The sequence below is a fragment of the Parus major genome, chromosome Z (assembly GCF_001522545.3).
Source record: "Parus major isolate Abel chromosome Z, Parus_major1.1, whole genome shotgun sequence".
NCBI classification, from domain to species: Eukaryota; Metazoa; Chordata; class Aves; order Passeriformes; family Paridae; genus Parus; species Parus major.
Window position 1 is genome coordinate 30,938,988 of NC_031799.1, and position 134,846 is coordinate 31,073,833.

At 38.8% G+C, this 134,846-nt stretch overlaps 2 protein-coding genes across 13 annotated transcripts in view; both read right to left on the reverse strand.

Annotated features, from left to right (window-relative positions):
* The window catches only part of FREM1 (FRAS1 related extracellular matrix 1), a 65,553-nt gene extending 53,103 nt beyond the window's left edge, over nucleotides 1–12,450 (reverse strand). For all 11 annotated transcript variants that reach the window (XR_001518913.1, XR_004500461.1, XM_015615230.3 and 8 more), the window contains exons 1-5: nucleotides 12,411–12,450; nucleotides 7,068–7,599; nucleotides 1,885–1,979; nucleotides 589–890; nucleotides 1–113 (exon numbers count right to left, since the gene is read on the reverse strand). The exon at nucleotides 1–113 is cut by the window's left edge and continues 84 nt beyond it. Coding sequence is in view for 9 of the 11 variants with exons in the window: in XM_015615230.3 (XP_015470716.1) it covers nucleotides 1–113; nucleotides 589–890; nucleotides 1,885–1,979; nucleotides 7,068–7,298 (741 nt within the window). In the remaining 2 variants the exon portion in view is untranslated. The remainder of the gene's footprint in view (nucleotides 114–588; nucleotides 891–1,884; nucleotides 1,980–7,067; nucleotides 7,600–12,410) is intronic.
* A 29,868-nt stretch (nucleotides 12,451–42,318) lies between these two features.
* On the reverse strand, nucleotides 42,319–118,500 carry TTC39B (tetratricopeptide repeat domain 39B). 2 transcript variants are annotated; one of them, XM_015615172.3, is made up of 19 exons: nucleotides 118,366–118,500; nucleotides 93,696–93,730; nucleotides 68,573–68,677; nucleotides 67,392–67,523; nucleotides 65,564–65,640; nucleotides 64,371–64,438; nucleotides 59,975–60,039; nucleotides 59,723–59,828; nucleotides 58,342–58,407; nucleotides 56,689–56,797; nucleotides 55,768–55,835; nucleotides 55,621–55,680; nucleotides 55,158–55,319; nucleotides 54,008–54,099; nucleotides 53,606–53,726; nucleotides 51,583–51,694; nucleotides 48,274–48,391; nucleotides 47,189–47,305; nucleotides 42,319–46,190 (listed from the first exon to the last, which is right to left on the reverse strand). In XM_015615172.3, exons 1-19 carry the CDS (start codon nucleotides 118,414–118,416, stop codon nucleotides 46,094–46,096), a joined length of 1,761 nt encoding a protein of 586 aa, XP_015470658.1. In that variant the 5' UTR covers nucleotides 118,417–118,500; the 3' UTR covers nucleotides 42,319–46,093. The 2 variants fall into 2 exon arrangements, with proteins under 2 accessions (XP_015470658.1, XP_015470657.1); XM_015615171.3 differs by lacking the exons at nucleotides 93,696–93,730; nucleotides 118,366–118,500 and adding an exon at nucleotides 86,715–86,940.
* Nucleotides 118,501–134,846: the final 16,346 nt, after the last annotated feature.

Here is a 134,846-nt window from a genome sequence, read left to right on the forward strand (position 1 = left end):
TTGATACTGAATTCCCATCCCCAGAAATTCTTCACAGCTCATCTTTTTGTTGTTAATAACTCCTGGTCCCAGTGTACAGCTCGCATTTTTGCAGTGCTGGCCCAGGCTGTGCTCTGTAACCCAACATAGTGAAACTGTTACCGGAGCAGAAACCAACTAGGGAACCTGCCTGTGTAGCTAAAGTAACCCTGAGAGAGGCTCCTTTCCTGACTTAATTTCTCCTACAGGGTTTTGTTTCCAGCTGACATCTTCCAACTCCATCCTCCCTTGGTGTCTTGGTTAAGCGCTGTCTCCAGCAACTACTTGTGCTGTTTCTATTGAGTCTTGGCACTCACAAAGCTGTCATATTGGTCCACATGTCTAGGAAACAGAATCCAGTCAAGGAATTATTGACCCAGATCTGTGATCTGCATGGCGCCTCACAAAATTGTCATGTCCCTTTCATGCTCACGATAGCTCAAGCTGTTCATTAAACTTCACACGACCTTCTCACTGTTACACAGCAGGTCTGAAACAGCCCACTGCTGCAGACCTAATCTGCTGCATCTCTTCAAAAGTGCTAAGGTAAACAACAAAAGCATGTCATACCAGTACCAGGGAAGAAGCCCCGTGGCTGATCTCCACGAAACTGCTCTTGCTGCGCTTTCCAGGCGATAAGCTGGCCGTGAGCAGGCAGGTGAGTTTCTGAAGAGATTATGGAAATGGAGCAATCCAGGTTTATCTTTCTGTCATAATCAAAGGTGAGGATATTCTTGTCAATCACCCTGGACAGACCATAGTATTCAGGGACCTCCAAAGCATGGGAGCGCATTTTTATGATGTTACAGTCTGGCTCAAGTAACTGCACATGAAGGGTGAATGTTTCTACAAATGTTTCCGTTTCTGTAAACCTGCAAGTGAAAGAAGAAAAGAAATATATCAATCCATCTTCTCTTGCTTGTGATTTGGGCACTGTCCTCCTTTTCTAAACTGAATTACTTGAACCCCTTTCTCTCCTGTGTGCTCAAGCCTTGAATCACCATAATCCAGACCCTGCTACCCAAATCCTCCTACTTATAAGTGGGGTGTCTATGTGAAGGAAGAGGTTACTCACTGTGTATGTATGAGAGTGCCTGTCCCTATCATCAGGGCAGTGGAGAACATGCAGTAGTCTGAAAGAGATACCTTAAGTTTCAGCTTTTGTATCTTCCAAATTCTGTACTGCATTAGTACATAGCTCTGAACTTCATATAAAGTGTTAGCAAGTTCTCTTCACAGCTTAGTTAGACAAAATAATCCTTTTCCAGCCTGAGAGCCAAGGACACTGTTGCAGCTCCAGGCCCAAGAAGTATAAACAGGAAAACTGAGAAGAGCAACCTGGCAGGTTGGGACCTGAAGCTGTAACTGGATAATTAACCCCAACATGCAAATGAACCAAAACTTATAAAAGTGTGAAAATTCATGACTAAGAATCCATCTTGAGTCCATCTTGGGTCCATCTTAGGTGTAGCTGTGGTCAGGCTCTTGTGCTGACCGAGGCATATCCTTTGAAGGCCTGTTTTAATAAATACCTACTTTATTCTTTTAACACTGTCTAGCCTCTGTTCCAGGTAGCCTCACAAGGCATCAAAAGTCCCTTTCCTTAGCATAGTGAAAAATCACTGGTTTTGTGTAATAAGCCAGCAATACATAATACACATTAAATGAGCATATCTGCAATATACTGTGAGAAAATTTTCTGTAAACAGATGGTCACTTGTTGACTAGTGATGCAGCTACTGGATCTAAGTAGTTACAACATGTACAGCAGAACATGTTTTAACTGTGAAAAATTGACTGCTTGCTCTTCCTAAGGTCAGCTGGGCTCCTGGTAACAGTGAAGTGTGACCTGCTTCTGCTGCTTACCTGTACAGCCTAAGCATGACCATGTCTTCATCTAAAATTGGACATCCATTGTGGGTATATTTGACTTCATTAGGAAGGAAGTGACAGTCAAAAACCTACAAAGGAGAAAGAACAGACTGGCACCATGCTGCCAAAGATGTTAACTACACAGCATCTGTTCCACTTCTCTCTGAGTGCCTGGAATACATCAGACTGAGAAAATTTTTAATATTTAGTTCTTTCTGTGAATAGATATTCACCTGTGCTGTAATCTCCCAGTGAGAGTTAGAGCAGTCTGGTTAAACATGGGGCTGCCAGCACTCCACAATTAGAAGGGCAAAGGTCACATGTGATTGTTTCAGGCTGCCCAGTCCCTCCCAGGTACAACAAATAGTTTGACCTCGCCTTCTTTACCACTGCAGACTCTGGAGTTAAGGGTGCAGATATATCCAGCAGTGAATACAACTGCAGTGTTGCTGAAATGCCAGCCATTACAGCATTGGAATTTGAGATTTATTGACTTTTAAAGTTGCTCATGACAATATCTTGATTATATAGTAAATCTTGCTTTATGGCCACAACTGTACCACAAAAGTACAACTCAGTGAAATTTTTCTGTTAGAAACTTCACTAGCTCAGAGCTGTTCCTAGTTTTTGTGATACTGACTTCGTACCAGGAGCTCTTTTCTAGATCAGACACCATTTCTGTGTCATACAAACATCCAGCCCCAAAATCAGTGTAATCCACAGCACACAAGCAAGAAGATACCTATATTTCACTACCAGTTAATTCAAAATAGACTAATTCTTACAACACAGCTGATGCAGGCAAAATTTGTAAGTCTGTCTGGCCACAGTTTAACCATCTAAGGCAGACACTTCTTTCAGGCAGATTGATTTATTTAATGGTTGGCTGGCTTGTGAAAGCAAGGCAATGAGGAAGAATTTATGTCAGGCATAAAGGGTGTTGCTTTGACACACCCCTTCTTTGGAAAAGGGATTTGGATTCTGAGACATACAATTTTTGTGTTCTCAAATACTGCAATTTGCAAGACTGGGAATTTTAATTCCCATGCAGTATTGTTTCTTTACTGAAACACCACCTGAAAGCTCCTAGCATTGATAAGACTATGTCTGTGTTATCCTTGTGATAACAGGGAGTCCCTACTCAGTCCATGGAGGATGAAAGATGGTCATATTTCATATCTACAGAGAGAGCCAGCAAGAAATCAAAATTACTGCATTTCCTAAGCATTTCACTATGAATATATATGTATTTGGTTATATGGATTTCCACAGAGTAACGTGAAATCTGTCCAACATTCACTAACAGATCTAATGAGGCCGTAACTAATAGAAATTAATATATGTACATGATGTACATGGCTGACTGACTAGCCATATTTTTAAAAAAAAAAAAAAAGAAGAGATAATTTCTTAATGACAGTAATTTTTTTAAATATGACAAAAAATGATGTTTTGCATGAATTGCCTTTGTTTCCACAACCACTTTAGATGATGGTGAAATGGCTGAGGGACTTTAACAAGGTTCTAAAATGTTGGCTGAAAGTGTAGCTCATAGAGAAAATTTTCGGATGCTCTGAATTTCAGTGCAAAATTTATGTAATAATTTAATTCTAAATTAATTGTTAATGCATAGTTAAATGAAGCACCTCATGGCCACCTTGTGGACTTACACTAAAGGACATAAGAATTATTGAACTTTATTTATTTCTAGCCATTACACAGAAGAGAGCTTACATCCTTCTATAATGGGAGAGTAGTTAGAGTTTCTCTGCTTTCATTATTAGTGAAAGGGTCTACTTCCAGTGAAGCTATTTTCAGATGCTCAAGCAATGTGATGATTTTTCTGTATTCCTAGGCATTTTAAAATTTCTTGCCTGCTTTTAACTCTCATCATGAAGTGCCTTGTACAAAGTCTATCCTTTTTCATTTTGTTTTTTTTTTTAAGTAATGAGTTAGTTGGTCTTCTGACATATATACATGAATTAACTTCTTGGAATAATCTGTGGTGGAAAATGTGCTTAGTTTTATTTGTTGGGACTGCTTAGAAAGGAAGGACAAGAGCAATTTGTTGAAAACAAAATTACTCTCATATGATGAAAGTTTTTAATATGTTGTGGCTGTTCTGTTGCATATTATTTTCAAATTTCATAGAAATATGTGCTCTGCTTCTTTTTTTCAATCAAAAACAACAAATATGTATTTTTCTTGCTTAATATCCTTTCCTTCTTAGTGCAAACAAACATAAAGGAATGTGATATTTAAGTAATCAATTGGATAGTTTTATATGATATTCTACCAAAACTGAAAATAAAATTAAATAGTTATGTGGGATGTTATCTTAAAAAAAAAAATAAGCATATTACATACAAAACCCATTCATACTGTAGTTTCAGAAACTTAATGTTGTACACTGAAACTAAGATTCTTCACTGACATAAATCAGTGTAGAGCCCTCAAAGTCAATAAGATTTAGGTTAGATAAGGGTGCTGTGGGGGCCAAGGCCAAAGGGATTACAGAAGTCCAGATAAAAACATCTGAGCCCTTCCCTTGGCCACTGATGGAGTCACTCCATCACAGAAAGATGGACTTGGCCAGGCAGCACCAGCCATTGGTGAAGCCATGCTGCCTATCTCAAATCCACTCCTTGTCCTCCATGTGCCTTAGCACAGCTTCTAGGAGGATCTCTCCCCTGATTTTCCCAGGCAAAGAGTGGAGGCTGATGGGTCAATTGCCAGGAAAGATCTACCTGTTTTAAGGATGGGCGCTATATGGATGTAAGGATGGTCCCTTTTCCCAGTCTGGAAACTGGGATTTCACCTGACTGCCATGACTTTTCAAGTATCGTTGAATGTGGCTTCACAATTACATCAACCAAGTTCCCTAAGGACTTTGGGCTGCATCTCACTGGATCCAATCATATCAAAGAATTAATGTCCTTAATTTTAAGATATCATTAGTTCCACATCTTAATTGGTAACATGGGATTGGAAAATTTAGAACCTTTCCACAAAGGTTTGTTACCACTGACCGACAGGGAGTCTATATGTGCATTGAGACACAATCTGCTTTGCAAAAAGAAACATCTGGTTTATATTTCCTGATATTTTTTCCTTTTGTATAAACAGGCAACTCTAATTGTCTATAAATTCAGTGGGTAAGACAAAGGAAATCTAAATATTTTCCTAATTACTGTAGAGCTTTGTTTTTTTTCCACTTCAACTGCTTTTCAATTACAATTTATAATTAAATTGTCATACATTCCTAGAATATTACTGACTTTAATGGTAGTAAACCAGATCATACCAGAGACATTTTCTGGCTGCTGAATTTTCTGTAGAAAGATCATGAGTGGCAGAAGGAGATCTGGACTCTGGTACCTTGTTTCAGGAATGGTGAAAGCTCAGGCACCACTAGCAGTCACAGCCTCTCTCCAGCCTGGTGCCCTAGGGCCAGCTGCCCAGCAGAGCTCTTCCCTCTACATTAGTGCCCGCAGCTTCCACACTCTATTAATAACTCTAATAATTAATCTGTGCCTGGGCACATATTCAGGGCCATGAAAGAGCAGGTGCTTAACAGAAGTGGGGCTGGGAGAGGAGAAGTTGTTTGGAAAATAAGGTGCAGCAAATGCACACATCTCCTGGGATCTCTTGAAAAGGGCTTCTAGCTGTGTGCTTGAAACATATTGGGTTGCACAGGACAAAGTGGCTATTTCAAAATACCTGGGTCCTATTGCACATAGAGGCCACAGAAGAAGTTGAAAGCAATGCTACTCCTCAGCCAGACAAATTGCCAACAGAAGAGGTCCACCATAGTTTCCACATGTAAGTCCCTCTTTTTCTCTTTTTCATCCCTCTTCTTTAGATTGAAAAAAATCTTTACTGAAAGGTTGGTCAGGCATTAAAAGAGGTGCCCCAAGGAAGTGGTGGAATAATCCCCATACCTGGAAACATTTAAATGTTGTATATATGTAGGTCTTAGGGACATAGTTTTAGCACCTGGCAGTGCTGAGTTAATGGTTGGACTCCATGTCCTTCAATGTCTTTCCAGCCTTAATGATTCTATGTTTGTATGAGTCAAGGACCATACTGGGGAAGCAGAGGTGGGGACTATGGTCAGCGTCCCTGTGCTGGCAGGAAGCGAGCCCTGGGTAGTTTCAGCAGATGCACTACACTATTTGGGGCAAGTCTCTAGAGAAGATCACACATTGTCCTGCCCATCACCTCCTGTTTTTCACGGTATGCCTCTCCTCCTTAGGAGTGCTGATTCAGCTGAAGTACTTGTCAGTGGTTTGCAAAAATAATAGTGATGACCAAGACAGAAGTTTTGAAAAATCTATTGAGACTGATGCTCCTTCACTTATCTTCACAGAAGCCACCAAAAACCCCAGAAAGGAGTTTAAAAATTATATTCATATAAAACACACAAAAATGTATGCTGTGGCACAAACCAGAATTTTCCAAAACCCCAAAACCTGTTTGGTTATAAATCCTTAAAACTAGTTATCTTCTGCCTATAACATTACATCTTCATGACAGCTACTTTCAATTCCTTCCTGCTATAACTCAGGTGGGGCAATTTGTAAAGCAGTTGAGTAGAAGAATGGCAATATGTGAAATATATTTCACTAATCCTATAAGCTTGACATTTGAACAGAAAACAGGGGAGTTTTAATGTATTTGCCATCTGCTAACAATTTGGCTGTTGCAGAGCAGAACAAATAATGCTGTACACAATGCACTTATTGTATGTGATTATTTTTTTCTTAATTGCTCCTTAAATAGTGGCTCCGTGACTAAAATTCAAAATGCTGTAGTGGGCTGTGCATTACTGAAGGGGCACTGGTTACCCTCATGTGAGAAAAATAAGCAGCTGAGGGACTGGAGTTTGTCTCCTAACTGGAAGTTTTGAAATACCCATTCTTCACTGGTGAAGGGAGACCCTGACCAAGACTCACTTCTGTGCACTTCTGCTAGTGAGCTCAGCTTTTGGATTTTAGGGTTTCAGCTCTTTGCCAGCTGTCTACTTAAGCAAAAGCCTAAATCTCACACAGAGTTCATTTTCATGCCTTTTAATCACTACCTAAAAGAAGAACAAAAATCAATAAAGCAGCTCATTTTACTTTTCTCTCAGACCTGCACACACTTATACTCAAAGCAGCAAAACAGAGCCCAAATACCTGTGGAGTAAGTTTCCCAACCCTCTGTGTTATTGGCTCATTAATCACAACTTCTACTTTGCAGACATCCTTCTCTCTGGGGATGGAAAACTTGAGGTCTTCCTCTGACAGGAAGACAGACTGTCCCTTCATCACTTTCATCCCAAGGTTCACACTAATAAAGGAGGAGCACACAACTCTAAACACAACTGGCAGCAGCAGAAACAGTGAGCTTTGCTCAAATGGCTTCATATTATAAGGGGGTGCCAGCCTTTTTCACCACTGAAAAAATTTCTTAACAGTAAATTTCTTAAAAGGAGTCTTCTTCCTCCACCAGCAGACTTTTACCATATAATGAAGGCATTATTATTCACAGGCAAAAATGTATGGCATATTTTCTATTAACAGGCTCTCCTTGACTGAAGGGCAAGGCAGATTTGGGCAGTTATGGGGCAGACATTTACAAAATATCCTTATGTTTTTATAAAATTCATTGGTCAAGCCTGACAAAATGATGAGTATGTTCTCAAAGTCCTTTCAAGGCTTGTTAATCCTGGAAGAAAATAAAGAGAAAGAAAATTGCTATAAGGCATTGGGCAACTATAGGGATGAAAACAAGACAACAAGCACATTCAAAATACTTCCACCATTTCTGACAATTGCAGTTCATTTCAAGCAGTAGATTGACTTCACCTTTGAATACCATTCAGTGTACACATGCTCAGAAAATAGCAGACAATCCCAAAATCTGAGAAAAATTAAATGGAAATAAAGAAAAGATAATACATTATAAATCATGGAAGTTTCTCATGCCCCTAGTTAATCTTTCATGTTTATAACCTCATAAGAAAAGAATATTTATTCTGTCATAAAACAAGCACTATTGAAATCCTTTTAAAAGCCTTATTTCTACAACCCTCCAAAGTAACCGAAGCTACAACCCAAAGAATAGGAAGTGATATTATTTAATTAAATTTGGAAGAACATAAGAACTCCAAGGCAGTACAGTGTCAACATTCCTTTCATTTCTGTGAATTTTTAATTCCCTGACTACATATTTGCCACAACCTTATGACCAACAGTGAACTTTCCTGAAAATTAATTTTAAAATAAATCCTTGTATGTCTCTATTTTCTTTGTTGTTGTTAGCAGGTAAGTGTTCACTGTTTCTGGCAGAATGACCTTATGAGCAGCCTTTAACTGAATGCACATTTTAAATTTCACCCAGTTTTAAATTTCACTGAAAAGCAACCAGCAGTTCAGGAATATTGCAAAATTATTCACTTCCTTAAGTTAAACAAGACAGATCCACTCACTTCACCACATATTTAAGACTGAAGACATTGAGACTCACATATATGTAAAGTTAGATATATGTTGACCATGTAGTCTTGAACAAAAAATTTTAACCCTTATTTTCTAGGTATTTATCTGAAAGTCTTTCCATTTTGGTTTAAAATATTGAAGTCATACCAGTCTGAAAAAAATCTGAGAGAAAATGTATAATTCTACTGGTGGAAAAGGAATGGAATCCATGATAGAATCCATGGTAGAATCCATGGTAGAACCATGGTAGGATCCATGATTTTCAGATAAGAAAATAATTAGAAATTTTAGATTCAGACTAGGACCTGGGAAAGTGCTAAGAGGCAGTATATGACACTGACACATAGACCTGGTGGTTTACATCTCATGACAATGCCACTAACTCTTTGCTCCATAATAGCAAGCTGAAACATAGATTTATAGTGCAAAATAGCCTTATTCACAGGCATTTTCTTACACAGCACCTCATCAGAAATTACTAAAAGCCTGGATAGTTTTGAATTTCTCCCCTCTGTTGTGGATAGCTATCATAAAACTATGTTAAAGTTGAGAGATAGCTTCATCACCAGTCTGAAAATGGCACTCATGCAGAGGCATTTGCATTTTGACTCTGCTACAGCCCAGGTTCATCTGTTTCTGGTGCCTGTCCCATAAATTTCAGCATGCAGTACAGCTATAAACCTCTGGTGCAGGCAGTGGTTTCTACACTGCCTTTTCTTACCCTGCATAAAAAAAACCAGAACATAAAGTCTATAAGAGGAATCAGGAGAATTTTGATCAATTTTATGGTGGATGTATAAGACATTCTCTGCTACAAATTTGGTCCTGTTGTCACTGTGTATAACAGTCTTGCTTTGACCACTTTAATCTGCAAATACAGCTCCTGTATCACTATATGTTTGTCCCATATGTTCCAGGAGCTGGCCTCTCCTTGAATGCCCTAGGACTGTCTCCTGAGGTGGCCAAGTGAAGATCTTGGGAAGTATTACTTCACTTTCCCAATTACTTATATAATGGCAAGAGATTCTTTCAGCACATAAAGACAATAAAAATGAGAAAGTTTTGTGGAGGCATCCTCCCCAGCATCCTCAACATCCTCCCTATCTGTGAAGAACGTCATTACCTCAGTCAAGTTGGGTGTGCTACATGGTACTTTACTGATTGACAGTGTCCTGCTCTTCAAGAGATATACAACTGCTGGTGATGCCACTGTCACATCTTGTGGCTGCTTTGGACTTCCTTGCAATCTCCTTACTTCTCTGCCCTTAATATCACAGCTGAGCCTGATCCACCTCTCCTATTCCTTGCCATTCCAAATGCATCACAATATTTCAGATATACTTAGTGGCCTAATGAAATAATGGTATTCATGAGCAACACAGAAGGAGTATCAGCATTTTGAAATTAAGCTGTTTCCTCATCAGCTTTCTGAGGGTCTGTCTATATGACAAAACAACTGAAACAACTGAACAACTCCAGGCTCACTGTGCGAGTACAAGCTCACAGAAAGCTACCAGCTTTTGTCCCAGAAGTGAAACAGTCATGTCAGTTCAGTGATCTATCATATACTAGTTGTTATCCCTCAGTGATAAGCACATGATTTATCAGGAGAAGCCAACACAGCTGGATTTATTCAGCCTGAAGAAGAGAGGCTTTATTGCTTATTTTTAGACTTCAAACAGAAGAGCGCCTGGAGCATGAGACATACAAACTTACTAAAATAGCAAGGTTTATTTAATAAACAAGACCTTAGTTGCTTGATGTAACTTTGAAGCCAGATTTGCCATTAAACTGTCTTTTCTTGGAGAAAGAGGTGGGTGCAAATACCTGCAGAGGGTCTTTTCAACCTAAATCACGTTCTGACTCTAAGCTGAAAAGACAGACCCATCTGACTGCTGGGATCTAAATTAATTACCTGGTGTATTTAAGCAAGACACAGCATTATACCCTGCCACCTGTCCAGTAATTCCCCTGAGATACAATAGAAACCCATACTGATATGAAAAATGTGGCAACAAGCAGAGAGACCTCCTTTCCCATAATTAGAGGTGGATTAGACAAGCTGGCTCTGAGATTTGGAAGCCTGGAAGATAAGTCAGGAAGATGTGCCCAAGGCATTGAACAAGACAACCTGACATTTGGCAGGGGGAACTCTAAGGACCTACTCATCTGCTGGCAACTCCTGCCCACTCATCAGATGAGCCTGGGGGGAAGGCAGAGAGAGAAGGGGCCTCTGAAGAGGCAGTGAATGCAACTCTGTAGAGTTGACAGAGGGACATAACAAACTGGGGACAATGTGGAGGAGGGTTTCTGTTAAAAATTTCCTCCAAGTGACAGAACTGGTTTCCCCCTCAGGGCTGCTGGTGCACATGTGAGAAATTATGCAATGGTTTAATTACAAACATAACAATTAGAGAGTCTGATTCTGAGCAGAGCTACATTGATGTAAGTAAAAGATTAATCCAAATTATTTAGACAGTTATCTATTAACACAAATCAACTGAAAATAAAATCTGAAACAGCTTTAATAAGAAAGTATGTCTCAGCTTTAATACCTAAAACTTGACTAAAATACCTGTAGTCACAGCTGACCTTGAGCCAAGTCTCAATGATACCCAAAGCCTTCATGGGGATTTGGATGAGACTTCAAGACTTTCTCTGTATGTGACAAAATCTCTGGTTGCCTGGGATATTTCCCTGAGCAGATGGATCAAAATTTCCCTATTCTTTTGCAAAGCTGGAAGGGGATAATGGAGAATGATTGTTGTGGGTTTGAAGTTGGATTGATTTGTTTTAATGAATGCCAGAAAATTTTGCAAGAAACAGAAAGAACATGCAAATTTTTTTGAGGACATGTTCAAAGAAAACAAGAGCGTTCCATGATTTCTAGGAAATTAGATGAATATTATTACAGCAATTAAAATCTAGTCCAGAGCATTGAAAGGATCATGAACTATTAAATTAGGGGGTTATCACTCCACAATGTGCACTCAACACATGCACCCCTTGGGCTGTTTGCTATTTAATGGTTCTGTTCCATGCACTACAAGCAAGGATTACAGGTCACCAAGAAGCTAGGTATTTGGCAGGGTATTTGCTGAGTTAAGGAATGGCAGATAACACCCTGTAAGTAGTTACACCTTGGACACATGCCAACAGCAGAGATGCATTTTGCCCGAGGTAAAGTGCAATCCTGGGTTAGCTGGCACTGACTAGTAGAATTCTCTAACTAGAAAACACATAATTTGCAAAATCCCCTTTTAATAAACATTTGAAGAAACTGTGTAATTATCTGCAGAATTTGTTGGATTGCCTCAGCAAAACACAGTGAAAGCAACTTATTTCTAAAAGGTCATGGTTCCAGATAAACACATAGAAATCAGCAGGAAATGTAAAACCTTGGTAAGCACACGTGTGTTAAGGAACACACACAAGATTTATTCATACATGTGACTAATAAAACGCTGCCTAGTTTAGATGAACTGAATCAGCTGTCTCAATGAACATGAAAATGTAAAAATGCTGACAGACCTCTACTGCAAAATAAGTCTACAATTTTAAAACATGCATTTTAAAAACACATTATCCCAGCTAAATTAAATGTATCCTTTTAAATTACTTACTAGCATCAAAAGTTTTTAGCATATATTTCAGTGCTTTTTTTATCACAATTTTTCTAGTTTGTCTCATTAATAAGACAGTTCCAAGAAGGGAAATCTTATTTAGTTCTTCCAAGTTTTAAAGCCACAAAGTTTTATTAGATCTGTTGGAAAAAAGCCAGCATAGTTGAGAAATCCATAACAACTTGAATATTAGGATAAAGTTGTTTGGAATCCAAACTTTCCAGTTAATTTCTACTAAAACACTGGCAAAACCCAGTGCCTCAAAGTTAGAACTGAGCTTTCATCCATCTCGAGCTCAAAAATTACTGTCTGGCTGCTCTGCTGCAACATCCAGCAACAAACTGAACTCTACAAGCTGTTAAGCACTATTACAACCACAAACACAACAGCATTCAAACTTGAATAATATACTTACAGGTAGCAGTGTTTCTGCTGCAGGCTGAACATGAGATCATACTAGAAAAATACTAGAAAAAGAGGGAAATGTATGTCACTGACCCAGTAATTTCTGTTTTAAAAGGCTGGCAGAGAAAGATATCCAATGAGTGAGCGACAGAAAGAAAGCAGAGAGGGGGAGGGGAGAGAGATAGATGAAATTCCAGTCTTTCTGGTCAGCTTGGCTGTAGTTTTCTCTGCACCAAAAATCCACAATAAACACTCCTTGCTTGCAAGACTGCTCCTGACTGCAGAGTCGCAAATTACAAATACTTTTGGGCTCTGTATGATAAGAGCACTCAGAGATGTCTGGTAGTGTTTATATTCAGTAATGCTTCCCTGCTAGCCAGCCCCAGATCTTCCCTTCCCCTTCTGCCGGTTAAGTCTGTTGGGACTAAAAATCAAGCTGCTGTTACTAAGGTTTTTTCTTTTTTCTTTTTTTTTTTGTCCCCACTTTTTCTAGTTTATTTGCTTTGGAACACACACAAACACACCACCACCACTGCCACCACAGCAGTATTCAAATTTTAATTTTCTTTTTTCCCATTCAGAACAGCAAAAAAGACAAAGAGTATAGGCAAAATCCTACCAATTATTAAATATCTCAGCCTTCTGTTATGACATTCACATCAGCTTTAACTGGCTGATGAGATTCTCAGTAAAAAAAATGCAAATTTTCTTACGCAATACAGTCTCTGTGCTGTGAAAATTAGGGCAGTCAGGTTTACTCCTCAGTGTGCATCAAGGCTCATGGATTTCCAAGTCACAGTGCAGGGACAGGCTATCTTATGTCCCCCTCAGCACAGGGACCTAAAGAATTATTTAAGTATATGGGACAAAAACATTTTCAGCCCAGCCACAGGGCAAGGTGACAAGGGCAGGAGGGACAGCATGCAGAAGAGCTACTGGCTTCCAGGTTGCTTGTGTAAACAGGAATCAAACCCATCACAGCTGTAGCACTGTAACATTGTCTCCCCTTGTCCTCCTTTGAATAAGCAAGCTGACTTTGACCCTCATATGGAAGCAAAACCACAATGTAAAAATGTAAAACTGAAGTCAATAGGAAGAAAGAAAAGAAACAGCAGATGTTCCTGTGGCATGACTTATGTACAGATGAAGAAAACAGATGACTGTTGAAAATTAAAATGAACTCAAAGCTACACAATGTGTAATGTGATACAATCTGGCCTGTATTTCCCAAAGCAAAAAACACCAGCAAAAAACCATTTCTTTGAGGTACATTATTCGTGTTAGAGTGGAATACTGTCCTGGTTTTCAGACCACATATTTTATCAGGTTTCAGCAAAACTTGCAATAAGTATTTGTCTCCTCTGAGTTGTGTGGATGGCTGTGGGTTAGCCAGATTGTTTCTGGTTTTGCTTGCTGAAACACAGCTTCTAATTTACTGTGATGAATGGCCTGTCTGTATTGTACAGTGATCTGATTAGGAGCATCAGCATAACTGTCCTTACAGGCTGATTAAAATAGTGGCAGCTTATATTAAAATCTGTGACACATTAATCAATAATATCATTCCAGAAGCTGTCTTCAAACTGGTTTTATTACTGCAGCAATGAACTTAGCATCTCATTTCTTATTGTACTCCTTAACTGCAATTAATTTTTGCAATCTATCAAGGTCACATTATCTAAAGGGTAGAGCAAAATTGCCCAAGCTTTTCTTGATAAATGCCAGAGCACTGAAAAGAAGACAAGCCTTTTTTACAACATTCGTTCTTTCCATTTCAATGGTTGCCCACACAGGAATGAGAGTAGTCCTGCCTCCCATAGAGGAAATTTAAGCACAGTATATATTTTTATCAATTATTAGTAAAGTCATGCAGTCCAGACTGTTGATAAGAAGGTAATAAGTAAAAAGTTTTCTGTAAGCTTTTGTTAACAAGATACAGCCAAAATCAGCCCCTTTCTTTACAGGCTTTAATTTGAAAAATAATAAAAAAAGGCCATACTTGAAGCACAAAGCAGGCAAGAACACACAAATGCACCTCACACACAGCCCCATTTCTCCTCCTTCATTTTGACTTACATTGATAAGCAATGGTCTAAACCCACATTGTCTGATACCTGCACATTCATTCAACACTCCTGTAAAGAGGATGAGTCCCTCAAAGGAACAAAAGACTTGTCCCTGTCCTAATCTGGAGGCTGTACAAGAGGAAGATATGCTCCGTTGTGAGGGAAAAAAGATACAATTATTTTCCAGGTATTTACTACATGACATAAATTTTATTGTGTGAGCAAAAATACCTGGTAGCAGCAGTCCATTCTTCATACAACTTTTAAAGAAAATATTCTAATGCATCAGTATCTTACATGGAGCACAGCTGTCAGAAGATCAAATGCACTGGGTCATTGCCAGATGCTTCATTGGAAAATACATGCAGAGAATCTATAATGGCAACGTTCTTGATCAAAGACAAATTACTCTAATTTTTTGACTGCAGAAGGGGTATTAGACATAGAGAATGGTATTATGGGAAGTACAACAAGGCAGCACAAAAATATTTGGTTTGTATCAAGCAGATCAAAAGCTGCCTGAATGCTTGAGAAAAATGTGAGTGGTACTTCCAGTAAAATGAGTAGTTTCTTTGGGAAATACATATTTAGTCCTATTATCTCTAATTTTAAATACATTGATATATTTTTTAAAGACTTTTTTATATTTTGTATCTTGAGCTAGACCCTCAGATGTTGCAGAGGGCAGTGAGGGGACATCTTCATAGACTTTGGCATCTTGGCAACACCTGCAGTCCTTTGCCTGAACGTATCTAGAGCACATCACCACTAGTAAGGTTTCTTCAAATTATATATCCATAGGGATTAGTATACAGGCTGTAAATCATAAAAACATCTCTTCATGGCCATGGTGTTCTTTTCAGAGAAAGGGACTAGGCATAGCTGGATACAAAGCAGCAAAGTCTTCCCTCCATGCCTTCCGGAGTAGCCTCACTGCAGCATGCATGGCCACTGGGACTGTGGGAATATATGACCAGAAATGCTTGTCCCTCACTGGACCAGGATATTAAAGACACTTAATAACGTATTAGGAAGGGAAACTCAGCTACCACCATTCTGCAGGACACTTTCTGCAGCACTAAAAGACATGTATGTGTGTGTAAGTTTCATCACAGAATTTCTGTTCTTGAAATTATGGGTATTTGTACTTGTGCCCCCAGCATCTATAAAGGTACTTATTCTTTGTCTTCAAAGCTGCTGCCATATCCTTCTCATCTGCAGTAAAAAGATAAACGTTAGGCTTTCCAAATCTTCAGGTAACAGTATGAAGTGTGTGGCAGCAGCTAAGATGACCATCAGCATTTCCAGCTTTTGAAGGTGGCTAGGGTCTGATCTGTCACACAGGTATCACACATGAGGTCAGGATGAACCCTTTCCTACCTCTTCCTGGTCACAGAGATCCTAGACAGGTTGAGCACCATGAAGATCATCAATTTGGCATCACTGGAGAGCAGCTCTTAATGAAGACATTGGAGGAATGGCAATGTCCCTGTAGAGGAAATAATTATATTCCTGCTTGCAAAAAGCTGGGCTGTTCTTTAATATACCAAGGGATAGAAAAAGCAATTTTTCACACATCAAGAAGCATAGGAAAGAAAGGGTAAACACTATGTGTTCAATACGTAAGCTAAAGAAAGGCTAAAAATAATCTCAAAAACACAAAGGATTGTCTCATGCTGGCAGTCTGCTCACTTTCTATGAAATTGCTCACAACCAAGTTTCAAAATGCATGTTTCAAGTACCAGTGCTTTCCCTCTCTTTCCTTAAAGTCTATTGCTCCATGTCCAATCATTCCACCAAAACTCACAGACCATGTGTCCTCATTAATGCAAAGGAGGAATTGTTTTCATAATTAAACTACTATCCAATTTACTTCAAACTGAAAGACTTTTAGGAATATGTACCTTATTACCATTAAAGTAATTTCCACTCAGGAAAAGTTCCTTAGTTGTTTTAATTGAGATCAATCAAAGTGAATTTTATGAGACTTTGGAGATTTTTATCCAAACTCTTTGAAAATTGGGTCTTTTGTGGGACAGGGCCATACTTTGGCTTTAAACCAGAAATGGGTTTAGACCACGGCTGGTACAAATGGATTTTCATCTCAGTTAATGTTTCTAAAGTTTCACTGTTTCCTTATTTAACTCGCTCTGACACCAACTATGAAAGATCTGCAAAAAGAGTTTTCCTAGCAATGCCACAGATTTACTTTTTGTATTCTACAGAAGGGTGTATGTTCTGCAAAGGCAGAACACTTCTCAGAAGCATAATATGGTAGCACTAACACATAGAAGATACTGCTCCTGACCTTAACCAGTAGTTCCAGAAAAGCCATACTTTTTAGAATACTGAAATCTTCTTATGCTGTACAGAGCATGCAGACTGAGAACCAGGAATGCTGATCCTCATAAACAACCTCCCTTGCCTCTGAAGTCTATATTTTTACCTACAGCAGTGTTATAATTGTGATGACATATTCTCAAAACTATTGCAATCCTTACCTTTTCAGAAGGTATTCATAAGTCTTTAAGCACAGAATAGTGCTTTGATTTGCTATAAACCTCTAAAAAGACTACTTCTGAAGAATTTTCTTATCTTGGCGTTCAGCTAAGCTATTATTAAGATGAGAGATTAATTAAAGAAAATTGAAGGAGCCTTCTGAGGTAGAAGAAGAAAAAAAAAACACACTAGCTTGCACCCAATGAGCATATCTTAGGGAATTTTAGGAAGATATGATGCTGTTATCACACAATCACACAGAATCATAGAATCACTAGGTTGGAAGAGACCTTCAAGATCATCAAGTCTAACCCACGCCCTAACACCTCAACTAAATCATGGCACTGAGTGGTTTAGGGCCAGCTTTTCCAGGAGTGTGCTGTGGGAGACAGTGTCAAAGGCCTTGCTGAAGTCCAAACAGACACATCCACAGCCCTTCCAGCATCCACCAGGCGGGTCACCTGGTCATAAAAGGAGACCAGGTTGGTCAAACATGACCTACACCTCCTAAACCCATGCTGGCTGGGTCTGATACCCTGGCCATCCTGTAACTGATGACACTCAGTATAAACTACTCTATTACCTTACCAGGTACTGAGGTCAGGCTGACTGGCCTATAATTACCAGGATCTTCCTTCCTACCCTTTTTATGAATGTGTCACATTGGCCAGCTTCCAGTCATCTGGAACCTCCCCAGTGAGCTAAGACTGTTGGTAAATGATGGAGAGCTGCTTCTCAAGTTCATCTGCTATCTCCCTCATGACCCTGGGGTGGATCCCATCTGAGCCCATAGATTTATAAACATCCAAGCACCTCAGCAGTTTTCTGACTGCCTTCTCCTGGATAACAGGGGGACCATTCTGCTCCCTGACACCATCTACCAGCCCAGGAGGACAGTTGTCCTGAGGACAAGCCATCACTGAAGACTGAGGCAAAGAAGTGTTAAATACTTCTCTCCATCTGCCATTACTAAGTTCCCTCCTGCGTCTATAGAGAACAAAGGCTGGTCTTACCTTTCCCTTTTATATATTTAATTATTTTTATACAATTAATATATTTGTAAAAATTTTTTTATTATCCTTTACAAAGATTACCAAATTAAATTTGAACTGAGCTTTGACCTCCCTAATTCTTTTCCTATCTGCCCTAGCAACCCCTTTAAATACTTCCTGAGAAACCTGACCCTCCTTCCAAAGATGATCCATCCTCTTTTAATACATAAGTTCCTCTGAAACCTCCTTGCCCATCCAGGGTGGACATTTGCCTTGTTGACTCATCTTTCAGCACACAGGGACAGTCTGTTCCTGTGCTCTCAGGATCTTTGTTTTGAAGCACATCCACCTTTCCTGGACTTCTTTGGTTTTAAGGGCTGCTTCCCATGCCAAACCTGTGCCAAACAAGGCTATATTCCTTGCTTCCCAAGGAACTCTCTGAATAAGTCCCCTAAACAGGCCAAATTTTATGCTGTTATTTTAATTATAGAAGCACTAGATCTGATTCTTGCTTATAATGAATGAAACATAGCATTTTCAAAGGAAAAATGAAGGCTTCTCCAGAATATCCCCACTGCACACACGGGTATTGCTGCCATCTTTGTACTTTAATATCAAAGCCCAGCTGTGGCACAAGCCGTACCCACCATCTGCTCCAGGCAGATTCAAACCTAAGGGAGCTACAACAGAATGAGCAGCATGAGAGGTATGAGAGACAAAGCCAAAAAGAAAAGAGGAAGGCAAAACAAAGACTGGCTTGGAAAGGAGAGCCTGAAACCCAGACACCAGCTACAGCCAACAGCTTCCTCTCACACAGCCCAAGGCACACCTTTGTTTCAACATTCTCACAGAACACCACATTGGTGTTAAGATGTGATCTGTCAAGACCAAAGAAATGCTTTCCCAGCCTGACACAGAGCTCTGTCTTTATGTGTGCAAACAGATACAACTCAGCAAGAATTTTATAAGAAATTATGCAAGTAATCCTATTAAGTTTGGTCATTGGAAGCAAGGAATCATATTTTCCTTTTCTTTTCAAGAACCATGCTTAGGATTACAGTAGATAATACAAAGAGAAGGAGAAAATTCTTAAGCAAGAACCTCTAAATGTTTGAGAAAGAATCTTGAGTAAGCATTTTGAGTTGTGTTAACTTTATCAGCTTACATATCTGAATAGGGAAATGGCAAAAGACACATCACAAAACACCTGGACACACTATGAAGAAAAGAGACTTTCTAAAAATTCAGCACCTGGTCACTGTAGTTGGTAGAGTCTTCTCAAAAAAAAAAAAAAAAAAGGCAATTCTTCCTTTTCTTCCTCTTTCACTATTTTTTTTCAGTCTTTCTTTTCTGAGTCTTCAAATGACCAGATGTAGCTCCATTCCAATTTCACCTGGAAGTGACTAGTTTTTATTCACAGTGTCTGTTTCTTACTTGAACCATCTTGCCTGCACTGGCCAGAGGATGAGTCCAATAAACAAATTAAAAGAAGTAAATATACTCCATTCAAAACCTCTTTCCAGCTGAGGCTCTTTACAGAGTAACAGTGAATGATAATGTGAGGTGTCTTTTCTCTTGGCAGTTTGTCTGAACAGAATTTTAAATTAGCCAGCCTAGATCTGAGTGAAAAAGCATAAAGTCTCTTGAGGAGTGTAGGGTGCTGCCCAGAAAAACAGGTGTTTGCAGGAGGAGCTGGGGCATTGTGGAAGAACAGAAATATGAATGAGGGACAAAGAAAGTTGTCCCATTTTCTGAATTTCCCAAGCCAAGGTACCCAAGGCTGGATCCAAACTGTGACAGCACTAATGGACATGGTGTCTGCTGGGTAGGACCTGGGGTAGGACAAGGAGGAGGAGCAGGATGCTAGCAGAAATCCCAGCTCTGGCAGTCCTACCTCCTGCGAATGACTGCAAACAGCATTCCTTCCTCAGGCATGGCTTGGGCTGGTCTGTCTCCCCATCAGGACAGGAAACCATTCTTTTGTGAAATGGAAGGTCTAACTGAGATGAGAGTGGAATATGAGGAAACAAAAGTGCACTTTTCTTTCCCTTCACCAAGCCTATTCCCTCTGTTCACAACACTGTCATAGCACTTCAACAGAAAATTGAGGTGTCAGCAAAATCTCATCCTAAAAACACTTAGCTCAGATGTACATGCCATAAAAAGAGATTTTGTTTGTGGCCAAAGAAGGTAATGGCCTATATATACTGTTAACTAGCTTGTGCTATGGTCTGAAAAAAATAGTGCAAAATTTAGAGCCAAAACACAAAACTACTGGGTGGAGAGGAGGGTCATTAGTACAACTGAGGGATGCAATGATACACTGGTAATTACTGTACATTAGCAAATTTTAGAAGGGTTTCCGTATTTTTAACAAAAATTTATCCTTCACATCTTTGATCTCTCTCTACTGCATCTTCCAAATATAGTTGACTTCCTCCCCAGAAAAGAGGGACTTGCAGAAGTAAGGAATTGCTTAGTCAAGCTCCTCTACCCTTCAGGGAATTATAGCTAATTACATTTATAAACAATGTCTGAAGTTTAAGGGCAAGCTCTTGACCAGACCTCAGTGTTTAATGCAAACTATATATCGACTTTAGTATTGAAAGTAAGCTAGTGTTGGCCACAGATACCACTCACTTCCCCTACAGGCCTTTCCCTTTTTCTGGTCTTTCCCTTTTTTCTCCAGCACTATGTAGGATACTGACCAATAAAAAATTGATGAAAGAAATTGTCTGTCTGAGAGAAAACATTATTTTTTCTCTCATACTGTGCCTTTATTCCCAAAGCTGACATTATCAGGAGTGTTGTAAACACAGGTGAAGGAAAGCTACAAAACCACAGAATTCTGGTCAGCTTTGACATGGAAAACCATCTCTGCTAAAATCAGTAAGACCAATGACAATTATATGAGTGATTTTTACATTTAGGACTGGGTTTTACTCCTTAGGATCCTCAGATTTTTATTGAGTATAGAGAAGACAATTGTGTAAATAGAAGAAAGACTTTTTAACCTTAACCAGTTTTTTTTAAGTATCTATGTAAGTCAACAGTCTCAGCCAAAACACATTTTAGAACTCTGTTTTAAAGTATTTAGTTGAGTAGCCCAAACATGGTGTACCAGTAACAGAAAATCACTGTTTCAAACCAAAAAAGAAAAGGGGAAGGTCTTATTAAAGTTATAATTTAATAAAATGAAAAACTCTTCATACAAATCAATGACCTGTCTCTTCTGTATTAACGTTTTCATCCCATGTATTCTCCTTCCCAATCTCTATTCAAGTTATAGATTAAAACCTCTGGAGCCTCATTCCTCTCAATATTGAGCCTGTGTCTGACAATTTTTAACATCTTCCTCTTTGCAGAAGTCTGTCATAGTGAATCCCACTCAGTTGTGTCAGCACCAGACAGGGCCAGGAGAGTCCCATGTACATGACAATTGGCAGTCCTGCGTTTGGATGTCCTCCTGCAATAATATACTGATTTGCAGAGCTGCTGGGCACCTGGCATCCCCGCATTGCTGCTGAAAGGCATTAAGGATTTCAGATGACAGTCACACCATCAGAGGCCTGACAGCAAGATCAGATGTAGTATTTTTAACAGTATATTAATTTCAAGCCGTATTCTATCAATGTGCTTCAAAATAAGAAATCTTCAGTTATCTTGATTTTACACACTAGTCAAAGAGGTGCTTACCCTGCAGGCCAAGTGTCCAACCTGTAATCCTGCAATGAATTATCACTGTCTCCATGGACCTTTTCACTCCCATGAAGCCTCACTGAAACAAATCTTGTTCTCCCTATTCAGGGGATCCAAAATTCTTCATTTATCAACAACTCAGTAGAAGTGCTATTAGCAAACAAAGCAGAAATCCTGCCAATGCCAAAAACCCTGCCAAATGGATTGTTGATTGAATTTAACAATTGGATGCAACCACACAGCTCTGCCAAAACAGAAATGTCTATTTTCATTTTCACAGCGCTGAAGGATCCCTTTTATCCTACCTAGCACTAAGCCAGGTCCCAGCAATGCAACACTGTATTCACTACACTCCCATTTTGCCAGGCTGAGCTCAGGCAGTCAAGAACTTGCAACTGGAAAAGGTCATCTCTTTCTGAGTCTGTTTTCTAACAGATGGTTACAATCAGCTTTTCCTGGTAAGCACAAATGAATGATGTTTAAATTCTTAGCATCCTCTAGATAACATCTCATGTAAACAGAAGTAAATTGCATATAAGAAATGTCTTTAAATGTATTTAAAGGGACTACCTCTATTTCAGCATTCTTCTCTGAAACCAAGACCATGACTTCGTGAATATCCACAGTCCAAGGGGCCCCAAGTTTGTGTTCTGCTGTATGAGCCAGATCAGTTCTTGCTAAGAACACTGCCAAATACTGGAGACAACAGGATATGGAGCAAGTATATCACCCTTCAAAAACAAAGTAAACGCCAGAGCTACTATTGCTTTTACTGGCTTTGCACTTTATATTTTGATTCTGTAATGAGAACAATCTCTCTTCAATACCTATACCAGGAGGCCTGTGTTACATCCATATGACTATTCTCAGCCTTGTTAAAGCAGGATAATAGGCTAATGAAAAGCATTCTTCTGAAAGATGGGAGGTAGGAGGAGCTGGACAGGAATGCTAACAAAAATAAAAGACTGCTAATAATGGCAAGAGTTGACACCTGTTACATAATTTACAGTTTAACAGCAAAAGGAACTGTTTGTTTAGGAAATTAAACGTGATGTTACTCTGCAAACACATTTCTAATACTGCTTTATAACCTCCTGCTGGTTACATTGCTGAAGAATTTGCTTACTTTGGAAGAAGTTTGCTCCTTTCCTGTGAGAAAAGTATTTCCCATAACTTTTGCCATGAACAGAGGGAGCTCAGGGGTCAGGGGCCCATCCAGAATGTTTTTGCAAGGAAAGCCAAGTAGTATTTTGCCTGTTAACTTACAACCTTATTTTCCCTGTCTCTTTGTTCTCATCTTTTCACTCAAATTTTCTTTAGGGGAATGGGGGGGGGGGGGGGGGGAGGAAGTTAAAAAAATAGGAGTTTTTGGATATCCTTTAACTAACACTGCAAAGATTCAAGTGTACCAAAGAAAAAGAAGTCTATTGCAGCAGAAACTCTTTTTTACTTAGGTCATAACATTAAATCTTGACCTTTTTAAATTTAAGGTATAAGGGAAACTGGGAAAATTGTTTTCTCACTGGAGTCAAGAAATGGAAAACCCAGCAAAAGATATGGTCAAAAGAGACTGGGGATCTTCAAAGGTTGGGGGATTTTTAAGCTTTTTTTCACAGCTTCTTATCCTGACTGTAAGAGTGGTTTGAATAACACTTTGAAATATCTTCCCATCAGTCAAAGAATACATGCAGAAAACACATATGTGAGCCACCTTCTGTGTCAGGAGATCCTTAACCAGCACTGAGCAGAGCAGCTATTCCTGATGCTTATCAAGAAAAAAAACACGCAGAGAGTCTTCTTAAAATCAGAGATTTTAAGGTTGAGTAGGAAAAGTCAGCTCCTCCTAACAGCCAGAAAAGTCAAAGATTAAATTTAAAAGCTCTTTTATAGGTTATTTTGGTCCTCCACAAAATAATATAATAATTGTAGTACCAAATCTTTTGCTTCTGTTCAAAACAATTTAATATTTACTAGTCAGATTTCACTGTATAGACTCATTTCAGTGCATTTTGTGTTTAAACACACAAAAATTCACTTGACTGGAAGATGCTTGTTTTGGAGCAAGATGATTGTAGGCTGATAAAGTGAAATGTTGATAACATGGCATAATAAAGTAAACATATCTCCTTTGTGCTCCTGAACAGTGGATGGATCTCTTCTCTCATAGAATAGGTAGAGTGGCTGTGTTTTTGGAAAAAAAAAAACCAAAAAAAAACCCCCAAAACAAACAAAAAACCCAACCCAAACAAACAAAATAACACCTCCCTCCAAAAAAAACCCAACAAAAACAACAACAACAAAATCACTTGCTAATAGGATATCCAGTTTATGTGGTGTACCTGCATGGTACATGTGTTCCTTCCTTCAAAATCATTAGTAGGCAGAAGGGCTCACCATATTCAATTCATTATTTCGATAGCAGCCCTGAAAGTCTGAGCAAAATGATCAGGAGAACAAACCTATAAGTAGGTGGAAAAAACACTTGTATTTCACTTCTAGCAATGCTATTAATTGTTTCATTTTGATTCACTTTCCTCTGACTGGAACTTGAAGTTGAAGAAAAAGACTACTCTCATTTTTTTAAATCATGCTCAGTTTGTGTGATGTATGTAGCTAGTCCTCCCCAGGACAATGTTCTGTCTCTCAGGAGTGTTTTGTGCTGGTTGCAGTACCTACATCTGCAGAAATGTCTTCCTAGAAAGTCAGAGCAAGTTTTAGGGGTCTAAACGTACTACATGACTTACCTTGCCCAAAGATGAAACCATGAAAAGTCACCTTATGTACCCTCAGCTACTAAAACTTCTCCGTGATTAGCATAGCCAGAGACAGCTAGAGTTGAACAAACTGCACTGAGACCTGCTCTCACAATAGGCAGCCAGTCAAGCATGATTTTAGTGTGTCCCAGACAATTCCATGAAAGACAGATAACCATGAAACATGAGGCACGTCTCCCCTAGACCATACCTTAATCTACTTTAATTGCTTTAGTGAAAAGTGGCAGTTTTCTCAGTGTGACTGAACACGTGACTTCCCTTCAATATTTTTAACACGCTGCTCATTCACCATTTTCTCCACAGGTATAAGCAAAGACATGGGTTTCATAAGAGTGACAAAGAAAGTGTACAACTTCTGGGGTAACTCAGCATACTGAGTCCAAAAGGAGTAAAAAAAGTTCAAATCCTTTGTGTCTTCTGACAGATACTAAAACTCCCAAGATGGCCAGAAAACATGACAAATAAAGGCTCCATTAATGATTTTCAGAGCATTGCATTTTATTAATAAAGCTTTGTCCCAGGCAAGAATTTAAGTGCTGAAAAAAAGAATTCCACATTCTCTAAGACTTAACAATATTTGTTCAGAGATTTGTGCATACAGGAAAAAAAAGTTAAAGGGCCAACAGGAATTAAAATAAACCATAAACTGTATTCTCATCTAGACATTAATCAGGCAGAATTAGTTTGAATCTTAATCCTATATTAATGAAATACTGAAAGAAAGAAATGCCAACAGTGAATAAAATAATTACAGATTAATATTTGGCAGACTTACAGAAGACAATTGGGGACACATGTATGCTAATATAGAGCACATAGCTGTGTAAACAATTATCTGTTAAAAGTAATCCACAGACAACACAGACAAAGCTGAAATTTTAAAGTTGCCAAGTAGTTTTCCATACATGGTGTGGTCATATCAGTGCTTAGAGGTAGTCAGCAAGAGGATCCTTAGACTTCATTAACCTGCATGAGCAACTGTCTCTCTTCCCTTGTTTTTTTGTCTGTCTTCTTTCTCTTGTGGTTAAATACAACTATATCACAATGGCTGGTGGGTGTTGTACAAAATCATTGATGTCTTATTTCTGAAGCAATAGAATTTTTAGTATGCAGGATTATTTTTAAGATCTTAGGAATTTGCTTCCATGGAAGAAGCTACTGGAAATGACAGGTATGAAGTCTGGATCGGAGTCTAGTGGAAAACTAGAAAATGGAGAAATGCAAAGCTCCTGGAGAAATGCAAAGTTCCTGAGGTCTCCAGCAGTCTTTGACTTACAGGGCAGAACTTCAGAAAGGCAGCTGAAAGGGAAAGGGAAGTAGTTGTCTGCTCTTCTGTCCTTGGGAGCATCATATCAGTTCCAGAAGAGACAGCTGCTTTCCATGTCAGCAGAGAAATCCATTCACATGCAAAGATTTGCTATTTACCTCCTTGCATGACATTTTTAATCCATTGAAGTTTAAAAGGGGAGTCACAGAAACCTCTTACTTGTCAAGGGGAAATGTATTTGTAAAACATGGCTAGACCAGTACCTGAGCTGTGTTTTTAAGTAGCTGATATGTTCCTGCCTGGAGGAGTTCACCACACAGAGGCAAGCACAAGGGCTATATTCTGCTATCAGAAGCAGCTAAGGGACTTTGCTCATGTGGAATCTTGGTGTCTTCATTGGACCTCCTATTCAAGTGTTTTATGTAGTACTACATAGATTTCTTATAGAGTTTATGCTTGTACAGAAATTCAACTTTTCTTTAAAGAAATTAGATGGAATGTTGCCAGTTTTATTAGTCCAGTTAATTTTAACCCAAAATTACTTTCTTCTACAATGAATGATAAGAAATACAATCCATTCTAATACTGAAATGTATCACTGCTAAAAAAAAAAAAAAAGAAGTTGACATAGGCTTCTCATTAATAACAAAAGATCCTTAGTAAATACCCTACCACATTCTATGTTTAATGATTCTGAAGGCCACTAAATAAGTCCTGAACTGAAATTCATTAAATTATCTTTTGCTCAAATTTATAATTAAAACACCTTAGAAATACTAGAGTGAAGCAAACCTAATAGTAGTAAATTGTCTTAGGGAGCTGTCTTCTCATGCCCTTCCACGTGAATCTACATACATATGTGATATATTTCAAGCATGGACTGTACAAGAGCATATCAGGTTAACATCTCTGCCCACAACTTGTCTGGTGCAGTGGTAAAGCAATTTGTTCTGTGTCAGTAACAGCATTCATGGGTGACAAGGGAGCCCAGGATGTGATTTATTCCTAGCGCAGCTGAAGATGAAATTCCAGCTGTGTTACATTCTCTTAGTTAAACCAGCTGTAAATTACAGCCAGATCCCTGCAAAAGGCAGAGAGATAGCAAAAGATGAAAAAGGAAGGAATGTCCAGAGACACAGTACCTCACAGGCTCCAGGGCACTTGGCAAAAGGTTTGGCTTGATTAATGGTCTTCTGTGTGACACGGAACATATGGCTCTCACACTTAAAAAAAGTTTGTGAAAAAACATCTCAGAGAAAGGAATATTAAACCTCAAGCAGCTAAGGCAGGCAAGAGCAGTATCTTACCTGGCAAGAGCTAAAACAAAACCAAAAATTCTTACTGGATCTGGAAATCGAAAATTATGGATAATGGGAATAGAATGTTATTGCAGTGGGCCATACATTCCCACCTGGGGAGAAATCCTTCCAAGAGTCATAGAGTTGGCAGAAAAAAACCCTCTAACGCTGCGGTGGGTTTCCACACCTTCCAAACCTGGTAGACCCAGGTATAAAATGATTGTCTGTTTAGAAAAAGCATACGGCCACACTGCCTTTGTGAGCTGCTGAATATAATTTAGAAGAATTTGCAGTTTTCAACTGTCCATGTAAAGCTTGGACAGAAGAGAGGGCAGGAAGAGGAACCAAAAAGGCTGAAATGTATAGTTGCCTCTCTTTTCTACCTTTTTTCCTTAGCATCTGCTTTTGGCACTGTGGGAAGTATGGCTGAGGATGAAAACCCTTCACAGATCCAATGCAGACTCATTATATTTTTGCAATCTTTTGGAAAATACACTTTTAAGATGAGGTTGAGAATGAGAATAACTTCCAATAATGACATTAATAACAGCAATTCAGTTTCTTTTTTATTAGGCTCAGTGTCTTCTGTTGTTGAAAGAGGAACTTCAGCCTGTGTCTTTTCTGAATAAGTCTTCTCATTTTTATGGAGATGTTTTACATCTTGAGATGTGGCTGCTAAGTCACATAAACATTGACCAGTTGCAATAGTTATACAATACAGAAGCTAGGAACATTTTTATTCTCTGAAACAAAAATATTTGAAAAAAACCCAAACAAACAAGCAAATTTGAAAAAAAAAAAAAAACAAAACAGAAAAAACACTGCCCAACCAACCAACAACAAAAAAAACGAAACACAAACAAACAAACAAAAACATAAAACCCCTGAAAAAAAACAATACCACAAAAAAAACCCCAAAAAACCCCAACAACAACAAAAAAACCACAACTCAAGTAAATTGCAACTGTGTTATTTAAAACACTGCTCTTGTCAGCATTTAACTAATCATGCCTATTTTCAAGATGCTTTTAGAAAAAAAAAACTTCTTTTTTTCTCAATTTTTTTTCATTTACTTGCCTTTATTCTCCAAGCCCTAGTTAGTTTCTAAAAATATCTGTTGAGGGTAATCACAAGCAAAATCAGACAGAAAATCACTAAACTGGAACTAGAGAATGATACACTTTCGCACACTAACCTGATTTCTTATCTCTCACCATTATTTGGCCACTGTGAGGACATGTACATTTGCCAGAGCTGGTGACATTTGACTAAAACTCCTCCTAAACATGAAGGATTCAGGAAGCAAATGCAAGAGAAGATTCTTGGAATCTCAAGCCCTACACCACTCTTGTTCTCTGTTTTGTGGACACAGCCAGACTCAGCGGTAAATAGATTCCACTACTAGTTCAGGGTAATATTTCTACTGTAATAAATTCAAACAACCCCGATGTATGTAATAAGATTCAATGTTATTGCCTCAAGTATTCCTGAGCTTTTCCTGATGGGTATCATAGGCCAGGCTCTGAATAACAGGTACTGTGCAAATACCTTGAAAACTCCAATCTCAAGCTACCACAGAGACAACTAAGAAACTGCCACTGAAAATCTTCTTGTCCTGAAAATTTCTCCATGAAGACTCCAGTGGTCACTTTACCTTCTGAAGTCATAAATGAACAATGAAATATCTGCCATTAAAAAAGCAACCATCTGTTGCAGATCTTGGAATGAATGTGTTTTACATGGTACCATAAATTCTGGTAGGCCCAATAACAGCTTCTGTAAAAGCACTTCATTGGAGGGCTAAGCTCACTATATAGCACAGATTTCATCAACTGATGAACAAATCCAAAGAAAATTACAGTGTAGTTGCATTGTTTCATAGAGGCATGCAGTGAACAAAGCAAGAACTCCCACAGAGAGGGCAGTGATTCCCACCTTACACTGGAATTGGGAAAATGTGTGTGAGAATAACATCTCCCAGTTGTAATGAAAGAACAATGCTGACGAGACTTCTTCCTCCTCTACCCTGCAGACCAGAAAGCACTTCATTAGCTAATCAGCAAGACCTCCAGCCTGAGGGAGCTGAGGGAGCAAAATCTGAAAAATTACATTGCCAGTATTCCTGGATGACTGAACTTGACTGCTTAATATAAAATGGAATTATGATTAAAAGGAATGAAAGACTTATGGGTAAGCAAGTTGAAATCTGGCTAAACACAAGGCTTGTTGGCTATAAATTTTGTCTTCATATCAGATCCCGGGAAGTGTTAAGGCAAAAGCAATGGCAGGAGGTCAGAAAACCATAAGCAGTCAAACGCTACAAAGTCATTATCCTGAATTTTACTATGACAAACTGGGTGCATGTTTTTTCTTCACAGCAAATTTCAAGTAAAATATACTGGTCAAAATCAGAAAGATGAATAACAGTGGAACTTTTAATCTCACCAAGGTGCACAGATTGAAAGCTCCTAAAAATTGTTCATATACTGAGTGTTAATCCGTGAAACAATGATTGTGAACTTATTTCTTGCAATATCTTCCCAAACTGAAAGTGCAGCTTTCAATCAAACAAAAAACATAATGCAGCAATACTAGTTTAGTATTTTGTCTCTAAAAAGCACCTATACAAGTCTGCTTTTTGAGTAGTTATCCCTAATATACTTCACCTCTAATATACCTCTAGTTATAAGTGTAACATTCCCCAGGTCTTTCCATTCAAACCTGCATAAATTTTGAAAAACTACGAATTTGAATAATTACTAATTATATTTTTTTTTCAAAATTTCTTAGTAATCCTAAGAAAGGTCACACAACTGTTGCAGAAAATTCACACAATGTTAACAGCAGAGTACATCACAGCAGAAAACTGTAGCTTTTTACAGAATGTGTGCTGAAGAAAGCCACCTCTTCCCAGTGGAGAAATTACTGGCATTCATGGGAAGACATTTCTTGATGTTCTTTCTGAATTTAAATGTAACTCCTAATTCCTCTACAGATTTTTTTGTAAAGTGACTTTTTCTGGTCTTTGTATGAAAGAATGAAATAATTAAATCACACAGGCAGCAAAATATTGCTTACAAGCCTTCTATCTTATAAATAACCAGCCAGGTGCCTTGTGAATAGTTTCATTACTTGAATGATGCATCTCTGTTACTAATGGGTGAAGAGCAGTCAATTGAGCCATGGATAATAACTACAAGTCACAAAAGAAATTACAACCAGACTAACAATAAGTTACTTGCAATTGTGCTTTCATGCTTTAAATTCCAACAGCACAGCCAGATCAGATATCCAAGTGGGAGAGGAAACAGGATCATGAAATCCCAAGAATTCCACAGCAAAGGACAGGAGGCATGCTTGATATTCACAAGGAAAATTAGCAGCCAGTTGATTGCTACTCTGAATTTGTAGAGACTGCCCAGAGAATAGATAAACTGAAGGATGAGGGTTATCCATTAAAAACAAATAACACCAAACACAATTAGCCAAACAAAATATATCAGAGCTTCTGAAAGTCATCTAAATTAAGGACATTACTTTGAAATATATTTAAACAGACACCACAGATTGTAAAAGGCAGGTATATGAGCATATTCATTTCCACTGTTTCTCTCATAGAGTAACTCACAGAGGGGAAGACTTAAATACCTGGGATATTTTATGTCTCGCCACCGGGACATACATGAAAAGACTGTTTGCATCAGAGTCAATATTCATTCAACTGTGTGACATTACACACTGCAAATTGCATGGCCACAATAAGGCAAAATTACCCTCATGGTGCTGCTAGTTGCATTTTCTGTGTTCAACCCCCAAGAAGCCAGGGCTAAGCATTCCCTTTCTGCAGCCCATCAGATCGCACAGGATGTCAGTAAATAACCATCAGCATTTCTCAAACATTCCTTCCTTCAGTAAACACATGGTGTTCACCAGGACAGCATGCAGAGAAAGGAGAGGGATGTGTATATTGCTTCAATTTCTTCTATCAACAGGCATGGGTTGCATGGGCCGGAACCTCACTATCAATGTCAGCTGTAAAAATCAGCCCAAAGCCTGTGCCCCAATCAAGCCAGCACCCTGTGAAGCTCTGCCTGTCTTGACCAGTAGAGCAGACCATGGTCAATGTGACAGGAGACATACTTAGACCCTTGAAGCCTGATATTGAGGCTTCTCATGGCAGGGAGTGTGGGACTGCAACACTGGTACAGTCTGGGCAGGCTGATGGCTCCTGTTGATACAGGACTATGCCATGACGAGCTGGGGCTGCAGCCTTGGCACTGTGCACCTCCCCTCGCTCCCACCACTGCCCCACAGCTGGCGTGTGTGTAGGCACGTGTGGCGAGGGTGGCTGAGCTTGGGTACACCTCTAGTCAGCACAGTCCTCAGCCCAGACCTCTGAGGGATCTCGGGTTGTGCCTGAAGGGACTAGAGAGGGAAAGAAACCCTATAGATATCTATAAAATATCTAAGATATATAAAGATATCTAACTTTTGGTTAGATATCAATGGGCAGGTGAGTATACTTCAGCTAAATCCTCAGGAAACTGTTTTATGTTCAGTCTCCCATGGTCCCCACCATCTCTTTCTACCCTATAAGTCATATTCTATTTCCCAACACACTCACAGCTGGGCTTTCCACAGGACATGGCTCTCTTCAGCATGAGCTCTACAATGGACGTGCCTCCTCACCATCATTTTTCTCAGAATTCAGTTTCACACATGTACCTCAATCTTCTTACACCCTTCTCTGAAATTTACCCCAAACATTTTTGCAACTCTTTGGCTTTGATGTCTATTTTTCTCATGCCTCTAAGTGTCCACTTCATCTTGCCTGACAAACTAACTGCATGAGTTAAGTCAGAGCCACATGGCCCTCCTTTTCTTCTTCTACAGCTGGCTGCGAGGGATTGCCCTGTAAGGACACTGTCTACCTTCTGGCTTGGTGTCCCAGAAGCTTGTGGACATGTCAAACTTTGATACCCAGGCATCATCTCTGCTTTCCACATTTTCCCCAGGTGACAAGTCATAAAGCTCAATCTTTCTCATACTTCTTATAACAGCAGTCAGGGACAGACCTTAAGGATCATAATTGCAAAACCTTGCCCCATTTCTGTGCTTTGAGCCCCTCTTACTGATTAGGAGAGGAACATTTTCCTCGCAGTAGTATGCTGCGTTTGTATTTCACATGCAATACTGTTTATTTCTTACTGGAATGCATCATAGTCTTCCATCTTACCCCCAGCAGAGCTAGTGTAAAGATCCCTGTGCCTCTTCAGGAAGGTTATGAGCTCCTGCTGTTTTGCTTTGCTTTGTTAGGGACTGGTTTTCCCCCAGGACATATAACTGCCACACCCTAAACTGAGGGCACAGATGAAAAAATGAGGAGTTGGTTGCATGCAGAAAGTACATGGGGAAAAAGAGGAGGAAACAATAGGGCCAGCACATGGAGAGAAAATCTCACCTTAAACCTCGGGAGATAACATGATTAAGATGAAAGCAAATTCAGACAGGATCAACAGGTTGTATGGGGAATATGCAGCGTATAGAGAGAGCACAAATGAGGAGATAGAGAACAGGGTATTGTATTGTCAATATGACCACAGCAGGTGATTATGCTAATAGATCTACTGAGCCTACTGGTTAAAGGATGAAGAAATACATGGCAGGGTAGAAGGAGGGGGCAGGTGAGGGCTGCAAAGGAGAGTAAAGACTTGATCCAAGGATGAGGAAAAGTATTAACAGTGTTCTCCCACAGAAAGCCAATATGGTTTCTTCAGTTTAAAGGGATGCTGTAGGTTTGTGTCCTCCAGTTCAAAAAGCAGATGTTAGCTTTTAAAACAACTCCCATCATTGTTTCAGTATCTCACGGCTGGAAATGCAAATAAACAGGCACAGAGTCATGAAACGATCTGCCACTGGATGCATGGCTTGTCATCATTACCACTCAGAAGAGCAAATTCTAGTTCAGACCACAGCTCCTTTCCAAACTGACTAGTTTCAGTTCCCCCCCCTGCCCCACCTCCCAACACACTTCATTCTTGCTAATGAGGAAGCAATCTCTTTTCACAGACCCAGAAACATTCCCACAGAGGACTTGCTTGCAGTGGAATAGAGGGCCTTTGTTCTTTGTCTAAATTCAATGTCGTTAAAAACAAGCCAAACAGCTGCAACAACAGCTTCAACCAAACAGTCATTCTAGGGACTGAAGCTCCCTGGTTCTTTTCAAATCTTTGTTAAAATCTCTACTTCTGCTTCTTGTTTCTTACCATAGTTTTCTTCACTGCCTTTTCCTAGTGAAGAAACACCACAGAAAAAATATCCACAGAAAAAATATGCACATTACATGCACAATGTCTTATACTGTGCATGTGATCATATTTTCAGGGTTTCTTAAAAGAGCCAGGTCACAGCCCTTTATGCTTTCAGCTCTTTTCTTGGTGGCCCTGTGCATCAGATATACACTTTTTTCCTTCCAAACGCTCCTGAGACCAAAGCCCATGGATGATTAGCAGAAATGTCACTGGTCCATCCCAAGTCATACCCTGTTCCCTTTTTCACCTGCCTGCTTACTCAGTGTCACTGCTTGAACTTGAAAGGATTCCACAGTTCCTGAAACACAAGAGTCATTTCCATTATAAATGTTTAAGTTTCTTGAAGATGATCCTTGTTTCTGTAATATGTAGAATGCCATGTGCTCCCTCACACTTAATGATACTAAAAAAATGGTAGCACCAGATGATACTTATTATTCCAAAAAAAGTGGCAGTGCTTTTTTATTATTCTAACTAATGCTTGATCTATCAAATCAACAAACCAGGGTTGTGGTTCATAGATACATTGTTTTTCTTTTTAAATAGCAAAGGGGACATTTTTCCAGTTGCTTATGCACTAATTTCACAGAGCAGAGAGTAAATACTCCATTACAGTAGCTATATGCTTTTTCACAGATCAGCTCAGAAAAGAAAATGTTTGAATTAGGAGCAATAATGGCTCCTTTTTGGCAAGTGAAAGAAGGCAAATATTATTTGGATGAGGTCCAAGCAAAGCTTTCCCAGCACATGTTATTTTATCAGAGGTTAAAGGCCTGCAAAATAAAGAAAATCCACCCAGCTACAGCTTGTGAAGTTTGCCACCTACTGAGGAAAGCACAGCACAGCACCACCAGAAAAAACGTGATGCAAATAAAATTTATTTGTGCTGAAGCTTTTAGATGTTACGGACATATTTGCTCTCATAGATTCTTCATGAAGGCTTCTGGATACCTCTATACAGCGTCCAAAGGACCAAGTAAACAACAGAAATACTTCTCCTCTTCCTCCTCCTTGATACATAAAGACTCAAAGGCAGTGTTTTACCCTGAATTAGTCCTAGATTTTGCCTTACAAACCCAGAAATGACTGAAAAAAATGACTCCCAGATTCAGCACAGAACAGAACTTCTCAGTGATCTGAGTTGTTGAGATGTCCTGAGTCACAAACTGCTAAGTAATAAAAATTCATGCCGGAGCTGTTTCTAGAATTATATTGGCAATTTCTATTTACCTCACAGGCCCATTAGAAATACTGCTAAGAACCTAAGAATCTGCCTTTACAGCAGGAGCATTGAGAAATACTACCTGTTAAAGTTCAGAAAGATCTGCTGTGGTCTGGAAAGATGTCTCAGTGTGCATAGAATGCACAGAATTTAACAAGGCCCTGGAGCAAGGCAGAGGGTGCTCATACATGATGTGGAGACATCACTGAGCATGACAGGATTGCTTCCATTTCACATTTGCTTAGGTAAAATACGTATAAACACAAAAATGCTATTAATAACCTTAGTGGAGCCATGGGAAAAAATAAATCAGAACATAAAAGGTGCAGAAGACTCAGAGTCCATCTTAGTTTTCCTTAGCATGTGGTCATGGGGCTACAAATAAAGCCTCATCAAAATATTACCTCCCCAGTAACACATGAGTTTGCTGCCTGGAACAGCAGAGAGCAACAGCTCCACAGCAGATTTCATCTGCCTCCTGTTGGAGCAAAAATCATCATCCCTAGCTGCTCACAGGTGGGTGTTGTGGGTGATATGGGAGCTTCAGACAAAGTCTGTTAAAGAAGTCCTGCCACTGAGTCACAAAGTGCCAAGAAAACCCCCTCGATTTCTAAACTCCTCAGAGAGAGGAGTCTTGGGGCAGCTGGATCTCGTTTTACCCTCAGACTGTCAACAGTTTAAGTTTTCATAACTATGTCCCACAAGTTTTAAAGATGGAAAATCAGGTATATTTACAAAAGATGAGTTTTTTATTAAGAGAAATTAAGAGACAGAAAATCTGCTTCTGAATTGTACTTATAGTACAAAAGCAAAAAAAACCCTAGTCATCTGTGACATAAAATGGCAAAATACACTATATTAAAGCAATTATGTATTAAAGCTATCAAAAGAAACTTTAAGTGGAAGTTTTGATGTATCTGACCACAGTTCTTTTTGTGGAATACTTCCTCTTTGTATCAGTCCCTGGGAAGCAACCATGAAGAGGCATCCCAATCCATGGGAGAAATTCCATATACTTCACATGGAAGAATCTAAGTGAATGAATGCATGGACTTCTAGAGCATAAAGAATCTGGCTACCAATCATGCCTTCAGGCCAGTTTAGCATCTTATCTGTCAAACCTCACTTCAAAGGGACAGATGTGTTTGAAGATGGTAAGCCAAGTAGAGCTTTTAGGATATCCAACACCAAAAATTACTGGCACCTCCAGTAGCTCACCACAAAAATAGTTTGCATTGTTTGTATCTTCTGACCACATTCCAGGCCAAGCAGATAGACTTTGTCAGGGTGAAGTATTCTGCCCAAACTGGGTACCTGTTTGAACCTGGAAATCAGAGCTACTAGGGTCATCCTGCACCAGAAGCAATCACACCTTATCTATAGCAAATGAGTGTCTCTGCTTGAGCCTGTGGCTCTCTGAATGGAGGGACGCAGCAGGGCTCACCTCCTGCAATAAACCTCTGTCTGTGTCTGTGCTGCAGCTGCACACCAAGCACTAACACAGCAGAAGTGTTCTCCAAGTGTAGAGAAGCTCAGAATCCTAAGGTTGACCCTGCTATTTGAAATTATGCCTACGTGAAACAATTATAAATGTATTTTAAATATATGTTTAAAGAGCACATATATTTATGCATTCATTTTTATATATATGTTTGTATCTGCAACAATTTGTATATATACACCACAGCAACCAATGTCAAACAAATACATTTTAACAGAGATGTACATGAAATACCCGTACAATAAAACAAAAATGCTGAACAAAGTCACAGGTTCTGGTAAATGGGTAACATCATTCAAAATCCTCACCTTTGATGGAACTGGTCAGCAAAATAATATCGACTGGATGAATACGGAGATATATTTCATTTGACATAGATAGAAAATCTGTGTTTGGCTGGTACAACCTAAAACTCAGAAATACTTCTTGACAAATGTTACTACTGCAAGGCTCTGGGAATGGCATATGAAACCCTACCAATTACTGCACACTCAGTGTGCCTTTAGCCCCACACAAAGGCTTAAGTCACTGTGCATAGAGCTGGTGTCACACTGCTGTGAGCTTCTGTGTCAGTGCTTTCAGAACCCCACACTCATCAGGGCACTCATCAGAGCTGCACAGAGCCCATGGGGCCCTGACACATGGAAGGCAAGAGTGCTCTGCTTCCCAGAGCACCAATGGAAAAGTGTAACTGCTGTTTTCCAGCCTATAGGTTGAGAAAGTTACTGGTTGAGTGAATGGCTTACTTTTACAGGAGGCAAATTGAGTCCCCTGCTGAGACGCTCCTAGTCAACCAAATTGTCACGCCAGAGCAAAGCTGACATACTCAGTTCATGCAGTGATGAAGACAGCAGTGGCTTCTGGAAAACTTGCTCTAAGAAAAGTTTGTAACATTGGCCCCTAATAAAAAAGTAGTTAATTTAAAAATTATTTCAGTCAATGCAAGATTATGATACAGATTTGTACATGCTACACTTCTTTGGGTTTCTTTCTGGTGGCTAATTAAGTGAGGGGAGACTTACTGATTTTCAAGTGCATTAAAATCTTTCTTTACAATTGGAAAGAATTTGCTACAGAATATCCCATAAAATCAGCTTCATGGCCATCTGGCCCTGGTAATTCATTAGCTTGTGCTTCTTGCAGGTCTTCTTTATTTCTTCCAAGCCACATACTTCGGCTAACTCTTTTGTTCTCACAGCAAGAGCAGCAAGGAGCTGTCAGGAGATACCACCTCTCTGGTTACTGCTACGCTGCCCTCCTCTTATTTTCAATACCTATCTGCAATCCCCTAGTAGGAAAATTGTAGGTTTGAAGTTCTGCAATGCTTGCTTTCTCTTCTGTGGGTGGAGCAAGACATCAGGAGCCTTAACTGCAGTGACAGCTCCAGGCTCATTCTCTATGTGTCTGCCACAGTTATGCTCCTGCTCTTCTCCAAAATGGGAACAGACCCCAGGTGTCAATTTTAATGAAAAACAGGAAATGCACAAGATTCAAGAGAGGTCTGAAAACAATTAACATCCACCTGTCTCAGTCACCCCCTCTGATGTTACTGCAGATACATTTCTACTCTTCCCACCCTAAGTGTCAAGAAGGTTGTCCAGCCCCCCATAGAAGCTCCGTGCTTTGGATCTGTCATGTACTGTACCTAGAGACCTCCACACCAAAATGCCCTCTCAGCTGTCTGCCCTGTAATGTACTCATGCACCTGCAGGCAATACAGCCAAAATGGCAATGACTAATTTACCAGTTTCTGGAACCAAGAACTCATGACACCAGTTTTTAAAGATGATTTACCTTGGTGATATCAATAGCTTTTTTTTTTTTTTTGTCTCCACGTCTTGCTTTCTGCCTTTGAGACTACTGTGTCCTCTGTGAGTAATCTTTCTCTATAACCTTCAGATGTCTGCATTCAGTCTTCCAGCTGATTCTCCAGCAATTAGAAGATTGTCCTCAGTAACACTGCACACATTTCTCAGTTTTTGCTAATCTTATTACAGCTACAGCTATTTCTTTCATATCCTAGAAAGTAACTCCCACGGCATTTTGTATTTCCATTTTCAATTAATTCCTGTAAAGAGCAACCCCCCTTTTTTTCTGAAATTTCAGAATCCTTTGTTTGTGTTGTCAAGGGTGAGGTTAGCTTCTGGCAGCCAATGCCCTCCCTGAGGAACGGAGTCTTTCCCATCCAAGAAGTGCTGATCTGGTCATTTAAGTTATTTTCTTGGAACAAGACAAAGATAGTAGAGGGGAAGAAAAAAAATCAAGAGGTTGCAAGATCCTATGACAGGTGTTACTCCAGAGTCCCTGCCCAACCACAGCAAGTCTGGGCTAGCACAATAAGCCTCCAGTTTCTCCTGTACTTATATTGAGCAGCATGCTAAGAGGTCTGGAATGTCTCAAGCTCAAGGCTCTGTTTCTACACACGTGAATGTGCTTATTACTGTCACATGAACATCAGCAAATATCCTGATTACAACTAGCTCCACCTGCAAACTGTGAGCAGGGATCAGCAAGGAAGAAACATGTTGTCATTGAGGACTCTTTGAGACTGGGACATCCCAGGCTCTGCTGCTGTGTCTCACTGTCCTGGTCACACAGGTGGGGGGCAGTGACCAAGTTATTCTCACTGACAGTGGCTTGTCTCACATTCGGCAGAAAGGCTGGTTTTCTCTGCTGACCTATGGTTCTAGCCATCCTCTATCTCATGCTCTGCAGTTAAGCAAGCTCACATTGTCATGTTTTGCTACTGCTGTCTCATTTTAAATGCTCTGAGTATGAGAAATGACGAATTCTCACTACCACAATGGGGTTTCATACACCAGAAACACTGGGCATATAACTGTTTCCAGTTAATTCATCAAGTTAAAACCCATCAAAACAAAATTTTCAGATATTCATATTCATTCAAATAATCAGATTGGTAGAACTAAGATGCATAGGTAAGATTCCTGAAGTTAAGAAAACCTGCTTGTTTCAGAAACCAGAATTCCAATTTTTGTCCCGCCAATGTCAATCAGTAAAATTTAAATTCAATTTTTCAGTGAACCCAGTACCAAAAGTGGCATCTTTATTGCGACATAGTATTTGGGTAACACATCAAATAAACACAGAAAGTTTTATAAAAATTAAGAACAAAAAGGAAAAAAGATAGAAAATAGAACATTGATCATGTAAGGCCCACCAATTTACCAGGTAGCACTGAAAAAACCAGAAGTGTTTAGACAAGAAAACATATAACTTGATTTAGAATAGGTTGCTTGATTCCAAACTCCCAAAGGTATCAATGGAGAGCGGTATCTCCTAGGGAAAGAGATGTGCAGGGATGGTTGACAAAAAACTCAGCATGAACTGGTAATATGTACTTGTAGCCCAGAAAGCCAGCCAACCCTGGGCTGTATCAAAAAAAGCTGCCTGGCCTGCAGGGCAAGGGAGGGAATTCAGGTAGTAGTTCTATAGTGACAGAACGAGGAGGAATAACTACAAACTCAAGGAGGGGAAATTTAGGTTAGAGATTAGGAAGAAATTCTTTACTGTGAGGGTGGTGAGGCGCTGGAACAGGTTGCCCAGAGAAGCTGTGGGGATGCCCCAACCCTGGCAGTGGTACAACAAAGCCTTGTGCAACCTGGTTTAGGGTGAGGTGCCCCTGCCCATGGTGGGGGGTAGGGTTGGGACCAGATGACCTTTAAGGTCCCTTCCAATACATAACATTCTATAAGTAACTTTTCACATACATCACATGGATGCCTTAAGTTTTAATTTTTGTATGTTCCAGATTCTGTGCTGCCTAGGTGTGTAGTTCTGAGTTTCATGTGAAGTGTTAGTGAGCTCTCTACACAGGGTAGGTAGACAAAACAATTCCTTTTCCAGCTCGATAAGGACAATTGTTACAAGTTCCAGGCCTAACAGCATAAACAACAGTGGGCTGAAGAGAGAAAACAAGAAGGCTGTGACTTCGTAATCTGAAGCTGTAATTGGACACTCAACCCAGATAAACAGATGGAGAAAAACTTTTGGAGATGTGAGACTTTGTGACCAGTTGTCCATTTTGTGACCATTTTTAGATCCATCTTGAGTGTAGCCCTGGCCAGGCTCTTGTACTACCCAAGGTGTATCCTTTAAGGCCTTTCAATAAATACCTACTTTATTCTTAACTCTGTCTCCAGCCTCTCTTCTAGGTCAGACTCCACAAGGCAGCAACATATCCAACACCTTAAGTTAGCTTACCTGGCTCTTTCTTTCTTGTTTTTCAGGAAAGGCTTATTTATTTTTTTCTACCTAAACTAAAATTGTAGAAAATGGCCTGTAAGCTGATATTTACTAGATGTATTGTCATAGGCCTCCAGAGTACACTGCATCTAAAGTAACATCTGGATGCAACTGTTCATCTTCTATAGCCACTCTGAACTCCCCACAACACATTTACTTCCACCTTTTTTTCCTTTTCTTTCAACTCACAAAAATCTGATTTAAAGCAGCTTCTGCTTCAAAGATTCATTAAGAAGTAGACACAATGATTATAGTATTATTAGTATTACTGATTATAAATAAATAACAAATGAAGTCAGTTGCTCCCACAGCGTATTTACCAATGTAAATTATTGGAGGAGTACTTTCCATTTGGGCTGTGAAAAGAAACTGATCTTGAATTTTATGTGTACTATAGAAAAAGAAAGTCTAAACTTTCTTCAAAGTGTAAAACCAATTAATTGTAGGTGAAGGAACATCTGGCATTCTCTCACTGTCAAGAACAACGTTCCTATGTAAAAACTAATACAGACAGATTTGAAGCAACTTTACTGGTAGGACTAGAATTTGAAGATTCAAGCCATGCATCTTTTCCAAGCAAAGCTTGAGCATGCATATCCTACCCCAAACGAAATTTTAAACTACAGCTAGATTCCTTTGTTTCCATAGATTCCTATGCTGAAGTTCATCAGTGCATACAATACAGAACCTCTCTTAAATGAGAAATAATCTAATCTAGGTGGGGTGGGTGTTACAAATTAAAAATTTTATATCTGTACCTGAGTACACTTGTGTTTTGCCTGGACATAAGTTCTATCACCTTGAGCAAAATTGTAATGTATTTTCATTATTAAAATTATTAAATTCATTATTAAATCATACTTAAATTCATTCTGCCCTGTTTTCTACATCCAAGTTTAATTCTGAAGATCATCTAATACTCTGGAACAAGTTAAGCCTAACATAAGCTATATAAGTAGCACTAACCTAATTTTACATATCTCTCCACCCTGACTGTAAATACTGAAGTAACATATCATTTGAGTATGTAAATAAAGTTATACTTATATACTCTTATATCCACCTTTCAGTAAGAAAATTGAGTTTTGAGGTCTGCATTTACATGCTCAAGCAGGTAAGACCATAAACTTCTCAGGAGGGATTTTAGTAAAACCTTAACTTTTCCCACAGTCACATGACAAACACTGAGTATTCCCCACACTTCAGTGGCACAGATATTGACTCTGGCCCACTGTAATTTTTATGGAACAGAAGACCTGACACAGAAAACAGAAACATCTCCTACTGCTTAAGTGTTTGAAGAAGTTTTGTCTTTAGATAAATGACTAAATCTAGGAAGGTGTTCTAGCCTGGGATTACTAGCAGGCATACACTTCTCTACTGACTAGAAGTACATGCTTACACTAACACACTAATAAAAAGGAAAGTATTTAATCTTGCAATCACTAAGCATTACATTTGTTATGCTAACCACGGACTTGATTTTTTTTCCAGAAGGTACTCTTCTACTAATTGCAAAGTTAAGAGCCACACCATTTCTTTATGAAGCTGTCCTGTAGCATTTATTACCAGATTAAGGAAAAAAAAAAAAAACCAAGCTGAAACCCAAAAAACCATTTAAAAATAATCTGAAAACACCAGCGTCACAACAAAAATTCCCCAAACAAACAAACAAACAAAAAAAAACCCGTAGCTTATTTTATATTTGCTATCTACATTCAAAAGACCCTTTGTTCACCCAATAGACTTTGACAGCTTTGTACAACCTCCCAGTCTGGATAGGTTGTATAAGAGCCCTACACCAAAAGTTGCATTTTTAAACTAGCTACTTTTTTTATGATAATGCTTTGGTAAATCTCAGCTGAAGTTTTTTGATGTACAATTAGAATACAGTGCCAAATTCAGCACTCGGTAGCACAAGTGCATGTGATTTATTCGTCTGAAGTGAAAATCCATTCCAGTGCATCACAATGAACATTTCTATATGCTCTTTAAACTAGAACATACTTCATTCCTCATTTTCTGTTTTTCTGCCCTCAATGTTTTCTCATAAAGTACCAGATAAGAACATGTGCAAACCTCAGTAGATTAGAAGCAAAAAGACTGCAGCACCAGGGCAAATATAAACATTCCTTGTTGAACTAGGCAGTGTAAGGATATACAGAAACAGAAGACATGAAACATTAAGGTAAGTAATAAAATAACTGCAATGTTGAAATTGTTACAAGAAATTACATGTTTTACACATTACTTTGCATGGTGTTTTAGAAATGTAACAAGATCTGATTATTGTACATTTCTTGGCCCAGAAAGTGCTACATACATCTGTTACCCCAGGTGTATTAGAACAGATATGTAACAATCTTGCATCAGCTTTCTTTTAGCATATATATTTGCTTTCAATTTCTGTCAAAAACTGATGAATAAAGACTTACAAACCATAGTACAATGATCTTTCAATAGATTAAACATTTCATTGATATGCACAGACAAGTTTTTTATAATTGTTTCTAAGTAGGCAATTTTTAATAAAAGAGAAGCTTTGTCCTGTAACCAGGCTAATTTATTATTATTGCTTAGCTTAAAAAAAAATAGATCTATTATCTGAAAGAACTAAATGACCTTTTATCATAATGTAACTGTAAGCTTAGGCTTGCTTGCTTAAACTAACAAATTAAATTTGCTCTTGTATATATTATAATTTCTACTATTATCCAGAGAGGCTATAGCATCAGAGGTAAGTGATCAGCTTTGCTTATTGTCTCAGCACAATATTCAAAATTCCTATGGAGGATGAGCATGTGCAGTAAATATTATGAACAGCAGTTAAGACTAAATCAGAGCTGTATTTAAGGCCCAGTACAGAATACAGATTAAAAAAAAATAAAATAAAAAAAAGCCACAGACCAATTGTCTGAACTCTTGAACAGGAATCACTTAACTCAGACACGATGTCCTAAATAATACTGCATCACTGATGCATCGTGTCAAGGAAACATGCACTTCTCTGCAGCATTTGGAAAACTAAGCATCTCTTGCAGTTCTGTGGAGACCTACCTTAACTGAAGGGTTACAAATCACTCTCACACATTTATGCTTCCACCTTTAATAACATGGAAAAAAAAATGCCCCGAATAAAGCTTAGAGCTAAGAATCCTGATCAATCAATCTTTCTAGCAAAGTTTGGAACAGCAGCACAGCAACGAGACAAACTCTAAATAGCACTTAATATTGGGTCCTGAAAACATGACAGAGGGTACTGCAAATCTACATTGATGAGCCTGATCTCTGCAGGAGTGCAAAAAGGCTGATTCCAAAAGAAACACAGTATAACCTACACAGGGAACTAATATTACCTTTGGAAGGTTGAACTGAAGAAAACTTTTTTTTTTTATGTTTCTCTTCAGTCAGTACTGAAGTCATCACCCCTGGGAAAGAAGTACACTGTTTCTTGAAGTTTTGTACTAAACTTAGAAAAAATCAGTTTATAAGGAAGATAATTTTTTTGAAATTTTGATTTCTATCTCAAATTACCCACAAAATATTAGCTGTAAAACATTCCGCACAAAAACAACATATCAGAGACTACATCATGCTCTGCTCTGAGAGTCTGTAGTCTAGTTATAACTCTTCTAGAGTGAAGTACTATTTAGAACACAAATTACGGACGTTTTACTGGCAATTGTTCTCAACACCTTCCACAGAAAAATGAATCAGACCCAAATCCAATAATCAGATTAAACCAAAATAATCCTAGACTGAACATATAATGCCCATAGATCCATTAGAAGTATACTCGGAAAATATATGAGTTTATGCCCACTACAGTTTACAATCAGATAAATGGGAAAATCTTTAGAAGTCAGTTGACAGCATATCTAATATCTGTTTTGAAGTTTAACTACAGTTAACTGAATATATTTGAAAATAAGCATGCTTATTTTATCTGTAATTCAGTGTCTTGGGTACCTAAGCTTCAGACCTTCATGTGTATAATTTTACACAATTACTTGCACATTTACAATAGGCACAAATCCAAACCAACAAAGAAAGACTTTGGATCAGGTTTCCATTTTAAAAGACCCCTTATATTTATTTAGCTAATATTTTTAAACTCTTACTTCTGTAAAAACACCACTGTATTACAGAATTATAAGCAATTAAATGAACCCATGATTTATTACTCAGAGAAGAAAGCTGTTTTCTCAGTAACCTGAGAATTGCTATAGCATTTAGATTATATTGACTGTTTAATTAGAAACTTCAGTTACTCATTTACTGAGGACATATTTTTCACCTATTTTTTTATAGTGATTTTGCTTGGGTAGTAATTAAGGGCAGCAAATCACATATATGAGCATAGGTACTATGAATTTACTGTGCAGAAGTAAACATACTGGACATGGATAAAATACGGAAATTTCAAGTTTTGCAATAGCTAGTGAAAAGAGTTACCAGGTGTATACTGAAAATATAAATCAAATATATTTTTATTTTTAAGAACAGACAGCTAGAAAATCTGTGTATCTAAATAAACGGGAAATTCAATTTGATTCTGCTGTTTGATTATAAGCATGAAAATGCATGCACTTAATAAGTATCTCAATTTTACTGCACATTTTTGGTAGACATTGTACTGGAATATGCACATTTTCTTAAAGTTTAAAAGTGGATTTGCTTTTTGAAATGCAATCAACTTCTGTTTATAAGAATTATAACTCATTATTAGGAAAATATATAAATCCACTAATTTTTTATTTACTTTGGTTGGGATCTAAGAACAGAGAATACCAACTAGGGTGCTAGTCTACAGACATTAAATGATTGCTTCAAAAATTAAAAGAACAATCCTTTCTCCAGATCCATGACAGGGAAGATGAGAAACAATCAGTTTCAATTGTGCCAAGAATTATCTGGGGTAGACATCAGGCAAAATTTTCCAGTCTTTTCTCACTGGGAAAGACATCTTATTTAAGTTCCAAAATGACTTTCACAGTGCTTTTTTTTTGGTTTTTTTTTTGTTGGTTTTTTTTTTGTTAAACAGGTGAAATAAATCTGTCAGGATCAACTTAAGACTGCTGATTCTACTTTAGAGTAAGGATATAATGTACTTTGTAGCTCTGCTTTTCTACAAGTGAAAAATATCCCCTGTAAGCACTTCTTTTGAATGAAACAGACCTGCAAAGACATTATAACTAGAGCCCTGTTCAGCTTCATCTGAAGCCCTCCTTAGCTTCATCTGACAGAGTAAAAATATTGCACTTCAGACAAGTTCATTTTGTTCGCAAAATGAAATTAAGTCAAAGATGACTAATTCTTTCCTCTGGAACACAAGTTTCAGAGTATGGTACGCCAAAAAATGTGGGTAAGGTTATCTGTAGACATTGCATTTTTTGTTCCAGAGGGGAAAAAAAAGTCTCAAGCGTACTGCAGAAATTCAAACTTTCAAAAAAATTCAGAAATTATCACCAGCTCCACTGCATAACCTGCATCTGTTCTTATATAAAAAAAAATAAAGTATTTTCATTAAACTTTATTGCACCATCACCTTTGTTTTAAAAATATCCCCCATTCAAGTGAAATATTAAATTATTTTTATCAAACAAAATATAAGGTCTTCTTTAAAACAGCATGTAGATACAGTATAGGCGCTATAGAGAAAACTTCTAAAGGAATAACATACATCAAATCAAAAGTGACAGAAAACAATCATTATGTTCTTCTCTATGATTAAAAAAAGATTGCAAAAAGATTGTGTAGGCTATTTATTGTTTGCATGAAAAGCATCCCTCCTCATTTTAAGGTGTTGAAGCAGGTGACACCTTCAAGCTGTCAAGTGCTGCATGAATTCTGAAGTGCAACCTGGATTCCATAGAGTATTCCTTGTAGTTGTTTCTGCAAAACAGACAACTTATTTTAAGAAAAGTATGTTTTGACTAGATTGTTTCTACTTCATATGTTTGTAAGTTAACAGTCTTTATTCCTTCAACAGGAAACAGAGATGGACACACAAATGAGTTATGAGACATTTAAAGCTACATCCACAAGTTGAGCAAAGACTTAGACCAGTATTAAAATTAAATGTCCTGATAAACTGAACCAGTGTCTTAGCATCTCTTGAACTTATTTTGATCTTTTTAACAGCCCTCCCACTTACTGAAATTTGCTGTGAAAGACAAGCCAAAACACTACAGAACAGGGTGTTAGTAGAAAACGTATGTTCCAACTCAGAACATAATTCAGCCAGAGTAATAAATTCTGGATATTTACAGAGATTTTATTCTGTAATTCCCATCCCCCCTAAACAAACAAACAAACAAAAACCCATGAGGGGACGCTCTTACAAGACTGAGCTACTTCTCTGAAAACACAAGGGACATTCTACCTCCTGCTACCATCTACAGATGATGCAAACATGCTGCTCTACAGTAAATTAAACCCTCAGGTGGTCTTCTGTGACACCATGTGAAAGGAAAAAGGGGTCAGACTGGTGTACTGGCTGTTAATCTACTCTTATGAACAACTTTAGTGGAGCTGATTTAATTTCCACAGCTGCCCTCTGGGACAGAGAGTACATATCCCTTCCCTGGAATCTCCAGCTTCATGTCATGCAGGCAGTGGACCCTCAGGATCTCTGAAGCCCATACAAGAAAGAGACATTTTCCCTTCATACTCTGTCTTATTTGAATCTGCCTATTCCACTGTGTCTAATGGACAGTTCATGAAACTGCAAAATTCAATTATATTGGACAAGTTCTGCAAATCAAGAACACAGATTTATAATTACTTGTATTTTGCAAGGAAGCTGTCAGGAACTAAAAAAGGTGCCTTCATTGCTACAAATACACAGCTATTCTTAATTTACAAGGTGATAAAAAAAAAAATCCACTTACTTTGCAGTTTCTATGTATCTTATTGCTTTTTCCCTCTCATCCTGTTGTTTGTACAGAAGACCCAATTCATACAGCGTGAATGGCACCAAGTAACTGTCATATTTTATTTGCTTCTCACTAGAAAACCAGAAAAATACAGCAATTATTACAACCCTGTCTCAAGTGACCAGTTAACTTTTAAAAGCAATCACTGCCAGTAACAGCGCATAGCCAGAAAAAACATTCTGAAGCCTTTTTTACTGGTTAATTCTGTACACATTGATAAACAGTCTTAGAACACTATAGCAGCCCTAAACATTTAGAAAATAAAGCTGAACAAAATGTTCACCACAAAACCTTTCCTCTCACCCATGCAAAACATACCACTTATGAAGAACTGCTGTCTTTAGATTTTTAAAAATATCTCAGCTATAAAAGCTTGCCCATTGCCAGCTACCTTTGGAAAAAGATGGTTCAGAAATAGTGTTCCTTTAACTTGCAACCAATCAAACCCCTCTGCCTGTCACTTGCAATGTGCTTGACTAAACTCACATGGGATCTTAGAAACAGTAAGAGAAAACAAGATGGCAAGAGAATTAAAACACACAATTCTTAATAAAAAACTGTATTATTAATTTTTCAAAATCACTTGTTAGAAATATTGCAGATGTAAAAATGCTTCTTCAGCCCAAATACCTAACAACTTCTAAGAAGTTTTCAACTACAACCAGTACCTGACTCATGATTTAAACAGAAAAGCTATTTCAGCTGTTATGGATCTGAGACCTGAAAATCTGTAACACGGGAAAAACAGTCTTCAACTAAAACATGTAACAACAACTTCTCATCTACATGGGGAAACACTCACTAGTGAAGTACTAAATAATTTAAAAAAAGCCAGGAAACTTACTTACAGGTATCCTTACTTACAGGTAGCTCTGCAGATACAATTCCAAATGTATTTGGCTATGTTACCAGGCAGTTTGATTTATTTAGCTTCAAACACCACATATATAAAGCTATTCCAAATTCAAGTATGACAGCTGTAACAGGAGTATCAGAAATGTCACCAAAAGCTAGAATATCTATTTCTGTTACTTTCTTACCTTTGAATTACTTTACTGAAGCATAATTCAGCTTGCATGAGTCTTCCCAAGTGTTTCAGGCAGAGGCCTTTCAGTAGCTGCAACATGCACACATCATCCACATAGTATTCATTGTGATCTGAAAGTAAAAGTGAGCTATGTCAAACAATTTGAAGACATCATGAAAATGGAAATTAGATTTTCAGTAGGGAATATATATCAAGATTCAGGACATTGTTTCTCATGTTCTATACCTCAAAATGTACATAGCATTCAGGCATGATTTAAAACACTGTCTACTAAAGAAGATGTGTCCATGACATCCATATCTTTCTCTTAAAAGACAGGCAAAGAAGAAATAAGAAGAAATTGAAACATCCAACAAACAGGTATAAACTTCATTACTTGAAGATCAAATAGTCATTAGTTAAGTGTATTACATTACATAAACAGTCATTAAAGATTTCTTACTTGCAACAGCTGAAACCACAGTGAGACAGAAACCATCATATTATCTTAACAGTTAATTGCAATAGTTAATTATCTTCCTGTGTCACAGAGCACTGACAGAACTCCAGTAGCAACGGTAACATAAAAAACCTGTAAAACCACACCATGACTCTGTCCTACAGAACTCTTCAGAAGCATCATTTTGCAGTATAAATTCAAAAAACCATGTTTACTAGTATTTTTATCACATTTAATATTTTAAAAGCCTCAGTAGTAGTGTATAGTTTTTGAAAAATTCAATAGGACTAAAAACACCAGATGAAAGAGGGTGCTTGAATCAATTCAAAATTTACTTATCAAGTGTGATCCTTTTTAGCTCCCTTAGTTTGTAGCATTTGGTGGGTAAAGGGAAGAAAAAGAAAGGAAAGCAAACACATATGGATAGACAGATGGCACCACATACATTACAATTCAGGAAGCATAACACTCTCCCTTCAGATCATGTTGTTTACAACTAATTACCAGCTCTCTAAGGTCACATTATTTTTTTCCTTAATAGTCTGCCAAAGAAATCCTACGTAAACAGTTCTGAAACATGCAAGACTAATGCATTTTAGGATCCTGCAAAGTGCTTTGCCACTATGTTCAGCCTTATTTCTGTCTGTGTTTAAACCCAGAAAGTCTTGATAGATTGTAACTGACAAGACTGCGCTTTTAGTGATAGTAGAAATTCAGCACATGAGTATTTTGCATTCTCTCTAGCCTGTTTTGCTAGGCTAAGGCGTTGGATTCTGTGACTGTCTCCTGAAGGACGCGCTCGCTGAAATTACTGGGAACATGTACTGATATCAGTAAGGGCTCGCCAGTCTTTAACAACTTCAAGTAGTAGTCTTATTTCCCAAAAGAATAAAAGCTATTATGCCAAAACATTAACACTAAAGGATGAGAAAAGTGCAGGCCAATTTAACACAGACAACCTTGCTATAAATGTGGGAGCAACTGCAGTGCTCTACACCACAGAAAGTATCGTTACCAGGACAAAAAAAAGCAAACAAAAAATTACCTTTTTGTTGAAGTTACATATTCTTTTACATATATATATATAGATACATAGATATAGATACTGGAAATTAAAAAAAACAAAAAAGATTCACAGAAATCCTGTGGGGAAAAAAAAGAGTCTTTCATTTGTTCCTTCTACCAGCTCTATCTTCAGCTCTATACAACAAAATTAATTTCAGTCCTTGAAAGATTCCATGCTGTGCCTGGTCATGTGCAGCAAATGAAGTAAAAACAGTTCTAGGAAGTCTTAATCCCTAAGTGACCCTTGTGTATAATCAACACCCTTTTTTCACAGCAATGCTTTGACATGGCTACTACTGTCTCTTAAAATTATATTGTAACCTTGTCATACTCTGCTGGCAGCCTTAATCACCTTTTTTTTAGGGATTCAGCAGCAACTCTGGTAATCAGAGTCTATTTTCACTGATTCCGTATCTTTAAAAGCAGATCAAGATCACATACATGAAGCCCAGAATAAACTTACATCTGACTGAATTTATTACTAAAAAACAACACAGAAAACATATACACATCCAGACTATATCTAGCAGTGAACTTCTGTAAGAAAAACACAGTGGGTTTATTTCCACTGCTTTTATTTTGGTACCTTGTACATCTCTACTTAGGGATTTGATAGGAAATTTACTTCACTGTTACAACTGATGAGCACTTCTAGTACAAACCTCTGCACAATACAGCACTGGATTTCCAGCAGGTTCTGCCAAACCCTCCATGTGGAGCTCATGGGAATTACTTTATTTGCAAATATCTTGCATATCACTACACTTTTGTTTTAACATCACAACAATGAAAAAGGAAAACACCTGAGATTTAGGAGGCACACTACTTATTCTGCAGAAAAGTGAAGAGCAACAGAGAAAATAAAGGAACACGGTTCAAGTATGCAATGCAGGTTACTCTTATTTGGTTTATAATAGCATCCACATTTGACCATTATATATTTCTTGAATGTCCCTGTGTAATTTCTAATGTATCATCTCAATTTACACTGTAAATCATATTTTGATGTATCTTATGTTTTAGAATTGCTGTTTTAACCACAGGTAAAACTAAGTTGCTAAATTGTTCATAAGCATGACTAAAGTCTGGGTTCAAGAGAAATTATTTTAGTAAATTATCATTAAAAAAATTACACATGCAAAACCATATTAATTCTAGAAAAACTCAAAAAACAACTGCACCAAAAAATTCACATGACAGGTGACAGAACCACCCTGATAAAATCTGATAAAATCAAGTACTCGTGCAACAAACCAGTTGCAATAATTGAATTTAAATTCTTTTAGGAGTTATGGGCTGATTCTCTAAATATTACCCTCAGATGTAAAACCATGGAAGCTTATTTGTTATGTTTCATTTTACAACTAGCAAACATTTTTTACTTTGCCAGAAAGTAAAACAAAAACACCAGACTCATTTATGCATAACACTATGTAGCATGCGTCCTCTGTAATAAAATGTGATGTAAATTGGTTTTACATTTAAGACATTAGAAGATTATGGTCCAAGAACAGTCTCAAAGATAAGAAAAACTTAACTAGACCAGTCATGTTCTGTAACTAATAACTTCATGTCCCTGAGTTTTCTGTATTCATCTGCAACATCAATCAAGCTGAGTAAAGAACATATTGAAGAACCACTCCTAACCTTCACATGGCTCCAAAATTTCCATACTTAGACTTAATTAGCACATTGTCAAAGCAAACACTCACTTTTCAGAATATTGGAAGACAGAAACATAGAAAAATATCAGCATTTCTTATAAGATGATTAATTCCACCTTAACTGACCACTTACTAGTTTCATTTTGTAGAGCAGTTTCTTCTTTTTCAATTGTTACCAGTAAGTTTTCAGTGAGGTCTGCTCTTTTGCCCACAATTGCAAATCCATTCCAGACATACATCATTTCCTGATCAAAAAAAATGAAAACAAAACCAACCAATCAAAAAGGTAAGAAAAACCACTGGAACTGCATAAATATTTAACTAAAGAGTGTCTCTGAAAAGGCTACTGTGGAACATTCTTGAGTACTTAAAAATACTACCAAAAGCTTGTTTTGGTATAAAACATCTATGAATAGGAAAGGAAAAAATTATGTTGAACGTGTGTTGACAAAATTAACCTGGGCTTCTAAGTTTTGAATGTTTTGATACCTTTTTAATGGATTTTACTATCATGTATTTCCACAGATCTTCAAGAATGAACCTGAACAGATTTTATCAGGACAGTTTACCATCACCCACAAAACACATCAGCAAAACTGGATGCCTTAGGTTCAACCTGCAGTCTCTGCCACATGAACTAAAAAAGAACTAAAAGTAGTTACTTTCTAAAGGATGATAAGCAAATTTGGGGTACATTTGTGTGTGTGCTGGTATGCACAGTATACCAACACACTTGTTTGTTTTTTTATACATATATATATGTTCTAATCTGTAGACCACTACCTTCCATACAGAATGACACTGGAAGTAGATACAACTTTCTAGATAAAAATGTGATCCCAGCAGGCACATCCAACATGATTTTACTATAACTTCTACAAAATCTTGTTGAAAAAAAAAACAAGGCAAATCCTGTAAACAAATCTTCTCAGATGCCTCAGAACAACAGTAAGCAATAAGCCTGTTTTGATACATTATCACACTGTAAAATTTAAGGGGAATGAGGGTTAATGCTAACCAACAAGAAGCTTTGCCAAGACCTTTACTCAGTCATCACAAACTAGAGTATCATTTGTTCTACCTTAATTGAAATTACAGCTCTGAAATATGAAGAGTGATGTCATTCTGAAGCTGATACAATACACTGGTAAAATATTTCCACTTCTATTTGTACTGTAAATATGTAGGTCTTCAGACAGAGAAAAAAATCTGGCTCTATAGAAGTCTGAAATAGTTATTATGTTATGATGTTATTAACATTGTCAACTGTATCATGCTAGATTTATTTCAATTCTGTAGTCCTGTGTAACTTATGCTTACTGAAATAAACCATACACTATGTTTGGTTATGACTAATCCATTATGAAAAAATTCCTAAATTAAAAGATACTGGATTTGACAGCAAGACCAAATATATACACTCACAAGCACTCTGCTGAAAAAGCCCAAGACAAATTTTACTTAAGTATTCTACATGCAATTTAATACAGAATGAATTTTATAGCCGGTGGATTACTTTTCTTTGGACTCCTCTTTCTATATCAATGAACTTTAACATAAGAAATTCCTTCTCACGTTAGGTTTTTCATGTACAGTTGTTGGTAAATTATGCATGTACAAGGATTTTAGCATACACATATGAGAAGTACCACTGCTGTGCCCATATAAACAGACTGTGCAATAGTAATGACTCTGAAGGTAAAATATGGGAATTTAGAATAGCATTCATAAAGTACCTTTAACTTCTGCACATTTTCATCAGACTCAATACAAGGAAAAAAAAAAATATCCACAACAAAACTGACCACTGCTCTTCATTCTCACCAGAAAAACAGAAAGTACCAAAGAACTCCTTAACTTCCTAATAAGTCTAGAAGATAAGGACTAAAAATATGCCAACCTAAAGAACATGGAATGCTGTATGCCGAACTTTCCACATGAAAAATCTGGTGCTTGTTTCAGACTACTGCTTAGTTGGTAGTATGATCCAGTCCTTAATACTTTCCATAAAAATCACATTGCATGAATGCAATACTTCATAAAAAAGTTAAAACGCAGACACGTAATACCTGACAATATTATTCCTTCCCTCTATAATGAAGTATACTGATTCATTTTCTTTTTCAAAAGGATGAAAACAAAGCAAGAATAAATACCAAGGCAGGTAGTATCAGCTTCACTGGTTCAGGACATGCATAGCGTCGAGCTTTCCTTACTGCGAACTTCTCTGTTGGGATAGATTTTCCTGCAATTCTCTGCTTTAGACCATCCACTTGTCTACAAGAAGGGGAAATGGAAAACCGAAGTAGTTTTTGTATTTTTTTTTAATCTCATTTCAATTAGAAAGATTTACTGTTTTCCTCTGAAATATAACATCTTAAAATTGTTTTACACCACGGAGACCAGAGCTGTATTTCTTTGCTGATAAAAGCAATTCTAATACTAAAGGCAAAGAGAAAAAAATGAAAAGCTTACAGTAATAAGCAAGAAGTAAGTCACACAAGAAAAAGACATGGTGGGAGAAAGAGTGCATATTCAGCTGCTTTATAGAAGTTTACCTGAATAAAGACACTATGTCCTCACCAGTCCTCTTCAAATCATCCTCTGGAAGCATACACAGAATTGCTGCCTTCTGGAATACATATATTGCCTATTTCAAAAAGAAATGGAATCAGATTACCACATCTAATTTTCTGTGTTTAATCAATACATTCACACATTAAAGATTCAAATCTCCCACCCCAATTGCTGCAGCGAAGTGTTTCCATAATTCTCAGGCAGTTAGAACTATAAAAGTTTAGCATTCCCTCAGTCATCATTTGTGCTGTAATTTTATTTTTAATGTATTTATTAATATTTTATATTAGTCAGAAAGTTAAAGGTATCTCCTGCAAAGAACAGGAGAATTTATTATGCAAAACACTGTAGAAGAGGTAAGGTTAACTGACTTAACTGTTCTGAAGTCCACTACTGTTATTATATGATCTATTACAAGTAGAGATATGCTTGACAAAAATGTCAGGAAGTATCTCAGTACTGATTTAAGGGCAGTTTAATAACTGGGCTTTGCAGAAAAAAAAACCAAAAAACCTGTAATTCTATTAAAGACACTTGCACTTCATGTTGAATATACTATTCTCTTCCTCTTTTGCCAAGAATTAGATGTATACCCTTTTTCATTAAGATAATAAAATAGTAATCTATAGAGGAACAGACAATAATAATGCATAAAAGGTTATTGACACATTATGTGTGCTTGGTTCATACTCTGAGAAACATTTTTGCAAGGAAAAGGTTATCTGGTAGCCCAGCCTTTCTTGTGAGATCCTGTCCCCAGCAGCTTCATTTTGTGCCACAAACCAGCTGCTGAGTAGGTGTGTCTGTTTATAAACACCAAACACAGTTTCTTCAGCCAAGTTTTACTAGTGAGTGCTAGAACTTGACTTGAGAGACAAGTTTACAGGTTTCCTATCCTCTCCTTTCTCCCAACTCAGGTAAGTACCTCCATTTTTGAAGGGGCCAAAGCATTACTGCTTATGGTTCTGCTGCTTCAGAACATGAAATAAAAATTCATCCTTAACCACCCAGTTACAACATTTTGGTGGCATTTTGTCAGGCAAATATTACACTTATTGTGCAAAATGAAAAAAGTAACTTTAACGGTAGAGACCACTGGTATATCACAACAATGTCCACCTGCCCATTTACCTTAGACCACCTGCTCTCTTTGCTGAGCAGGTCTGCATACCGATATGCTTGAAGCCAGTCCTGCTGGAAGGTGTAGCACCACATCAGTTCCCAGTAACAGAGATGATGAATCTGTTTCCACTCTTGCTGGGCTGCTATGCAGTCTTGGAACCTCAATTGTGCCTATGAGAAGGGAAGGAAGAATGACGAAAACTGGCTCAATTACAGCTTCATGTAAGTGCAATGCCTAATTACAGAGCAAATTCTTACCCAGCAACCAGGTGGAGAACACCTGACAAGTAAAATGAGATAAACTTCCCTTTCAGTCTCACTTAGAGAGAGGGCTGGAATCAACATTGACAGTGACTGTGAACAGGGGTAACAGCACACTTAGCAGTCCAACTGATACGTAGATGAATTGAATTATTTTTCCCCCTTCAGGCTAAACACTACACAAAAACCTTAGAAAGAAAAATTTATTTACCTTTTCAAAATTTCCTTTCAGTATGTCTATTCTGGCAGCGTAAAAGAGAATAATGGAACCCTTGAAAAGAGATGAGAAAAATAACCAGTAAGGAGTTTGAGCTTAGGGAAGTACATTTCTGTTATAAAATTTATTAAAAATACACACATTTGGAAATTTATGGAGGTAGGGCTCGAGGAGAGTGTCTGCTTCCTGAAGGTTGGCTTCCCCCGTACCTAGAAAACATAGCAAATCAACCTCAGTGTACTTAAAAAATCCAAGTTTCATAGACTAAGATTTTTTTTTTTAAAATCATATTTGATAGATCAATGGATGATTGCTTTATGTGAAAGCAGAATTATTTCATCATATTGTGTACCTATAAAACTAAATTATTGTCCCAAAGATACTAAGTGCTTTAAAAATACTGTCTGTAAGTAGAAACAGACTAGAATTATAGGAATGTTTTTAGACTGTTCCATTATTGATCCTAGTTATATCTTTAAATCCCTTTAATTGTTTTAGCAAGTTAGGAAAACATTCTTCAGTTGCCTCTTCTCCTAATTTTGAACTCAGTAATGAAATACAAGTGATACTGGAAGAAATGAAGTTCTCCTTAATTTCCTGATGAGCCTGAGGGACAAGTACTAAAATACTTAAATATTAGAGAATGTGAAAATATATGGCAAAGAAGCATATAGAATTAATTATGCCTTTTAGCTCTAAATGGCAAAAGTGATTAATTCTGGGTGTATAGGCTTTTTTCTGGAGGTAGTTTTCACAACATCTGATGTTAATTTATGGATGATCACTTTTCTGAACTTAATACTGTTTTGCAATACTTTGCTATTGAGACAGCCCTGCAAATGGAGCAAGATGTTGGTATAATGCTATCAACCCTCACTGTTTCTGCAGACACAGCTTTGTCACGGGTATTAATTTTATATCCTTATTAACTACATTAGGTCATATTAATTTATACCATAATTAATTACATTAGGCCACAATTTTGAAATTCAGTTATAGAAATAAATCACAATATCTACCATAAGGTGTAGCATGACTGAAAAGCTACACAGTGGGTCTCACCAAGGATTAAGGAGACGTAAGTATGATAAACCAACAGGGTGAAAGTACACAGAATGGCCCTCAAACTGCTGCCAGATGCGCCTTCCCGTAGTTGGCAGAGGCCCAACTCCTAAGAAACATCACAAACACATGCAGAATTAACTATGAGTACACAGAGTTACTATTATTTTTTTCCTGGCTAACCAAAATTCAGTTTTCCTTTCAGATTTAAGTAGTTCATAATTTGGTGCTTATCTAGAATCCAACACAACCCTCTACCAAAAAGTTTCTGTCACAGCTAATAGCACTGAAGAAGGAGAAGACTAATCTTACTCCTAATAAAATCATGCATTTCAGGGCTCTGGTGAAACGAGAACACCACATGAGCCATCCAGACACACAGGTCTACAACTCTTCCCCATTGTGTTCTGACTATGAGCCTTTCAGAATATCATCCTTCAACCTATGTTCAGAGAAAAACTCTCCCAGCTGTTTCAGTGATTCTTGTTGGTGTGAGTCTTCCTTCACAGAAAACCCTGGTTATTCTCAATTCTCTTCCATCAAGTCAGCCACTACTTTGAGTTTCTGACAAAAATACTACCTCTGCTGATACATCAGTGTCTAAAGACAGGTCCAGATTCACAGAGCCTTACACAGCTCTAAACACATGAGATTTCCCATTAGTTTAGTCCCATTACATAACAGTCTAGGGGGTGCTGAGTTTCCTGATCAAAAGCAGTGACTCCTCAGAAACATAATTTTGCCTAAAATATTAACAGATCAGTTTTACTGCACAGCAACTTGATGAATTATAGCAACTTGATGAATTATAGGAGAACTCAAGCACCACACAAAAATATCATGATGGTATTTCAAAATACTTCATTTTCTTTCAGCCTTTATTGCATTTTTAGTCAGGGAAAAGTGTGTCTTTTGGAAGAGCTTCAGCATGAACCAGGTTTTTCAGAGGAAGAAACAGAATAAACATATCTCTAGCGAAGTCTTATTTTACAGCAGGAGACCCATATTGTGGACAAGCTTATAGCAGTAAGATCATATGGTGACTAGCATTAATAACTTCAAGTTCAGTTGTGCACAGTTCTGTGAGTTATTTTATTTGGGATTTTTGCTTGAGTTTTGCTTGGGTTTTTCATTTCTTAGGGGCATCAAAAAAAGTTTTAAAGAGCGGTAAAATATTTACAAAACAAGTTACAAATATTTTTCTCATTCATAAGAGAAAAAGGTACCTAGATTCCAGGGTGACACATGATATTCAGGAATTCTTTTTTCCAAAGAAATGGGCTGGGATTTTGGGTGGAAAAATGTAGAACTGTGATTCTTCCTTCAGTTACTGCTGAGGACTGTCAATTTCTGACTACATCAACTAGAAAAGAAAGCTGATATCCTCTTCTTAAGGATCAGCAAAAGGAAAGGAAACTGCATTGGCAAAATCTCCTCTTAAATGGTAATTTCCCATGGTTGTTAAAGAGTGGGGTTATCATCATATGTGCTTTTATGCCTGTATCATCTAACCCATTTATCTTTCTAAAAACACTAAAATACTGATAAACAATCGAGATTATAATTTTGGTGTGGAATATATGACATTAAATTAATCTGGTCTTTTATCTGAGAAAAAATTCATAGGAAAAAAGCAAGTATCAAGTCAAATACCCTATTGCCAGAAAATCCAATAAATTCTAGAAGTCGGAGGATCCTTCCTGGTAAAAGTGACAGCATCTGAAATACATTTTAAAATGAAAGGATAATTAAAAAACATGTACACTTCAAAAAAAAGTTAAATTGCTATAAATGTGAACCAAAAAGGCCAGCTACTATATTAAATGCAAAGAAAAACACAAAAGAACTTGAAAGTAAACATGCATGACCAGAATTCTGATGATCATCCAGCATGAAAATATGCAAGAGTCCAACTGTGCTTCTTCAGATTATGACAGATGAAGTTTCTACCTTCAGGTGGTCAGACTTGCTTGAAAATGGTGGGTCTTTTGGAATGAAAGTCTTATATATTTCGGTATTACTTATAACCTACAATTGTCATCTTCCTTGACCGTCATTCCATTTTATTGTGAGCCTCACAGAAGCTCTACTTGCTCCTCCTGTGGGAGCACCTAATCAGCAGATCAGTGAGCATAATGGTTTTAGAAATACTAGCTGTTGCTATCATTCTTTAGCCCTCTATTGTAGGTGTTTTTGCTATCTCTGTAACTGCATTCTCCACATCCTACGCAACAGAAAATGTACAAACACCATAACCACCTTTTCAATGAGAATTAAGAAGCAGGTCTACTTGAGGGCCAGTTTTTAGAAAGCTCCATTCACCCTAATATATTCTGCCCATCAGACACTTTTTCTGTTAAGCCTCCTACTGAGAAGACTCTATGAAGAATAGGAGAGGTCAAAGCACTTATGAACACAGTTGCTAGAATTTTCAAGTCTGGTGCAGATACACCTGAGTTCTTCTGACCATACTCAAAATTGGCCATCTCCAATCTAGAATGATATAGAAATTAAAACACTGGCAGAAATACACTTTCTTTCACCATTGCCATGACAGATGTGAAAAGGTAACTGTAGCAAATTGTAAAGAAAATGCAATTTTCTTTTGCACTAACTCAGTAAAGTACTGTTCATTCTTCTAACTATAATTATCTATGTGAATCTAGAGTATGTCATTGCAGCAAAAGAACAGGATACATGGGGGAGTTAGAATTAAACAGTCACTCCAGGTATTCTGTAACCACAGCCACGGTAACCTCATCTTTAAAAATCCTGCTACACACAGGTAGATGCAGCTGCTTTTTCACTTCACAAATACATACTTTAGTTATTTCCAAAGAATGAAACAGTTTGGAATAAACCAGAAAGCATGCACGCCAGAAGCTGCTGCTGGTTTCATACTGCATAAAACCTCCAAACCCTGTATCTATTTTACAAATGTGCAAATGTGACATCAGTTGCAGTACTGCATATACAAAGAAAGACAGTCCTACAGAATTATCCCCATGGCCTTTCTGTAGTGAAGAAGCCATACCAAGTTGAATGCTCCAATTCCAAGTTTTACTCCTCCTTCAAACTGGTAGTATGTTTCATTTTTGCTTTTGTTCCCCTGAGTCATCTGTAGCACCTGATGACATTCCCTTGTGATGGAGAAAAAAAGGAGGGAAGGGGAAACACGAGACAGAAATTATATTCATTACTATGATTGATATAAAAATGTTCCTTACTATTTTGGGGGCACTAATGCCAATCCAGCTGCTTATATTAATGTCTTCTAATAGCTTACTTGTATATTTGGTAGCTAGTCCTAATTTTGAGACCACCTTTGATAAAGTTGATCATATTTTCATCCTGGAAGAAAAAAATGTAACAGTAAAATATTGTGCATTCATATTACACATAATACATACATAAAAATCCTCCAGCTACATTTACATTTATTTTTAAGTTAATGCCTTAGGAAACACTAAAAATGTTTTTCAGTTACTAGATGTGTCTCTAAGACTGACATTAACACTTGTTCTAAGTTGTCAGGGAAATATTTCTTTGGTGCATGTTACAAATTTTAAAACTGAAGAGAGAGATGAAAAAGAGAGTATTTTAGCAGGATTTGCAATGTATATAAATGAACCAAGTACGCTCTCCACCAGAGGGCACTGCTAGAACCGTTCGGAACATTTGGGAATGGCAATCCTGATACACACAAGGAAGCCTGCACAAACTGGCAGAAGACAAACTTAACAATCCCCTCAACAGATGAAATTCCATTGCTGATCAAAAGTAACTACACGTGCTACTCAATTTATGTGCTTAGTAACCTCTATAAAAATCAAAACAAAGCCACAATGTACTTGTCATCAAAACTTAATTCCTGAAAAGCAAGACATTATCAGTTCAACAGGATGAAATATTTTCTCGTAGAATTCACACAAAAGGGAAACATGTGCTGGCATTTCAGAAGTGCACATTTAAATACTTAGGGACTGTGGGGAGATAGGGCCTGGAGGTCGGAAGATATCGTGATGTACAGAAAGATAGAGCTATCCCCCCCTCAACAGTTTATGGTAATGACCCCCATAATTAGCCAATAGCACCAAGCTGTGAGGAAAGCAGATGGGAGTAACACTGTGAACCTAGGTTATCAAGTGTCAAATTCTTCAGCAATAAACGCCATTTTGCCGTCCATCACATTGGTGTTGTGTGTGGATGGACCGAGTGACCTGGGATGGGTCACCGTGCTGTTCCTGAACCATGGTGTCTGCCTCACTGAAGGCAGAAAAGTGGTGCCGAAACCTGGGAATCAAATTCGAAAAGCGGGAACCAAATCCAGAGAGCGGGGATCGCCTGGAAAGGGGAACAGCGACCCCTGGTTGGACCAGCCCGGTGGGGAGGACACTCCTGGACCAACAAGGAGATGGAAGCCCTTGTGAAGGTCATATAGCAATTACATAAGCAGTGGGGTATCGATTGTAAACCTAAGGATTTGATTCTTGCAGTTACAAGGCTTTTGCATATTGGGGTCATAGACCAGCCAGTAGGTATAATCTACCCTAAGGTGTGGGACAGATGTACTAAAACCCTTGCCGAGGAAATTTGGAGGGCAGCAAAAAACTGTTTGCTGGCCACCCCAAAATTAGGCGTCAGTGCTGCCACCCAGATATTGCAGCCCCCAGACGAGAGCGGCTTTGCTGAGCCGAAGGGGACACAAGTGGGCGATACGTCCCCTCAATCCCCAAATCCCGATCTGCCGATGGAGGGACAGCAGAGAGCAAAAACTTTTTGGAAAGAGTTAACAGAAGAAGCCAGTGGTGCTGCGGGGAAAGCCAGGGCGGGACCACCACCCTATGTGCCCCAAGATGGTGCCGAGCAAAAAAGACAAAGAGCGAGGGGAAAATGTCCTTGGTAAGAGCAGGAAACAAACGCTGGCATTGACAAACGTACATGGTTGGGAAAAGAATGAGGATGAGAAAGATAAAGTACATGAGACAGAAAGAGAATATGAAGTGAAAGAGATAAGGTGCAGCGGTGGTGCACTGCAAAAACGGGAGAGAAACGTAAGAGAGAGGGGAGGGGGGGCAAGCCAAAGAGGGGGAAAGGAGCAGAGGGTGGAACAGAGGGCGGAACAGAGGGTGGAGTGGAGGGTGAAGGGTGGGGAGAACCAGGAGGGAGGGAAGAGCCCGTCCACAAGGGACATAGGCAGGCCCAGAGCCCAACAAAAAAGGCACGGGAAACAGGAAGTAGCCAGCCAGTCGAGTTCCAACTCTGACTGAGACCCCAGCGGGGATGAGTGGTCCAAGACCGACTCCTTAGAGGAGAAAACAACAAAGATAAACAAGAATATCCCCCTCCACATTAAAAAAGAACAGAGAGGATATTCCTCTCACAGACTGGGGACAGATAAAAGCTCCATATGCCAGCTGGGTCCCTTCAGCTGCGCTAGCATTTCCGGTCCGAGTGACAGAGGGGGGACAGAGGATCCACTCACCAATAACCCCTAAACTGCAAGGCTCCAGCCTGCAGCAGCTGATGGACACAGACCCGACAATGATTACCACATGCCTATCAGTTTGTGACTTCAGTGTTTCTAACGTTTTTTGTCTGTAAGTTGTGACTGTTCCCAGGGTCCTGTACTACTCGGATGAGAAGTTAAACCTGCAGGCGGAGAGACTCACCCGACTTCAGAAAAGAGAACTGGTGACAGGTGTGACCATAGCGATGCTGCTTAACCTGGGAGCAACTGGTGCTGCCACAGGTGTCTCTGCCCTCGTGACCCAACAACAGGGACTGTCTCAGCTAAGAATTCACTTGGTCACTGCCTGTTCAGTGTGCCTTATGTTTGTCAATGAGAAACTGTGGTGTCTATTTTATAAGTTTTTATCCTTTTTAGTTAAGTACAGTGCACCTTATATTTTTACTCAAGTCTATTATATCTACTTTTAAAACTTTTCATAATATAGATAAGTTAGATAAAATGTTTAAAGACCCATATACATAAAATAATGTTAGAACTTTCAAGACTAATACACCTTATATTCTAACAAATTTAGTTAAGCATAAGGAGGGGGGGAAATGTGGGAAGCTGGGGCCCGGCGGTCAGAAGAGATTGTGGTGTACGGAAAGATAGAGTCACCCCCTCCTCAACAGTTTGTAGTAATGACCCCCGTAATTAGCCAATAGCACCTAGCTGTGATGAAAGCAGATGGGAGTGACACTGTGAACCTAGGTTATCAAGTGTCAAATTCTTCAGCAATAAATGCCATTTTTGCCATCCATCACATTGGTGTTGTGTGCACATGGACCGAGTGACCTGGGATTGGTCACTGTGCTGTTCCTGAATCAGGTCCTCTGCCTAGCTAAAGGCAGCAAGAGACAAAATATCCAACGTACAAAATGAAAGAGCACCAAAAAAAAAACGCCTCTGAACAATCAACCAAAGGCTTCCATGAAAGGATCACCATTTCAAAAGACCTAATCTGTCTTGTCTGCATGTCTGAACATCCAAATGCAAGTGTTACAGTACAAGAATTCTACTTCCCTCTGAGTGGTTACATTTTTGTTATCATCACCATCTTAACATGAATCATGGTAAGCCAAAGGTGAAAAATACGGGGCAGCACAGCAACCAGCAAAATGGAGTGTTACAGTCAAAAGTAGTAAAAGATGTGGTGTTTTAGAGCAAATATACATCTAAGGGGTTTCTATTACTGTATACAGTCCTAGCTCAACTCCTTCAACAACTGCTTCAAAATTCTTTTCATGGTTGGAACTGACTCCATCCACCCAACAGAAATAAAGAGGGTTGCTTATACATGGTTAGTAAAGGAACAAGCCAGTTATAGGAAAGACTAGCAGTATTTTCTGGCACTTCTGGCCAAATACTGGATAAAGTAGTTTACAAGTGTTTGCCAAAGGAACTTAATCCAACCTCAGTATCTATGTGCCTCACTTCTTTCTCATAATTTATACTGGAAGAGATTATCTAAAATACATTCAATAAATACTTGCTAAACACTCACATACGTTAAAAGTATGACTAACAACTCTCCTGTTTTCAGGAATCAAATTCCAAATTGAGTGTGAAAACCCTACCATGAAGCCCCTGAACCACAACCTAAATCAGTAGTACCACACAGTATAAAATACCAGATCTTTCTGTGAGCTGAATTTTTACCTCAGCAATGCTAAGCCATGCCCATTTTATAAATATTAATTTCTGTATTATTCCTGATATCATGTGCATAGAGAGCAAGACTGAATTGGAAATTACAAATGTGTATCAGCTGGAGTTTTGTTAGTTGGAAAATATTCTACCCGTTCATGCAGAAAATGACTTGCACTTTCAAGCAACACACTTCCTCATACATGAACTTATTTTTATACAGGCACTGGACACTGTCCAATGTAATGAAAATCATTTAAACGTACCACCTTGTATAACACAGCAATATACCTTAGGGTGATAACTTGGTATCTGAGTATCATCTTCGCTTATTCATACAAACGTAGAGATAACTTTGCTGAGCCAGGATTTACCACACTTTCAATCACTGCCACGAAACAACATCCACTAGCAAAAAATTTGGTTTAAAATATCACATCTATGGCTGGAATCATGTTTTACAAGTACTGATCTCTCTCCATTACTGACATCACTGTCACATAAAATCAAAAATTGACTTTACCTGTACAAAGGTGAGAGCTGCTTTCTGTAATAAGCATTCAGCATAGCAGATTTCAGCATGCATTTCCTCTATATAAGAAAGAAAAGTTATTTACTATCAGTAAAGTCATTGTCAATATTGTCTTCTTGGGGTCAATGGAACAAACAAAATGCTGCCAAGACAAGGAAAAAAATAATAAAAAAAAGCAAAATTCTGCTGTTGCCATTTCAATAACTGCTGATTAATAGCTGTAACACGCAAATCCCAACAGAACTCTACTTCCCTTCTTCTCAGACAAAACATTGTCAGAGCTGACCTCAGTCTGTGCCAAAAGCTACTTGACATTCTAGTAGGTGGTCTCCTGTACTTTTCATTGATTCTAAGCTTAATAGCCCACAGCAACTCAGTCTTTCAGCCCTCCTTCCATGCCTTACAAGAAATTTCTGTAGATGAATGGTAACCCTCATAGAGGTTCAGGCTTTTCCTACACCCACTGAAACATTATGAACAGGTTTTCACCAAGTCATGCTTAACAAACTGAAAGCCCCAGGCAGACTTTCTGTCTTCATGCAGCACTAAAGTACATTTGATTTAACACACATGACACAAGTTGCTCCGCACCCATGCTGCAAGACCAGCCACATGCACAAGGCTGCTGTATGTACAGTGCATACGTGGTGAGTTTGATGTGTCCAAGTATTAAAGAGGATTCTTGTGCCAGGTTAGAAAAAAATGCATACTTGATTCTGCCTGAATCAGAAATAGGAGATCAGCATTTTCAGAGCCATGAACAATGTACTGATACCATTTCCCAAAACACCTTAAGGCAAAACAGACAAGCACAGAACTTGTTAATATATTCAGTTTCCAATGCAACTAATGACAAGGATGTACTCCTCCACATCAATGATTCTTAAACTTTTGGGAGCTGTCTTAAGTCAAAAAAGGAAATTTCCCTTCAGTCCTACAATGTGTTGTGAAAGGCATTCCTTTCTTAATTCATGCATGCTCAGAGACAAAAGAAAATTAGGCTGAATTCTCCACTGAAGCTTTGCATTCAAATTAGAAAAAAAAAAATTATATACATAGTTTGTATGTTTATTACTGTAAGACACTAGTCAAATCACAGAGTTAAGCATATTTGTACACATTGGTAGGGGTAATTTTGACCTTTTTTCACTTTTTTATTTTAACCTGATTATTTAACCACTTACCTTCACTCAACTGATCCACCGTCTGTTTAGAAACTAGATTGGACAAGGATTCCACCACTGTGCTTCTTTTTCTGAATCTAAGCAAGTTATCCAATGAAGAAAAGTAAGCCATACATTTAACACAAACCTCAAGTTAATTATTTGAATTCTTAATCATTTCCAAACCAAAATTTACAGATATTCTTAGCAAAATGATTGTTTGTCAACTGTTTCAATTCTTCCAGTAGTCTAAAGAATTGTATGGCTCTAGGCTAAAAAGCTTATCCAACATTAAATGTATGCTTGCAACTTCAATTCATCTACTTTAAACCTATGACTGCTTCAACCCCATTGCCACTCAGCAGCTGCAGAGGGGTCTCTGGACAAGACACTTGAACTGGACTTTGAAGTTCTATGAATTGTTTTTTTCTGTTTCTTAAACTTGCACTCAGAATTAGAATGAAAAAAATAAAAATCTCTGTTTTCAATATAAATGCTTCAGTATTTATGGTGGTTTATGCCAGATAAAATGCCAAAACAATCACATACTTTACTTTCAAGGGATCTCAACTGCACATGTTTTAATTCCAAAATTTAATTTTGGACAAAAAAATTACAAGCAACTCGGCTTTAAGAAGAAGCTAGAGAAACAATTCTACATTTAGAAAATGAATGCACTCTGTAAGCCAGGGAGTCACTGATTAAAAATACTAAGCATTAGCTTATCACTTGTTTACACTACTCTTCACATTGACAATTGTGGGATCCTGACAAGAAGATTATGACACTACACATTAACATAATGCATAGAAGAAAAGAGTCAATTAAGTACACGTAGTTATGGTAATTCTTCACCTTTGAACATTTAATTGCCTTTATCTTGCATTTTTACGAGTTTTATGACAGACTAGACCAGAGTACTCATGAATTAAAGTTTATATCCTGCAGAGATGAAATCCTGCACTGCAGCTGTCTAGACTAGAGGAATATCTAATTTTCAGACACACTAAACAAGTTACAATAGTAAACTAATAGTAAACAATAGTTGAGATGAAACTGCAAATTGATAGCACACCTGAAAAAGATGTAGAAACTGTTGACCCCTTCTCCAGATAGCATGTGGTAACATTTTCCCATTTCTTTTCTTTTTTGCTGATGGTGATGTTAAATGTCTGAACAAATATTTGGCATTCATTTCTTGGGAGATCATTGTGATAAAATATAGCCTATCCAATATGATGAAGAACCCGTAAAGCAGAAATAATTTCTATTTTTGTCAGAGGTTTGATAGAACTTTAGCTTTCACAGTCCATTTTTTAAGGATGGTTTTTTTTTTCTGTTCAAAGAAAGACCAGCAGCAAAATGGTCTTTCTGATCAGATAATTTCTGATGGGAATAATAGCTCTTTAATTTTAAAGACTTAGTACTAAAGCTTAATTGTATTAGGCTATTGGAAGCAATTTTTTAAAAAGACTTTTCATGCTGAGAGAGAAAATTCAAAATATAGGCTTTTTATGATGTTCTATTTCCAAACTGTTGGAAGACAAAAAGTCACTGTTGCCAATAGCTCCGACAGCTTAATCGTGTAATGTCAGCTTATATGTAGGTCTACCAACCATTTACCCAACTTTAGTGGCTATTAATAGCCAGACAGGACAAGTCTGTTGTTTCCACAATACCATGTAGAAAAATATCCTCACCAGAAATAATTGTGTTGTGTCTTTACAAATTTAGACCACTATCATACAGACAAGAGTCTGCTTTAAAAGCATGCAGAGAACTGGGGTATTTCACAAAGAATGTTTATTGGATTTAGTATCTCATAACTGTTGGGCTTGCTTGGGCTTACCTTTGGCAGGTTTGCAAAGCATCCTTCATTGTAGAAATTCCCATTTGTATATCATGCTGTTCAAAGGTCATTGCAGCTTGCATAACTAAAATAGTGCTGTATCCAAGTGCATGGTACATACTATCTTTGGACCTAGGGAAAACATGAATCTTGTGCATTTAAGCAACACTTTACATTGCAAAACAAAATTAAATGCAGAGGCACTTGTATTAATTTGTGAAGAGACAGAAGAATTAAGCAGGAAAGTAACAGACCTGAGAATATAACCTAGTAATATAATCTTCCAGTGAGCCTGAGTTTAACTGCAGCAAACTTTAAGAGATAATATCCCTGGCCTAACACCTTTCTCACTTTACCTCTCCAGAGCACTGAAGGCAAACACTTGATAGCTGTGCCATCCTTCTGATGTTTCATTTAAAGCTGTCCTTGAACTTGTTCATACAATACCAACTCATGACCCTTGGTCCATTCTTACTAGCACCAAACTGCGGAGCAAGAACACTACTCCACTCTATTAACACAGGCTATCCCTCTTGCCAACACACCCCTTAACACAGCATGCTCCTTTCAGAGAAAGACAGGAGAAGAATGGTGGATGGGATTCAGATTCCAGTCCTAAAGACCAGCCACCCAGACTGCCTCCCCACAGTCACACATTACACAGGTTTCACCTGTGAACCTCTCCATATTCTTTAATTTCCTACATCTGCACTGTCATGCTTTTCTTCTCAGTGGAGGAAAGGCAACAGGGGAACAAAGAAAATTAGTCAGAAGAGCAGAAGATGAGCTTACAGATAAATACTAGACTCAAATATAATATAAAACACAACAAAAAGAGTATTATGGAGGTTTGTTCCAGCTTTTCTGAATTGTCAAAAGCATTTCATTGTACAAATTATTTGATCAAAGATGCATTGAATAAAGTCTTGCTCCCCAGCTTTTCCCTGCTGCGAGGGAAGACAGCTTGAATGATAAACTCTAACATAACAATTTCAGTGCTTCAACAACAGTTTTTGAGATGGTTTTAATGACCCAAAAAATAAATCAAAAAACCCAAATATGGAGAAATGCTTTCGGACAAAAAAGAATAAATTAAAACTACTATCTTCAGAGGACTTAAATTGATCTTCAGGTACCAGACACTGTCGGTTTACAACAATTTCAGGAAATAGCAATCTCACCATGGACGAAGTAGCTCCAGCGCTTCAGAGAACTTATTATTTAGAAATAAGTTCAGTGCCATTGAGCATTCTTCCAGAGCACACTTGAGATCCATCTTGGATGCCCTAAAAAACAGATTCTTAGTTTACTCAAACTGCAAATATAAACAAAAAATTAAAAAGAAAATCTTGCCTTATGTAACACAGAAGGTCTTTCTGTGGTGATTTTATTTTATTTTGTTTTCAAAATGTAGCTTTTCAAAACAAAATCATATGCTCAACTCTGTCTATGTTACACAGGTGTACCCTCTGCTTATTTAAGCAATGTTTTTGGCTTTGTCCTCCTATTCTTACCAGAAAAATTCTCAAAATTTATCACTGTGTCCAAGCTCTCAATCTTTCCCATGAGTACAAATGCTGCTCCAGATTCTATATTCATATCAGAATCTCAAAAGAGGTCAAAAGATAATATTTTCATCAAAAAAAGCAGTAAATACACATTTACTCAGCAAACAGGTATACTACAGACAGTCCTGTCATAAACCTGTAGATATGCTAGCTAACAGCTTTTGTTGGTCCTAATTCACTTCAAGTAAAGACACTTGCACTTGCTTAACCAGAAAACATCTCAACAAACCCATTCTTTGGACAGTTCTGCCTGAAATACTCAGGAGCACTCACAAATTATTCCGTGGGTGGAACAGGGGACAAACTGACAATCACAGTAGTGATGTACAGCTAGAAGCTACACAGCCATCAATGTGCACAGCTGGATCTAGAAAAGATAATCTCTCTCTACAGCTTTAAAACAACAGGTTTAAACTAGATAATGGGCTTTCTCCAAGTAAGGTTAAGCAGTGGCAAGCAAGAGATCATGTCAATGAGATAAATATTTAAGTACTGACCGGATGAGAAGAACTCTAAAGGAGGAATTTAAGGAGAGAACAACAAAGGAGTGCAGCTGTTCTAAATCTAACAGTAACACACACTCAAAACAAACGAACAGAGAGGTTGACGTGAAACTATGATTTCGAGGCTTTTTTACTCTCCAAACAACAGTGCTAAAAAATAAAAAAGGCTTGCTTATAAAGACCAAAATATTTTTAAGTACTCAATTTTATTAGCTAATTCCAGGAATACCATCTGCTAGCAAAAAAATGCCAAATAACTATTTTTTAGCTAGATTTAAAGGCTGATTCTTTTTCTAGTCATGAGCAAGGACCTGAGTTAGTCCCTTAATAACATCATCCCTACCCCCATCTGTGTTCCCATGCTTCTGTATCTTCTCACATTTGTGTTTAATGAAACTCTTTCACTTGGTCCACTCCTAGTTAGATTACTCATTCCATTTGCTCTGCCTTTCCTGCTAGAAAGAATAGGTTAGTTGCTTTCAAACATTTCTCAAGGTAAAAAAAAAGGGTGAGAGGAGAGTGGGGGAGGGAAATATTTCTTCCTTTCAATACTAAATTGTCACTGGTAGTCTTTAGTGGCAAAATAAAAAAACACCACACCAGTAACTGAAGTCCCTATCTACTAGATAGCAAGAATGAGATTTTATTTTTTCATACTTGCACACTACAATTATTTTGTGACTAGCACGGAAGCAGTGGCCTGTTCCAAGTCTCTTCCCATACAAATGCCAAAGTCCATACTAAAGTGGGTGGAATCTTCAAAATTATAGAGGACAAATGGCCCTTTTGGTCCTCTCCCTCTAGCAGGCATGGTTACTGACTTTTTGGTGGGCTAAGAACTCTATCAACTATGGGAACAGAAAAACCCCATATGAGGCAATGTTCTGCCACACACAGTATGGAGAATATGAACAGTCATCTGAAGTCAAAAGAGGGAAGAGAATGGCAAGGAAGACATACATATATAAACACAGTTCATAAAACAGTCTTAGGGAAAGTAGATCACTGGTAACTGCAGGTAATTTAACAATTGATGACTGTTTTATACACTTAAACTTCAAAGTATTTTTTCAGCCTCAAAAGAGTATGTTTCCCATGTGAGAAGCAACAGCAGAAAAATAGTGTTACAGTACTCCACCACTGTAGCACTTTTCCGAAGGCAAGGATCAAGGTGTAAGGGCAATGTTTTGTTTTCAACTGCTTTACTAAGCCTCATCTTAATGAGCAGAAATATATTTTCTGTACTTGTATGTTGTAAATGCACAGTTCCTACCCTGCAATCCGCAACTGCTGAATCACGAACTTTTCCTGGATGGAAAATCTAATCTTTATTTCATTTAACACACCTATAGACATTATAGCATTTTAGTTGCAGATGTGTACAGTTTGCCATCAGGCTCCCAAATCCCATCACACCACCAGCTCGAGCATCACCACAGTGCTTATCAGTATTTGCAAAATGATTCCATAAACAAGGGTCCTTAAGCAACCTGGCATCATGACAAAACTGTTTTCCCAGTTAAATGGAAAAGCAGCAGATTGCAGCAGCACCTGGTTATCATGTTTTTTCCCTCCATTACAGACTAGCTCTCCTGATGCTGCCTGTATGTGACCAAAGTCTGCAGACAATGCAAACAGTATTCCTTAAGTTAATGTATTTACTGTTCCCTGCATCAAGCATGCTTATGCACTTACTCTGCCACTTCAGACACAGAACTTGGGAAGCTAGTTTTCTCAAACTGTTATTTCTGACAAGTGAATCATATTCTCTACCAGAGAACTCCATTTTTCTGTTTCATTACTCTTCACGTATATTTTCTACTGTCTTCCTACATCCTGCAGCAGAAGAACTTAACCAAAAGGGTTCATTTCAACTCAAATTCATAACCTGATACTGGAATAGTCAGAAGAAAGGAGCATTTAATTAAATTAACACCACTTCTGTGTCACTATTATGTATTTTACAACTAGTGATGTTACTATGGATTTTACACCTGGTGTCATGGTTTAACCCCAGTGGACAGCCAAGCCCCACACAGCCACTCACTCCCCCACCAGTGGGATCAGGTAGAGAACTGGAAGGGTGAAAGCTAGAAAACTCATGGGTTAAGATGGAGACAGTTTAACAGGGAAAGCAAAAGCCACACACACAATCAGAGCAAAACAAGGAATTAACTGCTTTCCATGGGCAGGAAGGTGTTCAGCCATCTCCAGGGTAGCAGGGCCCCCTATCACAGGTAACAGTGACTTGAGAAGACAAACACCATCACAAATGTCCACCCTTCCTCCTTTCACCAACTTTATATACTGAGCATGATATGGTATGGAATATCCCTTTGGGGCCCAGTTTTGGTCACCGACCCCTGCTGTGTCTCTTCCCCATTTCCCACACACACAGTCTCCTTGCCAGTGTGACTACATGAAAAGCAAAAAAGGCCTTGGCTGTGTGTAAGCCCTGATCAGCAATAACAAAAACATCTCCATCTACATCAACATCTGTCAACCCTATGTTCAGCACAAATCCAAATCACAGCCCCATACCAGCCACTTTGAAAAAGGTTAACTCTACCCTAGCCGAAGCTAACACTTCCCCACACCTAATTCCATACCTTTTGTAGCACAAAAAGTTTCATGTTTCCCAAATCCCATCACCTTCCCTGCTTATCTGTTTTGATAGATAGAACAGATAGACACCATTCTCCTAGTCTGTGGAACACCATTGTCAAAGGTTCATAAAATATCCACAAAAAAAAAAAATGTTTATTGAATCCACGCAGTCTACAACTTTGGCCTTCACCCTTGCCAATAGCCTTTCAGCGATGTCTTGCCACAACTTAGCACCCCAGGTGTGTTTACTTCTAGGCTGCCTGTAATTCTGCTTCCATTGGTGCCACCACTCCCACAGGGCCATCACCCATGGATCAGTACAGAGGCTTCCATTGGTGCCACCACTCCCACAGGGCCATCACCCATGGATCAGTACAGAGGTTAAAAAAAAAAAAATTACAAATAAAATAAAATTTAAAAGAAAAATATTGGCCATTTCTCTCCAGCAGTGTCTAAGGCCAATTGGATAGCTTTTATCTTTGCATATTGACTCAATTCATGTTCTCCTCCAGCAATTTCTGCGACTTGTCATAGGGGACTCCATACAGCTGTTTTCCCACAGAACAGAAGGATTTATCAGTAAACAAGGCATACTGCTTCTCAATTTCTGGGAATTTATTATATAGTGGGGCCTCTTCACCCCAAGCCTGGTGACATTCCAAAAACCTTTGCCTTGTGGCCAGTCCATGATTAATTCTAAGCTTCCTGGACAAGGGTTTCCTGTCCAAACTCTTTATGTGATCAGTGCAATGTCTTTAACTCAATGCAGCATCTGCTGCATGATGTGTAGAGGAGACCCTCCCTTTGAGCGTCCAACTCAGGGCAAGTAACTGTGGTGTAAGAAGCTGTGTTTCAGTACCAATCACCTCTGAAGCACCTTCAAAGCTGCCAGTAAAAAAGAAAAGCTTTTCAGTTAGAGTATAGTGGGCTTCAGATCCTCTGTATGCTCAGCTCAAAAAACATAGATGTCAGCCTCAAGACCCCCCCTGGTGCTTCCTGCCAGAGGCTCCAGGTAGGTCCATTCTCTCCAGATGCAATAAAAAGCACATTTTTTACATCTTTCTCTGTTCAGACTGGCCAAAGGGCTACAGCATGAACTATTTCCTACTTGATTTGTTCAATGGCTTGTTGTTGCTCAGAGCCTCATTTGAAATCATTCTTCTTCTGGGTCATTTAATAGAGAGGGCTTAAAATCAGACTGCAAGTTGGAACGTTCATTCTCCAAAATCCCACAAGACCTAAAAAATCTTCTGTCTTTCTTGTGTTAGTTGGTGTAGACGTTACTGTTATTTTAGTAACAACCATTGGGCTCTGACAGTGTCCATTTTGACATTTGATTCCTAAAAGCTAGATCTCTTGTGTAGGTTCCTTTTACCTTATTCTGTTTTTTGGCAAAACCAGCTTTTAAAAGGATTGTATTATTTGCTTCCTTTCTGCCACAACTTCTTCTGTTGTATTTTCTCACAAAATAGTCCGGAGCTTCACCTTGTTCCAGTTTTCAACAGACTGTGGCAGATGATACAGCTCTGTTTCCTTCCCACTAGCAGTCGATTCCAGGTACTATAGACAAAGCTCCAAACAAAAGCAAACTGTGGTCTGCACTCCACTGCCAAAGGAACTGATAAAAACACAACAGCAGTATCAATTGTGGCTGCCTTTGGCTCCAGCTCATGTGGAAGTTCCATGTCCAGTACACCAGGACTCAGATGTGTTGTGACTTCATTCAGGCCGAAGAAGTTCACTGTCAGCCTTCACTCTCTGCTGGACTTTCGAACTGGCCATATGGGGTTGTTAAAGGGTAAGCAGGTCTTGCTGATCACTCCTTGGCTCTCTAGGTGACAAATCAGTTTATGAATGGAAATTACAGGGTCTAGATTGTGAGACACTGCTTCTGGTGTACTGATGTGGTGGCAATTGGCATCTGCTGTTCTTCAGCCCCAGAACAAAAGGAATGTCTGAAATTTCCTCCATCCACAGGGCAGGTATACTGAAAGCCCACCAACAGCCTTTTGAATCCTTGAGATATCCTCTCCCTGAGATAGTTTATGCCAAGGATGACTGGAGCCCCTGATCCCGTCAAGATAGGGTACTTCTGCCACTCATGCCAGTCAGACTAGTCTCAACCTCCTGACTCCTGTCAGTCAGCTGTTTGGATCTCTCTGTCACTCCAGAAATCCAAATGGATTCCATCCCTACGTAGCTTGATGACATTAGGGTACACTGTGCACCAGTGTCTAATAAAGCCTTGTACTCCTATGGGGCTGCTGTGCTAGGCAATCATATCCACACAGTCCAACAAACCAGGTTATTTCTCTCCTCCCCCCAGGTGGAGGCAGGGCCCCTCTAATAGTGATCACAATGTTCCCCACTAAGATCATACAAAAATGGAGTAGTGCTTCTCTCCATAGTCAGTAGTATGATCAGACCTTCAATCTGCCTGAAAAAATTTCTCACTGGAGACTGGAGCAGCAATTTTCCTGGAAAAGCTTCCAGTTGTGTTTGTTTTTCCCTGCAATTCCCACACCAGTGCATCTAGAATCAAGGTATTCCCATCTATCCCAGTTCCTTCTATCCTCTATGGTCCTACAGGTAAAACTGTAGGGTATGCCGTGGTGTGTATCTTCTATATCTTCTCTCTTGAGGAACAGGATACCTGCTGTCAGTTATTGATCTACAGGCCACCCAGATGGGAGTATGATATGTCCCTGTGAATTGCTGGATCTCTTGAGTCAGTTCATCAGTTAGCTTCTCCACAGACGCTATGATGGAGGAAGGAATGCTGTCTTCGTATTACCTGAGTTGCAAAATTTCATCAGCTGCTGTTGGTGGTACATCACCTTTCCAAATTACTGCTGTTTAGGGGTTCCATGTGCCCTTGCTGCACTCTGTAGAAATTTCTGACACATGAGTAACTGACACAAGATGTGGTCTGGATCCATGGGGACCTGGGCATTGTCCGGCTCAAAATACAGCACTTCCTGAACAGCTAATTCCCTTAGGAATTGAGTAGCTTTGTCTATTGCAGTCCATCTGCCTAAATTACATGGAGTATCATGTTTACAGGCATACCTTTCCCCCTCACATTTGCTAAGAATTTACTCCAGAGACTAAAGACTTGTGTCTTTTTCCCCACTGCTTTGTCAATGTCTGGGTCCTTAGCAAGTGATCTCAGCCTGGATTTCTTACCTTCTCATTCCACACTGTTGGCTCCATTGTCTCACCAGCAGACTAGCTAGGCAGTAATACACTCATGGATGACTGCTGAAATCTTTTCATTCCTCCCAGAGCTCACTCAGGCTTGTGATGTCCTTGATAATGGCACTGAAAAATCATCCTTGTGATGGCTCTGCTTCATCATCTTCACTCTCCTTTGTCCTTGACTGTTTTTGCTAAAGCACTTTGGGTGATTTTTATGTACATTTCTTCTGCTTCTGTGCAGGGGCCACTGACACCAGCCCATGTTGATTCACTGCTTTAGTGGTCTCAGTTGCAGAGTCACAGCCAGTGGAAGTGGAGCAGTCACAGTGTCCTTCAGGTAGCTGAAGGACAGGGCCTGCTGTCATCTCACTATCATATTTAGAGACCTTCTTTTCCTCCTGTAGGTACTAAGCCATGTTGAACATTGTGACAGAACAACCTTTTTCAACATTTTACTAGTTTTTCTGGATTCTGTACTTGTTCAGGAGTAAGGTGCAAGTACATTGAAGGAGCTTACTGCCCTAGGTACTGGCCCATACAACCCCAAACACCTGCCATTCTGTAATACCCAGCTTTTGGGCAGATCTCTTGATAACTCGTGTTATTAGTTATTTATCTGACCTTAAACAAGACATGAACCATATACAGCAACATGCTGGCTCCTACAATAAACCCCATGCTGGTTTCAAGGGCAGTCAAAGGATATTCAAAAATCTTTAAAATGTTGACTACTGTAACCAGCCTGGAAGATAAGGAAGGGAAAAAAGGAGGAGAAAAATATACAGGAAGGTGTTTCTCCCATAGGCTGTTCCTCCAAGGAATCAGAAAACAAAGATGTGATTAATTGCTCCCAGCAGATGACTCCCAAAGCACAAAGGTGCCTGCAATATATAACAGATTGGCGACCAGCAACACTATCATGTGATAAACCCATCCCATAAAATACACCACACAGAACATGTATATCAAGTAAGGAATTGTTGCTATAATACAGACAAAATACCACAAATATGAGAGAAAATAAATCCACATTGTAACCAGCAACTATTAAATCAATATTATGAATGTTTATAACAATTTTATTTCAACACACTCTAGGTCAGATCTGTCCTGATCTCAACACTTTGCGCCCCACACTGGTCACCAAAAGAGACTCTTGTGGTTTAACCCCAGCTGACAGCCAAGCCCCATGCAGCTGCTCACTCACTCACACTGGTGGGATCAGGGAGGGAATTGGAAGGGTAAAAGCTAGAAAATTTGTGGGTTGAGATAAAGGTAATTTAAGTGGGGACACAAAAGCTGTACAGACCAGCAAAGCAAAACAAGGAATCAACTCATTGCTTCCTATGGGCAGGCAGGTGTTCCACCATCTCCAGGAAAGCAGGGCCCCATCACACATAATGGTGACAAGGAAAGATAAATGCTGTCACTCTGAATGTCTTCCCCTTCTCCCTTCTTCCCCCCAGTTTATATACTGAGCACTACATCATATGGTCTGCAATATCCCTTTGGTCAGTTTGGGTCACCTGAATTGCAGAATCACATAGAATTAACTAGGTTGGAAAAGGCCTTTGAGATCATCGAGTCCAGTCTGTGACCAAACACCACTAGACCATGGCACTACATCCAGTCCTGATTCTTAAACACCTCCAGGACAGTGACTCCACCACCTTCCTGGGCAGCCCACTCCAACGCTGAGTCACTCTTTCTGTGAAGAAATTGTTCCTAATGTCCAGCCTGCACCTCCCCTGGTACAGCTTAAGACTATGTCCTCTTGTCCTGTCACTGGCTGCCCTCAAAAAGAGACTGGCCCCACCTGACTACAGCCTCCTTTCAGGGAGTTATAGAGAGGGATAAGGTCACCCCTAAGCCTCCTCTTCTCCAGGCTAAACACTGCCAGCTCCCTCAGCCACACCTCATAGCACCTGTGCTCCAGACCTTTCATCAGCTCCACTGACCTTTTGTTAACACACTCCAGCATCTCAACATCCTTCCAGAATTGAGGGTCCTCATCAGTGCTGAGTACAGGGGACAATCCCTGTCCTAGCCCTGCTGGCCACACCATTGCTGGTACAGGCCAGGATGCCACTGGCCTTCTTGGCAACCTGGGCACAGCTGGCTGATGTTCAGCTGCAGTCAGTCACTTCTGCCTGGCCACTGTCCAGCCACTCTGCCCCAGCCTGTAGCACTGCATGGGGTTGTTGTGGCCAAAGTGCAGGACCTGGCACTTGGCCTCGCTAAACTTTATTATATTGCACTCAGCCCATTGAACCAGCCTGTCCAGCTCCCTCTGCAGAGCTTTTCTACCCTCCAGCACATTGATACTTCCACCCAACTTGATGGTATCTGTGAATTTGCTGATGGTAGCCTCAATCACCTCATCCAGATCATCAATAAGATATTAAACAGGACCGGGCCCACCACAGATCCCTGGGGGACACCACTAGTGAGCAGCCCCCAGCTGGGTGCAGCACCATTCACCACTCTCTGGTCCTGCCCTCCAGCCAGTTCTGAACCCAGGGAAGGGTGCGCCTGTCCAGCCATGGGCTGACAGCTTTTACAGGAGACTGCTGTGGGAGATGGTGAAAGCCTTGCTGAAGTCCTGGCAGACATCCACAGCCTTCCCTGCATCCACTGGTTAGGTCACCTGATATAAAAGGAGATCAGGTTGGTAAAGCAAGACCTGCACCTCTAAAATCCATGCTGGCTGTCCCTGTTGTGTCCCCTCCCAACCTCCTATGCACTCCCAGCCTCGTCACCACTGTGGCATTACAGAAAACAGAAAAGGCCTCAGTTGTGTCACCAGTTACAAAAACATCTCTGCATTATAAACCCTGTGTTCAGCATAAATCAAAAACACAGCCCCATACCAGCCACTATGAAGAAATTAAGGCTACCCCAGCCACAACCAGCACAATCTCATTCACTTCAAAATGAAATAAAAAGGAACAGAAAAATGTGCTATATTGAATGAACGTTACAGAAAGATAATAACGTCACATTACAAGAATAAAATACTACTGTCTTACAGTCCTGACATTTTAGGAATACTTTTTTCCCCAACATATAGCATTTTTTAAGTTTTCCTCTGAATACTATTTCAAACTTCTTTTGGGAAAAAAAGAGAAAATACTGTGAATTTCCAACAATAGTTTGTGTACCCCTGAGCTTGGTGCTAAACTACCCATGAAATTATTCCAATTCAGTGGGGATATACTGTCCATAAGCAAATTATTACAAATTAGCAACTAAAAATTAGCAACTTTGAGTAGGTTCTTATAACATACTACTTGGAACCACAGCAGAAATAAAGCATAAAAATACATTTTTATATATATTTTAATATAATTTTATATAAAATACTATATAAAATATATAATATATAATAATGTAATAATTTTATATTATTATATTTGTATATTATATATTACATATAAATCATATATAAATAATACATAAAACCTGAAAACCCCCACTTATTAAGATGATAATACTCAAGATGTACATAGAACAAAAACATCACTAATTTAAAATGTCATAACAGTTTACAGCTTAAGCTCCTTTCCTTTTTTTCACCCTCGACATATTAATATAAGAAGCGTTGAACTAAACTTACTACTAGCCTAAAACAAGGGAAATGTCACTGTGTTAGTACTTGAAAGTAATGTAAACATGAGTAATGAGCTAGACAATTACATCTGTCTCTCTAGATCATGGCTCAGTGTAAGAGTATTCCTGAGAAGCCATTATACAGAAAATGTTAAGCATTAACTTGGTATATGTGGCTTTGTATTTGCAGAAGATTTAGAAAGCTTTTAACAGTCACCCCAGGTGCAGTGATTTACCAACTCTTCTCCTGGAAGGGGATTCAGGAGCTAGAAATGGGAGAATTGAAGAAAAAAAATCACCTGTAATCCACCAATGCTTTCCACCTTCTATATTAGATATTTAGGACTGAGTCCCACATCACTTTAATAACATCAGCTAACTCAAATTTTCAAGCAACACTTTGGATGAATAGGGATTGAAGAATTTAGTTTTTAAACTTCTAAAACATTTTGTTGGCTCTTTTTACAACACAGCCTTATCCGATAAAGAACATCGAATTGCCAGCAAAGTGGTTTTATCTTTATTTTTAAGCTGTTCTTATCAATGGACGTCTTACTACAATTACTGAAAATATTTGTAATTATTAGTGGGAATAAAGCAAAATTTTAAGTAATAAAGACCACAAAAAGTGAAACTAGCAATAAAAGTTTTAAGATAATCATATTAAGATGCAAATCTGCCATAAACTAAAGGAGTAAAAATAAGGTTCTCTAAAAAATGCGGGGGATATGGAGAGAATGCTGTTTTGAGCAGAAGTATCAAGAAAACAAGATGCATTACAATTAAGAGAACATTTTCCCAGAACATTAATACTTTAGCAAACAAATGACCCTTAACATTTACAGAAGCTTAATCAGAAGAAAAGTATTTTTAGAGACACTTCCATAAACTTAAATAAAAATCACCTTGTACGTGAACTACATTATCAACAGGTAAGGCAACAAGAAGCTACCAGATGCAGTACTCTTCTTGAGCAACATTTATGCAAGTATCTGCTAGAGTACTTACTGCCAAATTAATGATGGCAAAACAGCCTCAAAACTGATTGCTCGCAGTTGGTTCTTGTCTTCTGCAGGAAGACTGTTAAGCCAAATAGTCATAGTATGCTGTCAAAATCTGATACTGTCACTATACAGAATGTTTATATACTTTCTGAAGTAAATCTTTCCCTTTGTGGAAATGAATTGGTGCAAGAAAACTCAATATTGAGCTGCTTATGTTCTACAATATCAAAAAGAGTAACTATCTTGCTGTCAGTCTTAAACAGCCACATGACTTAATGACTTTAATGGAAAATAACAGTTGATCCTCAAAATCTATTCCATAGTCCCATTCTATTTGCTAGAAGCCTCTGGGTATTTTTGTATACTGCTCTACTTCAACTTTACTGATTCCTTGGAATGTCCAAGAACAGTGGTCGTTTTAAAGCTTTTTTACTTGATAGGATTCCACTTCCCTCCGTGTCACCAAGGGCACTATGTGCAGACCACACTATGCTTCTTCCACAAATGTCATCCTATGCTGTGTACTTCCACACATGCTTGGCATAAAATAAACTCAAATCCAGCCCAGTGAGGGCTGAAACTCACTGTCTCCTTGGAAAACTTTCTCCCAGCCTACATCAAAAGCCGTACTAAAACTACATTATCAAAAGTCACAGTTTACAGGTCATGGAGATACTAAATCATCACATCATGTTCATGTCTTACATACCTTTACATTGCCAAAACACACTTGATGTCCTCTTGACTGGTTTTACTATAAAGGAAATATCCAAAACATCTGAAAAAACTGTCACTACCACATTACCACTCACTTTTTAGATTCAATTTACCCAGACATCTTGCATTACTGTAGCAGAAGTCTGTTCCAGGCATCCTTCTTTTTGCTGTGTTTCAATTTTAAACTAGCTTCAGATTAGAAGTATGTCACTAGCACAAGAATACTAGTATCCTTAATTTTGCAACGTTTAAAAATCATACACTAAGAAAAAGGAAATTGTTAAGGAACAGGCAAGCAAACAGGTTCTTAGTTGCTGATTTCTGTCAGTCCTCAAACATTCAAACACTGGAAGTCCTGTCATAGTCTTCGGTCTCAGTGAAGTGCAAAGAGTCATCCTTTACTATGCCTAGCTCTGTAAAATACTAGTACAAACCCCATATCTCTTATTTTCTTCAACTATTTTATATTCCACCAACATGTGTCAATTCCTCTTGTGGTTCAACACCTTGCCCCTGTAAGGTGTCATATTCTTTCAACAACCTTTAAGCATAAAATGCAAAATCTGTCTCTGTGGGTAACAGGAAACATCTCTACCATGTTTATTTAAGGAAACACCAGTGAAGTATGGTTCTTAGTACCTATTTAATGTTCCTTCAAATAGAGGACAGTCTCCTATGTCTGAAAAGCTTGTAGGATTGCTTATCTCCTCATGAACATGTTTTGTACTTGAAATATCTATTTTAAGGCTGCATTTGATGGTTTTACATGCACAGCTAGCAACGACAAAGATTTGAAATGTCCAACAGGAACTACTTTCACCTTAAGACCAGCATACATCCGTGCACTCTGTATCTGAGCAGCCATACAGAAAACTCAGATATTACTTCTGCTATCTGGAGTTATTTCTTCGAATAACTTCCTTTGTGTTTTGAAAGCATTGAACTCCTCACCATTAAGTTTGTAATTTGAAAAAAAAATGGCTTTTGCATCTTATCCCTCTCATCCATCACTCACATACGAGCTAACAGTAATACTCTGTTTTTTTGTCTAGTGCTGTACCAAAATTTGGTTTCAATCGCTTCTTAAGGGACAATATTATCTGCTATCACTTCTCCTAGTTATTTCCACAGACAAAGTTGCAATACAAAGCATCAAACAGAAGGTGAGATACTTGTAGGAATGAGTACTACCTACCTACCACAGAGCAGTGGGTTGCACTAGTTCTCATGGCAAATGCCCACCAAGAGCATCAAAGAAATGAAGCAAAGTAACTTATCCTACTGAGATATTTTGTTAGGTCTGCATTTTATGTTCTAGATCATTTCGTGAAGGATTGCTGAAGGTAATAAATTCACTGACACACAGGAAATGTTCAAAAAAGTAAATGGAAATAGCTTTTTGGTTGTGTTGGATTCTCTTATACAAGGGATTAGTCTTAAATCTCACAAGTGAGAGACTTCTGAATGATTTGGTTTTAAACAAACACAAGGTACAAATATGCAGAAAATGTATGACCTTCAGGAACAATTCCTGTATCAAGTCTGAAACTAATTCTCATCACCGTGCATTATTCTGAGGGACACATGCAAGAAACTGCACACACACAATCCCACTCTGTGCTAGAGCTGGCACATGTTTTTCAGTATCTTGTTGGAAAGGTACAGGACTCAGCCTCTGAAGGGCCATCAGGCAAGCCTCATGAAGCTGAATTTTATTCTTTCACCTATAGGCAGGCTATGCATACCCTCTAACCCAGAGAGTAACTCAGAAATGCAGAATCAAACTGAGTAACCTGTTTCACAGTTGAACATTTCTTCATGCTAAGATATTAAAGCATATTACACCCCTGACATTAAAGGGATCACAGTATTTTTAGGTGGCCAATTGCTTCCAGTTTATGAACAAAAATATGCTTAAACCTTTTGTGTTAATATAAGTGATCCTGGGGAAATATAAGATCATGTGATCAGTACTTTTTTTAGTGAAAACAGAAAAATTGTTGCAAACTCTTTTATCATTTAATCTAAAACTCAGTCTTCAACACCACGCATAATCACACAATAGAAAAATGGCTAAATGCCACACAAAAAACACTTTAAGGCATACCTTAGGCATATTTGCAATTTATATTAAGCATTTTCTATCCTAGGCTATTACTATTAATACAAAATTTTGAAAACTTCAAACACCTGGTCAGTGTAGTAAACAATATCTTATCTTTCCCACGTATTAAATCCACTAGTCATACCTCCCCACCAAATTCTGCGTTCATGATGCACACACCCCTTTTTATGAGATGCATGAATTTTAGGTAAATAAAATATTTATGGTAAGCACTGAAAAAAAATTTCTTGCCAATGCAAGGCACAAATTATTTATCCCTTTGAAGGCTTACTGTCTTCATTGCTTCAGAACGTCACCAATGCATACAATATTCTGTATGCTGAACATTCACTTAAAAAAATCCACACTGGCAGTGAAACTACACACTACTGTGTTAGCCAAATTTGCAAAAAGGCAGAAATTACTTTAAAAGCTCACAATAATAAAATGCATCCAACGTCAGGCACTTTTTGAAAAGAAAGAAACAAACAAAAGTAATTTTAAAAAGTCCCACCAGAAAACACACAACTGATGAACACCCCCTAAATGGTCATTTAGTTTAAATTACATGAAATTACACAGCTTGGTATTCAGGCAAAACCATCAGCATAACACACTTATTTTCACTTATTCCTCCCTTAGGACTTCCTTACACTGTATTTGAAATCTTATTCTATAGCAGAGAGAGACAAACAGCATTGTTCTTACCCAAGCCGTTCCTTGGTACTGGCTTCCATTTGAATTTTTGCAGACACCTATCCACCCAGAGAGCTGGTAATAATAGCACATGATGCAAACACCATGGTAGAAACAGAATCAGTGTTGCTGCACCTTCTTTCTCAGCACTACCTGAGTGTAGCTAGCTGTAAATCTGTATCCGTGAATTTCTGGATCATTGCTGCAATACCATTGGATCTGCCTATACAATCCTTTGAATGATCAAGCCAACTCATTACTACGGCATTTTCCTTTCCTTTAATAGCACTGAGGGCTTTGTTTCATTGTTGGGTTAGGATCTGCTAAGTTATTTCTTCTCCCTCACCTTACAGCTGTGGCAGAAAAGATTATGCAGAGCAAAAAGAAACAATAGCTAGCTGATATTATGCATTTGTATAGGTAAAGAGAAAGCACTGAAAACAATTTTTCAAAAGGAACAGCTGTGGAAAAGGAGTCGGAGCTCTAGAGGTAAATGAGGGAGAAAAAAGGAGGTAGCTGCTCCTATTGAAAACCAATTTTTATTAAAATAATATGCACCAAAATGAGCTGAGAATGACTTTACAGTTTTTATCTATACCTTAGCGTTGCCAGAAAAGGTCAAGCTGATAGCTTTTCATAGACTACCGGAATTTCACTAAGAGACAATTTTAATTGATCCACTGGTATACATTAACAGGTGTAATGTTACATGTAATGTAACAACAATGCAAGGGCAAGGATGGCAGATACAATTCTGTCTTACAGACCACAAAATGGGGGTAGGGGAAACCTGCTCGTATTTTAGGACAAGTGTTTGCCTTCTCTTTCTTTTTAGAGCTAGAAGTTACAGTCTTAGCTCCTCTAAACTAAACACATTTACCTACAGGTGATAGTGTCCTGTTCTAGGAGTTATTACTGCTCACAGCAGCAGAAATATCTGTAATGCTGTCTTACAAATTAAATGCATTAAAAGACCATCAAACAAACAAAAACTTTCTATAGAAACAAAAATTGCTTCTCAGAAGTCTCATCTGATCTTGAAACTTGAATGTCAGATCATCATGTCAGGAGACGAATTATGTTTATTTGCTTTACATTCTGCACCTAAAGTTTGTTTGGGATCGCCAACTTAAGAGGGCAAGCATCACTGGATCGCCTTCTAGTCAGAAAGAAGCCCAGCACCCACAGTGCTGCCTCATGGGAATCTATCAATTGACTACAAGAAAGTGATCAAGAGGTTAGCTTCCAAATATTTCCATGACTGAGGGGGCAGGGAGGGATGGCAAGATAAGGAGCTTCCCTAGTGGTCTTTCTTTCTTAAAACATAGATTTTACCTATCTACCTATTATCAATGCAGCATCTGAATACTGATCTGTGTATCCGCACATATTACTCTACAGATGCAACAAAGCAACAGAATAAGCACAAAGGAAGAAAATCCAGGCAAAGTTGACCATCTGCTTGAATCTCAGGTGCCACAGGATACACAGTGCCAAGATGAAGCTCATCTTGCTGGCTCACCATCAACCCACCATTGCCAACAGAGCCTACTGCTCTGAAAATAAGACAGGTTACATTTCTAGCCACTTTATTATCTTATGTGTATTTTTAAAAAGAAATATGAGCATAGCCAAATGTTTACATTTTTAACTTATCATTATTAAGATTCAGTAAGCCAATAATCAATGTTTCAAATCAGGTGTTTTTATCATCTGAGTAAGGTGAGCAGCTTTATCTGACACCAAGTTCTTAAGTTCAACAGCAGATTGCACTGCACATGGACAGAAAGGGAGACACAAATTTCCCATAAGGACCCATATTGTGAAAGCAAGACATGCCAACTCCTTAGGTTACTATTTACCCACCTGAATAAGCATACACAGTTCATCTGATCCCTAAAATGATTACAAAATAATCCTATGTAAGCATATCAAGCCATTCCAGCATGAATTTGTCACAATATATATGAAAGCTTAAAAACTGGCAGCAAAACAGTCAGATCACAGGCATTTAGAATTGATCACAGTCTGACTGAGAAGGCAGAAAAATAAAGTATTGGTTTGCAGTAGAAGAAAAATCTCACACTCTTTTGTTCAACACTAATGAGAATCCATAGCAATATAAAGGGTTATCAGATTTATTTAAAGTAACTTATTGGTTAGACAGTATTTTTAGATAAAAGTTTTAACATGAGACCATTGCATAAACTAAGAATTTGCTATGCTTGAATACTCCTTATTAGACTAATAATTTGTATCAAATAATCAAGCTGAGGTCAACACATACAATAAATACAGTGTACAAAATTGATCACCTGAATATGGCAGAGAGCGGTACTGCCAAAATTCAATATACAGCATGTAGATACAAACAAATAGATGTTCACCATAAAAAATACATAATTTTGATCTCTTCAACTTTTCTGCTTGAAAGTAGGTCTAAATAAGGCATGCTGACAACAAAATAGAGAAAGAACCTCCTTGAAGAGCTAGCATATATGAATAATAATGACAGCTCACTGGCAGTTTTACATGAGATGAATAAAAATTTCACTTATCTTGCTACGGAAAAAGATAAAAAATAAATCAAACTGCAAGTAGGACACCAGATCAGGCCAGATGTTTATGGGACTAACACTGCGTCACACAAATATTGGCCCAGATCCAAAGAGACAATTAGGACACCATGATCCTAGCAAGACACTCCTCCTAAACTTCAGACCAATTTACTTGAATTTATTACATAGAGAACTTACAGCCTATGCTGGAGGCATTCTGAAAAAACTAAAGTCTCTAACACCACAGTGCATTATACTTAACATTTAATACTTTGAAAGCACTGCACTGCATCCCATGAAATAAATTATTTATGTGTAAGTAAAAAATTACATAACCTCAAATGGTTAAATCAACGCAGCCACCAGGAGCAGAAGACAGTCTATAAATGGCAAAAGTAGCTCTAAGTCTGATACTGTCCTTAAATTACCACATTTTCAAGAGTGGCATCCCAAAATACAGGACACCTTGCAGTGTCCTACAACCTACAGTATCTGAGCTGATTAAGCACTGACATCAGCAGAGAAGCTTCTGCTCTCTAAAAGCATTGTTCACCACTGCAAAGTGCAAAGGAGAAACAACTATTTCATAATACCATTGTGAATATATAATTTTTCCTTCACCTTCAAGGAAATTTATAGGAAAAAAAAATGTTGTAGTTTGACATACATTCTGAAGCAAATTTTCATAGACAAAATCCAATAAATCTCACTACCACATTCATGATTTCAAGGACTATTAGGCAGAGATAATATACTTACAGGATTAATTCAGTTAACTTCAGGTATGTAAATATAGTCCTTGTGTAAAAATAAGTGCTGCTTCTTTCACTCTTTTTCCACCGTGCGCACACACAAAAAAAAAAAAAGCAAAAAGATAAAGAAAAGCATAAAAAGTGATTCTGTTTTATTTCCCAATATCCATGAGATTTCATTAATGAGTTATCAAGCAAAAAGAATAAAAGTTTCCATGCCAGCAGCTGGCAACAGAGGCACTCTCCATAGCCGAATTCAAAAGAAATGTCAGTGAGAGTGGCAGCAGCTACAGTCAGTGCTGGAAGCTGATGCCTCTGCAGGAAGAGGATGCTGGGAGATTCTCCCAATCTGTGCTGCAGCCTAATTCTAATCCATCACTCCTAACTGCAAGGGGAAAATGGAGACATGAGGAACGCAAAGTAATCTATATTTAAAGAAAAAAAAGGAGTCACCTTAGTATTTCCTGAATATATAAAAAAAAAGAAGCCACAATTAAAGTCAGACAGATATGCTAATGAAACTGCAGTAAAGTATGTTAAAGCAGCTGCAGGAAAACTAGATCAAATATATGAGAGCTGATAGCAAGTAACACTGAAGAAAAATAACTAGCTCATGTTTGATTTTCTTTATTTAATGGTACTCAAACATCACTTTTTTTTAATTAACCCTTTGACATATTTTCCCCCAGAAATCCACGTTTTTAGCTAGAGTTCCATGACCAAAGAAATCACTAACACAGAGAGCTGTTAATAAACAGTTCTCTTCATGAATATCAACTGCAATAGAAGAAAGCAGAGTCAAAAGCAAATCAGCTACAACATAGTTTCATTCCTTTGGTCTAATCTCTCTACATGAGATATGATGAAAGCTCAGTACATGGGACCTAAGCAGCAGAAAATTAAACTATGTCCTCCACTATTATCTTCAAAAGGTATTCTTTAAAGCTGTACCAACTGGACTAATAGTACCTATTTCTAGCTATGTTTACTGTTATGAATTGAGATTTACTCACAAAAATGTCTCAAACAAATCTGTTAAAGCAAAATGCAGGAAACCTCACATCTGCATTTACTTATTTCAGGCACAGGCTAAGTAGTATCAGCAGTAATACTTCAAACTAATTTATTTAAACCATTTACTTTTGTTAAAACATTCTTATTTGTAACATACTGGGAAAGAATTGCATAGTATTTCCTACAACACCTGTGGGAACCAAGGGCTATGAGCAAGTAAAAAAGGTTTTCTAAATCTTGTAAACTTTTCAAAGAGGTGAGATTGACACCTGTAATTTATAGACAACAGGCACCTTTAAAATCTGGACATTCTACCTTTTCCAGGAAACTCGACCCAGTAGTGTCAGTTAATATACTGACAATATTAGAAACAGGGAAAGTAAAAACGCCAGGATTTCTGTGACCTTGCCTATATATGAAGAATAGAAAACTTTCAGTTAAGGCTGCCCTGTCACCCATATAAACATACAGTGCTCTGTTTTTTACACAAGTTTCAGACAGTAAACACTTGATGGCTGAGAAACTATTTTCTAGAAAAAGCTGTGAGTCAGGAGAACATTTCCACAAAGATGACAAAAGCAAGCTGTCTGTCTGCAAATATCAACCCATGCTCAAAAGATTTTCCCTGGATTGACTTAAGGAAAATGAACTAATACACACTCATTACACCTTCCACTCAGACTGATTCTCAAAATACACTTGTGACAGCATTTAATCATTAGGGAAACAGAGGGAGGGACATGACACAACTATATCAAACAACCAAAACAACACTACTGAAAACCAGGATTTTTTTTTGTTGTTGTTTAATGGCTTAAAATAAACAAACAGGCAAATCTGGATTTCAGTCTGTTTTCCTTAAAAACAATCCTACTTCTCAGCATCTAACCAATTTACACTTTTTCTTCATCAAGACTTAGAACTCATCTTTCCGTTTTTTTATCTAAAGCACTTATGTCTTAATGTCTTAATGGCTGTACCACCAATCCAAAAGTCTACATCACTTTCCAAGTCTCAGAAGTTATTCAGACTAGGCAATTCTTGAGCTGCAGGGCTAGAAATAGTGCTATGTAGTCTTTATTAAAACACCAGACAAACATTACTTTCCGGAAAGACATTTAAAGAAAGAAAACACAGATGTGATCATGCATTCCACCATAATATCAAGATTCCAACATGATACTTAAATAAACTCCAGAAGTCTCCAGAAAGCGCCACCCCAAAAATATGATGTGATTTTAAAGCTATAGTGTTAATTAATTTGTAATGAAAGAACAACCCACAGAGCAGTAAAGAAATATTTAGGCCCAATTAAGACAAATTTCTTCTGGTGAACAGGGGATAAGAGAAAAACATGCTGTGGTATCTTTCTGTGCACCAGCCTTTCAGCAAAGGCTTGCAAAAAGACTAACAGGGTGTGGAAAACATGAAGTTTTGGGCACTTCATGTACAATGTCTCTGAAACTGTTTGATTTTGGGTTGTCTACCTCCTCTCCTCACTTTGTAAGGAGGTATGAACACAAGTGGAAATGCAAATTTCAAAGTGAACAGAAGATATCGATACAAACAACAGCACAGTGCAGCCTGAAGTATTCTACTGAAATCCAAACACAGAGAAATCTTACAGCACAGGCAAAAAGTGTTGTGGCAATAAACAAACGTGTTAAGAATGACATAATTATTTCCCAATGAAAACATCTCCAAGATTAGAAATTTATAATCTTAGAACTGCTTGGAGTGGGGAAAGATTAGAGAGATAAGGCTACTGATCATTACTGCCGTTTCAAATCTTGAAACTCACAATAGTGCATCATATTTTTATATTTCTGCAGCTATGAAAATATTATCTTCTAGACACAAAAAATGCCTTTAATGGATTTTTTTTCTACTAACCTTGAGGGTCAAACATAAGAAAATAAAATTTGGAGGATTTCAATTGCCACTGCAGCTTCTCACCATTCTCAAGACAATGTCAGAATATGAGTTTAAACTTACAAAGACAGTAAATTTCCAAAAGTTGTTGGCTCCCTGAATTAAAATTTTAATTTAGAGCCATTTCCTTAACTGTTCAGTTTCATTCACTGACAAAAAACTCACAGGTGCAGATGTAACTGAAATCTTAACTACACATCTAAGATTACAAGGCTAACCTGCTCTAACTTCCTTAAACACTTCTGGCCCTTAATCTATCACCCCAGTAATACCACACAGAGCTGCTTTGGTAGGATCAAGGATTAACAGTATACAGCTTGGGTAGGCAAAGAAAATGTGAAAGAGAATCAGTGAAGCATGTCTCTTTTTGCTGAAATTTATAAAGACAAAAAATACCAAAAGTTCCCTTCTTGATCAAAAATCATCTGTCCACTTTGCTTACAGAATGCAAGCTCCCACTTTTCCAATAATTCATGTTTTAAATGTGTTTAAATGAGATCTCACTAGCTTTCTACTGGTGACATAACTCAGGGTCTGGCATCTGAAATTTCCATATAAACAGCACAACATGAAGACTTCCTCTGCATATGAGCTGCTTGCAGCAGTCAGACTACTGTGTTTCTTCCCAATCTCAACTACAAAACATCTATAAAATGCCCACACAGCTATCATAATACAGTGCTAAATGCTGCTATTCATTTGCATAAGCCTCTGATATTGGGGTAGTAAATAAAGGCACTATCTTTGCCTTGCAATCTAAGAAGGATTGCACAGACAAACGTAACTTGATGGCTACTTATTCCTTTCACATATAGATGACATTTTAAGGAAAGTAAAGTAAGTAAAATGAGATGGACAGAAATAAAACAGAATTAATATTACATACATGTTCTAAACAAATTGAGAACTTCAGGAAGATAAAATACATACAGGAATCAAAATAGCAGTGGCAAGGTCACTACATGCCAAGCATTATACAGTGATGGTTAAAAACTGTTGAAAACTCAAACTACTTTCAATCTAGTTGTAAAGCCCAAGACAACATAATTTAGAAAATTACACTCTGGCAACAAAAAACATGAATATTTGCATTCTACAAAGAGATTTTTAGAATAATTTGAGTAAAAATTAAGGTAGTAGAAATACATTGAAAAAAAATTCAACGTAGAAAATTATCTTGTTCAGTAAGGCTAGAAGTAAAGTTGTAGTTTTTCCCCAGTAAGATTTAAGTATTGATGAGGCATTTTTAGCAACTGAATAAAAGAATAAACCACACACAAATATGTTCCATCTACTTATGTTTTGGAACCTGTAGATGCTTGGCAGGCATGAGGTAACTTTGTCAAACACATCCGCCAAGCCCAAAACTTGGGAGCAGACGCTCCATTGGAAAAATGGTAAAAAGCAGCCTACCACCACAAAACCTCTTGGCAGAGGTTTCAATTTCCACAACAGAAATCACAGTTTGTCTCCAGTTATTCAGTTCCTTTTACAACAGAACATGCTAATCAAACTAGTGCTGAGTTAACAGAAACAAGTAATGGTGAATTTACTTTGACATATTCAATCTTTGGAAGATTGAAAATGGCATAACTAGTGTTCCTATCATACCAGTACCTTGAAAACTCAGTTACTTTTACTGGCAGAGAAGACATTACATGCTAGTGCTTGCTTTAAGCAAAATGGCAGAGTGACCTACTGTAAAAGCCTTTCTTCAGCTTTAGCAAAAAAACAGTGAACAAAATTTACAGTAAATAACTCTATTTAAAGGTTTCTTCATGTTTCTACAAAGCAAGTATTTTTTGATCATTACATGCTTTGGAGTTGCTGCTTATATCTACAATAGCTACTATGAGTAGAAGATGACAGAAGAGTCTAGACAGAGAATCTAATACATTTAAACCACTGGAGCAAAGACTGACTTCTTCCTGGGCCTGTCCTCAGATATGAGCAGCACATGAGGTTTAGGGAAGGATTTTACCACACTAAGGTAACTCATTGTCCTTTCAACATCTAACCTGCACAATCTGGTATCTATAGGTAAGCATTAATATTTAAAGAATAAAGCCAATTAAAGTCAAGTTGGATTAGCAATAGCACTCACTAGCATCTACTGGTGCAAAATACAGAGCCGTTTTACCCTGCACATATTTCACACTAAGAATTGCAGTGGTGTGTGAAATACTGTGAAGATCTGCTTGTTACACATTCTTTCCCAATTCTGTAAACTAACATGTCAATCTGACAGAACTGGAACCAAAACTGACCTCAAAAGTAAACATGAGTATTTGTTGACACAACTCCCTGTAAAAAAGGTACATTTCAGATAATTCAATTGGATATAACTAACTACAACAATGCACTCAAACCAATGCCAGGCATATCATCACAGAGCTCTTAACAATGCCACCTTCCTATCCAAAATAAGGGAGAATGAAACACAGCCATAGAAAAATTATGAAAGTGAATGTTACCAATACCAAAATCAAAAAAATAGAGACAGCTTCCCAGAAGCTTAAACCACTAGCCAGTTATTGTTTCAATATAGTAATGAAAAAACTACAATTGATTTTGTATTCATAGATAAAGCTCAGGAACAATCAGTATGGCATTGGATTTACAAAAGGTTTTCCCCTCAGGGAATCTACTAACATCATTTGAAAACTACGATCAAAGCATTTCAAGAAAGATAAGATTGAAGACATTCACAAAACATTCCAAGATCTTTTTCAGTTCCTTAGGCACATTTTTTTTTTAATAGCTGTATAGTCAAAAGAATTTGAGAAAGTAGAGTCTAATCCAGGGAAGAATCCTGCCCAGATACAAAAGAATATAAACACTCACTATGTTCAATGTGATGTTAAGTAACGACACAATGTTTTGTCCCATTAATATTCTATCATCTTCTATATAATGCTTATTGCAGATGGAGGTAATACCAGCCAGAATAAAAGGACATCCTAACTTCTATTATAAAAAGTGTATGTGAGACAGCTATGAACACAGAAGAAGACAGTCAGGAAGAACAAATCAAAGCTCTGCATGCCAAAAATAAACAGCCATACCCAGCTCAGACATCAACGGAAAACAACAAAACCAATTTCTCATAGAAGGAATGAATATTGGGTAAATATTCTCATATGGTATTTCAAAGTTACTCTTGTCCCTGTCCCAGGGGAAAACAGTGGCCAAAGAGATGTTACCTAATCATACACAAAGCCTTTGGCAGTCAAAGGAAGAATAAGCAACCATTAACATGCAGAATTCTCAACTTGAACATACTAGGTTTCCTTCTGAGTGTCAGGAAACAGTGTTTAATTTTTCTCAGCTCTACACAGATCAGACCTTACTACTCTAGGTCTGGCAAATCTGCAGAGGGTCCAGCAAACCTGCAAAATACAGTTTGCCAAGACTATGGATGTTTTGGCCATGAAGTTAACCTTCTACTGGGTCCAGAAGTGTTTTAGCAATCTGAGGATATCAGCAGAAGTCCCCTTCTCATGTGCTTCATGGCACAAAAATTAAATAAAATTCTAGAGAAAAACTAAAACCACTTATGAAGAGCATAATGTGTTTTCATCACAGTTTAAGAAAGGTGTTGCTTCGGCATGATATCTTGTATAGTCAGAGAAGTGACTATTTCACTTCATTGGGGAAAGTATCTGTGCAGCTGTATAAGACATAGCAATTTCCATTTGAAAATCTTGCTTAGATGGTTTTGCATAATGTATGATCCAAAGCTTTCCTAATAACATTGTGACTATTTTTTCAGCATGCAAAAATGTCTAGAGCTGTCAGTATGTAACTAAGTTACTAGATTTCTATTTTTAATTCTTTACAATTTTCACATTTGTTCACAAATATTTCATCACATATATCAACCTAATTACATTTCCATTTCTCAACTCCTGAGGACTTTAACTGTTCTGAAAAACATGAATATAGTCAGTGTATATAAAATTATGCTGTGTGGTGTCCACACAGTATTCCAGCTTTGTATAAGGAGTATTAACAAAGACACATTTTAAAAAATTCTACTTACACAGGGATGTTTTCATAGGCATCTTCGAAGTTTTCCTGCAGAAGAAAAGAAAAAGTTTCTATTAAATGCATATATGTTTTGTAACATAGAAGAAATTTACCATTACCAGATAGCACTTACTTCTTCAACAGACAGTAATTACCAGAATATTCACAAGTCTACTGACTGTTTGCTAAGCTTTCACTGCAAATCATTTGTACAGAGAGATTTCCCATCGACCTACTACATCAGACTACAGTTAAATTAAACCAAAGATATTTTCCTTTTTATATTCTAAACTTCCACCATGTATAACACAGAAGACAATGCAGACTTTTGCCTCAAGAGTTTGTGCAGCACATGTGATGTTTTCAGGACAAACTAGCTGAGCAGTGTATCTACACATGAAACAAAAGGTGTTCTGTTCATGTACCTGGCATGCAGGTTGGCCAGAGTACATACAAGACATGATAGATAGTGCACACATGCAGCCAGCTCACATGTGTGAGCAGTTATGTGAACAGCTTAGTCCAGAAATCTAGAAGTTGTTTCTTTCCACTTAGAACCAAAGCTCTTTCAACCTAGGTTCAAATTTCAAATTGAAATAAAGGAAGAAATCCACAAATGTAAAAATGAGAACAGATCAGCTCAAAAATCATTTATTTCTGTATCCAGCTTCCAAAACTGTGCTCTAGAAGTGTGTAGCAAGGACAAATGGGCAAACAGCCCTCCCTCACATATACCTCTCTACCTCATACTTTCCAGCCTCTGGCAACTCTGGGAATTCCAGACCAAAATTTGGCCATCTTATGATTTTCAGTAGATCTCTGTTCTAAATACAAGCCTGATTTCCTCAATACCATGCAGACTTTGTTTTATTCATGACTTAGAACATTAGTAAGGAATTTCATGAGCCTGATACCCATTTAATGCAAAATAAGACTTTCTACTTGAGCCTGGCTCCAGCTAGCTTTTTTTAACAATCTCCAGCTTTATTTATTCAAAAACAGTAAAGAACCAATTTGTACTTGATCTTCTCTTGACACTTAAAATTTTGAAAGCTTTTGTTATGTCATCAAACTCATCTCTCCTCTGAGCTCATGACTGCTACCTTATTCACTCTTCAAACCGAAACTATTTTCTACTTTGTAACCGTGATTTCTACTCTTTCCATAAGAAAAACTGGAAGCTTGATGGAACAGACTTTTAACATATGCCAGGAAGATGCCTGGAGACTAACCCCCACTTCTGTACAACCCTTTTCAGTTAGCTGTAGAGAGTTATAAGATCTCTCCAGAGTCTCCTTTTTTCCATCCTAAATACCCTCAGCTCCATCAGCCCCTCCTCACTGGATTTGTGCTCCAGACCCTTCATCAGTTCCATTGTCCTCCTTTGGACACCCCGCAGCACCTCACTGTCTGTCCTGGAATGAGGGGACTAAACCAATACAGAATACAGAATTTCAAGGGTGGTCTCACCAGTGCCAAGTACAGAGGGAACTTAAAAGAACTTGGAAAAAGCCAATTAAATTATCCTCCTGATCTGAGGAGAACTGGAGTTTCAAAAAGCTGAATAGAAACCCACAGGAACATCCTCAACAGAAATTCTGTTACCCATGTCTCACCCCAGACACTGACGGATGTCACCAGTCTTCTAATAAACTCCTTGTCTAAAGACTAATTGCCTCCTTGAGACACTTGTGGAGACAAGAGAAGAAATTAGGCAGAATAAACAAAGCAGAACACACTTACAGCTTTTTGAGGACAATTCATCTCTCCTAAGAGAACAAACTTGAAAAGCAAAAGTCAAGGTACTTTTAATTGTCAGGTACTTAATAAAGAATAGTAATGACTGGAAGTTCACATGAATAAATATCTGTGATGTGAACCTTTTGCAGGCTCTTTCAAACCTTCATACAAGAGCAGCACCTACTTAACAGGAAGAAACAGAAAGAATTTGCATTCTGTCTAGGTAAATGCTTCCTTTGCCTGGTAGCTTCTGAATTTTGATTCCTGTCATTCACACCAGTCAAATGACTGTCCAAACATTTAAAATTATGAAGTACAACCTTAGTGTTTTTCCCCAAACACCAAGATATAAGGAATAGTCACAGCCTTTCAAGGGACTCCTAAAAGGTGCTAAAAACAACATCACTGAAGACAGCTTCTATGCTAAAAGAAATAAACTAACTAAACAACAAAAAACCAAACACCCAATCTGAAAGTTCTTTCTGAAGTTTCCTGTGTCTTCCTACTCCCATTGCATGCAAAATGGGTATTAGAAAGTATTCAAATTGGTATCTTGATCCCATTTCCAAAGACTTACACCAGTCTGCAGCTGATCCCACAGACTCTCAGAAAAATGCTGGAGGCAGTAGAAGAGAAGCCCAGTCATTTTCTACTCCATCCCAAGCCCATTACAACAAAAATGTGACATCATCCTAAGAAGTAAAGAAAGGGACTGCAACAGGGGTAACTAGAATAGCTCTGTCCCGATCAAGGTCTGGGAGTGATCACATTCCTACCATGAAACAAATTATTTAAAAAGTACTCAGAACATATTCACTTTTTTTTTTCCAATAGTCTGGTAAAATCTGCTTGTAAATTAAGCCTGTTCAACAAAAAGATTGATGGAACTGTTACATAAAATACACAGCATCTTAAAGGCCTAAGGCCGTATTTAAGATTCAAATGTGCATACATATGCATATACTATATGTCAATATAAAAAAATATAATCAAGTGATTGATAAAGTTTGTCTATTCTTCAGAGTACAGAAGGAGACCAAAAGTATTGTCAGACACATTCTTGTACATTCAATTAAAGGCTAGTACAGTTTCTACTTTCAAGTGCTTATTCCAGCACTGCAGGTTGTAGCTGACACAACTGAGATGTCACAACAGTTTCCAGAGGTACTTGTTCATTTTAGCCTACAGCAAAGAAAGTGTTTTTACTTAGCACCACTGAAGACCAATGCCAGGCATTGGCCACAGCTAGTTCCTTCAAGACTGCAGTGTGACCTCCACATTTCAGCAAAGAACACCATTTCCATCATTTACATGGCTGAAGAGACTGAGGTGGATGCAAATCCTTCATTCATTTCCTTCACCTGATCCAGGTCTGTCCTGGAGCAGGTCCCAAAGGACAGGTTCCAACCCCAGAATGTCTTTGTTATAACAGTGTCCTGTCCACAGGACATGCACAGAGCAGAAATCCTCAAGAAATATAAACGATAGTTAAAGCCACAAAAAGGACCACAAAGCCTTTTTTCACATTCTACTCAGAAAATGCAGTATATGAATACGTAAGCTAGTACCAAGAGAAACAGTTTAATAACTATCTCGCTCAGTACAATGCTGGTTAATGCTGCAATACACAGATTTTTAGTGCACTTCTTCCAGAGTACACATCCATCCAAGAACTAAAATCACATAAATAGAGGTAAAACTGCCACTAGATGGCATTACTCAGACTTTTCCCACAGATTTCAGAAAATCATCAGCGCAAGATTTAGTAAAATAAAGCTGCCTCAAAATTATGTTTCTTGAATTGCACAGTCCTTTTTTTTTGTTGTTTGATCATTGCATTATTTCTTTAAATGTTTATTATGTATCATTTTCAAGATGCAAGCAGGCTTAAAACGACTAAGTTTACATAACTTAGAGATACTAAAGCTTTTGAGGCAAAGAAAGTCAAAGAGAAATAAATGGACACAGTATACTAATGTAGAAAAATGGAAGAGCTCCTGCACTCTAGCAATGAGAGCAGAAATGTTCACAGCAGACACTTTACTTCTCAAGCCTTACAAAAGCAGCATGAACAGAGGTTCTTCAACTAATATAGGACATCTATCAGTACCTACACTTTTGTTCTAATGCACTGCAAGAAAGAAGAAACAACTTATTATTATGCTTGCTTATTAGAGATCCTAGCATCAAATGTGAACTCTACTTTCTTCCATATTTATCATAAGTCAACTCTAAGGAAATTTCATGTGACTCTTGAACGGCTGTTTTAACTTCATTAAACATTTTATCAAGCTAAGTGTTTAAACACTGCCCTTTTCCAAGTGAACCAGGCCAATTTGACCAATGTAAAGAATTCCTTTAAAATTCACATTTATGGCAATTATCATAACAAGTAGGGTATGAAGCATCTAAAATTCGCCCCACCAAAAACAACATCACTTCAGTAAACTAAATCCAATAGTATCTAGATACACCAGCCACAATTCAAAGTCCATTCTGATTGGGCAAAGGAAAAAAAGCCCCACCAAAAGCATTATCTCAAAAGTATAAACATAACATGAATTATGTTGGCTAAAAGTTGGCAGACTCAGCCAAAATAACACTAGTATATATTTTGCATGGGGGAGTATGCATTAAACCTCTTTTCCCTTCGTAATACTGAACACAGGAAAAATATGCAACCATGGGAAGACAATGGGTGAGGTATAAGAAGAAACTGACCTACAGCGCTTATAATATGAACAGAAACAGTTCAGAAGAAAGACCTTCCATATAGTCTTCATTTCAACAAGGATACCAGTTTCCAAACAGCTTCTCTAAGTCAGCAGTCACCACGCACTTTTATTACCAAATGGAACACAATATAAATATATGCACCTTTTTCCCCCCTTTTCTGTTATGAAACTTTGAGAATATTTGTTTCTCCTTAGTCTTAGGCAGGCTAAGCCATTAAAAATCATTCAAAGAAACTGGTGGCTAAAAATTTTACATTCCAGGTCCACAGAAGTGATAACTTAAAATCACTGTGCATTTAAAATTTACCAAACATTATAGCAGCATGAAAGCTCCTTAGCATATTACTCAAGGATACCAAACAACAGCATGCTATCTCTCTCCTTAGTTGACTTGACTGAACTGAGAATTGCTAACAGAAGGTGGAAAATAACAAAGAACAGCAACACAATTAGTGAAACTCCCAGATGTACAAGTCAAGAAGGCCCTTGCTCAGGTGAAGACCCAACCCTGTGATTACATAACTTGTACGGAAATCCCTAACTAAACAAAATAGAGGGACTATTGGCAGGTTGCTAACACTGAACTCTGTGTACAAATAAAGGCATGGGAAGTCTGGAAGGGCATGCTTGACTTGTGGAATGCCACTGAGCATCCACGCTTGTGCAAGTCTGAAATAAATAAATAATCAATGTCTCTCTAGTGTAATTATTAGCTTGCTGCACATCAGTTAACGAATCTGATTTTTGTGGGCTACACTCAGAGGCATCAAATATCAGAAATCACTACTTCACAAAAAAAGAATGATGTAGATGAAAACCAGAGCAATTCACTGGTCTTAAATTACAAAAGTTTTGCCTGTTAGACCACTCAGACCAAAATAAATGCATTCAGCTATGAAAATGGGATTTGATTCATCTGCAGTTAAAAGTAGTAAGATAACAAAGCTACACACATCTACAAACTACAGACAGTACCTGCACAAACTAAAAAAAAAAAAGTAGTTCTGAGAACTTGACTTAAAAAACATAATCTGTTATGGAAACCCTTCCTGCATATTAACAATTGAATGACAGTGTCACATAAGGACAGAACTGTTGCTTAAATGGGCAGTTGTAAGAGAAAACATGCAACTGCCCATTTAACTCAGATCTGCATATTTTCCCATATGTTAAGAAACAAAAATACCCAGCATGACAGCAGGACCCAAAAGCTAATTTGTCACGTTATCTTCAGCTAATTTATAAAGTGAATGATGTAAAGAATTAGCACTTTGATGAGCCAAATAAAATTTGGACTTCATCTCAAAAATATAAGATGCTTTTCACTTCCTTATATTTCTGTAGGACTGACAATACTCTGCATTATAAAGTGCTTAAAAATCCTAACTTTTTAGCTACTGCTTCATTACACTTATAGCAATTTCTCACAGAAAAGAAGTCTACCCTACAAGCCAGCAGAAAGTAACATAGAAGTTGAACTACATCTTATGTTTACTGTCAAAAAACCCACAAACATAGGAGAGAAACATAATTTCAATGTTGTCTTGGCAGAGAAATAACTTGGGGGAGCACAGGAAGGAAAACGTACTTCCAACTCTTCATCTCTGTCAGCCACACATGCTTTATTTGACACTTCGACACCAGATCCTGGTATTAACAATTAATAGCCTAGGAACAGAAACACATGAATAAAACCCAGTTCAAAGGGGAAAGAGATGATGAAGCTGTTACAAAACAGGAAAATTATTTCCCCTTGCCAGAGACAGAAATAGCCTGGAGGCTGCAAGAATGGAATGGAAATGCACAAGTTCTGCTCTACACAGTACAACCAATTTTCATATGAAAAGTAAAAAGTGAAATTTATTTCTCTAAAAGAAAAAAATGCACATATTTTTCTGGTTACATATTACTTCAGATTTATTGGTTTGAACTATAAACATAACTCATCTACTTTTAAAAAATTCTCAAGATTATTTGCCTAAAATACCAGTGTTTTTTTCCAGAGAACTGAGTGGACAGGCAATGGTGGTTGTTTGGAAGAAGCTGTGTTTTCCACTGCCAATGAAGAACTTCAGTAGTCAGAAGCCCAAGATTGGACTTGATAATCTAGACTTACTCATTCACTCTCATCTAAATAGAACATGCTACATTCAAGACATGATTGGGAGTCATGCTTTAACAAAAAAAAAAAACAAAAACCAAGCTAAAAACAAACCACAGAAACAAAAAAAAAAAAAGACACCAAATACAACAAACCCAGAAAAACAACCACACACCAAGAATAAATGAAGAACTGGTAAGGTAAAACTCACTTTTTCTACAAGTTAGGTTAACTAAAGTGCTGAAGAACAATTAGAAATTAAAACAAATTTCAGTGTCATCTAGCTCAAAAATTAGATGTCAGTAACTGCAAGAACAAAGCTTTCTCCATTACAGTCTGGAAAGCAGTGGCCTTTTGATGCTGCTGATCACCCAAAAATTTCCAGAAGATACAAGAAAATTGAGTCTTAAAAAAAAAGATCTACCCTCTATTCTCTACAAAAAAAGGACATTTGCAATGGAAGCAACTGCTGTAATTACGAGCAGCTAATCAGCATGTTATAGAAAGTGGACAAGTTCTACTCTGCCTTCAGCCACACAATTCTTAGACAGCCATATTGTATAAACCAGGACAGCACCAAGAACAAACCACAACCAAAGGAATTGCAGTCAGACATTGTCAGTCAGCCTGGTTGCATACCAGAGACAGCCTCAAGATGAAGGTTTTTCTGAACCTACTTATAAAGATAAGTCACATTTTAATAAACTGACATCACTCTCACCTGCTGTGAACAACTGGACGAGCTCCTACTGTTTTAAATGACACCCCTCCCTCATGACTGAAAAATGGAAATCAGCAGGTTCAGTTCCACACTCACCAAGGAAAGCATTATGACTACTTTATGTTCAGATTCATGTCCAACATGACGCATGAGAAAGCAGCATAGTTTCAGCTAAAAGCTGGCTATACACCAAGACACCTTTCCTTACTGTTTACAGTGGCACCTTCTTGTTATTGAACCTGCAGTTGTTTCAGCACAGAAAGCACTTCTAAGAGGCAGGAGAATAGGGCAGTAGCATAGAACTTCACTGCTGCAATAAAGCTTTGATCTTCCTATCTGATCACCTTTCCTGTCTGTCTCACACAAATCTCCTTGGTCATCCCCAAGACCCAAGGAGTGTCATGTAGTTTCTATTTGTTTGAAAGTGGTACCAGAAAAAAACAAACCAAGATGCAAGAGAACAAACAAACCACATACTCAACCAGGAGTTCAACATTCAGTACATTTGCATAGTTGCAAAGTGCATTCCTTATATAAAATATCTACAAATATTGCATATGACTCTATTCTTGGTCAACTTCATTACACAAAACTGATTCCCAAGCAATCCCAAACTGAAAGGCAAATACAAACAACCACCTTGCCTGGACAGATCCTCCTTTTCCAATTGTAGGAAGAGAGATTTGAGAAGAATGTGAAGGCAACTAAGGAGCCTGAGAAGACTGAAAGAATACGTAAGCATTCTTCTCTAAACAGATACTACACAAGGGAAAACACTAAGTTTGTCCTCCCTAGCCATAAGAAAGATTATTCAATCAAATTAGTTATTGTTGCAGCAGACAAGCCTCTAAGTATGGCAAGAGTTTTGTGCCAAGCTCATTAGTTTTTGTAAAATCTTGTACCATCATTCAGTCATTCCACAGAAACTGCAGAAGACCCCACTGAAATCAGAAAGAATTTGAGGATGCTATTTATTATGTTTATAAAGTTAGCAAGAGTTCTGCTACATCTTTCCTATTATAGTCCTAATAATTCCAACACCATCACCAGTAACTACTAGGAACAGCTGTGTTTTCCAAGACACAAACATGGATGAGATACCACTGCTGATGAAAGACCAATCTGATAAAGACTTTCCTACTTTCAGCCACACAGCTTAACAATAAACTTTTAGTAAACTTCTGTTGGCTTCCAAATAAAGATTATTCGGTTATTATTTTTCATTTGGTAAAAGAGATAGACACAATGTAATTTCAGAGACACAAATAGAGAGTACTTTCAGACACTAACTGAAGGTAAAGCAGCACAAACAAGTGTTTACTTTCTTAACATGCTTGTAGGCAGTCAAGGCATGAGCAACTTGAAAGTCACTAGCCATACTGCAACTCAAACCAAAAAGCTTGGTCTTTCCCAATTTTGCAAGGAAGCATTTCCCAGCCAGTGACTTATCTATTCTAGTTCAGAACTGGCTCTCTCTCATCAAGTTTAACTTTCCATGACTGGGTAACACTCACAGAATCTTCCACTCACTTTAGCCAAAGGATCACTACACAGTTTGCTGATAACAAAACGTTATCACTTCAAGAGATAGGGTAGATAAGAAGCCAAGATACTTTTTGCCCTCACTTGAGTCAACATAACCTACCAAATAAAATAAAAGTTATGTGAAGAGGAAAGACAAACATGGTTGGAAGATCCATTTAAAAAACATCAAAAAACAGAGCTCTTCTTGGAGGTGGAGTATCATGCCTCCTGTCTCACAAGGGTAGGTCTATTTAGCAGTCTCATCTAACCTTCTCACCTTCATTCCCATACGTCTATGTTTGTGATGTGACTGATGAGGCAGAACTCAACAGCTTTTAGTTACATATAACTTACACATATCAGGATGGATCAAACACAAAGACATAGTGGAAGTCAAACTGCAGTTACAACTAAGAGACAGTCTTGAATCAATAAGAAACAGACAAAGTGGCTTCTACTTCCCATTAAAGTAAAGTATAGAAAGCTGAGAGGAAAAGCACATTGTGTTGTCCTGGACTTTACTAAGCCATTTCATATTGCTTAAAGATGCCTGATACTTACTGCTTCCAATAGGTACCTGGAAAAAACCATAATTATGGTTCACTATGCACTTAATATACACTATCCAGACAAAATCTAATTACATCTTCCCTGGAGGGATACTTTGACAGTGTTCCAGAATGCTTATCAACCACAATGTAATCAACAAACCTAAATCTCATTAAAGACACATTATCTCGCCACTGGCGATAATAATACTTTCCAGAGATGACCCCAAGCTGGGGAACAGAACAGGTTTACCTCATATTAAAAACAATTTCCCTATAGCTAATAAAGGCCAGCTTTCCCTACAGCTAATAAAAAAAAAATTAAGGGGGCATTAAAATGAGTATCTTAGGTTTTAACCTTCTTCTTCTGTCCTCCTCAGGTTAAATATGCTCTTGACTACAAAGCTGGTCATTCATTCATTAAGAATGTGACAGCAGTTGCTACATATTTAGCACCACAAGGTTCTATTTTATAGTGAAAAGCAACTCAAGTTATTTTTCTTAACTGGTTCATTTCCTTTAAAAGAAGATCTTGCTGCAGTAACAGTAATTCCAATAATGCTGTTTTTGATAAAGTTGTTTATACTTCAGAACTTCAAAGTCTCTGTATTTTCTGATCCATCAGCAGTACTAACTGCAGTAACAGAAGAGACCTTTAGAAGTCAACATTATCTAGAGTTAAATGTGGCTGTAATACAAGATTAAAGCAGTGACTTTTGTCCAGAGCACAGCTTGTTCTCTCTGTGAAAGACCGGCTTCCATCTCTTCTGGAAACCACTTTATTTTCATTATTTTCATTAACAGAAAAGCATTGTCTCAAGGTTGTGGCAATTTAACTTCCTTACTTCATCTCCAGTATAATATTAACTAATTATCAACTGACTTATACATGCATTCTAGAGAGTTCATTCTTTCCATCAGAAAAAAAAAAGCCAAACACAGAAATAAAGTGTCACATTCAGATCAAGTATCACATTAAATTACACTAGGCAAAATCAGATCTTGAATTAACCAGACAGTAAGCTAAAGTGTTAGTTCTTCCTGGGCTACTTACAGGCAAACACAAAAAGAACAGATTCTCATTCAAGGTTACAATAATTCTTACCAAGAAAATAAAACAGAAAAACCCTACAAGTAACACAAAAATTTAATTAACATAAAGTAATAGCCTATTAATGCCCCCTAAATTCTGGTGATGTGTCAAGTGTCCATGAAAGCCTACAGCTTTCCTCCTTCTGCCATGACTCCCCCAATGTAAATTCCTCATCCAGTCCATCCCCAACCAGAGCATGGTATTTCTTCAGGGGGTGCAGGACAGCTGCAGGATCCAGAAGACACACACCAAATGAACTACTCAGGTGCACTGAAAGCAGCATGTGTTTCACAGCTGGAAGTTGTAACATTTGATAGACATTGTCAGACAGTCGTAATGCCACCCCCCACCCCGCATGCACACCCCCCATACAGCTTACTGACGTCAAGGGGAATTTATAGCCTTTGAAAATTCCAGCTGGCATGTAATAACAAGGACGGGATTAATTTACAGTTGTTACCACATTTGTCACTCCTTCTACCCAAAGGGTCACTTTACCATAAATGTAAGTTTACAGTATGTCACTGCCTCTAGGCAACTGTTCATACATACATACACACACACCACACACAGAGACACACAGACACACACTCCTCTTCCTCCCACTCCTGAGTACTCATCGGCAATCAGAGCACTGGTTCCTCTGCAGCAAGCCCACACCACAGCAAGTGTAGAGACACTTGCTCTCGTGACTCACACACTGCCAAAGGAAATCCTGCACAACCATAGGATGGTTCAGTCCAAAGCACTGAACCTCTCCTTGCACACTTCTTCCTTCCGCCCGCACCCAGAGACACAGAACAGAAAAAAGCCAAACACATTACATGAGGTGTAGAGAACTTTTTACATCATGGAAAGGAAAGTATCAGACAGACAGTTTTTCCAGGCTTCCAGGAAACTACTTCTTTTATAGCCCATCTCTACCTATTGCTGGTATCCTTATCCATTTTCACTTTAGCCCACAGTTAAAGTGGGCTAAATTTTTAACAATTTGTGAATGCTGTTGCACAAATTTTTGAAATTTCACACGGATTTTTTAATTACTTCTTCAGACCACAAAAACACTTACCAAAGGGTGACTATATTTTAATGTTAGAAAGATACCATTCAGGCCAAATTCTGCAACTATTAAAATCTAAGGTCAGTAGCTACCAGACCTCACATACATAAAATGAAGAGACAAAGTGCTATGGTATTATCTACAAAGATACAAACCACAAAAGTAATATAGCATCTACTGCAAAGACCAGACATAAAAAAAAAGAAAAAGGATCATAGACACAAAACTTCCAGTCAAGGACAAGAGTAGCATGTTTCAGAGACAGCTGCAAAGGCAAGCCCTATATCCTTGGTTGCCATCACAAGATGTAACCTCAGCTTCCCCTTCTTGCACTCTACCTGTCCTCCTAAGACCAGAGGACTTCCACAAACGTCAAACACAAAGCAACACGTTACATGGGTCCAAAATTAAAAAGAAACTAAGCCAAAACATTAACCATACTGCATGTCAGCTCTTTCAGTGATGCCACATGACTTCCTTTCTCTGCTCCACCAGACCACACACACAGAAACACTGACAGGAACTCAAGGCAACGGTACAAACCCCACTGGCCAAGACAAGCTGCTTTATGTAGAGAAACTAGCTAACACTGGGCCACTAAGTTCCACGTTGTAACACAAACTACTCAGAGAAAGCACATAAGCCACTTCTACTATGTAATCTCTACTCTTTATCCCCATGATGTTTTTTTAGTATTCCTTCAGTTGTGCCCCTGCACAGCTACCTGTGATGACACACCTGTAAGCTGAACATCCTGGCTGATTCAGCATCAATCCCCAGTGCAAAGCACCATGAACGCAGAGCTGTACAGTCCATACAGTAACTCCTTGCCTACTTTCCCTTACAGACTGGAACATTCTCCTCTTCACCCCCTCACACACACTACTATTTAAAATTACAAGCACTATTTCAATGCTCCAGTGTACAAACTCACAACAAACAGGAACTGAGAAAGGAGATAGGAGGAGTCCTTCACAGAGGAACTCTGAACTGCAGAAGAGAGTAAATACAGAGCATGATTTCCAGGAAGATCCTCCTACCTGGGGACATGACCCTATATTTCTGTTTCAGTTCACAAAAAAAGAGCAAAGCCGGGAAACCCACACTTAGTTTGCACTTCCACTCATAACATAACTTAATGAACTCAGATCCCACCACTGAAATAAGTAAAATGGACTTTTAAACAGCCTACCATAATTTTTATTTTTTTAAACTTGGATTTTAAGACTCCTTTGGCATCACTTGCTAAGAACTACATTGACTCTGAAGCTTAAATACACAACTTCTGCCATCCCTTCAACTCAGCATGACTTGAAATTACATTTAGCAGAAGATACAGCACTATAGCAAAGCTGTATCAAACTGTGTATGCCATCTTCTAAAAGTGAATGGCCATGAGATATCCCATATTTTCCAGAGTTATAACCATATGTGGCACTTTAATCCAAGTGACATTAAAAGACAGACTCTGAGCTGCTACTGAACGTCTCTTACCCAAAGTTTTAAGAAAACTTTGCTTCAGCTCAGTAGACCACACCTTAACAGAGCCAGCTACTTCAGTGGTGTCAAGTAAGACTATACAGGCAGTATGCTTAACTGGATTTCCCAGAGCTGCACATGTTTTTCCTGCTAAGATTCTCCATATGGACATGGCACAGATTTAAATATTCTTTAGCAATATTCTCAAACCACCAAGTCTCACCTTAAAGTTCTTCCTCTGCTCCAAACCACACACTTAAATTTAGGAAGATTGTTTTGTCTCCAAAGTTTAGTTCCAAGACTTTTACAATTCTTGTGACAAGGAACATAATAATTAACATTATAAGATTACATCTTTATCATCTAGTAACAATAATATAATATTTAGATTAAAATGGCTCAAACAACATTGTTCTCCCTCAAAAAGTAACAGAATTACTTTTAAAAATACTTTTCTTACTGGGGAGAGCCAAAAAAGCTGTACTTCATGAAGTATTCAGTTATCCTACAGTTTACCAAAAAAGTCAAAAAGCACTTAAGTTTCACATCCCATATTCAATATGACTTCTCAAAGTCATTAATATAAATTGTTTTTGTAATGAATTACTGTTTCCCCTAATTAAGGTGGGAGGGTTTTGTCAAAATTGTGGAATACTTCAGTTTTTGCATGTTTCTTCAGCTCCTCTAGCCAGGTGAGCTAGAAGAACCTTGAATGTCTCTGTAAGATGCCTCACTCTGCTAGTTTTGGGTGAGGTAGAGTTACTTTTCTTCACAGTGGCTGGTATAGGGCTGTGTATTGGATTTGTGTTGAACACAAAAGTTGGTAATACAGAGATGTTTTTGTATTGCTGAAAGGGGCTTACACACAGCCAAGGCCCCTTCTGCTTTTTGTATTCCAGTCTGGGGAGTAAGTTGAGGGTGCATGGGAGGTTGGGAGGAGAGAGAGGCAGGTGACCCAAACTGACCAAAGGGATATTTCAGACCATGTGGGATCATGCTCAGTACATAAAGGGGAGGAAGAGGAAAGCAGGGGAATCTATGGAGTGGTGGCGCTTCTCTTCCCAAGCCACTGTCACCTGTGAAGAAACCCTGCTCTCCTGGTGATGGCTGAACACCTGCCTGCCCATGGGAAGCAGTAAATTAACTCCTTGCTTTGCTTTTATGCACAGATTTTGCTTTCCCTATTAAACTGTCTTTATCTCAACCCATTAGTTCTCACCTTCTACCCTCCTGAGTCTCTCCTCAATCCCACTGGCAGGGGAGTGAGCGAGTGGCTACATGAGCTGTCAGCTGAGCTTAAACCGTAATACTCACCTAAAAAGAGATGGATTTACCAAATCACAACTGGTAATTCTACTTCTTCATCATATTTCCAGTGACAAGCTCAGATTTTGCCACACGACCTTAGAGTAACCATTTAACCATAAATTATTATACGTACTGAAGAGGAGGGAAAAAAAAAAAGGAAAATATTAAGTATCTTTTAGCCCTGGAAACAGTAAATTTGCAGAAAAGGACAAATAACAAAAACAAACAAAACCCACAAAACAAAAAATCAACCAAACAAAAAACAAACCCAAAACACAATCAAACAAAAAACAACAAAAAACAAAACAAGCCAAAACAAAAAGCCAATCAAACAAAAAAAAGCATCCCCATAAAACCAAAACAAACAAAAAAAACCCCAACAAAACAACATGAAAATGACACAGGCATGAAGTCATTAAGCTTAACTAGCTATCCCACTGGATTGGTAACAACAGTTCTAAGGAAGAGAATCCAGATAAAACATCTTCATCCTAGTCCATTGTTTCTTGCTGAAAATAAAAGCCAGTGTGATACACTCTGTCATCACTATAATCCCACTTTACTCAACTAAGGCTAATAGGAATATTTTTTCTTTCCTCTGGCCTACTGCTAGTTACAGACAAGTATTCCTACTCACCTACCCAACATGACACTTTTTAGAAGAACTAGTACTGCCATGAGTTGCCAGACACACAATTATTTCCAGAAACAGGTTTTCCACTAACTTCCTCTCTGGGTGACAGGCTGTCCTCATATACCCTCCAACAAGAGGATTTATGGAGAGCAAGAGTGTGTGTGAGGTTGACTTCTGTGGATGACAGAAATCAGAGGAATGCTGCACACCCAAACACTGGCTTACAAAAGTTTATACACCACTCTATTGCAAAGTGAATGCATAAGAGAACTGGAATAAAAACACGATACATTCACTGCCTCACAACAAAAAATACCATTCCTACTAAAATACTAGATTATCTTGCCTTAGTATGTGGTAACAGCATTACTTCCTTACTCCAGAATAAGATGACAAACAAGTCTTTACTTGCCTGATAGAAAACCTTACCGTTTTACTGCACTTGGTGTTTGGGCGTAAATCCACACATCTGTGATATTTACTTATTGCTGACTTAGCAGAACCCTTTTGAACCTGAAAGGGCTTAGAAAAGCAGAAGGAATTTTTAGCTCTCACAAATTCTCACATTTCTGACTACTTAGGCAGACACTTGACCCACTGTGGCACACAGGTCTTGGCCATATCCAGGCTCCAATCAGAAGACATACCAACATCAGCACGTATCCAACTCTCAGACTCAAGTCTTTAGCTTCTCAAGTCTTCAGCTGCACAGTTTTGCTCCCTTTTCAAAATGAGTGCTGAGATTCATCATTTCTGTTCCCTCTAATATAATACTGTTTCTATTAATCCAGAAGAAACAGCGGTTGTTAAAATTACTGCCCACCAGATGGGCATAGTGTGCTGGGCTGTATTCCTGCCAGCCTGTCACCAACAACTGTGATCTTATCTCCATCTCCCTGATGGTGTCACACAGGAAAAGAAATCCATACGAGTTGCAATAGCAATGAAAGTTTCAAATACATCCTTATGGTTAGGCAAGCTATAGGAGATTTACTCAAGACAGGAGGCATAAGATCAGACATGCCTATCACCTGCTCCTGAGTTGAGTCATCCTGGTCCATGATCCTAAGTAAGGCCAAGAAATAACTAAGTTCCTTTTCTCTTTCAACACACAATCTCTTTGGCAAGTGAGGGGACCAGCAAGAACCTTTATCCATGCCAAGGTATCAACTTCTAGTAGTTTCAACAAGCTCATCAGATCTAGAGGTTTTTTCCAAGCATGATGGCACCAATATGTCAGCAAAAGAAGAACAAACATTTGCAGAACCAAACATGTTTCCACAAAGTCGCAACACTCACATAGATTGACCAGAACTACAAGAAGCAAACCATGCTGCTTTAAGCTTATACATGAAACAGAACTGTCTTTTTAGAGTTGTGGGTGGCTCAGTCCTGGTGGTGTTCAAGGCTAGGATGGACAAAGCCTTGAGCAATCTGGTCTAGTTTTTGTAAATCTGTTTAATCTGGGAGGGGGCGGAGTTTGGTCTAGATGATCTTTCAGGTCTGTTTGAGCCCTTAACATTTTGTGATTCTACAGTGACTGGCAAGCTTTTAGCTACAATTACCATGCCACTCGTACAATTTACAGTTGTAATGACAGTAAGTTTCACTGCTCCAAGAAAAGCCTACATTAAAAGATACTGGATGCTACTTCCCACTGATCAATATTCAAAGAATACCCAAAATGTTAAGAAAAAAGCTAACTCTTCCTTTTGGTTATACTGTTTTCCATTCATATACAAGTAAGTATTTATGTATCACTTCCTCACACTCCTCCTCCAAGAAAAACAAACAAACAAACGACCAAAAACCAAACCTCAGAAAACAGAAGTAAAAGCAAAATTTACTTCCATTTAAAAATTAATTTCATAGGTACATAGCTTTCCCAGTTTATGTCAGCTCTACCTCCCTAAGAGGCACATAGTGCTTCCTACAGTGATCCCACCTTTTCCCATTTCTTCTGCACCTTTTATCTCTTGCTCTGAGGAGAAACAGCTCGCACTTTAATAGTGAATATTAAATAAGAAAATTTAATTGGAATACTGCATACTCCTTTTTCCCTCCAGTTAATCAATAGAGACTTGTTTTTTTTCACTATCCAGCTTTCAAGTTTGGTCGCAGTCAACTAGGGAACACAAATGCATGACTCTAGGAAGCAAATAAGAAATGGAAAAATGCAAAAAATAAAAGCAAGCCATCTCAGAACAACATACGTACTATAAAATTGGAGTACACATCCTTATTTTGAATAGTGGACACAAGGAAACAAAGTACCTCTCAAAAAGTAAACCTGTAAGTAAAGCAAAGTTATATTTGAACATAAGAAATTCAGAATATTGGAACAAGAGAGCACAACCTAATTTTATTTAATAAAAAAGAAATTAGTAGTCATGTTTAGTTTTCCATTTGTGTTGCTGAAATACCATGGTCCTTATCTTAGATGCAGATGTGCTCTGACGGTAGGAAAGACCAACACAGAACCAGGAAAAATAGATGAGCCACGTGCCAAAGCACAACACTTTGGAAATAGAAGACAACAGGAATACAAATTTTACATTTGTCAGTTGAACAAAGTCTATTTCTCAATGAAACAAAACCATACAAGTCTCATGCAGACCTTTAAAAAAATAAAAAATTATCCTTCAAGAGAGTAAGCACCCCCACTACTGCTTCCCAGCTCTGTATTTCCAACACATTCTAGCTTTTAAGGTGAAAAAGGCACCACAGTATCTCGCTTCCAGTTTCTCAGTCTCTGTGGAAATGCAGCTACCACCATCTCTCACCACAGAGACAGCTGAAGAATCCTCAGCATAAACATGAGAGATAAAATTGCCAGTACTACACATTCTGTAATTTATTCTAAAGTGCATTATATTAAGCTACTGATGTAAAGAATCATACCACTAGCAAGGTCTTTCATCTTAATTGCAGCAGCTGCTGCAGCAGTGGATGAAACTCTTGAGTACTTAAACCAAGTACTAACCGGCTTTTGAATTAAAGACGATGCTGGTTTCATTTGAAATTAGCTCTTAAGATAAACTGTCCAGGCTGGTAAAGCCAGCCTATACAGTGTTTATCCCTGCTTGGGCAGTTCAAGAGAGTACAACATGCATCATAAGACCTTCATTACCTAAATTTTCCTTAATAGCTTAGTTTAGAGATGAGGCACAGATTAGCTGAATTGGCCAAGCTGTCCTTAACACAAGCCTGTCATGGCTTGTACCTACAGCTAAGCCTGCAACTAAATACCACATAGATGCTCTGTCACCCCATCACACCTCACACTCCCACCCCATCCTCCCAGCAGGGCTGCGTTTCAACCCTGGGGCAGTCAGTTCCAGGTGTGCCTGACAGCTCTTCAAGTGAAAGCACACTGCGGCTGCTAAAGGGATTGAGAAAAATGCATTAACAATATCAGTTGTGGCACCACTTGGCTGCCTTTGACTCCAGCTGTTATTGAAGTCCAATCACATCCAGTACAGCAGCACTCGGAGGTGGTATGACTTCAGTCAGGCCACAAGAGTCTACGGTCAGACTCCACTCTCCCTTAGACTTAACTGCTTGTAAGGTGCTATCATCAGAGGGTAAGCGGGTCCTGGTGATCACTCCTTGGCTCCAGAGCCACTCTGTGAAGAGTCAGAGCCCACTGGTACTCTTTTGGGGCTTTGTACTGTCCTGAAAAAGCCTGTACCAAGGATGCACAGGGCCTCTGGGGCCATCACAGTAAGGTACTTTTGCCACTCATTCCAAGTCAAGCTCATTTCAGCCTCCAACAGACAGGACAACTCTGTCACTCCAAAAGTACAAATGGGCTCTGACTCTTCATAGTTTGAGTGTGCACTGGTGTCTGCTAGAGTCTTATACACCCATGGGTTTGACATGCCACTGGACAGGCCATTGGATCCACAGAATCCAAAGAACATGGTTACCCCTCTCCTCCACCTCGCTGGAGCAGGGCCCCTCCACTCCTGGTCACTGGACTGTCCACTGCATATAAAGAAAACATAAATATTAGAACTTCTTTTAAAAAAATTAGCAGTAAGATAAGACTTTCCACTCTGGTAAACTGCCCACTGGAAACTGGAGAAACAACTTTCCTGGTGAAAAAAAACATTTGGGACTGTTTTTCCCCTACAACTCAGGTACCACTGCCTCCAGGGTTGAAGGTAGGTTTTCTATGCCACTTTCTCATGTCGACTCTGTGATCCCTCAGATAAAAAGACAGAGCAACCCACTGTGTCTATACCCTCTACATCCTCTCTCTTGAGCAGAAGAACACTTACTCTTAACAGTAGGGATACCGGGCCATACAGACGGGGAGTAGGATGTATCTTTATTTGTTGCTGGAGCTTCTGGAACATTTTTTCCCATTTTTTAAGCAGTTTTTCCACAGCAAAGTCTGTGGAAAATAGGGACTCTACTGCCAGAGCTGGCAAGCCACTTTGCCCACCATCACTGCCTGCTTGTCTCCCCAGCTACCCAGCTTTGTCTCATTACCACCAATAAACTGGCACACAACAATGGTGCATCTGCATGGATTTCACCTGGATCTGTGGGCAACTGGACATTGTTTTGGTCATAATAAATCATCTCCAGCATGGCTGATTCCCTCAGGTACTGGACATGGTGGTCCACTTGCCTGGGTGGCAGATAACATCTCCCTTGAAGGGATACCTCTCCTTCACACTTGACAAGTGTCACCTCCAGAGGCCGATGACTTGCATTCTTTTCCTAATTGCCTTGTTAATGCCACCTTCTGTAGAAAGAAATCGCAGCTACTTCCATACTCCAAAATTCCAGGCTACTAGCCCTGTTACTGCAGCACCAGAGCAGGCAGTTAACAATGTGCTCATCTTGATGATGGCTATATTCCACAGCTCACTCAGGGATAGGTACTGAATTGTTGCTTCTTTTGTGTCTTTTCCTCCTGCTTCACCCTTTACTATGAGCTGACTTCCATGTCCATTTTTTCTTGTTTATACAAGTGACTGGTAAGGATAGTTTCAGCAGCAATGCCCATCACTGGAGTTAGAGCCTGTCGCCTTCTTGACATATTTAAAGACCTTCTCTTCCTCTGAGGGTACTGAGTAGGACTTCCCCTTCACGAAGCAATACTGGCTCTGACTAATACTTGCATTGTCCTTTGGGTGTTTTACAATAGCTCCCAGAACAATCTTCTCCATGCTTTTACCAGTCACTGGAACAAGACTGAGTGGCTTGTAGTTTCCAGGATCACCTTTCTAGCCCCTTCTCTTGGGAAAATGTTACCCAGATTGCAATTGAGTAGGACCTCTCCAGATTCCCAAGACCATTCAAAAATTATTGAATGAGATCTTGTGATGAATGACATCAGCCAGCTCTTTTGACTACTCTTGGCTGAATCCCATCAGGCTCTTAGACTTCAGGGGATTGAGCTAGTTTTTCATTCTCATAGCCATGGTCCTCCAGCTCAGTGTGCTGGGACATGCTTAGCTCATTTTCAGTGTTGACAAGAGAGGCAAAGAAAGCATTAAACATCTCTGCCTTGTCTGTGTCCCTGCTTGTGAAGTCATCATCCTGTAATGGGCCAACATTATTTCTGCACTACCTTTTGCTACTGACCTATCAAATTTAAAAAAACCTTTTTTTATTGTTCTGACACTCCTGGCTATCTTCAACTCCATTTGAGTTTTGGATGCACAATTTTCTCCTTAAAATGGGGAGCAGCACCTCTATATTCCTTTCATCAGTAATACAACGAATGCTTTTAAAAATTTGTTCTAACATGTTCTATTCAGATTTGTTATTACCTGAACTCATCACACCTCCTATTGGGCACAAGAAAAAGACTGTCCTGGTTTAACACCAGTCAGCAACGAATTATCACACACCCACTCAATTTGCTCTCCCCTCTTGTCAGTGAGAGGGGAATAAGATTGGGCAGAAAAGGTAAAATCCATGGGCTGAGACAAAGACCATTTAATAATTGAAATAAAGTAAAATTAATAATAATAACAGTATAGAAAGGAGGAAAGAGAAAGGAACAAAACCCAAGAGAAAGAAGTGATGCACAATACAATTTCTGTCTGCCTGCTGACTGACACCCAGACTGTTCCCAAGCAGTGACTGGCCCCTCCAAGCCAACTCCCCCCACTATGTATCTTGGGCATGATGTTCAGGGTGTGGGAATATACAGGCCACCAATCCTGGCCATGATCCCTCACAGCTTCTTGTGCACCTGGCTGCTGGCAGCACATGGGACACTGAGAAAGTTCTTGGTTTAGGGTAAGCCCTATTTAGCAACAACTAGAAATCACTGTTATTCAAAGGGTTCTCATACAAAATCCAAAACAAAGCACTTCACCAATTAACTCTATCCCAGCCAAAGTCAGCACAAAGCCTTAGAGTTTACCACAGCAAGGGCACCAAATCACCTTCTGGTCTGTAAATAATCCTTAGTCTGGCTCCCTTTGGCCAAGTAAGGAATTCTTTCAGCATCTATATGCTTCTTGACTGTAAACCTTTTGTCGACCCAGAATCCTCAGATACACAAGGACCTCGGCTGGGTTTGAGGGTTAATTTTTTTTAATTGCTAGGGAATCCCCAAGTAACCAATTAAGCTGGCTTTAAGACTTTGAAAAACCAGGGCAGCAAAGAGTGAACTTAATGGGAAGCAGATCTGGCCCGCTATTTTAAGTAATCTTTAGACACTGGGGCGGGGTGGGGGGGGAAGGTTGGGGGGAGGGTGGATGGGGAGAAGAATAAAGTTTTGCTTTAATACTCTCCAGTGGCTGTGAATGCAACTTTGTTCTTAAAATTAAGTATATCAGTTCTAGATTTCCAACCCATTCCAAAGGAATACAGTATGAATTCTTTTAGGGGGTATATTCAGTGTCATATAGAAGTTTAAGTGTCAATGGTATATCATGTTTGAGTTCACAACTGGCCACACCACAGGTGAATACACTGAGCACATAGTAATCAGGAAATTGGTCCCTAGTAGAGACTGACCACAAACACACTTCAATACCACAGAAGCAACACTGCACTCAGGAAAATCTTGAGTTTAACAGCATTTGTTTTCACAGACGGCATACCCATAGCTATCTCATTTATACAGCCTCTTAGTCATAGGTCTCTGGTTCCTCTTGGTGGGTTTCTTTCCCTTTAAATAAAAAAAACCAATACACTTGTGTTAGTTGGCTTAAAAAGAATCTCAAGATTTATTTACACTTCATACCATTCTCTTGCTGTTCCCATCAGAAAGCCACAGCTGCAGAACAACGAGACATAAATCAGAAAAAAAACCCAAACAAACAAACAATAATAAAAACCAAAAAAAACCAACCATACAAACAAAAAAAACCCATGGTATCTGGCTCTTCCTTGAGCTGCAAGAAGCATCAGGAAAAGCACAAATTTTACTCAGGGACAGACTACAGCAGGGGGCAGCTATCTGGTACCTTATGCTTGGACTTTAGAAGAAGAGTTCTTGCTGGTCTATGTCCTGTTAAGTAGGAAACAACTTCTAGGTTTAGTTTAACATACTCCTCTTCAAAGCTTCAGGGGCGAAGAAGTATTCACAAGTCCCTGCAAAGCAAAATTCTATGCTAAAAGCTATGTTCATATAGTACTAAGCATGTACACTTAAATCAGGAAGCAAGGCTCCCATCTGCTATGTTCTAAGTAAACAATACTATTTAGATGTATGTAGCTCATAAAAAAAGAGCTGTTCTGCTACCTGTTTCTCAGCATCACAGCCACTGCAAACACCAAAAAAAAAGCTAACACACTGAAACAATTACCATATGAATGAAATTACAAGAAGCTGATTTATTTATTTATTTATTTATTTATTTGTGAAGACACTATACTGAACCTGTAGGCAAAGACAGTCTACAGTGGTCTAGAAAAATTCTGTTACAAAAGCAGTGACCATCCATCCCCAAGACAACCATCTACCCTCTCCTCCTGAATTCTGACCAGGAAAGATTGAAGTACTTGCTACATTACCACTACAGGTGTCTTTCAGACTCCAAAGAATCAAGCACTAAGCAAATTAAGCACTTGCAAAGAGCATGTTTTTTAGGCTTATAAGGAGAAAACATCACACTTTTTGTAAAGTATTGCTCAAATAATGCCTGTTCATGGGCTTTCATGCCTACCTTTCCTTTTTTTTTTTTTTGGTTTCTTTTTTCGGTTTTTTTTTTTGTTTGTTTGTTTTGGTTTTTTGGCATGGCAGCTTCTTTTACCCTAAAAAGCATTGGCATCTAACACCAAACTCAATGAAGTATATTCTTTCCTACTGTTCACACAGAACGACTGGGAAACAACAAAGTTGCTGAATACCTGTTTTAACAACTGTGAACTCCGACTTTCTGCTTACTGAGAGCTGCAAGAGGTAGTTAATAACTTTTTCCCCCTACTCTGGAAAACAAATCTCTCAGCTTCAAAGAGATGACTTTATCATTCTGCAGTGATTCACTCTAGTACACAATGAAATTCAAGCATTTCACATCCTTTCATTGCTGCCACATATAACCTCAGGAAGCAGAAACTTTTACACCATGCTCTGAAATACAGGCTAACGTATATTCATTCCCATTCTCTAACCAAGAACAAGAACAAGCTAGTTCAACTGAACTACAGCATAGTAAGTTCTACATAGATATTAGTCACTAGCCCCATCGTACAAAGCACTGCCACACCTCAAACTCTGGGCATTGGATAAAACCCAACCTATTATGTCCTCATTCATAAATTGTCTTCAGCAAAATTTGGGCAGATTTGCCTTGCCAATCTTCCTGAAGAAGCTGCTGGATGCACACAACGCTAAAATCGCTCATTCTAGACTGGACAGTCATAAGACAAGTCTGTATTCCCACACACGCATGCCAGGACTGTGATCTGTGTCTAAAAGCACGTTCCAGTTAAAACTGCCTCAGTTAGGTAGTACCGCTCTCAAAAGCCCGTCTACGACAATACTTTATAATCACCAGTTTCCAAGAGGTTTTGTCAAGGAATCTTGTTACCGCGTTCTCCTAGACTGACAGTATTACAAGGTATATCTTCAAATTCAAGCGATCGCTTGAAGCGGACTTCTGTCTGGGGAATTTGAAAGACCTTTAATAAAACAACGGCGAAATTGTAAAGGCATCTTAAACCAACTACAGCTCTGACCGACTGCACTTCCCAGAGAAGGTGCTCATAGAAGACCCCACGCACACGGGGCCCTCTCGGACACCCCGAGAGCGAGGCCTCGGTCGCTGTGCAGAGCCGGGGGTCGCCGCTGCCAGCACACCTGTCACCTGTCCCTGGCTCCCGCGCAGGGGTCGCGCCCGCCCAGCCGCCGGGAGGGACGCACACGGGACCGCCGGCGCGGCACACTCGCACGGAGCAGCGCAGGAGCTGGGCTTAAAGAAAAATGTTTAAAATAATAATAATAATAATTTTTTAAAAAAAATAATTTTAAAAGAAAAAGCAAAGAAGGGGGGTGCGGGAAGGGGCCGCCTGCGGCCCCGCTGTGCCGGGACAGCTTCCTCAACTCCAGGCGATGGACTCGTCCCTAGACCGGCGGCCAGGCCTGCCCCTGTCCTGTCCGGCCGCCCGCCCATCAGCCCCCTCCGCGGAGCAGGTGGGCGACCGGGACGGCCCGTGCAGCGGAGCCCCCGCCCGCATTTCTCCCGCCGCCGCCGGGCCGCCGGGGACGGCCGCTCGCTGCCCGCACGCCCGAAGCCCCTCAGCAATCGCCCTCCGTTTACCTCCTCGCCGCCGCCGCCGCTCTCCTCCGTGCCGTTTCCTACGCTCGCCATGTTCCCTCTCCGCTGCCCGCCGCGAGAGATCTCTGCGGCCGCCGCGCCCCGTCCACTGCTCACAGCCCAGCGGCGGTGCCGCCCCCCGCCCTTCCCGGCCGCCCCCGCTCGATCCGGCCCGCTCTGGCCCGGCACTGCTGCTCCCGCCCGGTCCGACCGGGGCCGCGCTCGCCGCCTCCGCCCGCCCCGGCCGCCCCGCGGCTCCGGCGGCCGCGCCCCCTCGTTTGCATGGCAGGACCCGCCCCCGCCGGTCGCGCCCCGCTGGCCCTTGGTGTCCGCCCGCGGCACACCGCCCGCGCTGCCTCCCGGCCGGGGCGGCATGGGCTGTCCCGGGGCCGCCGGGGCCGTGGGCGGTCGGAGAGTGCGGCTGAACGGGTCGGAGCAAGCGGAGCGTCGTCCCAGGCTCCTGTCGAGGCCCCCGTCCTTCCTCCATCCTGCAGCCCCACCTCCAAACACGCTACGGCTTCGCGCCACTGTGACCGGCTTCACTGACAGAGGTGCCGCAAAGCTTGTCGCAGGTGTTCTCGCGGTGTCCTTCCAGTGCCCGGGCTACCTGAGGGGCAGCCCGGGCCGGTTCAGCACACCTGAGCCAGCGGTGCCGGAGTGGCGGTCTGTGCCGGGCGCCAGCAGCCTCCGCCGGGATCTGCCGCGCCGCCCGGCCGGCTGCTCCAGGGAAGGACAGCGCGGGCTGTGCCCGTGTCCGGAGGGGCCTCCGGTAGCGCTGCCTGCAGACCCTGCCGCTCCGATGTTGTCAGTCAGCTACAGGTATTCAGTATCTGATGTCCGGGAGAAACTTGCACACAGAGTCCTTCAGCTCCCAGAGGCCAGGCTCTGGGGACGAACGGTTTCATCACCATGCTAGCTGTCACTTACAAAGAAAGTTCACAAAGCAGCCAGCTCTGTGAGAACTATTAGAGTCTCCCACCTCACCTTGTCCTGTCTATAGGTCACAGTGTGGTGATGCTCTTGGCTCAAAATCTACATATTTCCACTTTTCTGTATTCTGCCTGCTGGGGCAAATGCCACCTAAAAGGCAGGTAGCATGATACCCACTTCCTACTGGTCTGTCTCTGTCTTTGTCCCAAAATACATAGTTTTGATATCTTTCATTAGAACCAGAGAGAGATTAAGAGAGAAAAAATTGAACAGGTTCAGCCTAACCAGGAGGCACATAAAGTTTAAGAACTTTTTGCAAGGTTTGGGAATGCAGTCTTAAGTCTAAGAAGAGGCAGATGTAGGGACTTTCAATGAAGACTAACAACTGAAGTGTCCCTACTAATCTTACGTAGACTGCTTTGCTACGTCTGCTATTTTTACCCAGCTCAGCTAAGTAAAAAAGGGAAGGGGAACCTAGCATAAATATGTTCATCTTTCCTGCAAAATTCAGTTAGGGTACCACAAACACACTGTTCTCCCATACTCATGCACTTGAATGAGTTTCTTCACTGGCAACTTGTAGGAAGATACTCCAGTGATATTAATATTTTTCCAGGATTGAACTGAAGCACATTAAATATACCAGTCATGCAAAAGCAGCAGACAGGCTCATACATGCTTTGTATTTGACTCACAGCACAGTCATGTCTGCCCACATGTCAGTTCCACCTGAAACCCTTTTTTATGCTGTTTACAAGATTATTCTGCAAGTTATCATTCTCATTTGAAGACATTATTCTTTCTGTTTTTCAACTCCAAAGACAATCCCTTTGAGGTATCCTTTAGCTTAGAGCAGCATACTACCTCCATTTCAGACTCAGTTTTTAACCACTATTATTATTTAATAGGATACTGTGGAGTATATTGTAAATGTATAGGATAACTAATACGTAAAGTCTGGATGAGAACTAGTTATGCCATTCTGTAGAAGTCACACATCTAAGCAGTTATGTGCTGCCAGCAGAGAATAAAAACTGAGTACAAGCACTTAAGTTCTGCTGGAAACTCTTAATGGACTATAGCACCAACACTTCAAAAGTTAGGCTGGGGATATCCCTTTAATGTGTGTGTTATGTCATGGGTGGTTATTCTACATGTGGAAGACATAGCTCCATGAGTCAGAGGTTCAGTTAATGTACTCAGCAAGCTCAGATCAAGGACTAGTTCATCACCATTTTGTCAAAAACTAGCTCTTGATAGGTTTCATTTATATTATTGTATTCTTTCTTCCCCACCAAGTCCTTTAGTTCATGAGTTTATACTCATGGTCAGATTTAGGGCTGTATATTTCAATGGCCTTTCTCCAATCAGAACAAGTACTAAAATAATTGTGGAAGGGATGACTACATCAAATAGTGTCTGATTGAGGTAGCTAAGGCATGAAAATTGCTACTGAAGCCTGAATACAAGTCCTGGGAATGGCAGAGCCATAACTGAGTTTTGCTTAATCTTTTACAAACTTCCACAGTGCTTTCTTTTGCAAAAGTCATTGTAATAGTCAAAAAGGACATCTCAAAGCCACACCTCAGTTGGCTTTAAGTTTAATAATTCCTCCTCTTCTCACTTGAAATGTAAACATTAAAGAAAATCCTTGTAAACTCCTCTTATGGTTTTCCATTTTTAAAAAAATAAAACCAAACCCACCACTTCTGAAGGAATGTGAGCAAGAAGTAATAAGTCTTAATCCTCTGAGAAGCCTGCAGCAGTTCTCAGCCAGCTCTAGTTTCTATCCATTTGACTGTAGGTGTCTTGCAGCAAGAATTAGGAAGATTATGAGCTGATTACTAATCTTTCAAAGAGCATTCAGGGAACATTCCAGCGAATGTGTTGAAAGGATTTTGCTGTGATCTGACAGAGGAGGCAAGACCTTGAGAGTCTGTTCTCCTCTGTCAGGTACAGCTGGATAGAATTCCCACACAGAAGAAGCCTGCCTACGTTTTCTTCATTTTCACAACCATCACTTGCCTGCTTCTGTGTGTTAACATTATTTGGACACTTGATAACTCTTCTAGTGTATCCTTTCACAGTATAGCTATTCACTGTGAATTTACGTCATTAAAGAATTCATGACACAATTTGAAAAAAGAAGTACCTTTTTTATTTTTTTGAGTCTCATCAATTAAATACAGATTTTACAAGGATGAAGAGTCTATTCTGCTTCTCATGATTAAATAATATAGAATAATAAAATCCACCTCAGTATAAATATATTTAAATATATAAATTTGAAATTAAAAATATATAAAACTGATACAGTTTTCTCAAGGACTAGAAAATAATCTTTGAGAATAGCCTTTCTGTAACAGAAGCCTAGGAAATTGCCCTAGCAGTCGTACAGCTACTTTCCAGTAGGGTTACTCTCTCTTAGACTCAAACAAACATCAAAGCTGTAAATAACACTCATTAAACATTTAGCAGGTTCCCTGATGGAGCTAGGGCAAGTGAGTAGGTCAGAAACCAACTCCCACCTAGTTCCAGAAGTATTGTTTCATAAACTACCTATTAGAACAATCAGTACTCTGAGCAGTAGAAACTGTATGTGACTCTACTCACAAAAATACCTTGTGAAATATTTTTTGAGGCAGTCAGAATCACCATATTTGAGGAACACCTTTCAAGATCAAGAGATTGAAAATTCTTGCTGCTGCACTGAGTTAGAAGCTGGAAAAAAATTTAATTAGGCAACCCCCGGGCTTTTTTTTTTAAGGAACTTTTTCTTTTTTCTTTTTTATTAAAAAAAAATAAATAAGAAAAGCAAGATGTAACAGCCAAGAGCAAAAAACTGCTGATGGTGTATTACCTTTGGATTATAACTGCCATGCCATAACCTCTAGGCAGTTAGGGTTTTTTTAACCAGCTCTTATTTTGCCAGTTGAGGTGAAGCAACACCTCTTGACAGGAACAAGTATGAAAATATTATTTCTTTCCACAAGCTGAGCCAGTCCAGACACAAACAGTATTTCAGCCATTACTATAGCAACAGCAGTAATCCCTTTAGAATTAAAACACATGAGAGTGCATTGATGCATATATGTAGTGAGGAGGCTAAGGTAGATTCTAAGATTCCTGCATATACACACATACACACACATACATTACCCAATCCTGCAACAAGTGATCTCAGGCTTTACCCTAGACTCTGGAAGGAATATTGACTCTCAGTCCCAGCACCCATTTTCCTACATCCAGCTGAAAGGAGGATGTAGCAAGACACAAAGCAGCCCACCTAGCTAAGAAAATGCAACAATTAAACTAGAGTAAACAAATTAAACTAGAGTAAGTCAAGTCAGTGCACTCAAAACATATGGTCTGGCCTTGGGCCCCTAGAAAACCCCAAAAGGGCTGAACTAACGAACTGAATCAACACATGATTTTTATGAGAGATGTGAAAGAAAGCTGGCTTTCCAAAACACCTGGCATGCATGGAGGCTTAGTACTACAGCCTAGAGTACTGATGTTCTGCAGACTACAGCATCAAGTAAAGCTTAAAGTACTGAGTTGTTACACTTAGGAGTGGAAGTGTTCTACCCGCAATAAGCTGCTTCATCTAAATCCTGTTTGTAAGACCTCTCAAAAATTTTATTTGAAAGTGAAGAACCTAGGCGCTATTTCTTTCACAAATATGTATGTGCAGAAATTTTATTTGAATACTTAAACTTTCACACTCTGCTAGGCATTCTTTTAGAGAGCCAGATAGTTTTTAATGCTCAGATCTTGATTCCATATTTAAAAGTGGTGGCCATCTTGAAATAAAGCCTCTTTTTGTCAAACAGACATATTTGTCTTCACTTACCATACTAGCATGAAGCAAATATTGCAGAGGTGGAAAGACATACAAACCCCTGAGATAGGGAGAGAATGATCAGGCATTTCAGTGCAAACAGGATCTTGTACAAGATACATGAGAAAGTTTCCTCTGTTTAGGGAAGCCCTGCCTCTTTCACAAAGCCAGGGTAAGGACAGCAATGAACTTTGGCCATGGTACAGAGGTTTATCTTGGTTACCATGTGACTTGTTTCTGTATACCTAAGCCAGGTTGTATAAGTGATCCTCGGTGAAAGCATAATGCAATTAACTCATACAGATTTCAGGCAGCCTCTAGTTATTTTAGCAATGTATCTACACAGACGTTGTTTTCAAAATAGTTTCTAGCAACATTTCTACAAGTGCCATCTCTAACTTACAGACTACATTTGGATTATTTTTCTGTATGTCCTTATAAGCTTCCTAGGGGAGAACCATGAAAGATGCCCTAAGAAAGACTACCTAAACTTTCTAGCCCTAGAAACAAAAAATACCCCCCAACATTTGCGTACATTTCTTCTGCTCTAGGAGTCAAGCTGTTCTTAGGCTGACACCATTCAAATTGGATTTATTCACAGCCAATGCACAGCTTTTCATGACTGTATAAGTCACAGAGCACTGGATCCACCCTCTTCAGAATGTACAGCCAAGTTCAAGGTTAGAGAAGGTTGCACTAGATACACACTTTAGTAACAGCTATTACACCATGTAACTACAGACATCCATGCAAAACCTCAGAGTACTAGGTCAGACTCAACAGGATGATACATGAGGAAACCAGTAAGATGATCATGCAGAACCTACCAAGAAACAAAAAATAAACAAGCAAACAAAAACCCTAAAACAAAACACCAAAGCATTATCATTTTTTAAAAGGCTTTAAAGTCTCTCTGTTTTGTGTGATTTTAGACAACTAAGCCAAAGATCTACCTGGCATTTCACTACATTTCAAAGTGCAGGTAGGCATCCTGTCACCTACATGCCTCCTAACTTTACTGGTCAACATTTTGTCTTCTCAACATTCTTATCCTGTTCCACTCCACTCCCTGACATTCCATTCTATTTCATTCTGTTCCATTCCAGCACATTCCAGCACATTTCCTTTCCCCCCACCCAAAACAAAAACGAGATGTTCCCTTTGTTTTTCTAAGTTTTTGTATGTTTTCTTTTCTGTTTATCTCCTCTTCTGCTCATTTATCCAACCAAAAGCATTTTCTAGCAGGGGATTAAGAGACCTCCCCTAGAACTCCTTACATCAGGCCAGATGATTAACCCTGTCCTCTCCTACAGCTGATGGAAATTATTTATCTTGATATGTGGTATCTCCTCTCCTCTCCTCTCCTCTCCTCTCCTCTCCTCGGGAGTATTTTGATGTTCTTTTTCCCAGCCTCTTGTCAAAGTGCATTTTCACACAATTACAGATTAATAGAGATCAGAAATTGCCTCTGTGACTGTTCTCATCCAACTGTCCTTTTCTTAAGATACAAAAAGCCACACTAAATTGTAATACTTGTTTAGAAAATGAAATCCATTTATGTGCCATCACTACCCTTGACACTAACGTGATGGTTGATGTTTGAATGCCTTACTGTAAATGACAGAACACGTCTTCCTGCAGAATGCCTTGTTAAATAAACCTTTAAGGAAGTGCCTGCACTGCTGCACTAAGGTTAATTTTTAATTGACTCTTTTTTCCCTTTGAAACCTTTGGTCCTATTAACAATTCAAAGTGTGTTTTGTCATTTGATACTTTTATTCAAGAAATGGAGAAGCTTTCTTGTAAATCCTGCAATTACTGAAGACTATGACATCTTCAAAATTATATTACTTATGTAGCGGAGTCTCTTCCATGTGTTTTTTCTTCACATACTGTACTATTTGAAAAGCAACAGAAAAAGCTATAACTGCACCTTACAGAAATGTTCTTTGCCTTAATAACAAAAGTTTTCAAATATGTGCTTGCCAGAAAATATGTCACATCTTTTGTCTATTCATTTTGTTGTTCTTTCATTGCTCTGAAGACAACATGTTCGGGATTGAACCAGCTGAACAGATGGTTGCTATGTGTCCAAGTCATCAGGGAATGAAAATGCCTGAAAGCAACCCCTTCCTTCCCCCCACCAAAATAAAATCACTGAGACAAAATTGAAAATGCCACATATACAAATCAATGTTCTTCTTCCTACAAAGAAAAAGATTTCTCAGAGAGCATGTTGCTAAATTGTATTCAAAGGCCTTCCCTTCAAACTGTTGGAAAATACATTTATTGATTGTTTTATTTACATATTCTTACATATTTTAACTCTTGTTAATTGTTGGATTATCCATTATCCATGTTATAGATGTTTTTTTCTAAAAAACATAGATCTACAAAGCATACGGGATTCCTTCATCTTGTCATGTAGGCTACCATGTTCAGAAGCTCCTACAGTAATGTGAGGCCTGGTCCCTCTTCAGTGAAGAGATTTTGCTGCTGTTTGGCTAGGAACTGTCTCTGTGTTTTACAGCCAAATATATACAGCATACATTTAGCTGAGAAAAGCCTAAGGTGTCTCATCTGAGAACATAAACCTTGTTCTGTACATCATAGCATTTGGCTTCTATATTAGTAAGAGCTCTTGAAGCTCATTGTTCTGGCTTCAAGAGCTCTTACTAATATAGAAGCCAAATGCTTCTATATAAACATCTGGCTAATGTTTATTTAACCAAAACATTAGCCAATGGAGAGACACATATTAAGAGTAATATGAGTTACTAATGTTTATTAGAGTGAACAGGGATTAGTAATTTAAATACAAGTGCTGTAGGTTTCAAGTACTGTGTTTCTTAAGTTTACTTTGAATTTTAACTGCATCCATGATTTAATCAGCTCATTCAAACCCCTTGTTATTTTAGAAGTCCTAAAAATGCAAGACTTGTGTAACAAGATTATTTAAAATGTTTTTATTTACTTTTTTACTTTTTAATTTATTTTAATTTATTTTAGTTTATTAGTTAGAATTTATTAATAGATTAAGAGCATGGATAGACTTATAGATGAATCCAAGCCTGCCTTGTCCACATTTTACATTGGTTGTATCTGATCTAGCTCTAATCAAGATCCCAGTAGGCATGTTAGGATGATGCTGTGCCCAAACTAATATGCTTCCATGCCACTCTGGTGTGTAGCACTTTTTCATTGTTCTTCCATTAGGGTTGAAAGTATGCATTCTGTATCAAAATGTTAACACAGTACTTTGTGGGAGCTCACTTGTCTGATGATTTGGCAGACTATCTGAAAGAACTGAAAAATGAATATAAATACTTCACAAAGGGATCTAAGGATAAGTGGACTTGTGAAGGACTATGCAGAAAAGCAAGCATTTGGTGAATTTCAAGTCTTTTTGTAGCTAATTTTGGGTTTCTGAAACAAAAGAGCTAATACATCTTGTAGAAAGCTCTACCAGTGCTCTTTGCGAAAATACTTTGTTTAGTCATATGCTGACTAGAGACCATGTGCAGACCATGATAGGGAAATCAGTGTATTATGAGTATGCATTTACTTTGATTTGAAAAACCATTAAACCATTAGAAATTCTCTTGGATGGGTGAAATTCATATGGATGCTTCTTTCTGCAATGATGATAAATTCAAATTATGCTTGATTAATGTCCTCAGCTTGTGTTCCACAAGTCCAGGAGATGTCAAAACATCAAATAAAGGTGGATATTTCCCAAATGAGTATTTTGTTTACTGGCCACATATAACCTAAGGAAAATTTTCTGTTCACACATCAGCAAAATATCCAGTGTTGAAGAACATGTAGTCAGGGATTAATAGGCTGTATACAAGCTCTAAAGAGAATGTTTTCTCAGTGTTTCAAGTTGGATTTACAGACAGATAAGAGGAGAAGATTTCATCTGAGCAATAAATTGGCTGGGCACAGAGGTATTCTGACCAAAATAAATATATTATGTTCTTGTAGCAGGATATGAGATCCTTTGGGAGACAATGTGATTTGTATTTCTATCAATTATTCAGAGAACAGTATTTTGGTAAGAAAATTAAGGCTCATACTGATAAAGAGACAGCTCAGACTTTTCATAGTATTTACAGTTTCCATTCAAATACACAAAACTACTTTTATAGAACAAGGAGATTTTATAAGAAGACAAAATAGATCTGGTTTTCTGGTTGCAGCAGAATGCAACGCATTAATAGACCAGATAGTATTTTGCATGTTTCTAGTTTCTGTATTGATAAGCTAAAAAAGCTTTCAAAATTAATTGCTGGTTGCCTGTGAGAAGAGACTAACCCTCACCTGGCTACACCCTCTTTTCAGAAAGTTGTAGAGAGTGATAAGGTCACCCTAGAGTCTCCTCCAGGTTAAAGAACCCCAGCTCCCTCAGCTGCTCCTCACAGGACTTGAGCTCCAGAACCCTTCACCAGCCTTGTTGACTTTCTCTCCAGCACCTTGACGTTCTTTCTAAATTGAGAGCCCAACAACTGGACACAGGATTGGAGGAGTGGCCTCACCAGTGCCAGGTACAGGGGGACAGCCCCTGCTCTGCTCCTGCTGGTCACACCATTGCCATTGGTACAGTCACTGTCACCAGTACCCCAGGTCCTTTTCTGCTGGGCCACTTTTCAGTCACTCTGCCCCTAGACTGTGGCACTGCCTGGGGCTGCTGTGGGCAAAGTACCACAGCACTGGGCCTTGTTGAATGTCATGGCATTGGTTTTGGCCCATCTCTCCAGCCTGTCCAGCTCCCTCTGCAGAGTCTTCCCACCCTACAGCAGAACAACACTTCTGCCCAGCTTGGTGTCATTTGCAAATTTGCTAATAGTAGACTCAATCCCCTCATCCAGATCATCAATAACGATATTAAACAGGACCGGGCCCACCACAGATCCCTGGGGGACACCACTAGTGAGCAGCCCCCAGCTGGGTGCAGCACCATTCACCACTCTCTGGTCCTGCCCTCCAGCCAGTTCTGAACCCAGGGAAGGGTGCGCCTGTCCAGCCATGGGCTGACAGCTTTTACAGGAGACTGCTGTGGGAGATGGTGAAGGCCTTGCTGAAGTCCTGGCAGAATGAGCCTTCTCCTCATCCACCAGGCAGGTCAGCTGGTCATAAAAGAACAGGTTGGTAAGGCAAGACCTGCCTTTCCTAAACCCATTCTGGCTGTGTCTGATCCCTTGGTTGCCCTGTATGTTCCATGTGATCTCTCTTAAGATGATGCCTCCTTGACAGGCACTGAGACCTGGCTGACAGGCATGTGTCTATCCTGTTTGTCTCTCTATCACATGCCCTTGTATCTGTCCAAGATTTATGACATGTTCACTTTATTTAACCAAGCATTTAAAGTAATTTCTCATATTTCATTATATTCTTAAAGCTTTATTAAGAATAATAATTCTTAGTAAAGAATATTCTTAGTACACTTGGGGGACAAGAAATAGTTAAGCCTTAAGCAGAGCAGTCACATTATTCTTATCAGTTCAAGGAAGTCAAAAATGAAGCATGTGGCAAGGAGGCAACAGACTCTACTTTGCTGTCCAAAACTTTGACTTTTCAAATCAGAGCAGTCAGTGCCTGGAGGTCAGAAAAGACTTTATAAAAAAAGGAAAAAGTTGGCTGATAGCAATCAGTGAGTTGCTCCCCATACCACCATGCATAATATGCATTTACAAACACTTGTCACAGGGATGTTTTTTCTTTCAAATCTCCTCTCACCAAATGCCTTGTTTTCTTCCATGCTGCAGCAATTCACCCTCTGGCAGTGGGAGTGGTTGTGCAGTGAACAGGAATGCAGGACAATCCCAAGACTGCTTCATGAGCTGCAGATAGCCATTAATTCTATTATGTAAGAATATGGTGGTATTTCTTCATCTTTTCAACAATCATGGAACCTCCTACCCTGTTGAGTCAATTTACTTTTGTTAGATGTGGGCAATGTGTCTTTTATGAACAGGTAAAGTCCAAGAGTATTTCCTTGTCCTGGAGGTCATAAAATTGTAAGAACAGCTGTGCTTTACATGTTCCACAAATATGTTCCTGCATAATACCTGAAATGTGTGTGTGCTCCTAACACCTTGTAAAAAATAGTGAGTCCTAGCTTGATCTGACTTCCATTCCTTGCAATGACATCTATGGGAAATCTTGGGTTTTAAATATGATTTTTGCATAATCATATTCACAAATAAATATGTAGGCTAAACATAAGTAGAAATATAACAGAGCTGAAAAATAAATTTTGTGGCTGTTCGTGGCACCAGCACTGTTTGAAAGACAGTTTGCTGACAGTCTGAAATCAGCTGACATGGAGAAATAGTTCCCGAATGCCAAATGGAGGTGTCCCAAACCCCTCACACCCTTGGGAAACTCGTGAGATTTTCTCATTGGCTTTTTAACTGGGTCTTGAATATCCACTGACTTCTATATTGAATATAGAATATGCAACCACTGCTAAAGGACCAGGTAGGGTTTTAGGCAGCTAATAAATGCTCCCCTAGTAATAACAACAACCATCTAGCAATTCTTTCATTTATTAATATTGTAAAGGCATCTTTGAAGTACTAGCTCAGAGAAATGTTAGATTGCTTAGGCCTCAAAAAACCATATTTTTGCAGACACTTATACCTATATGGAGACACACTGAAGAGGAGAGTATATATGGAGATTGAAAGAGAAAAAAATAAAAACTTTGGGGTTTGATACTGTTTACAGACTAATGCATGTGGGCGATGTCTTACTGTAAACACAGATGGCTGTGAACCACACTAGGTCATGCTGAGAAGCCAAGCATGTATTTTCAGGCTTTCTATTCCCCACTGAAGCAATGATTACTCAGCAGAAGGGCATATATTTGTAGTCCTTAAAATAAAATCTTTTTGATTAGGCAATCTTGAATTAAAATAAATTATAAATCCAGCAAGTTGAAGCTTAAGAATGATGTGTCTGATCATGTTTTCTTTACTGATTGCAAATAAAGCCTGCAGATTTAGGTTCTGAAATTTTCTTATAAATAGAATGGGGATATTCCTATGGAACAGGAAATGCAATGTCATGTCTCAAGTATCCGCAAGATTTTATGCCTGCTTGAGCCAGTATGCAAGGTAGTCCACAATGGAAGACAAGGTAGAGCACTGTGATGCAGCCACATTAAAAGGCAGATGGATAGAAAGGACAAGACAGAAGACAGGGACTAGTATGGAGCTTGAGTAACTAGTTCTACTGCCTGTCCAGATACATACTGACTGGATGACCTTATGCTGGCTGCCCAGGCTTTCCTGACACAGTACTATAACATGGAATAAAAAGACTAGCTTGCATAAGCAGGGTGTCATTACCTGTGACTGTGATACTGTCACAGGTATTTGCATAACCACGTAAGACTATATAATTACCCAGAATATATATACACTACCTTCCAATAATAGGTCAGTGTACAGATAGCACAACCTCCAAAGGTCAATGGGCTTATCTCCAGATTAGTCTCAGTTTATAACTACATATTCCTCTCACTGGGAGCTGTGGGAGGTGAAGAGACCACAGAGACTCTTGTTCTACTGACAGTTTTTCCCTGGGTCAGTCAAACCATAGCTGCAGCCTTACTAGCTAATAATAACCAAATGTCTCCTAGAGAGCCACAGTAGTACTTGAACCTATGTTTAAATTAACTTAAAATGTGTGGCTTTAAGTTTATGTTTCTGGTATGGGGACACCATAAACACCTACAATAGCTGAGATGACACCAATTAATTTACTTGTACTGGCTACAAAAAGAAGATGCTATCATATGAGGTTTGTGCAGCATGAAGTTATTTTTTCCATAATGGAAAACACAGGAAAGTGCAGGGAAGCAGTTGACCAAACAGTGGTGGTTTATTTATTCCTTTCCCTCACATTTCTGGGCTGGTCCCTGGCTCAGAGGAAGATGTGGAGAGCATCATCAGTTAAGAAGTCTTGTATGACAGAGAGCCAGGCATGGCCAGCTGCTGTCCAGAGGGCACATTGCCACAGGGAATGTGGGCAGCAGACATCGTGGAAGCCACAGAAGTGACAGTACAGATGCAGCCAGGGAGAAGAGTATTTTGAGGACCAAATCCGAGTCATTCTTTGAGGTCACAAATCATATGTAACCATGCTCCTGTTCATACTGCTTATCTCAGAGATTCTAGTTCTATCTAGTTATGTACAGTAACTCTCAAATAATTCAATCAGTTGAAATTGTCCATTTAACTGGATGCAGATTTATTAGCTCAACAATAAGAGATAGTTATTAATTTTTATTAGTTGTAGAAAATCTTATTATTTGAAGCATTACATAAGTCTCCAAATTACCATGGGTAAGAAGAAATTGAAGCAACTTTTCAACACACTATTTAATATTCAAATTTTGCTGTAACGTCTACAAAGCTTACCTGCATTATCAGTGAAAAGACGGGCACAGACAATGCCCTCCTTCAATTCTTTGCCTAATTAGGCTTCCCTTGAGGCCTAACAGTGATTGAAACTGCATTCCTCCTTCAAGTGCATTTCTCTTCTCTCCCTTTAGTTTACAATAGTGCTGCTCTGATCACACAGTAAGATGAGCTCCATGTTCCAGATGAAAAGAATGCAACAACAACAGCAACAAAACCCACAGGAATTAAAATCAGTTTTCAAATGGTTCACATGGACTGCCATTTCAGGTTCCAGCTGTGCCATCTGGTCTCACAAAAGATCTGATTTCTTCCAAAAATGTCATGCAGGATAGCTTCCAGGGTAAAAATCAATTATAACAACTTCCATTTTTCCTTTGACCTAGTCTAAATATCTTCTGCTAGAAAGATGATTTTATTTTTCATTTGACATTCTTTATTTTAACAGGCTTTAGGCAACACTTCCTCCTCTGCCTCCTAGAGTTCAATTTTTTTTCAACTTGAAATACTTTGTGCTTTTGAAGTAAATATAAAACAGTATTAAAGTTAGGCAGTTCAGATTTCAGCTACTGAATACTTTTTTCCTAGAAAAGAGTCATTGTTAGAAGTTAAAATAAAAAATGTAACCTTCATATCCATGTGAAAAACTGCCATGCTGTCCCTATTTTAGAATGTCTAAATCTAGAACACATTTGCAATCAGTGACTAATCACTAATAATTATCATCACTGGCATTCAATAAATTTGTTTAGAGGAATAGCTTCCAGTTTCTGATTTCAATGTACCTCCCTGAATTATGCCTGCATGATGAAAAATGTGTGTGATTATTGCCAGTCATGTCACTAACAGCTGGGCTTTATTTAGTAGATTAGAAGTTATTTTGTTGGAAATGGAGTGGGAAGCCTGTGTTGAAGGAGGTTACCATGTCTTTTTTGACAGAGGACACCAAGCTTTGTTTTTGTACCACTCTAGAGGGGCAAATTAATTTACTTGGCAGCATGAACAGTCTATCTCTCTCACACAGCTGATATTTTAAATAATCAAGTGGGATGTAGCTTTCATGTCATACCATAAGAAGAAGTGAGACAACCTCTCTAGTAACTTTAACCACAGCAAGATATGAAGAGGATGATTGGCATGATGGATTTAACACAGAATTCTAGAGAAAGCCACGGATGAAACAAAACACATTGCAAGCAGGACAAAATCACAAAGTGCTTCAGAACTCACTGTTATGCTTGTGGTTTAACCCCAGCTGGTAAATGAGCACCACAAAGCCTCTTGCTCATTCCCCCACTGTCACTGTCGGACACGAAATGATTCACACGGACATAGCTCGAAGTATGATGAAAGAAGAAGAATGTTTATTCTGTCATTTCAGTATTTATAGATTTTTGACAACAGCTAGGGTTGGATAGTCAGGTTACTACCTTCCAAACCACACTGGCCGTGAGAGGCATCTATCAAAAGGGATATCTTTAATGGAATGTATAAACATCTATGTTTATATTTACTTTCCTGGGAAAGTGGCTAGAAATTATGATCACAATATCAAAAGGCCTGATTCTCAGGGCGACACCCCACCAGCAGGGTAGGGAGAAGAATCAGAATGGTAAAAGCTAGAAAACTCATGGGTTGAGATAAAAACAATTTAATCGGTAAAGCAAAAGCTTCATGTGCAAACAAAGCAAAACAAGAAATTCATTCACTACTTCCATGTTCAGTCAATGGGAAAGCAGGGCTGTGTTGTGCATATTGGTTACCTGGGGAGATAAACACCACCACTCCAAATGTCCTCCCACTTCCTGCTTCTTCCCCCCATTTTATATACTGGGCATGATACAATATGGTCAGGAATATCCACTTGGCCAGCTGGGATCAGCTGTCCTGGCTGTGTTGCTTCCCAGCTTCCCAGGCATCCCCAATCTTCTCACCAGCAGGAGAGTATGAAAAGGGGAAAAGGCCTTGGGTCTCAGTATTAACAAAAACATCTCAACGTTGTTTCGGGCAAAAATCCAAAACTCAGCTCCATACTAGCCACTGTGAAGAACATTAACTCTACCCCAGCCCAAGTCAGTGCATTCTTTAACCACAAGGTGTAAAAAATCACTCAGTGAGGGCTTTTTTTTTGTCCAATTTATGAAGAAAGGGAAAAAAAAACCCTAAAAAAACCCCCAAAAAACAGTCACCATGAAAAAACATATCCTTTCAGTTCCATGCAATGACACTGAAACTTTCAGGAATGCAGATCTATTTGGAATCACCATCCATAGCTGAGATTTTTCTGCCTCTGATTGTCTGGATGCTAAAACACTGAAAAGACTTACTTACAGGGCAGTTGTTAATAATCAGGATCAGAAGTCATAAGCTCTCAGCAGAACATGCTATGATGGAGATTTTTGTTCACTCCATGAACATTTCACTCTTTGCAGGAGCCACCTTCAATCAAAAAGTTTTTACAAAAACCTTACAATTTTAGGGTTACTTTTTGTGCCAGCCAGTATACTGTAGAATGTTATTTGGCTATTGCTAGCATTACAATCCATGTTTGCCTTGACTTTTCAGAAGATGATTTTTCCCCAAGCCTTCTGATTTTATACACTGTTTACTAATGATACAGAAAGCACTTTTCTTGTGGACAGCACTGCTTATTGGTAACTTGTCTCCATTTATAGTTTTTGGATGCTATATAGAGTGAAACACTCCATTACATCTATTCAGCTACTCAAGACAAATCAGATTTGCTGGTCTGGATATAAGAATTAATATAACTTAATATTCCTTAATAGAGGGTATGGCGGCTAATTTCTGACAGTGCCTGTACATATTACAGGCTGCAGAGCTTCTCAGGCTGGTCCTGAGAAAGTAGTCTGGGAAAGAATTAAAACAATCCTCAGGGACACAAAACAACCTTGCAGGTGTTGTTATGTGTTCCTTGTTTTCCTTGCAGGAGAAAGTCAGGGGGGTGGTGTACCCCACTGACGAATGATGGTAATGTAGCAGTTTACTAACCAATAAGAGTTTCCTTTCTGTACTTTCCACGTATCTGTCTATAAAGCAGGCCTGCAAGGAATAAACTAAAGGATCCTCTTGTTCTGACTCCCTGAGAGTCTGTGTCGTTCCTTCCAGCCGTTCCCAATCGGAACGACATATGGTGACCTCCGACGTGGTCAAGCATCTGGTGACCCCGCGTAATAGTGAACCAGCCCTTGAGGTCTGGTAACTCGACGAGAAGTGCAGCCGACCCCCAAGGTCAGAAAGCAACCGACGTGACGTATGACGTA

What these genes read in the sequence shown, in the direction of transcription:
- TTC39B (XM_015615171.3), bottom strand. Translation starts at nt 86,887, where the DNA reads ATGAAATCTCATGGATATTGGGAAATAAAACAGAATCACTTTTTATGC. An exon ending in TTGGATTTTCTGGCAATAGG is followed by an intron (nt 56,798 to 58,341) that starts GTATTTGACTTG and finishes GATGTTTCTTAG; the next exon opens with GAGTTGGGCCTCTGCCAACT. An exon ending in TTCAGTAAAGTAATTCAAAG is followed by an intron (nt 47,306 to 48,273) that starts GTAAGAAAGTAA and finishes CTGGTTTTCTAG; the next exon opens with TGAGAAGCAAATAAAATATG.